Below are 122,721 nucleotides of genomic sequence, written 5' to 3'. Positions count from 1 at the left end.
TTTTATGAACACAACGTTTTCATTAATATTTTCATACCAATTCCCATAACCGGACATGAACATGTTCTAATGACCGGACACAGACACTATTTTGGTAATATTTCGTTCAAGATATCTCTGACAATTTTTGATAGATAAAGGTTGCCACCTATTAAAAAATTTCTGTTCAAAATTACCATCGACTAACTTCTAACATTACAACAATCATATCAAAACAGACTGGAATAAAAAGGAATTATTTTGAATAAGTGCTTTGACAGGGTTGCCACCAATTTAAAAAATTGTGTACACTAACACTGTCACGATAAACGTATCACTACGCCAGTGGTCTCAAAATAAACTGGTTTAGTAAGCTTGTAGCCACAAAATTTTTCTGAAAAGTGTTGCCACCTGTCTAAATTTTTATGACAACCATTCAATACAAATGTTAAATAAACGTACCACTACGCCAGTGGTCTCAAAATAAACTGGTTTAGTAAGCTTGCAGCCACAAAATTTTTCTGAAAAGTGTTACCACCTGTTTAAATTTTTGTGACAACCATTCAATACAAATGTTAAATAAACGGATTACTACGCCAATGGTCTCAAAATAAACTGATTTAAAAAGCTTCCACATTAAAATATTTCTGAAAAGTGTTACCACCTGTTTACATTTTTATGACAACCATTCAATACAATTATTGAGATAAACATATTACTACATTATGGATCTCAAAATAAACTGTCTTGAAAGCTTACATATTATAAGATTTCTAAAAAGTGTTGCCACCTGTTTGAATTTTTTATGACAACCATTCAATACAATTGCTGAGATAAAAATATTACAATAAGAATCTTGTACTAAACCTTAGAAAGCTTACAGTTAAAAAGTACAGTTGTTAAGCGTTGCCACCTATTTAGAAATAAATATGTGTATAAAATTTGTTTTGATTAAATTTTGAACATTAATTTTTATGGCAATAGATATTCATCGAAACAAACAGAATTAGGCAAGATTTATTTTGAAAATTTGTTTGTGGAGGGGTTGCCAACTAATGTAAGAATTAAAATTATTTTCAGCACTGTCAGTAACAGCAAAAACTTTTTCCAAAAACGTTAAGCTTATTAGAATAACGAATACGAGCGTTTGCTCTGCAATATTTATAGTTAGTTTTGAACTAACTGGAAGCTTATGGAACTAGTGCGCTTTTTCTTATAGGTTACCTCAGTTTTTAGTTCATACATACATACTTACATTTATATACCGTTTATCGCTCATATACTATAAATTCAATTATCGAATTTCAAATTTTATTCAAATATGTTTAAAAAAATAACAAATCGTAAATTTGTTTTTGCTTCCTAGGATTATGGTTTGGATATCTTTGATATGTATCGAAAAGAAAGGAAAACATGTCTTTGTACGTATTACACCGGAGTATTCTCGAAATTGCTGAGTAAATTTCATTTTCTCCTCTCTACCGTTTACCAAAATACTTCTTTAAACGCTAAGAACACTTACAACCCGTTTGAACTGCATGAGCCTAAAGTTATGCTACGTTTGTTAGCAGCATTTGCTAATATTTCCTTGATGTGAAAATAATGTTCTAATTAGTTTTATATTTTTTTGCATTTATGAGTTTGATGTATTATTAGCTCATAGTGTATATTTCTCTTGATAACAAATAATATAATTAAATGAATGTCAACCTTCAATATATATTGTTCAAATATCAGTTAACCATACTTTATTGCCCGCCTCTGTAAATATGAGTGTTCTGATAAGTTCTACGGGTGTTTGTACCAGCTAAATGTTGGGTTGCTACAAAAATAACAAAAGTTTGAGAGGTACTGTGCTCCTGCACTTGTGATGAAAGCAAATATTTATTTGAAAGCTGTTGATTCAGAATTCCTGTGCACATTCGTAATATATAAATAGATTTGTATATATAGACATACAATATATGCATTCATACAAAACAAAACCTTACAAAATTTAAACCGAATGTTTTCCTTGCAGTACTTCGGATATGTAATTTTGGTTATCGGCTACAAAAAAACTACCTAAGCAATGAACTAAAGAGAACTTTTTCATGTATACAAATGTGTATGAATTTATGTACAGTTGCACACAAGTACAGGCAAACATTCTTGCGATTCGTACCCTGTCGGAAATTTTTAAGTTTCTATCAACACTTAAATTTTTTCAAAACAATCAGTTTTTCATTCAAATATGAGAAAAAGTTAATAAAAAAATCTAAATAATAATAGAAACGAAAGCTTAAAAAAATAATTAACTTAAAATATTTTTAACAAAATCGCATAATAACTATTTCATATCAAAAAATATTTTTTAAATTAAACTAAAAAAAATTTAATTAAAAAAATTAAAACATGCAAAATTTTTTTTTTCGAAATTCAAAAATATTTTTTGTGAAAATATAATTATTATGTTTTTGAACTTAAGAAATCAAGTTGAATTTATTTTTAATATAATATATGTACATATGTATGTATGTGCATACATATGTATGTGTACATACCTTTTTCCTAAATATAATTTGCAATAATTTGAAAAAAATAATATTAAATATTTTTGGATAACATATCCAATTATAGCAAGTTTTAAAAAAAATATTAATTAAATTAAAATTAATTAATAAATTGAAAAATTATTAATTAAATTAAAAATTAATTAATTAAATTGAATTTATTAATAACTTTTTTTAAAAAAATTGCTACAATAGCTAATCAGTTTACAACTGATCTAAAAATATTTAATATTGATTTTTAAAAATTATTTTATTCACATACATACATATATATGTATGTGTGTATATTGCTTTAATTAAGTTAAAAAAAATACTAATTAAGTTTAATTAAATTAATTAAAAAAAATTATTACTTAAATAATAAAACAATTACTAGTTAAATTAATTTTAATTAATTTAACTAATAACTTTTAACTAATTAAAATTAAATTTAATTTTATTAATTTGAAATTTAATAAATTAATTTTAGTTAATTTATAAAAAAGTATTAATTAAATTAATAAAAATTAATTAATTTTTTTTTTTCAAAATTTGCTTCAATAAAGCTTAGAACTTATCTAAAAATATTTAATATTAATTTTTAAAAATTATTCTAAATTGTATTAATTTAATTAAAATTTTTTCTCAAAATTTGCGCCAATATATTAAAATAAATTAATAGAAATAACATTTTTAAATTAAGAAATAAAATATTTCTTTAATTTTTCACTATTTTTTTCTAACATTTATTGAAAAGAACGTATTTTGTATTAATATTTAACAAATTTTAACGTATTTATAATAATTTATATTAATAATTTATAGTAATTCTATAATCATACATAATTTGTAATAGTTTCCAAAAACTAATATTAAATACTTTTAGAAAAAAACGATATTTTTAAACTTTTGTGAGATATCAATTTATTTTATTTTTATATTACGTACAAAAATAACAATGCGAACAATTCTTTTTATCATCAAAAAAATTTCTACAGGGTACACAGCCAGCATTACTCATTTCACACAATGCCTTCGGTTCGTTTCGGTAACCACACACTATGTTATTGCTAAACAACAGCCTGTACTCATACGAAACATTTGCTTATATAAATACATATATAAATATGCACATAAATATATACATAGCATGTATTTATAGGGCAGATAAGTATTCACGAGTGTTTCGTTCTCTTGCGTTCGTATCAACACTATCCGTTGGCATTTGCGTTTATCGCGTCGTCTGCGAGTTCGCTGACATCGAAAATAACGCAGTGCCCGCAGTATTGTCGCGCACAGCAATGGAAAAGGAGGATTTTATAGAGGAAGTACGCAAGCGAGAATTTTTATGGGATAAGAAAAAGATACCATTGGGAAGTCAGCAGCAGAAAATAATCGATAAACTATGGCAAGAAGTAGCGGACGTTTGTAAAATAACAAGTGAGTACACAGTTCAATGCATAAAAATATATTTATTGAGGAAATGTAGTATATTCTTAAGCTTGTATACAAAAATAAATTTAGAAATATAGAAGAAATTTTCATTGAAATAACAATGTTCGGCGTTTGTATCGCACATGTGGAGACACACAAATGTGTAAAGGCTAGGCAAAAAAACACCACTGCGAGTAATTATGGGCGCTTGATGAGTGTACGGCGTGGTAGCTAAAAGAAAAACGCATAAATCTCGCGTTATGCGTATATACATACATACATACATACATATGCACATATCGACCACTTGTATCATCGATTATTTCGTAGTTTGCGGAGAACGACTTTCGAGTGTTTGCAGATAATTTGCATGTGCGTGCAAGCGTGATACCGTTATCGCTGGAATTTTTCGAATGGCGGAACCCGAGCTAATTTTCGTGCTTCAGCTATCATATACTATATATAGTACCGTTATTATACTATAGCTAAGTTCTATATTCCAAAAATACAACATTTTTAACCCCTGTTTTCTACTTTGCACCATTTTCAGAGTCCACAGCCAAAATAAAGTGGCGTAGCTTACGCGATCAATTCCTGAAGGAATTAAAAAAGGTGCCAGTCTACACCAGCGGCGGTAGTTATTACATTGACGAGCGTGAAAAACCGAAATGGACACATTTTAACAGTTTAATTTTCTTGCTCAATACCCACACGCCCCGCAAACAAGTTATTGATATTAGGTCCGAATCGATAATTGATATACGTTCGTCCGATTCGGTGAATAGCTGGGATGAGAACAAAAGCCAAATCGAAGATACGCCACCCACAGTAGAGACGTCTGAAACTACCGACACGTACAATCACTTTCCCAGCATACGGAAAGTTTACACGCTGGACGAGGAATTTGAGAATGCCAACTCGTGTGTAACCGAATGGAAACATGAGCCCGCGGAAGCGAATGTGTGCGATGAGGGTAGATTACAAATAGAATATGAACCACCACCTTTTGTTGCGGTCGCACCACAAATGGCAGATCCGAAATATGCGAAGAATAAACGTGGCTACACATGCAGCGCCGAGGAATACGGCGAGTCGGCGGCCGCACAACTGCGCGATGAACTGTCCGATTGCCCGAGCAAGAAGGCAGCAATTGAGGCTGTCGAGTCGAATGAGGATAATGAAAATTTACTGTTCTTTCGCTCACTTTTGCCCTATATGAATCGCTTGGATATAGTGCAGCAGTTGCGGGTGCGTACGCGGTTTCAGGAGATTTTAATGACGGAATTGGGTACTACCAGACAGTATTGAGGAAGATTAAAGATTTCTATCAATCACATACTCACGGAAATTATATTTAAATTGTAAATAAAGATTTTTTTAAATAATACCAGATATTATGACCACACCCCTTACTTGTCACATTCGTTTTTTTTTTTTCCAAACCGCTAAGATTGTCTTCTTAGACGTGCATATTTAAAAATCCATTATAAATATTTTTTTTTCCTCACATAAAGTTGTTGAGTTGATAGTCCTTGGCATTCGGGTCCGCTTTGGTAAGAAGACCGCCAAGAATCGGCTTCAGTCATGCAAACGAACTGCATATTGTTTGACGCACTTTAAGCACAGCCGGATCTGGGTCCGCTTTGGTTACGTATACCCAACTGCTTGGGAAGACGGACGGCCAGCTTCAGTCATGCTCGAGAGTGCCAAAAGTGGCTATCAAGGCGGATAATGTGACAAAAGTCCGCGAAGTCGTATCGACAGTCGCCATTTGAAGGTGCGCAAGTTAGCTGAATCAGTAGTCCTCTCAAAAGACGAGGTGTCCGCGCGTTTTCTTATTCCATACAACAAACCCAGCAGAATGACTACTTTACAGCATTGTTTGATTCACCTTAAGCACAATCGGACAGAGTTTTTGCGCCATTTTGTGGCCATCGTTGAGTCCCTTGGTGCACACCATATACCAAAAAGTCGTCGAAACAGTGTACTGGACTGGTCGAAACTGTTCCGAAGAAGTTGAAGCAAATGTTATCGGTCAGAACGGTGATTATCAACGTTATGGGAGTAATCTATAAAGCCTATGCAGAGACCACGAAAAACGGTCTATATTTTTGGATCGATTTAATACGGAGAAATTGGTCTTCCAGCTTGCCAATGTACCAGCTTAAACGTCCACCGTCATCATGGCTAAAATGTTCAAACGAAGCTCCATTCAATTTCCCCTAATTCGGTTTGTGGAATTTCTCTTTGTTTACAAACTTGAAGAAATCCCCTGTAGAAATTAGACCCGAGTGAGAGGATATCGCCGCCACCTACTTTTTAGGTCCGTTACCAGCCAACTGTCTGTTAAGTTCTAGGCAACTTAACCAGATCGCAACCGACAGGTTGCGACTAACCAGGCATTGCGAAAACGGTCCTAAGTTTCGAACTAAGCTGTGCCTTCAATTCCTCTACAAATTTTATTCCGAAGGTTTCAGATTTATCAGACAGTCCTCACTATTGCATGTTAGTATAGAAATCTGTGCCCAAAGCACGCTGCATTATCGACGTAAACTTCTTACGAGCGCTTACCCATATGACGACTGCTTTGTATGCCGTGCAATAATAATAAATGCAACGCTGTCTGCCAAATTTTACAATAATGCCGAGACGCATATAAAGTTGCACGCGAGCGCATATATGCTTAGCCCCGGCTGAGTATGCATCGGCTGACAGTTGTTTTTGCGACGATGTGCAGTTGTTGGTATTTTTCAAAGTCACAGCTGCCGCGTGGAATACAAATGCAATGCCGTCAAAAACCAACAACAACAACAATATCAACAACTTGTAAGTATACTAAAAATATGCCATTACTATGCAGACTGAGTACATGCCTGACAAGAGAGTGCAGCTGAGCGCGCAGTGGTTCACTTGCGTAGAAAAAATGAGACACCACTAAAGCCGTTAACATTTAATGAGTGCTTTGCAGACTGTTAAAACAGCTGTTTGTTTATTTTATTTTTTAACAGCGTCGTCATTTTGCAGCGAGCGACTGAGCACGTGAGCGACTCATGTTAAGGCGTGTTTTTATTTTTATTTGTATGAGCGAAAGAGTGTGAGTGCAGCGAGAGTGAATAGAGTGTGCTGTTATTAACATTTTCGTGCAGGTATTACTCACTGTTAGGCAGAGAGCACATAATAACGGCTGTTTGGGGTTGAGGGTTGAAAAGTGCATGTACACACCAACACAGCTGTCGCTGCTGCCGACAGGATATTCGGCCAGCCAGGATGTTTTGCCTTCAGCAGCAGGTCGTGCGGTCGTCGACAGTTCAACTTCAGTTTGCTGTGCCACTGCAACATTCAGTCAGTTTAACGCTTTGTGGCGCCGTGTGCGGCTGTAAAAATTTCGACTCCGTTAATTAGTTCACTTTTAACACGGCAACGTGCGGTTGTTTTCAAAACTCAGAAGCGAAATTTTGTACTTATTTTTGGCAAAGGTGAAATATATTAGCGTTGTTTAACATAGAAAAATATATTTTTTGTTAAAAAATTAAAACAGCAATGTTTTCAATTTCGTTGTTGTTGTCTAAATCGCAAAGAAATGCACAAAAGTGACGTCATACTTTGCATTCACAAGCAATTTGTGCCAATTTGTTTTTAGCATTGCTTTGTTAAACTAAGCGATTTTGCTGGCGAGTGTCTTTGAAAATCATATTTATAATAAGAATTTGTGAAAATTGCTGGCAATATGCGAATTGGCAACTGCAACCACAACAAAGGTGACAACAAAACAACTGCAGTGGCAAAAACAAAGTGTGTGGCAAATATTTAGCAGTTTTGAGTTTTGTTGTGTGCGGCAAGCAACGCGAAAGTGAAAAAAACACTGCGATGTTTGTATGTGTTTGTGGTAGTGTGTGTGTGTGTGTGTTCATAAGATCGTGTTGTAGCTGCACTGTGAAGTATTTTGCACCTTTTCTAGGTTAAAAACCAGCTAACGAGCTAAAAAAGGAGAACGGAAAAATTTACTATTGTAAATTAAAAGTAATTACAAAGAATTATAATGTTTCAAAAAGTGCAAACTTAAACCAAACTAAAAATAATTAAAAAAACAGAAATTGTAATAAAATACCGACTAATATAGTCATATCATTTTTTATTTGTGAAATTTAAATTATATATATATGTATATATATAAATAAATAAGCCAATATAATTATGATATTAATAATAATAAAAAGAGAAATAATTATAAATATTTTGTAAAATAAAATAAAATATTTTTTTTTTTAACAATTGGACAAAAAAGCAGCTTTATTTTTTATTTTATCTTACTATGTACAATTATTTGTTTGTAACAATTGGAAAATAAAGCAATTTTAGTTTGTGAAAAAATGTTATAAAACAAATCAATTATAATTTCAAAAATAACTTAAAATACATTTTTTTCACACACTAAAATTCTATTTTTTTGTTCAGTTGTTTAAAAACAAAAATAATTTTGCATAATAAGATGTAAAATAATTTCCATGATCATAAAATACCAATAAAATAATAATGTAAATTAATTAATTAATACAATAAATTATTTCATCTGTAAAAATGAAATGAAACATTTCTTTCTTTAAAATAACCAAAAAAAAAAAACAATTCAAAACACAATTAATATGCGAAAAAATAAAAAAATGTGCATTTAATAGAAAAAAAATTTTTTTATATTTATTTTTTTATTGGAAAGAAAACAAAAATATATGATGAGTTAACTTAAATAAAACATTATATTGTAAATGTTATAAATTAAATAAACTAAAATTAAATTAAATAAGTAAAACATAATTAAATTATAAAAACCTCAAAAAAATTAACTTTTGTAAAAATTTCACAAAATGCATAATGATTTTTACAGAAGAATTTATAAAGAAACAGTTTTAAATTAAAAAAAACTCCAACATTTTTAAATTTAAAATTAAAAAAAAATTGAAAAAAGTAAATAATAAAATAAAAATAAATGGAGATCATGTACATATGTATAAAAGTTGTGTAAAATTATAAAAAATATTTAATATTTTGTAAAACATATACATATGTATATAATAAGAAAAATATAAAACTTGTGTAAAAGAAATAATAAAGAACTGTCAACATTTAAAAAAAATCATTAAAAAATTTTAATTTAAGGCTGCCAAATAAAAGTATAGAAAGATTAAAAAAAAAATTATAGTCAGATAGAATTCGAAAAAATATAATTATAAAAATTAAATAATATATAATATATATAAATTATATAATCGAAACAAAAACAACATTGTGAACGTTTAAAAAAAAAAATATTTATACAAACTAGTAGAATATGTATAAAAACAGTTTGAAATTTCCCAAAAAACAATAAAAAAAAATTAAAATTATAATTCATATAAAATTATAACAAAAATATGCAAAAATTTATAATCACAAAATTAAAAAATGAAATGTTACGTTTAAACAAATCTTTATATTTTGAAAAGACCAAAAGAATATGTATAGGACCAGTGAAATTAAAAAAAAAATATGTAAATAATCAGCACAAATTAAAAAAAATGTATATAATCAGAAAAGTATTAAAAAAAAATATAATAAAAAATACTTTACATAATTAGAAAAAAATATTTACCGATTAAAAATATGTTTCTAAAAGTTGAAATTTAAAAAAAAAACTAAAAACTCTTAAGATTATAATTTGCTTAACTATAAAATTCTACGAAAAACAAAAAAATATATGTAAGAAATATGTATAAGAAAAAATTATATCATCAGAAAAAAATTAAAAACAAAATATTTACCAGAGGAATATGAATAGAAACAGTTTGTAATTTCTAAAAACAAAATTAAAAACTCTGAAATTACAATACAAAAATCCAATTTAAATAATCAGAAAAAAATAAAAAAAAATTTTGTAATCAAAAAAATAAACAAAACCTTGTGAATGTTTAAAACAGTATTCATATTTTGCAAAAACCTTAAAATAGAAAAATATTTCCAATCCAAATATTTATTTTAAAAATAAATATTAATTAAAAATAAAAATAATGAATTATACAATCGGAAAAAATTAAAATAAAATTGTAATAAAAGTGAATTTAAAACGACTGTGATCGTTAAAAAAATATGTAAAACAAAAGCCTTAAAAATATAAAAAAATAATAAAATTCCAAATATTTACCAAAAATTAAAAAAAAATATATATAAAAATAAAAAAAATCATTAAAATTAAAAAAAAAACTAATATTAACAGGCAAAATAAAAAAAACTGTCTGTGATATTAATATTTGTTACAAAAAAATATATACATATACATACATATATGTATATATACAAACAAAAAATATTAATTAAAAATTAAAAAAATATTGAATTGTAGAGCTAAAAACGAAAATTAAATATGCAAAACAAAATTAAAAATAACTACGCGAAAAACATAACGTTGTTGTTATTGTAGCGGAAGAAGAGACAGTCCTTGATCGGATACAATTTTAGGTCCGATCCGGTTACTTGGACCGGACTGTCGTGAAAACGGAAAAAAACTTCTTTGGCAATTGGAAACAGAACATGTTTAAGAGCTGTGCTTCGTAGACTCTTTCTTATAGCAAATGCTGGAAATATTCAAATCCCATTGCAGAACTGCAATTTTTTTTTAACAAAATCAGCGTATTGAAACCGTATTTTTATGGATACAAAGCGTAAAAGCTGCACATTATCACCAAGTAGCCCAGAAGGAGCTTTTGACCTTATAATTTTGATATTAGAAGTTTCAGACCATAACTTTTTCGTTGAACTGATAAATTCAGCATTTTGATATTCAATACTAAGAAAATCGTAAGATGCCAACTTAATCAAATAACACAAAGGAGAAAAAGGCTTATATACCATACATGTCTTTCATAGAAATGCAGCCAACTTCAGTTAATGACATAAAAATCAAAAAACCTTCTGATTTAAATTGGTCCGTTTGTATAAGTTTATGTCAACTAGTCTGTCAGTTTTGTAGATATCGAGATGAAAATTTACACACGGTCTCTTTTCTTTAAGAAGCTGCCCATTGGTCGGTATTAGCGATATCGGACCATTATAGCAGATAGTTGCCATAGAAACGGAACGATCGAAAACGGGAGCTTATATGGAAAACTTTTTCAATTGAGCAGATATTTTTACGAAATTACGCATGGAGTTATTGGCTAAAGCACTGATGCTATCTCCGTGAAAAAGGTTTAGATCGGATCACTATAGCATATAGCTGCCATACAAACTGACTGTTCAAAATTGAAAAAAAAAATCTTTTTACAGGCTTCCATGCTATAAGAAATGCATATCTCAAGAATATTATAGCTTTAGTGTAGCCGAAGTACGTTTTTTTCCTAGTTTCAATAACATCTTTCAACCTAACCTCAATTTCAAATATATTTTTTGTTCGTTGTAGTACACAAATTGGCAACAAAAATGAGCAAGAGGAAATTTGTTTGGCATTTTTTTGCAGCATTTTTACGTAAAATTTACATTTTTAATTTTTGAAGAAATATTCATCAATAGCCAAGCACTACAGCCGGCGCGACTCTTCTTTTACATACATACATACATTTGTAAACATGTTTATTGAATCGTTAGCATGGATTTTATTTTCCTGTTTATCGAAATATACCCATGCCAACTTTTTTGAAGGTATATATATACATATATGTATATACATGTAGATATGTAGCTACTTCTTCTTGCATAGTGTCTGCATTCATTAGACCACGGCACATCTGCTGCTGGCACTCTCCTCCTGCCCTTACGCCGCCACATAAAATCAACGATTGGCGAACAACAGCGTTTGATTCATTCACCGCTCTTTTTATGTGTAATACATCCATACATACATGTATGTAGTTCTGTGTAAACCAGTGCGCTCTCCGCTTTACTTTCCCTGCCGCGCAGTAGCGTCGCCGTCGTGCCTTACCAGCCAGTTCTTGCGCCAAGCGTGTGTCCATGCTCATGCATTCTGAGCATTTCAACAACTGTTAAGGCGCTTTGACACGCCAGCAAACAACAACAAGCGCTGAGAGGACATACACTGGCACATATACATATATGTGTATGTACGTGTGTGCGCTTGTGTGGTGTGCGGAAGAGGGCAAAAGGCGCACACAGGCATACAGTACGAGCGCAAAGTAAGCGCCACAGAGACTCGTCGTGTACTTTTTGTCGTCACCATTCACTTAATAAATCGAATTTCCATTTGGTAACTATAACAACAGTAACAACAAATGTGCAACAACAAAAGAAAGTTATATATGAAAAATGTATTTTGTGTCTGTGTGTGTGTGGCAACATGTGCCCAAGTGATTATGTCTACTGCCATTAGTATTTATTGTTGTTGTCAGTGATTGTGTGCAACTATTGTTGTTGTGCGGTGTCTATTAGTGTTGTTGTTGTGTTCTCCTGCACTATTCTTTATCACATCTGCCAATGTTTGCAAGTCGCTTTTGGTTTGTTTTGCTACTTCGCCGGTGATAGCGGTACTTTGACGTATAAAACTGTGAAGCAGTGAAAAAGAAAAAAGTGAAAATATAATGGAATTATTGTTTTTGTTTTTTAGCAATGCGGAAATTAATTTAGATTTTGAAATACAAAGAAAAAATACAGTATAAATATTAAAAAAAATTTATATAAAAAAAATTAATTAAAAATACAAAAAAAAAAATTAAAATATAAAAATAAAAAAATACAAAAAAAAATTAATTAAAAACATTTAAAATACAAAAAAATTATTAATTAAACAGGAAAATTAAATAAATCAACAAGCAACAACAGATACAAAAAATGTCTGCAGTCAGCAGTCGCAATCAGAAAATGGAACAACAGGTGAGTGTTGATAAGGTAAAATACAACTAAAATCGCTTTTTATGCAAAATGCAGCATTTTTTTTAGCTGAAAACCTTTAAAAAAAATTTTCATAATGTTTTATTGAAAGTTTGAGAGCACCTTGGTGGACATCGTTCAAAGAGGACTCACCCTGTCAAATATAATCTTAATATAAAGCCATAAAAGAAGGAGATCTCTTACAGCCCTCATGACCAAGTGCTTAAGTCTTGACCTCCCAAACGCAGGACAGTCAAGACGGAAGTGTTGAGTGTTTCCACCTCATCTTCTTCTATACAGCTTCTGCAGATAGCGTCTGGTAGGTTTCTTTCCCAGCTTTACTGCGTGGACCCCAATAGGGTAATGGGCTAGCCTTACTGAGGGCAAAGAGATCACTAGGCCACTTGCGTTCGATCTTGGGTCACAAGGCTTTTGCGACAGCGCATGTGCCAATGGTGGCCTAGCGCCTATTCAGTAATAGAAGAACACAAGCGGATAAGGGAGTACCGAGCTAACTCATCAGTTTTACAGTTTCCTGCGATTCTGCTGTGGCCTGATATCCATACAAGTGTTATTACACTCGATGCTATTGAGAGCTTGGTTAGGCACTCTTTGACTAGCCCTGAACGCACTGTTAATGAGTTCAAGGCTAGTATCGCCGATTTGCTATCTGAGTGGATGGTCACTTCTCTGAAGAATGCTGCACTCCGGAGCAGTAAATCTACTGCTACCTTAATGGCTGCAACCTCGGCCTGGAAGACATTGCAATAGTCAGGAAGTCTGAAACTGAAGTTGATAGAGAGCTCCCCTCCACCAACCTTCCCTCCAAGCTTTGACCCAATAGTGAAGAAGCTCACTGGCTCTCTCCTGTAACGGCTTCTTCCCACGATTCCATGATCCAAGTGATCCGGTATGAAGTCGAACTGAGTGAGGGTTTCCGAGTATGCAGACCCGTGTTCTTTTAAGAACCCTTATTCTCTGAGTCTGATGGCTTGGTACTAGATTGAAAACTGAGGTAGAAAAAGCACGTGGATGCCACCAATGCGCCGCTGCACCTGAGGTGATTCTTGATCTCACTCCGCAAACAGATCCATTTTAGCGCTGTTGGCATCAGGTCATGACAAGAACAGGATAATAAGCGCACAAAAACGGGCCGTTCGGAAACGGAGTCTACCGTCAGCACTTCTTCCTTCAAACCCTCGCTGGGCAGCAAACGTGAAAGGGAGAACTCTTCACTTGAGGAGTACCTTCGTAGTAGCACAATGCAATTGTATAAACAGTAGATGGAATTGAAAGTAGTATAGTGGGATCAAGTACCAAACTAGTACCAACGGGCAAGTTACCAACAAGGAACTGTCATGAGGAACGAATAGTCGTTCTCAGTGGCAGTCAACTGTCCTTCAGGCAATCTCGCTTGTTGAAATCAAATCAATTATGGTACTGGAGTGCATAAAAATAATATAATAGAATATCATACTAGCTTGGATCCCTGTGCAAAGAGGAATCAATGGAATTGAGTTAGCCGATCTCCTGGCGAAAGAAGGTGCGGCAATCAGTCTGAAAGAACCCAAAAAAACATACAAGGCAATCAATAGACCGGTCTTTAACTACGCTGCGCAAATCTGGTCGCTTGAATGCAGTGCAATGCAAACAAGAAAGCTACAGACATGTCAGAAGACTGCATACCGGACTATAACGTGATGTCTCTTGATGTCTTCCATCGAAATATATGCCCAGCGTGCAACGAGTCCCCCGCATGACACCATCTCTTTTCACGACCTCCCAACCATATACATACATCTGTCATCCCTCTCCCTACGATCCGATTCCGTCGAAGCAGCACGTTTCCTGGGTCTACCATTGGATGACCTCGATGGCAACTTATCTAATCCTTACCATCCTAACAGGGAATAGTTAACCTTTACAACAACAACCCGAACCGTTCTTCACCGTGGGTTCCCACACGTTATGAGAGTAGAAAATGCCACTTGCAACAAGTACCTGGGTTTCGACAGGCATGGATGTTTCTGTGAGAGTATGATAAAAAATGGGTCAAGAAACTAATGAAGGCAGCTTGTAGGATTTTATACAGGTCACTGCAGGCTGCGGTGTCATCTGCACTGTTTAAGGTACTGTCCACGGATCAATGTCGCTTTTGCAAAGGAGGTCAGGAAATCGGGTAATTAAATTCGGTGAGAGAACACCTTACCATTGTCGGAACCACTACTATCAAACCACCATAACATAAAAAACCAACGAATAAAAATCAAGTTCCTGTAAATACTAATATTTTGTATTTGGTGTTAACATATAGTTTCGATTTCTTGTTTTTTGTTGTTCCCTGCTTTTTGTTGTTCCTTGCTTTTCCTAATTGCTCGAAAACATTCGAAGAGAACATTTTCAGTCAATTTATACATTTAAATTTGTGTACCTCCAGTAAATACCTGCAACAACTAATTGTTACGATTGACCAAACACACTAAGCTTGTAGAATTAAGGAAGAAAATCGAACAAAACAATTTATTCGATTACTTGACAACCGAAGACAGGAGGCAATTACAATTTTCAGTGAAAACATGCAAAGAAAAACATATTTGCAGGTATAGGAATAACAGTAACTATGTAGGTATATACGTTAGTGCGTCTATATGAAACTAAACTCTCATGAATAAATTTGCGTATACTCGTATATGTACTTCTATTAAGAGTGTGAGTGACATGAGCCTGCAGGGATATCAAACCAATAGCCAATATGATGGCAGAGCTTCCTGTTGGGAGTTAACAATCACGTATGCCTATCTATGTACTCAAATGACTAACTGTATATGTTATGAAGACTATCTATAGTCTGTGTATAATGTGGGCAAAAAATAGTAAGACTTTTCTATTTAAATTTCGCGTGAAAAGCCATTCGTCGAAATATTTTTTTTTAAGTTGATATGATCGTCAGTGACATCTGTGTTAAATTACACAGCAAAATAACCTCTAGTGTTTGTGTACACTTGTCTTTCTGAAGGACATCAAGTGCTTTCGGCGATTTTTACGATGAGCGAAATCATTTAACAAAGAAGTTTCATTAAATTTTGTTTGCCGAATCAAATATCTGGTGTCGAAACGTTCAGAATGTTGGAAAAAACCTTCGCTGATAATTGTTAGACGCGAACAAGTTTTTTTGATTGGTAGAAATTAGTCAAAGAGGGTCGAGAACGCGTTGATGATGAACCACGTCCAGGACGGCCATCAACATCAACTAATGATCAACACGTCAATAAAACAAAGGAATTGGTGCTTGCGAATCGATGGTTGACAGTCAGAGATTTTACTGGCATTGTTCGAATATCGGAAGGATCAGTGAGAACTATTTTTAAAAGCCATTTGGGCCTAAGAAAAGTGAAAGCCGGATCGGTTCCAAAATCACCCAATTTTTCGAAAAAACAGCGTCGCATTAACGTCTGTGAAACAATGCTTTCCGAGTACCAAGATGTCATGAAACATATTGTTATTGGCGATGAGTCTTGGATCTATGCTTACGATCCGGAAACAGACGATCAATAAGCCAAATATCGCGGCAAAGTTGAGCCGAAGCCGAAAAAACCACGTCGAAGCAGGTCAAAATTCAAGATTATGTAGACAGTTTTCTTCAATTATCGAGATGTGTTGCACTACGAATTCCTTCCGATCGGCCAAACTGTCTATCAGGAATACTATTTGAGTGTTATGCGTCGTTTACGCGAAGCTTTGCGTATAAAGAGACCGGAACTATGGGCCGACAACTCTTGGTTTATGCACCACGATAATGCAGCGTCGCATACTGCATTGATTCTTCGTGAGTTTTCCGCCAAATTTTCAACCAATATCGTGCCGCAACCACCGTATTTGCCTGATTTAGCTCTATGCGACTTCTGGCTATTCAGCAGACTCAAACGACCGCTCTGGGAAATCGGTTTTGAGTCAATTGAAGACATTAAACGTGACTCAGTAAGCGCAGTGAAGGCTATTCCGGAAATTGGCTTTAACAACCGTTTCGATGTTTGGAAAAAAAGGAAGAGTATTGGAGTCAAGGCGGATTACTTTCAGGAGGACGATATAGAATTTGTAGAATAAATTAGTAATTTTAAAATTATGAACAAAGTCTTACTATTTTTTGCTCATAATTGTATGAAGAGCAAATGGTGTTGTTGACCAGACTATGAGAGAAGATTGAAAGGAAATAAATCTGTAGATCTAAGAATGCCTGAGGATGCTGAAATGTTAATTAGCTTTACTTTCTCATGTTAGGAACATACTCGACTACTTCGCAGTACCCATACAGTTGTCGAGTTTCGAACTAGCAACTAGGTATATAAGAGACATGCTCCTAGCTACATTTGTCGCTGCTCTCAATACGAATACAAAATAATATTTAAGAGTCACAACCAACTTGTGCTCCATATGTATACTCGAATAATCAGGTATTAAGTGAAAAATGTGGTGAACTCTTAGTTAACGGTACTTAAGTCTTATGAATATCCACAGCCAATTGGAAGTTGGAGAGAAACTGTGTGCTTAGTTTGCGCACAAATACCGAGCAAAGTTAATTTCCTGGGATTAAATGTGTGACTGGAACTAAGCACATGGTAAATAGTACGAGTGGCAATTGGTAAGCTGAGAAATCAGGATAATACAAGAATAACAATGAGTTACTGGTTGGAATGCTATATATGTACTTGTATAGGAGACACATGTGGCAAGAGTAAAGGCAAACAAAAGAGTCAATGGAAAACCACAAAAGTATAAATAAATAGAAACCACGAGAATGAAACAGTGCGGACAAATAAAGCATACCAACATTAAAGCAAAACAAAGAAAGAAATAATAATGTGATATAAAAGTGAGATGAGGAACAAAGAAGAAATTCTATTGTATATTATTTGCAATGAGAGTAGAATGAACTAATGAGCAAAAGAAGCTGAAATGGCGCCAGAAAGATTCAAAGTTATTAAAGAAATATCGACGCCAATTATACCTACAAATGTCTTAAAGCTCCCCAAGCTCTTTCCAACTGACCATTGGCTTTTATGAACTAAAAGCTTTCATTGTGGCTTTTGTTTACCAGATCAGATAAAGAGTTTCAAAAGTTAGTTGGAGAGGTGAAGTTAAAAGCTTGTAACAGCAATTAGTCATGCCTAAATACAAGTTCATACTAGAACAGATGGATTAGAACCACAGACCAACAATTGTGAGGGAAAAAATATCGGGCAGAGAAGAAGAGAGAGAAGAGAGATTTTAAAAGTCTTTCTCCCCTATCACTTAAGGAAATTCGAAACTGAGGATCAAGGAAAGAATTATTATTGAAAGAAAGATAGAGAAACACTCACCTGCATCCGGTGTGTAAACACTGATAACTGTTATTGCTTTATTAAAGCTGACAAACCGTGCGGGATGGGATAGATACCGAGAGTTGAAGAGGGAAGCGAGACGCATTTGTAGACAAAAAAAGAGAGACCGAAATTCATGAGAACGAAAAGCTTGACAAGCTGGCCGACTGGGGTCATGCTCGAAAATTCAACGAAAAGATGCTGCGACTAACAGCAGGTTTCAATATCGAAGCATACTCTTGTAGAACCGCTAGCGGTGATCTAGTGTCTGATCCCCGCAAAACTAATACGGGTGTGTAAACAGACGTTGAGCAATACCAAAAGCTCCACCGGGATCGGGAAGGACCCCTCCGACCAGTTCAATACCAAATGAGCTTTCAAACAAGGCGACTCCCTATCGAGCAACTTCCTCAAATTAGTCCTGGAGAAAATATTTCGAGCTGCAGAGCTGAATAGAAAAGGTACAATCTTCTATAAGAGTGTACAGTGATATCTTTAACCTCAACAACCGCGCCGTTAGTTCTGCTTTCTCCAGACTGGATAACGAAGCGAAGCAATTGGGTCTGGTAGTGAGCGAGAGCAAGATGAAATATCTTCTGTCATCAAACAAACAGTCGTCGCACTCGCGACTTTGCTCCCACATCACTATTGACAGTCATAACTTCGAAGTCGTAAGTAATTTCATCTATCTTGAAATCACCATTAACACCAACAATAACGTCAGTCTTAAAATTCAACGGAGATCCTACCTCGGATTTAGTAGGCAATTGAGAAGTAAAGAGCTTTCTCGATGAACAAAGGCCAAACTCTCCAAGTCACTCATCATCCCCGTCCTGCTATATGGTGCAGAGGCATGGATGATGACTACATATGATGAGTCGATGTTACGAGATTTTGAGGGAAAGGTTCTGCGGAAGATATATGGTCCTTTGAGCATTGGCAACGGTGAATACCGAATGTATGAGATATATGACGACATTGACATAGTTCAAAGTATCAAGAGACAGCAGCTACGCTGGCTAGGTCATATGGTCCGAATGGATGAAAACACTCCAGCTCTGAGGGTATTTGACGCAGTACCCGCCGGGAGAAGTAAAGGAAGTGGAAGACCTCCACTCCGTTGGAAAGATCAGGTGGAGAAGGACCTGATTAGACTTGGAATCTTCAATAGACGCCAAACAGAAAAAGAGAAGAACGACTGGCGGTGTCTACGCTAATAAAGCAGAAGAAGAAAAACCTAAACTAAAGCCAATCGTTGTCGAGGCTTTCAAATTGGAAATGTATTGCTTAAGCTTATTAAGATATTTCTAGGAGCTCCTGTACACATACATACATATGTACCTACTAAGTAAAATGCGTAAAATCTATTATTTACTCTCTCGACCATGTTTAATGGGCATCCAATCCTTAACGAGTAACTCTAGTTAAAAAGAATGCAGGTTAAAAGCGCAAGCACACTCCTTCCATGACACATAGAAAACAAACAAAGTGAACTATATTCGATAATGCTTCCAAATTTTCAAAAGGAGCATGTGGCAGCACATTTTTCACAATCAGCAGCTTTGTCTGCAGATGAACTCAGTGATTTCCATCAACTTTATATCAAATGTTCTCTTGCTTTATTGAGTATTTTTGCTGCATTGTTTTGTTTCTGTTGTTGCTATTTACCTTTGTCACCAAGGAGTCAACACAATCATGTTGGCTTCAACTAATCCATCGGTGTACATAATGTATTGACCTTAATACGCTTGTGCGTTGTCGCCGCCACCTTCTCCTCCTCCACTAACAGCCAAATGTCGGTTTACTATTTTGCTATTGTGCTCCATGGTTAAAGGAAATTGCGTTCATACGGAAATAAGTATGTGTGTGTGCATGTAGGAGAATTGTTGCCATGTGCGTAAATTGGTTAGTTATTTGTGTACTCACACTAATCAACCAGTTGGTGGTTGTTGAACAAAATGTCCAACTAATGTTGGGTATTTGTTAGTCACTTATAAATTTGGTAGGGTAGGAATATTTTATTTTTGAAACCAAAGCTAACTTTCAGTTAACTTAACGCTAACCACAATTTTTGCTTGGTTTAACCTTAATTTAGTTGCACTAGAAATAAAATTTTTTTCTGCGAAGATATTGGGTCGTTCACTAAGTAATTTCTTGGATGACAACAGTTGATTTTATTGAAGTTTTGCGCAGCGAACTTAACACATAACCGCTTTTACTGTTATATTGTAAAGCTTGTTTGTAAAAATTTTTCTTAAAAATTATTTTAAAATTTTTTTTGGAAAAATTATTCTAAAAATTTTTTTGGAAAACTATTTTAAAATTTTTTCTTAAAAACTATATAAAAATTTCTGAAAAATTATTTAAAAAATTTTTTTTGAGAACTATTTTTAAAATTTTTCTGAAAAATTATTTTAAAAATTTTTTTGGAAAACTATTTTAAAAATTTTTTGGAAAACTTAATTTAAAAACTTTTTTGGAAAAGTATTTTAAAAATTTTTCTGAAAAGTTATTTTAAAAAATTCTTCTGAAAAATTATTTAAAAAATTTTGTTGAAAAATTACTTTAAAAATTAATTTGGAAAACTCATTTCAAATTTTTTGAAATATTTTTAGTTTGGTGCCCTATCGAATATGGAAGTTAAAAATTAGCATTTTTGATATATATTTGAAGCAAAAAAGGACCCGGAAATTTTAAATAAATACTTAGAATATGAAACCCATTCGTGCTCGACTCGTGCCGATAAAGCTGATTTTTTTCCAAAAAGAGTACCGCAAACAGGTCCTCTTAAACATGCTTGAGCGTGTGAATTCCGATCCCACTTTTATATAGAGTTTTATAACGGCCGATGAGACATGGTTTATGAGTTTGACGTCAACAATCATGAGAACGGAGGAAAGAACGCCAAAAAACCACACCAAGGCCGCTCAAAAATCAAGGTGATGCTTATTGTTTTTTTCGATATTCGTGGTTTTGTGCATCATGAATTTGTTCCGGAGGGACAGACGGTTAATAAGGAGTTCCATTTTGTAGTATTGAGGAGTTTGTGTTAGAACTGCCTTCGAAAATCGCCGGAATCTTGGAAGAATTAGATTGTGGATTTTGGATAAAAAATTCCAGTAGTTTTTAAATGTCTATCATCATAATTTGAGCATGAAAACAGAAACCTAAAAATAAGAAAAAATTGTTGACCGTTGTAATTGGAGGTTAGTACCTCGAAGATTCACCACGTGCTCGGAGACCACTTGAAGCTGATTTGGATTTTGGATAAAAAACAAAAATTCCAGTGGTTTTTTAATGTCTAATATCATAATTTGAGCATGAAAACAGAAACCTAAAAAAAAATTTTTTGTTGACCGTTATAATTGGAGGTTTACATGAAGATATTTCATGCTATTCGCCTTCGATTCGCCATTTATCTGCTCGCTATTGCTTTCTTGTCATAAAAATTACATGTAAAAGCAACATTTTTCTGGTAAAGTTTGTTCGATTCGCTAGAGACTAATGCTTGGCGAATCGAAGACAGCTATTGTCACAGTGTGACAGAAAATAATCCGTCACCTTTTGGTCAAGTAAACAAGTTAGTTTTGTCTGTCGCTGCTGTTTAGAGAAACTATTCTAGGCAATATTGTAACAGAGATAGTGAAACCAGGAAGAGATCTATTTCTTATTTGTAATTATACTTTCGCACTTAGACCAAAACTTTTTCAAGCTTAAACTGACTACTGGCAAATTAGACGCCGTTAGATATGGTTTTCAAAACTAGTTACTCTCTTTTTTAGACTACTGTGCTTCTAAAATATATTGAAGAAATGTTATGAAGAGTGCTGAACTAATTTTAAGGCTACAAAAGCAGAGCAGAGAGAAAATCACTCAACCAAAACTGCACCGGAAGCACTAAGTCATAGAATATTCATGCTGCTCAGGTTTTGACAGAAGACGGCGAACTTAGCCTAGCTAGCCCCGAGCACACAAGTTCCCAAGGCTGTATCTCCGAAACTATTGCTCTGGTCAAGTTGAAAATTTAGGACAATATTTTAGAGGTGTTGTAGAATTTAATAAGACAATAAAAAAGTCGATTTTTGGAAATCCGTACACCCCTGTAATCCCTTAAGGGGCCTGTGCCTTTTGAATTAGAAAACGAATGTAGAAATGGGGTAGTAAGTAGGTATTGATACCTATGTGGAGCGAGTTACAGTGATTCCAGGTGATATGCTTCATTCTCAGCTCTTTCCCTCTTTAGCACTCTTTAGTTTTTACGATCACTGTCAGTCTCTGTCTCTCTCTCTCTCTCCATCTCTTTTAGAAATGTATTACTTTGCTTATAAGCTCAGTTCTGCTTCAGACTCAGGAAGAATTAACCAGTTCCTTGTCGCCGAATGACTGAAAAATTATTATTAAATATTTTACAAATCACTTCCAACAAACACTTTCCAAAAGTGATCATTGTTAGAAAAATACGGATTTTGGTACAGTAAATCGCGGGGTTTGTATACAGAACCGACCGACTAGTTATTGTCAGTCAGCACACTCGGCTACAAGGCTCGAGCACTATATTTCCACAGTTGAAATATGAGAACCCAACGCCATATTCTATTTCTTCGACTATAATAGGTTTGTACGTATGTCTCTGTATTCATTCAATGCATAATTCATAGCTCACACGCGTATACGTTCGCCGCCTTGGTGTTTCCACAAATTAGTCCTTTGAGGTTTCGAAGCGTTTTAATAGAAATTCAACTTTAATGAAGCTCAACTGTCAACGATAACAATACATACGAGTCTAACCATATGTCTGTACATAGCACAGCGCGCAACAATAACAAGTAATGATAGATTGTTAGCTCGTCTAGCGATTGGATTGTGCAGTTGCGGCACAGCAAAAGGTTTCGGATGAAGGATATTGATTGCCCACATGGCGCAGTCAGCGATTTAATGACCGCAAATGTAATGACATTTATATATGTATCATTTATATATATGTATATATGTATATTAATTTATGTGATTTTATTACAACAATACATACATACAGATGGCTAAATAACTCCTGGTAATTAACGTAGCCAGCCATTAAGCGCAAGCAATTACCGCAAGCGCGTACGCAGCTCATTAATGTTGTCTATCGAGCACTAGTCACGCCTACTAAAGGGTGATCCATTTCGAGGTTTCCTGCTTTTTTAAAGAAAAAGCAGAAAAACTTCAAATCTAATGGAAAGTGTATATTATCATTCGAAACATTCTTTAGCATTTATTTTTTGAAGATTATCTCTTTCAAATGTTGGCCGCGGCTATGTCTCAGATGCTGCATTCGTTGAGTCCAATTTTCGATAACTCGTTCGAGCATTTCAACAGGTAACTGTCGGTTGACATGCGTAATGTTTTGCGCCAAGGTCCGAATCGAAGCGGAATTGTCCGCATAGCCTTCAGACTTTACATATTCCCAGAGGTAAAAGTCTAACGGTGTGATATCGCACGATCTTGGTTGCCAATCGACCGACACAAAACGTGAAATTATCTGCTCAACGAAGTGTTCTCTCATTTAATTCATTAATTGAGGTGATGTCTGGGTAGGGACGTGGTCTTGTTGTAACCAAATGTCGCAGAGAGCACGAGCTTCAATTTAAGGGATCAAACAGTCGGTTATCAAGGCGCGATAATGGTCAGCATTGACGCTTACGTTCTCAACGGCTTCGTTTTAGAAGAAATATGGACCGATGATTCCACCGACCCACAAACCACACCAAACCGTTGTTTTTTCTAGATGAAAATTTGACCCATGAATTTCTTTTAGTTGCTCTTCGTCCATTGAGCCTGAATTGAGCCTCATCGCTGAACAAAGCTTGGCTCGAAAAAGTCGGATCTTCTTGGTACTTTTCCAGAGCCCATAGAGTGGAGCGATGTCGCTTAGCAAGATCGAATGGCTTCAGTTCTTGCAACAGCTGTATTTTGTACGCTATTAATTAAAGATATCGACGTAAAATGCGGCAAGTCGTTCCATACGTCAGCCCGAGTTGCGGCGTACGGCGCCGAAGCGACTCTCCAAGGGCTTCATGTACAATCCCAGCTACGGCTGCTACATTTTCTTCACTGCGTGCTGGACGTAGTCTATTCGGTCGAAAATTATCCATTATTATTGGGTCTCGAGAAGGACTATGGTGTTGCTAATAGTACGATCTATAAAAAGAAGCTATTGAAAAAGTAACTCCACTTGAAACACCCGTTACAACGGTTAACTGCCTGCAGCTGTGTCATTTTTAAACAGTTGCCGTATTTATTTAATAACTTTTCGTTTGTTTTACTTATTTTTGACACACGCAAACTAACCGAACTAACTTCGGCACTTATCATTGCTAAGGTGAAAGTTTGTTTTGAAGTGGCCATCAACTGCAGCGGCCCTACCGCTTTCATTAATTTTAGAAAATCGCTTTCCACGCAGCTGTGCTGTGTGTGCCAAGAACGGAGAACGTGCCACAACAGGCCAGCCACCTGCCAACTGCCGCCGCAGGCCTCAAAACAAGCTTATCCAGCTGGAAATGTATACATTTGTGAATAGATATGTAGTTTTGAAGTGCTGCAGAGCATACAACTTTGCTTTGACATTTTAATTTAGAAGAGACCATTAATTTTAATAACCACTAAAAGTTTTGCCGAGCTTCAAAAATGCTCTTTCGCCTACACTTTTCGTTAGCAAACTATTTCACTTAGCTCCTCTAGCACTTTCGCCAAACTACAATTTCATTCTATTGGTGTTATTTACTTCAACTTCTCCGCATACACACACATATGTACAATTGCAATTTATGTGGAAATTCTTTAGTTGCTCCAAGGTAACTGTTAAACTTTACTAGATACAAAATTATGTAATAAAACGTGCAATTTGTTAGGGATTAGTTGTTTACAAATAATTTTGTAGTCTTTGTGTATGATTCTGGGTAACTTCGGCAAACTCGTTGAGGCGGAAAGCTCTGTGACTGCCTGTGTTTGGCTTAATTATTCAAAGGAAATATGTTTGCACAAATACATTTCATAGAAGTTGTGAGTGTTAATACGCCCAAAATTTACTTGTGTGGTCCTAGTAGCTGAAACTTATTTACCGCTAACTAGTGAAGCATAAAGTTGTGGTTTAAGTCTGGTGAATAACGTATGACTACAGGAAGACTAGTTGGAGTAGTTTAACGGTTGTTAAGATGCGTAAATTTCTATCACTGATGTGTGAACTGCTTCCTTAAAAAGTCTAAAGGCCTAACAGCAAAGTTCAACTCAAGCCGTAGAATCCCAAACAAGTTTTACCACAGGTTGTTGTACTCCGAACAGGCAGGATTTGTGGGTTCTTATATCGATTAGGTTAGGTTAGTCTGGTAGTTTGATAAGGCAAGCGTTGACCAATTTTGGTACTTGTCGTTACCAGATGGAGTGCCATCACGTAGTTGAATTCTCATATTAGTCGTTCCAAAAGCAATATTTTATTTCCTAAAAATGCACTTTTAGTATTTTTGAGGTAAACTACACTTCCAAAAGTTCGATGTCTAATTTGTGATAGAGCTAGGGACTCATAGAGGAACTGAAGAATGGCATGGACCGTCAATGACTGAAGGGTTGAAGTCGGATTGCCAAAATTATCGATTTAACGGACTCCATCAATTCAATCAGATTTAATCAGCTTGTCATAATCCCATAAAAAAGTATTTTGCAATCAGATCATGTGATCTTAGAGGCCAACGGAAAGTGGAGTTTCTTGATAATAATTTGTTGTCAAATTTTCGTTGGAGCTCCGCAATAACCGGTCTGGCGCAGCTGCTCCATCTTATTGGATGTAAATGCTACTGAAAGGCATACTTCTTCGGCGCAGTTCTGGGTAAAAAAAACTCATTCGACATCTTTAAATAACGGTGCCCATTGACAATTACTGTTACACTGTTTTCTTCAAAGGAGTATGGCCCGACAATACACCGTTCGTTTGCCAACTCCAAGTTGCGAGTTGAAACTCTTGGATTTGCCTGAATTGACGATGCAACAGCCGCGATTGTTTCTTGAGTGCTAACATACGGATCTCGTTGGTACGGTCTTCTTGCGACCCTTCTAGATTTGACATGAAACATGTTGACCAACCTCATAATAATCATCTACTCTTGTGGGTGCCGCCAAAATTCCGTCTGAATACCCTTTGGACGGAAATGACGGGCTGTAAAGCATGGTACCGCTGCACTATCCATACCTTCTTTGCGGTATCTCAGGCATTCATTTTTAAAAGACTAAAATAATAACCTGCGAAATAAAAAAAGTAAATCGATTACTCACAGAGTAAAATAGTTACTACGCTTTGTTTTTGTAGCCACCCTGCACTTTTCCGGGAAATTTTTATTATTTGTTTATAAAGCTGGAGTTGATCTTTGGCTACGACAAGGCTAGTAGTGCCGCCTGACCACCCATGTAAATGACCGCTTTCTATATCCTCCCGTAGCTATTCAATAGAACTCCACACGTCATATCTATGCCTTATACTTCCGCTTGGAAAGTCTAGCTGAATTTGGCAGCCGGTAAAAAAGAGAAGTATCGATATCCTCGAAATATAACTCCGCCCCTACTTCGCAGTCTATTTTGGGTTCGTTGGTATAGATAGAGGCAGTCTTATCATTCCATACCCATCTGAAGGATATTCCTACCTGGAAGTCACTATTTAACTCCAACCTTGAGAGGATATAGTTTAATTTATTGAGATCAGTTTCGTGATGGTTTAGAATTACTTTATGTCATTAACTCTTCCTTTTCCAACCACCAATATCTTTAATTCTATTAGCAGACAGTGTTGCTACTTTCCGTATACAATTTTCTATGTGCAGTTGGTACAGCATCGTATTTAGCACATCATTTAGATATGACTTAAACGCCCCGGTAACCCCTGCCAGGGCTGACCATTGAACTCCATTTGATTTTCTGATATTATATTGTTCTGAATTTCTCAATATTCATTTTCCAGTTCAGTTTGGTATCTATTTCGAACCCCAAATATTTTGCTAAGGGGGACCGAGAAATTGTAGAACCACCGTGTAAGAGAAGTCGAAATTGAGATAGTTGTTTCGTTTTCTTCGTCAAGCTAAAATATTTTACTAATTTTGAAGGAAATAGGTTACATGCTGCATAGCAGCACTGGTAAGAGCCTTCTCGTTATGATAATTTTAAGCCATAAATTGCAATGCGGAACTCACTTCGAGGTAAATGACAGTTAACTAAGATCTTTAAGACATCATTGTAGATATTTTTGTGCTCAATGAAGCCTTGGATCATATCTGACAACACCTTTCAGCTTTACAAATATGCCGTCTTCAAATACTGAGTAAGATCGTATTCGAGAATATGCCGCTAAGCTCTTTCATTCAAGGGCCTCAGTGTAAAGTTTGTAGATGGTGGTAAGGAAGAGCTAATTTGTGATGTCATAATGGCCCAAAAATGAAAAAAAAAATGAAAAAAAGTAAACAAAGCAGTAATTAAGTACTAATTTCATGTGGAGGCACTCGATATGTTAGAAAAATATTTTCAATTAATTTTATAGCAAAAAATATTCGATAATTCGTAATATTCAGCTTTTAAGTCGTTACTTTGTAATAGAATTTCAATAAATTTTTTTAGTTGTGTAGATATAAAAGTCTTTGTAAGAATTTTTTACTTAGTGTAAAAAACTTTAAAGACGTTCTTCACTGTTTTCAAACTCGATGAAAAAAATGTGTTTGTGCTGTTTTTTTAATATTCAGTTTTATTTAAAATCTGTATTATTATTAAAATGACAATAACTAAATTGCTGATAAAAGCAATGATTTCAAAGTACTTGGAATGAAAAATATTTTACAAAAATGAAGGTGAAATCAATTGGGTGGAAATGCAAGATCTAAGCATGATCTTTTTAGTCAAGTTGTTGATGTAGTAGTAGTTGACTATTATGCAGCAGTTGGATTGCAAGTGCGTTATCACAATCCTCCTTACGAGAGAGCAAGTACTAAATTCTAATTACTTTATATATAAATAGCTTGTTCTTCAAACTGATACGGGAACTTGAGCTTAGCTTTTCAATATTAATGCCAATGTTCCATTTGGTGAGCCACAGTTCTCTAGCAGGCAAATGGATTTACTGCTTCCTGGAGGCAACTGTAGAATTTCTACTCGACGCCAGCAAAGCAGTGACATTCGCCTACATTGCCGTAATTCTGGAGTCAAAGTTAATCACTGGGAAGTTAGCCATAAAAAGAATTCAGAGCACAAGCACGCTGACTTCAGGTACACCAGCGCGTATGGATCTCAGAGCCGATTCAGCATCACGACCACCGAAATACCGTAGAACGTCCGATTATGTAAATATCACTTTAACAGGAGGAAGTTTTTTCTTTAAATTATATGATAAACACAGGTGCGTGACCTTAAAAAAATGGACATCAAGGAAAACTGCAGAATAGTATTTACAATTTTCCATGACATCAGTTATAAAGTGTTCTACTCTCTGGCATTGCTCAATTGTGGCATGTAACTTTCAGAAGCTATTGTTACCGAATGAGTTGTTTCTCCTCCAGTGAAGCGAAAGCAATATTTCTTCAAATATTTACGAAATTAGTAACAGTAGGCCAATCGGTCGATATGAATTGACCAGAAGCTCAGGGTTTTCAGCTTTCGGAACCTAAATTATCTCAACACGTTTACATTGAAAAGTAAAAGAGTCTGTGTATCCCATTAAAGGGCATGACGATTATGTTGATTACATTGCCTAGAAGTGCTTTAAAGGCTGGTGCTATAATTTTGTTGCATTTAAGCGATTGGTAGCGTCTAAAACTTGCTGTATTGCTAAAATCATCATTAAACTTTTTAGGAGTGAAGTTGTTTTCGAGATGTTTGGCAAAGAATAAGATGTTTGATAATAATTTATTTTTTTTTAAGCCACTCAACAGAGCTATTCTAGTGTTTTTCAAATTCGCTGAAGAAAATTTGTACCACCACTTCAAGTATCGAAATACATTGACCTATTCGCTTATCTTTTACGAACGGGAATAAATAGCATTAATTCGGTCCCAAGTCAATGGTTTCAGTCGATGTCTGAGAGCTCACATTGTTAGCGCATTAGCGTAATCCATCTTCGGTAGTTGATTCTACTGATTTATTAAAAGAAAATTGGCCCAAAAAACGATTGCGCATCACTCAAAATTTACTGTTCTGAGTTGTTTTAGTGGTGAGGTTGCGACAAATGCAGTTTTTCCACAAAAACAGGCAACCATTTGCTTGAAAGTGCTTCGTGCGTGAAAAGCTTTTGTTGAATTTGGCTCATTTTGAAACACCAATAGAGTCCACTGCTGTTTACTTTTGGGCTCATATATGTATAAATCCACGATTCATCATTTATCATGTCGTCATAGATGTATTTAGAAGCATCGTTGTCGCTTTTGAAAAAAAAAAATCTACAGTCAATTGTCCATGCAATATTGAATGTATACTAGTCCCACTAATACCCATAATTGTCTCAATATCACGATAGGCCACGTGAAGGTCTTGCAATATCAGTTTGTGCACAGCGTCAATAGTTTCCGGAACAGCAACTGGTTTTGGACGACCTACCTGAAATGCATCTTGGAGTGTTCTACGACCTCGTTTGATTTCACCTTACCAACGATAAAGATTGGGCCTTGATGGAGTTACATCAAAAAAAATTAAATTAAGATCTTCGACTCATTTTTCCTGAGTTAATCGACGTCGAAAGCTGTGAAAAATAATCACATGCAAATGTTAGCGATTGGATGTTTTTTTGTTCCAGATGATTATTTCAAGTTACTGTAAATAACAAAAATAGTGCTGGTATGTTAAAAAGTTCTCAGTGAGTATAATATTAAAAACGTCAAACCTTACGATAAAGTTCTGAGTTGAAAGATTGCAACACTGGAGTTGCCAAGTCCCGAAATGTAAAAGGCAACCTACGTAAGGTTAAAGCTGGTTTGGAAGCATATGGAAAAAAGTATACACATGTTTTATAAAAAGGCGATATTTTAGTGCTATTAACAAATATTTTTGGCCTTAAGTTAAAAACAATTTTTTTTTTTTTTGCATTACTTCGAGTAGTCTTATAGCTACGACCGAGATCCGATTCGGAAAATAAAAAATACGAAAAATAATTACTAAATTTGAACGCTTCTTATATAAATTATGAATCCGCAAAAAATATTTCAGAATTCATATTAAACCTTTCGACTTCTCCATGATTAATAGTTAAAAATCTCATATTTTATGAAAACGTGACGCCTGTGTATAAAAATCAAACCGAAACGGCGCTAGGAAATAAGTTTTCTCACATTTTCTCTCTCTTTCACCCTCTCTCTTTATCTCTCTCTATCTCCACCGTTTCCTTGTGCTTTGCTTTATTGCAGCAGTTCATTCAACATAACTCCGTTTGTAGCCGCCAGGGTTTTTAGGCGTTGCATTACTCATGCTGCTTGTTGTTGTTGTGCTACTGGTTGTTGCTTTGAATTTGATTAAGCAGGTCGAACATGGTCATAAATCTTTGAATATTGCACATAATTCGTTGCTAACGGCACCAAATTGAAATAGCACGGATGCCATAAGTCACAACAACAACATACACATTAATATAAATACAGAAACAAAGGAACGAAAGCGCTGAAAACACAAACAAACGAACGAAAGGCTAAAAGCAAGAAGAAACAACTAATAACACCCGTTAAGCATACCACGAAAACGAAAATTGAACCGAATTTCGTAAAATTTAGCTACAAACCCTTTTTTTTGCTTTAATTTCCCTTAATTTTGCCCATCCGCATGGCGCGTTCAAGTGCCCCAGCCATTATGGCTCATGCCTATACAGAGTGAATAAATGGAAATCGGGTTGCCAGACACAGGCCCACACGCACACACACACACACACAAGCTAACAATATTAAGTGCTCCGAACAGCGCTTCTGTTGTAAAACATAGCCCACGGCTTATAAAGCGATACAACATCGGCTTGTAAGGCTTGCTGCAACGCCATAAGCAAATAAGCGCACCACTCCGATCACTCCGCTCACTCCACGACATTCATCAGCCAACGGCTCTATTTTACTCCACTCACGCGCCACTTGAACGCTTCGAAACGCTGTGGGCGCTTCCGACTTTATGCTGACACATTGAAATTGGGCAGACCGTCCGCAAGGCGCAGAGGATAAGGCTCAGTGTACAAGGTGTAGAGGTGCAGAGGCGCAGGTGTTGAGTGGCAGTTGGTGATTTACTCCGTCCACCACGGCTGTTGGGCCTGATGTGCGTGCGTGAACAGGACGCGCCCTGCGCTCGTCAAAGTCTGCATAAAGTTGGCTGACCTCAACTACAAATTATTTTCATTATTTTATATGCGCTTCGTACCCGTATTTACCTCGTCTGGTCGCAGTTTTTATTGCTTTCGTTTTTTGGTTGAGCTTTTTTTCATGCCACTTATTTCTTGTTGCATGTCGCCAATGTTATTACCGTCGTTGTCATGACGGTTTTGGACATTTTTTATGTTTCGCTTTGCCACTTGCCATGTAAAATGTCAAAATAGTGATTTTGTTTTATGTACTCCTGCCTCTAGAGTGGAAAATATGTGTGAAAAAGTGGTAATAGTGGCTTAGCAGTGCGTTGGGTTACGTTGACACCTAAACAGCTGTAATCGAAGGGTATCTAAATTGGATTTCTAATGGAGTATGAGTGGTATGAAGCCGAAGCTGGAATTGTAAGCTTAAAGCTGCGCCCGAATACCGTTTGATTAAATGTCGATTTTAAAGCCGCCTTCTAGAAAGGGCGCCGCCTGTATGCCCCTTTGTCTGATATTATTGGCTGCAACAACCGCGCCGTTAGTTCAGCTTTCTCCAGACTGGATAAGGAAGCGAAAAAATTGGGTCTGGCTGTAAACAAGGACAAGACGAAATATCTCCTATCATCGAAAAAAAAGTCGTCGCACTCGCGGCTTGGCTTCCACGTCACTGTTGAAAGTCTTAACTTCGAAGTCGTACATATTGAACCGAATTTGAAATCTCGCTTAACCATTATTTATTCAGTACCTTCTTAAAAATAGCTGTAGGTATGACACTATTAAAAGTGGTAGTTAAATATGACTTATCACTCTCAGAGCTCTTAAAACTGCTCTACTTACCTTCGAATCAGTTCCACCCCCGGCTCGGTTCGGGTCGGCTTAGCTAGAGTTTGGGAGCGTTTACGATAGCTTTGTTAGATCCATAATCGTAACCAGTATAGTATGTTACCAAACGACCCAAGTGAAGAATCAAACAATAATCCTCGGAGCATATCAGGACAAGTACAGCGTCTATTAATAGTGATGACCTGATTTTGACAGGTCGTGATGGTCATGTAGGTTTGTTTACGGATTTGTGTCGAATTTCGTCAGTGTGTTCAGTATAGCTTACCATCTTATCATGTCTACTTCACTTTGGTACAGTTCAGGCCAGTATCGAGGTCAATCCGAACTAGTTTGTTCAACTTCGTTCTGTGTAGTTGGGTCGATCTCCAATGACAACATGGTGAATTTGGTTGGATTTGGCTCTGCATCCGACAGACAGACAGACTATTGAAGTGCTGTAGCTTTGGGCGTTAGAAATCATGGAAGCCAACGACGATTTTCATAGAAAAATCAACTTCTCAGATGAGATGATTTTTGGCCTCGTGGCTTCATTAACAAAATAAAATGTCACTCTTGGGGTGAGTCAAATCCTCGTGTGGTTCGGGAACCGCAATTGCATACCCAAAAAATTTACCGTTTGGTGTCGTTACCATTAATAGCGAGGGTTATAACACCAATCACCACGACAGCCGGTTCTACGCACCGGAATTGACTCGGATTTCATCCGACCAAGGGCTGTTTTTTCGGTGATCTAACCCCGTTTGGATCGGTAAGTGTTAATTAGGGTTATAACACGTTGTTGAACGATCTTTTTTCCCGGAATTTGATGAAATCGACGCGAATGATCTCTACTTTCAACAAGACGGTAACCCGAAAGACCTCTCCGAGGCGTTCAGTACCAAACGAGGTTTCAGACAATTTCTTCAATCCACTCCAGGAGAAAATATTTCGAGCTGCTGAGCTAATAGAGCAGAATAACTCTTGCTAACAGGTGCTACTTCGGACTGAGTAGGCAATTGAGAAGTAAAGTCCCTTCTCGACGATAAATGACCAAATATTACAAGGCCCTCATCATTCCCGTCCCGCTATAAGATGCAGAGGCATGGACGATGGATGAAAACACTCCAGCTCTGAGAGTATTCGACGCAGTACCCGCCGATGGAAGCAGAGGAAGAGGGAGACCTCCACTCCGTTGGAAAGACCAGCTGGAGAGGGACCTGGCTGGAAGTGTAGCTCCAATTGGCGTCAAACAGCGAAAAGGAAGAAGAATTCTCTAATAAAATATATTTAGCGGTAAACGGTTTGCTCAAAGCTCATACACAAGTTATAAAGCCAATTTGCTCAATATAGGCATATTTACACATAATATTCTTATAAAAATTTATTGGCAACTGCGTTCGAAAAACACCAACCCTCATTATTCCAATAACGCCACGCAGCATATTTTCACAATTTCAACATTTTTATCAGGATAAGGCAAGCAAATTTTCATAATTTCCCGTTTTAAATGGAAATTTATTGCCAGGCAATACAGAGCAACAAGCAAAACTGTATATATGTGCAGATGTGAACTGCGTACACATATAATATATATACATGTAAGGAATGTCTTTAAGGAATACCTAAATATATGTGTGTATGTAGCAGCACAAATATTTTTTTCGCCTTCCGTTTTTGCAAAATGCCTTGAGATCTTTTGCTGCCTTTTCGCTTTCTCCCTACACTTCTTTAATTTTTCTCACACTTTTGCTGAAGAAAGTTAATTTTTGCTTTTCCGTTGACAGGATGTTCAGTTCTCCTTTGCTTCCTTTCAATTTACACATTTGTCGAATGTGACTTCATTTAATAATGAATAGACAGCATTTCCAGTTATTGCCGAAATTTGCCGTCAGCGACCTTTTGGGAGCGAATATTTTTATTTTTAGACAGAGAAGCATTATTTTTAATATATTTAGTGCTCTTAAATATAAATAAACTAGATACAAACACGGCGAAATATGCTCTCAAATAGGGTATACTCTTTGGAATCTGCTTCTATGATTGCAGTGTCTCTACTATCAAAATGCTTCTGTAAGTTAGTGAACAGAAGAAAGTCGGCGCAAGCTAAAAGAAATTTTTAATGAAAAGAATATAGATACAACTTCAGCCTTATAATTTTGGTAATGCAATCCATGCAGCGCCTTTTTGATGACCCTGTGCCGCAACTGAGAGCTTAGAGTACAATTAATCTTGACACAAGGCTTCCTATTTATTTATTTTTTTATTATTATTAGTTATTCTAAGTTATAAGAGAATTTTCCTAATAAAAAACGTTCATTAGTCTGAACCAAATTACCTTATTCCTATATAAATATATATATAAAATATTTTAACTCAAGAGCATATTGAACCAATTCGGCAGCAATATATAGGAAGATCTAAATAATAAAAAAGTAAGGAAATCTGAACTAGTGTTTTTTTCAGACATTTTTTGCGCTGTTTTAGTGAAGTGTGCCTAGAAGTTGTCGGATGAACAGCGAATTATTAAAGTTCTAAACGTATACTAACCTTTAACTAAAGGTTAGATTTAAGTATTAAACTATATTGGTTCTATGATATATACGACTATGCTTTGTCTAATAATTTTAGATTACAAATATATTCAAATACATTTTTTCCTTTCTTTTCAGGTAGGTCGAATTATAACTATAACTTTCATACTATAACTATAATGTGAATATATGTGAGGAGATTGGTAAGTGAATATTCGAAAACTTTGCCGAATCTTGTAAAACCAAAATTTTCTTGCGCTAGTTTTCTATGAAGTAGAGTATTTCGGACAATATCTTTAAGCAGTCTTGTTCATCAGCTTTTAAATACCTATTGACTGATCGAAAAGCGAAATCACGTGATATGGGCAGGTGTGATCTTCGTTGAGGTGCTGATCTTGGTTTTTACCAATTCAGACTAACTTGATTGTTTAAAGTACGAAGAATATGTCTCTTCTCATCTGACTGAAGGCTAGGCATTTGCATAAATAATGTTGCAACGTCTCATTATCCTCCGCGCATGCGAGGTCTTTGAAGCTATCGCTATCTAGGAGACGTAAGACGAGCAATTCATTGATCAAGTCTACCCAAAACAAAGGGTACAGTATGCCTCCTTTTTATATCTGTGGAGCGATTTTTATATCTTCCCCATCGTATAAGGCTTGTCTATTGTTTGTCATATGACTTAACCAGGCCAACAGGTTGTGATTAATGTCAAAGAAGCAATAGCCGATAACATCGCAGCCGTACTAGCCTTATTTAATACACTTTCCACGTCAATGAATGTTGCTAGATTGAATTCTCGTATGTCTAAGGAGCTTTCGTTTATCCCAGCTACCTCATATGGGGCGATATCAACCGATTTGCCTTTAACGCATGCGTGCTGCCGGAACTCCAAACGAATTGGTGATTTGATGAAATCGTCGCAGATTCACTCCATACTTTTTAGCAGGAAGGAGGTTAGACTGATCGGTCTGAAATATTTTGCCAGGCAGTTGTTTTCCTTTCCCATTTTCGGTAGCCAGATAACTTTAGTCTCCTGCCATCCACTTAGCGTGCACCCCAAGCGGGCGCACGCATTATAAATGCTACCAATGAGGTGAGGCAGTAGATCTCTAGTAGGGCTGGAAATATGCAAACCGCACCCTCGGCCTTAAAGGGTTTGCAACTACTAAATGCTTTGGTATCAATTTATTGGGTGAACCCGTTTTCATTCTGCTTGGCTGTTATGACAGGTTGAAAACGATTCATGTCCGACCATTTTAAATGAGTATCTAATAGTACGAAATATGCGAGGACGATTGACATAGTCCAGCGAATTAAGAGACAGCGGCTCGTTGGCTAGGTCATATCGTCCGAATGGATGACAACACTCTAGCTCTGAGAGTATTCGTTGCAGTATCCGCCGGGGAAAGCAAAGGAAGAGGAAGACCCCCAATCCATTAGAAGGACGAAGTAAAGAAGGACTTGGCTTACAGAATACACAATTCAGCACTATTTTGAAATATTATTGCTGATTGAAATCGATTTCTCAAACAGTTATCGACTTATCAAACTGCCCTCGTGTGCGAATAATGATTTGATTTACACACCAGCGAAGAGTAAGTCAATTGCTGTAGATTAAAACTGCCTGGGGGTGGCTTAATTTTCGAAGCGTTATCAAAGCAATAAATTACAATACTTTTCGAACAGACAGTCAATTTATGGGCGGACAGTTATGTGGGAGTGTAATTGGCAAACATTAGAGCATATAGACTAAAAAAAGTTTGTATTGTGCGCACAGAAGTATGTAGTATATATAATAGAAGTTTAATACACAAGTATGTGTATAGAGAAAGCCTAATTTATATAACATATGGGAGCTTCGAGCGACTGTGCAATTTGCAACTCAGAATCCCTAACAATGTGGCATGCAACAGTACAGCAGCATACGAAGCTGGGTGGTTCGGTTGATTGTGCAGTAAGCTTAAATATGCACACCCTCTCACTTCTGCTTATGAACACATACATACACATATATTATATGCAAATAAGCGCCATCTAAGCATAAGGACTACAAATGTCTTATATATGTATATGTGTGTGTGCGCTTCCTTACCCTGTGTGTGCTGCTTGCAACAATGCAATATTCCAGCGAAGAAGGTGAAGAGGCATCGAACACAATCCGATTTGCACAACCTGCCAACAACAGATAGTCAAAGCGTCAGCCAGACAGCCAGGCATAAATGCAACACTGTGTGCTAAGCCGCAACAATGTACGACGACGAAAAGTAGTGTAACGTATCAGTTCTCTAAGGAGACACAACTTAAGCTTGTGTCTACTATTTACATGTGCACACGTGCATCAATTTTGTTCTTTAGCATACACTAAGGCGTTGAAACCCCGCGCGACTGGCGAATGCTAAGAAATTTGGATTTCAAATAGTAATCCCGAAATTTGCTGACGCTGAAAATCACTTTTCAATTTCACTTTTTTAACTTTCTTTATTCTGACCTCAAAAAGCTTCGACAAAGCTCAGTTTTAAGACAGGGATTTATTTCGACAAAAGTCAGTCAGTTCTACTAGATTTGGTACTATTTTCATACCTTTTTTTTTATTTTTTTTCTTACTTCGAACTCAAAAAGCTTCAACAAAGCTTCTTCGTTTTTAATTTTTCTTTACTCCGACCTCAAAAAGCTTCGACAATGCTTAGAGTAAAATTTGGGTTTGTTAACGAATGGTCAGTCAGTTCTAAACAAGATTAGTACTAAATGGTAAAAAAAGGTAAGAAGCTTTGCTGAAGTTTTTTGTGTTCATATTCTTTTGAATTCATACCTTCTTCTTTTTTCTACTTCGAACACAAAAAGCTTTAGCAAAGCTTCTTGCCTTTTTTACACCGAAGTCAAAAAGCTTCGACAAAGCTTAGAGTAAATTTTGTTTTTGTTAATCACTGAGGTACCATAAATGGCTTTGCAGAACGTTTTCTCTAACTAGTCTTTATTTAGCCCCTTTTCCGAGTAAAGACCTCAAGTTTTGAGTTTATGTACCAACTCGGCAACTAGGAAACCTGGATAGAAGTATGAGATTCGAAAGCTCCTGTTACGATACTGGTCGAATGGCGAGTTGGATCTTCTTTGGCGTCTTACGTTCTAGCGCTGGACCAATGCATCTTTTATGGCGTCTTGCGTTCTAGCACTAGGCCAATAGATCACGCCTGCGCCTAGCAAGCGCTGGTTACCGACCAACTTCCATGCGACTGCGGGATCCTTTTGTTCTAGAGTAGAACGCAAGAGATCTTCTGAACTCTTGTCGGACGCTAGTTGTCAAAGTTGTATGGTGGAGGGTGAGATGGAACGATTCAGTCACTTTCCCCTCCATTGTCCTACCTTTGCAACAAATTTGTGATAGGCACAAAACGCTTTGTCGATACGAGGTACTACAACGGACTGTCGTTCTAAGCAGTCCAAGTGAGAAACTGCTTAGTATCGACCCCTTAACCTAACTTAACTCAACCTTGTGTCGAATTTTTTTAAGTCAGTCCTCCTTGACAGATGTACTATCTGCTAACGGGATTCCGGACAACTTCACTAAGATTGACCACTTAACCTAACCTAATCCAGCCTGGGATCGAATGTTTTCAGACAGTCCTACCCGACAGATATGAAATCCGCTAACGTAATTCTGGACAACTTCACTAGCATCGACCTCTTAGCCTAATCTTACCCAACCTGTGGTCGAACATTTTAAATCAGTCCTCCTTGACAGATATGCAATCCGCTCACGGGATTCCAGCTAACATCACTAGGATCGAGCGCTTAACCTAACCTAACCCAACCCAGGAGCTATGCAATCCGCTCACGGGATTCCAGACAACTTCACTAGCTCCTTTAATAAACAAAGTAAGCTCTGAAGACATACTCGCACACACATATATCCACCGCAATCTAGTGGCGCTGTGGCATGCCAACCAAGGCTGCTAGGTAGCAATTCTTAAATTGCCTGTGTGCGCACAAAGCCGAAGCGTCGCCGCCGCACACGGCTGTCAAACCAATAAAAGCTGCCGAATAAACAAGCGTAAAAAAGAGCGCACCAAAACTACCACAAAGCATCAACGAGCTCGTGCGGACTAAGAGCCAGTAGGAGGCAGCATGGCGCGAGCCGACAAAGTGTGCTGGCGAAGAGTTGAGCTTTGCGAAATAAATATAATTTACATTTTTATACGGCAGCAGCAGGCAACAGTCGCGCAATATATAAAAAAACAAGAAAAAAAAAACACAAACTAACAATAAAAAGTATTCAGCATTTCTGCTGTGTGTTTGGATAAATAAAAAAAATTTGCAATAAAATAAAATGCAAACACACACGAACGGCGCAAATGCTCGCCTCCACACTTTATTTCCTTCAAATCCGGCAATGCTACAACCTGCAGAATTCCGGATTACTTAGTATGGCTATGGCCTAAATTTGTTGCCTGCAAGCACAATCTGATTCGGTTGGATATTCCGCATGAGGATTTTTGCCCTTTTAAGAATTTCACATTTTATTGCGAATTTGTGGGGATTTATTTGTATGAAACCAGGCTAAAGCGCTGATCATTTTCATGAATTGCGTTTTGCTTGGCAAATTTGATAATACCACAGGTATTTATAGCACCGTTTAGAGAGCTTTATGTGGCATTAAAGTTAAATGATGCCATAGGCCGAGTACAGATGCAAAATTGCTAATAATATTCGCATATGATTGCATTGTGGTGTCCGCCATCCTTTCTAACAACCAGGAAGACAAGTGTAGAGCATGTTGTATCGAAATGAACGCCAAAATTTAGGTGAATAATTTGCCCAGATAGTGCCGAGTATATGCCTAGACGCATATAGAGCATTGCTAGCTTTCCTCACTCTTTCTTCAACCTTGTGCTTCCACAGCAGTTTTCTGTCCAAGACTACCTCAAGGTATGTGCTGCGGTCCTTGAGAGAGAATTGTGTCCCATTTATTGAGGCGAGCCGCCATATAAGAATTTTTTGCCTTCTTGTGAACACAAACAGATCCGATGCGATGCCCAATTCTTGACTGTATTGAGAGTGGTGGTCATAATATTGCTAATGGTCTGTAGACACTTATCCGATATTAAGATGGCAATGTCGTCCGCATGTGCTACTATCTTCGGGGCCAGGCCTTCCAAGTTGCTTAGCAGCTTAATCACAACTAATTTTCATAGAAGCAAACCTTGCGGCGTACCTCTACAGACTTCCTTAGTCATTTTAGCATCGTTCCATTCTACTCTTATCCGTCTAGAGGTCAAAAGGCTTCGGGTCCAGCGCTGAATAGCAGGATCACCACCTATTGACTGGATACTGTTCAGAATAGATTCCGTAAAGACGTTGTTGAACGCTCCAGAAATGTCCAGCAATGCTCAAAGAGCGTATTCCTTTTATTCGAGAGCCCTTTCGAAATTAAATACCAGTGTATGGAGTGCAGTCTCTACTGTTGTAAAAAAATTTCGATTTATAATATTTAAACTTCTCGTCAAAATGTCAGTCGGAGACCTTTTGTTAAAGTTGTCTAGTGGAAGTAAGTTGGAAACATTCTGACCTTTGTTCAACTGACGCATGAATAGATTTTATATTAGGCTCAAAGAAAGAAGACAGTAAAGTGAGGGGGTCGGAGCCAACCCCTCAACACTATATGAGGGTCATTCGATCTACACCTAGAAGTGTTTACAACAACGGTACTTTTACCGGTATTTCACCGGTTATGAACAAAAGGGATCCCTTTATCGCAACAACGAAACCTAACCTATCCTAACACCACACTGTGTTGGATACTTTCTATTTTCTTATTTTGTGTTGGAATATATTACAAAAACAATCCAATCCCTCTTTCTTAGTATAGATATTAAGGTTCCGAGGCTTGCAATAATATCGTTTCTCTAAGATCGGACTTTTTTATAAATCTAAAATTATTTAATACAACATAAGACCCCCTTGCATGTGAATGGAGACTGAAAAATATTATTTGACTTAAAGTCACACTGTTGGTAATTGAGAAAGCATATTTCTATCTTGGTTTCAGTAATATCGCATATCCTAGAATGCTCCATTGCCCTACGAACCTACCATTAATATATACACGTTTATAACGCGAGCAGCTTAGTCCAAGACAGACGCCCGCTGTAACCGTCACTAGAATGTGAACAGACACAGAAGGATTATGTTATGTGGATTGTTTTGACTGACTGGTCGGAGAATTGTTCCAGGGTTTGCCATAAATAAGATCATATATTAAATTTTTTATTCGGAACCTCATTCGGGTTACCAATTTTTCTTGTTTGACACCAATTATAGCAGCGTTCCTAGATCAACAATAACAAGTTTGAGATCTTGTTTTTTGATATTAAGCCTTTGGCTCTGCATGAGTACGAACACCAACTAATATTTCCGCTTTTGCAGATTCCTTAGCAGCGTTTTAAATTTTTGCTTAATGGCACGTAGAAGAATTGACTGTATTAACCCGAAAAATTAAATTAAAAGCTTATCAAATTTTCAGAATTTAAAAAAATGTTTTTGTGGCAGCGTTGTTACTCTTTTTCACCTCCTTTCCTAACAACGACTTTCCAAAATAAACCTGTCACACCTATTTAAGCTGGCAGCCCGTAAGCACACACTTTTATAACCCCCCGAAAAGGCATCAATAACATGCATCGTAAAGTTGGGTATACCGTTAGCAATGTTGCTATATGTTTTTTTTTTCTTCTCTATGCCAGCTAATAAACGGTTCAGTAGGGATTTACGAAAACAGCACAGGTTCTATGTGCTCGCCTGTTTCACTCACATGTAGCAACAGGATGCTGACACTCTGCAAGCACAACACGCAGTGCCCCAAAAGGATATGCCGTACACAGCAGGACAAAAGCAAAAGAAAATATATGCGGGTGTGTGTGTCTAATGAACGATACTTTTCCGGGGTTAACAATGGTAATAGAAGTGGTAATTTGATATTTATACAAGCAAACTGAACATGGTGGCTAATAGAACAAGCAAATGTAAATGTACAAAACGAAGCTAACAATTCCGAGTACCAAATCCACTCACATAAGTGTGTATGTTATAACCTCAACAGAATATATTACTTTTATGAAGTTTTTAATACTGGAGGTATACGTCGGAGACCTTATACAGTATACTTGTATAAGGTATTGCCATAACTGCCTCTCTCTCTGTCTAAAATATATACGCGATGTAGTCGCTCAGTTTTTGAGATATTGTTCTGAAATTTTGCACACGTCCTTTTTTCACCTAAAAGCTGCTCATTTGTCGAAATCGTCGTTATCGGACTACTGTAGCATATATTTGCCATACAAACTGAACGATCCGAATCAAGTGCTTGTATGGAAAGCTTTTGTATTTGACAAGATATCTTCTTGAAACTTGGCACCGTTTTTTTTCTAGAGCAATTCAATAATCTCCGAAGAAAATGTTTAATTCCGATAACTATAACATATAGCTGCCATACAAACTGAACGATTAGAATCTAGTTCTTGTATGAAAATCGATTTTATTTGACAAGATATCTTTACTAATTTTTGCATACATTATTTTCTGACAAAAAAAAATGCGATTTCCCGAAAAATTGTTCCGATCGGATCACTATAGCGTATAGCTGCCATACAAACCAAGCGAATAAAACAAAGTGCTTGTATGGAAAGCTTTCGCATTTGACAACATATCTTCATGAAATTTTACACAAAATATTTCTCAAGGCAATACTGCTATCTCTGAAGAAATTTTTCCGATCGGTTGACTATAGCATATAGCTGCCATACAAACTGAGTGAACAAAACCGAAACCTTGTATTGAAAACTTTTTTATTTGACAAGATATCTTCACGAAATTCGGTATGAATTATTTTCCAAGTCAATGCTAAAATCTCTGAAAATATTATTCAGATCGGCTCACTATAGCATATAGCTGTCATACAAATTGGCCGATGAAAATCGAAATAAAAATAACTTCATACCATTTTTGCCAAAAAAATGCACCTGTGTAGGGTATTAGAACTCCGTTGCAGCCGAAGTCAACTTTTTTTTGTTTTTAGTACTCTTTGCCGTTAGAATTCCTGAATAAAATTGTTATGGATAGCATTTCTATGGAGTCTTGGCACTTTTTCCCAAACTGCACTTCTGCTGTTGTGTTATTGTATTGTGTAGGTGCGAACTTTTCATGTGTGCTATGGTCACATGTGTATTATAGTTGCATGTGTGTGCGTGTGTGTGCACTTAGCTTATTGCCAATGCGAGTTGGTCGAGTGAAGTTTGCGCAAACGGAAGTTCGCTGTAAGTAATGTGGCAGCCGAAGTTTTAGCTTGTATTAGTTGTTCGAAATTACTTTTATGCAGCGCTAAAACAGCAATACTGCTCAAAGCAGCGGGTAGTTTGCGGGAGAGATGGCAAACTTTTTATCTGCGCGACAATTCAATTACATTCACGAAAGTAAGTGCGAAGTATTTGCGAAAGTATTAACAGTACAGTAGAGGGGAAATGTCCTCGCATTAGAGTTGTATATATATTTTTGGAAAAATCTCGAGTAGTGGGGATCTTATCGATTTTTAAGCATTTTTTCAACTCAGCTGCACAGGAAATTAGCAAACTCCAACTCCTTTACATCAGCAAACTTGTTGAATTGCATTGAGGTTTCATTATCTCTTACCCATAAGCACTTATGTATAGCTATGTAAGCAGGCAAATCTGGGCTTTCGAAACCTACTAACATTCACATCCTTAACTCATATTCACCTAATTTGAGTATGTACGTAAATTGGTATAAGTTAGTTGCAGAAGAAACACGTATACATAAATCTTCCCACAATCCTCATGCACAAAAAGGCCAACAATAGCTTACCCACACTCACTCTCCACACCACTCTTCACTCATTGCTTATTTTCTTAATACTTAAATAAGCTTTTCGAAAACATACCGCACCGAAGGCGAAACAAACTTTCACTCAAATCACTCGCTTCACTTAATTTCAATATACATATGTTCACATATAGTGTACATATGTACATAAGCATATCACTAATGCCAGAAACACTCAGTACTTGGCACAAAAAAGTGATTTAAATTAACCAAATTCACTTTGAAATGTTCATTTGTCTCCTCCCACCGCAATGCTAACCACATTTCTCAGTGAATAAATGGAAAATTCGACTACATGTTCGGTAAACCATATGGCAACACTTTCCTTTCAAAGTATTTAATGCGATTTCAAGCTTGGTTTTCTATTTTAGGTGGTAGATCAAAGCGAACTTCTTATGTTCAAATGTAAAAAAAAGTTCTCGAAGGAAAGAAAAGTGAAAAAAATATATTATAATTATGAGAATAAAAAATGAGAATAAAGAAGCAGAGGAAGAAGCATTTGAAGAATAATTTTTTGACTCTGAAACACTTGCATTTAAAGGATATTTTTAGGACTACAAGACACTTGCTGACGCCACTGCTGGGCTTGATAAACTTCAAATACATTTAGAGTCTAGGTATATTTTACTCATACTTGAGACATTCTTGAGACATAAAAATACGCTTCAAATGTTTCTTGATAGATGTCGCTTGATAGACATCAATTTCATTTTGAGCCTAGGTGTATTTGATTCTAAAACTATTTGAAGTCTATCAAGCCAAGCAGTGGAACTAAGCAGCAAAGACTGTTACTTGCAGTCCATGACAAAATTTATGATATTTAAAGGCTGCAGTAGCTACCACACTTCGTTTAATCATTCAAAAGATTAAACTAAATAACAAATACATAATGACTCCATATCTCTTAATAGATTCGTAAAACGTATATTAAACATTTATTGGTACCAAATTGGTACGATTTTTTTTATGAAGCCCGAGAATGTAGATTTCAAAGTCTGTAATAATGGGAACTTGCCTTCTCTATCGTTCCAATAAAGAGTCCTCTGGTGTGTGTTTCATATAAGCAGGAGAATGTATGTATTAAAAAAAACATAGCCCAAAGAGACGACAACGTGTTAGGTAAGTAATACGTTGATCTTTTAGCTTCCTGAAACACGCTCAGCAGTCTGGCGTACTCTTATCCACTAATGGGTGGAGTTATTAATGGATATTCTTCTTTTACAACAACTTTTTGCAGCTAACTTGCTACTCTAACCGCGATCTTTTATATTTCTCGCTATCTCCACCTCTCTCTGAATCACTATCTCTCTTTCCTTCTCTCTTTCCTTCTCTATGTAAATCTCTCTGTTTTTATTGGAGCCCCGATATCCACATTTATATGCATACCTCTGTCTCTTTCAAGTTTTATACTGACCTTTTTTATATTAATTCAGCGTGTTTTAGTCTCTATCTCTCTCTCTCTCTCTTTGTATATATTTCCATTTCTCCATGATCTACATTTATATGTCTCTACATCTCTTATGTCTTATTCTGATCTCTTTTAAATTATTTAAGCATGTCCAAATCACTATATCTCTTCTCTCTTCGCTCTCTCTCTCTATCTCTCTCCCTCTCTTTGTATATATTACCCTTTCTCTGCGAGCCTCGATATCTACATTTATATACACACCCCTGTTACTCTGAAGTCTTATTCTCAGGCCTATTTCCAACCTCCTTAAATTAATAGGGACTCACAACTATCGTGCATTTCTCTCGCCTTTTGGTTATCTCGCTCTCCTCTTCGCTAACTTTTTATATATATTTTTATATACCTCTCTCTTTTTCTATATTACTGCTCTCTATGTCTTACCATTTCGTTAAGAGCCTCGATATTTACCATTCTGTTTGACTCTCTCTCCCACAGGTGTTCTTCTCACCTTTTTTAAGATAATTAAGCGTAAAATAAGTACTTGCATACATTTTTTTACTCGCTCTAAGACTGATCTACTCTCCACAATGCCTATGCAGCGATAATGTATTTCTCTCATTGTCTACCTCTCTTGCTCTCACTAACTGTCTATATGGTATTTCGCATTTCTCTCTCTTTATATAAATCAAACTTCCTCTCCATTTTTATCGTTATAAAATATCTCTTCTTCTCTTTATATCACTCTCTCTCAGACGTCATTTTCACCTTCTTAAAGGTAATTAAGTGTTAATTAAGTACTCGTTTAAACGGAATGTTTATGTGAAAAGAGATTAAATCTTTAAAGCATTTTTCACTTTACGTGCATTCACAGTTAGTGTAACGGCAAAACCGTTATTTAAACGACACTCAAGCAGCTACTGCAACTGCCATTAGCACATTTCGGCGACGTTAGTATTTGCACGCCAACATTTCGACTGAGTGGCGGCAATTCATCAATCTCAGTTAATTGTGAGTTTCAATTTAAAAGTCGAGATGAATTCCCCAGTTTAATTAAAACTTCATTGCAACACTGCATGGGTGTAAGTCATGTGCTCAAGCAGCACACCTAGAGATGTATGTGGTTTGGTGTGTGTTTCAGTGGCTGTGGACAAGCAATGTACGAGTACGTGAGGTTAGTTTACGGCAAATACCGAAAAGGGCAAATTGGGTTTTGACCAAAATTGACGAGTCAAGCTGAGCTGCACACGTAAACCGAAGATTGTGAGTGTTTAGCATGCCTCAGTGCTGTGTTGGCGGTTAATAACAACAACTTAAAGGCAATAAAGATTGCAGGAATTGAATTGAAATTGCACTTGTATGTATGTATATTTATATAGATATTAGGGTGGTACTTAAATTTTTTTTTAAATTGTATTTATATTGTATTTTATATAAGATTTTTAAATCACATCAAAAGTAATGTAATATTAGGGTGATACTTAAAAGTTCCAAATACTTTTTTTATCGAAAATAATATTATATTAAGTTTTTATAAACGATTTTTTAACCGCATCAAAAGTTATGAAATATTAGGCTGGTACTTAAAAGTACGGAAAATTTGCTTATCGAAAATAATATTATTAGGTTTTTGTTAATTTTTTTATCACACTAAAAATTATGTAATATTAGGGTGGTACTTAACAATACGGAATATTTTTATCGAAAATAATATTATTAGCCCACTAATGGCTATTAAATGTGAATTATTTTTATGTCGTATATAATATAAGGCTGGTACATTACAAGTTCGTCACATTTTTCATAAACATCAAAAATAATATAATATTAGGTTTGTACTTAAAACTCTGGAATATTTTTATATCAGATGTTTTAAGCACGTTGAAAATAAAATAATATTATATTATGGTGGTACCTGAATATTTATGTACATACATATGTATATATAGGATTTTTTTTTAACCACCCTAATATAAGGGTGGTGCATAAACCACCGAAATATTTTTTTTACTACTTCAAAAATAATGTTATATTAGGTTGGTACTAAAAATATATTTTTATATGGCATTTTTTAACCACCCTAATATCATGGTGATACATAAAGCTTCTGTATATTGATATCTGCCCGTTATATTAGAAAATGAGTAGTAATGAGTAACCAATTTATATACTTTCCAACTTAAGTATCACCCTAATAATTTTAAACATTACGCTTTCTACCCTAAACGTTATCAAAACGGTTTTATAGTTGTTATATACATATTTGATACATGACCATTATATTAGGGAATCTGTGATAAAAAGTAACCAATTTAACTTTTCAACTTAAGGACCACCCTAATAAGCATTAAATGAGTGCATATGTATGTACAACTTTATCTACAGTTGCGTGGGCATAAAATCATTTGTGAGCACAAATGTGGATGCAATTAAAAGATGCAAAAAAGTCACTCCCTGCGGCGCTTGTCGGCTTTGGCGTACAATAAAGCTGAGCAACAGGCGCCAAATGCTGGTGTTAATTGCTTGTGTTTACACATACATACATACGTGCAGAAGCTGTATTTTTGCGAATTTTATGTTCGTTCATCGCCTTTGCGGTTACCGGCAGTGCCGTCAAATGGAAAATGTCTCTCAAGCGAATTCAATTTGAAGCTTAAATAATCACTGACAGCGGTGTTTACATACGTATGCATGTGTTTGTGTGTGTTTTTGCGCAGATATATGCACATACACACGCACCAACCCCAGCATAATTATGCACATTATTTACCCAATGGAAACACATTTGCGCATTTGTCGCGAACGCCGCCGAAATCAGCAGCCGCAGCTGATGTTCCGCGTGAAATGTCCAAAGTCTGACAATTTTAGCGGATTTGCAATTGCAATTAATTGCAAATTTCAATTTTTAATGCCACTATCTAGGTGTAAGTATAGTACTGACAGTGGCAGGCAGCCAAATGTTATTAGCGTCAAATGATGTTAAAATTATTTTAAATGCATATACGCGGTAAGTACCGAATTAATTAACCGGTTGAGTTTATAATCTGGCGCTGAATTTCATTAAATGCGATTTTAAATTGCCACGAAATTGATAACAAGTATATACTTAAATGATCAACGTGACTAGCTGAGCCTTTATGGCCGTATCCGTCTGTACGACTATACGCGAACTTTTACCGCAATTTTTGAGATATCGAGCTGAAATTTGGCACACGTCCTTTCCACTCTAAATGACTTCACATTTGTCGGAAACGCTGATATCGGACCAACATAGCGTATAGCTGCCATACAAACTGAACGATCGGAATCAAGTGCTTGTATGGAAAACTTTTTTATTTGAAAAGTTATGTACACGAAATTTAACATGGATCATTATTAAAAGAAATAATGCAATTTCTGAAAAAGTTATTCCGATCGAACTACAACAACATATAGCTGCCATACAAAGTGGTCGTTCAAAATCAAGTTCTTGTATGAAAAACTGAAGTTGAAGTTATTTTTATACCCTTTAACGCTATAAGAAATGCACCTGTGATGGGTATTATTGCTGCTCTGCAATCAAGTTTAACTTTACTTCTCTTTTTTCTGGCAATTTTGTTTATTTTTCAAGCTGTAGTAAGCTGCAACTCTGCATAGTTACCATCCACAACTTTAATTTATAAATAAATCCCTCGAAATTAATATTTATCAGATTTATAACTTTTTATTTATAAAAATAATGTCTTTTTACTACAACAATTTTGCAGAGATTTAAGTAAAACCACACACAATTTCCATTTTAATCAACAGTCACATATTAAAATCAAGTTGACACGGCGTATGAGTGACATTTGTGTGGTGCAAGCAATTTCTTGCTAGAAAAATAATTAAATCCCATTATTTATGCATTAAATTTGCACAATTTTTTATGCACATGTCTGCTATGATATATCAGTATTAATGCAAATGTCATTTCAGCAAACACGCACACCCGCACACACATGCTACACTTGCCTCCAGCATAGCTGGCAAATATTTACACAGTTTATTGACTGGCTAACAATGGAAATTGAGCATGAAATGGTCGTTAGGCAATATGTGCATAATAAAAATCAGTTAAATTTATTGTGGTCGCATATTACACATATTTTGTTTATTTGCTGCCGTTTTTTTGGTGACATTTCAAATTTGTTAATAATTGCTGGCGCACACGGCGTATGAGTGATTGAGTGTTGGCGCTTGATTGATTGAGCGATTGCAAATCGTAATTCAAGTTTGTACAGCAGCCAGACGTTTGTGGGGCTTGATAATAACATGTTTGCTCTGATGATAGCAAATAAATTAAGAGTGTACGAAAAACTAAGCGGCGAAAACAAAAAAAGCGATTATAAAATTTTATTTTATAAATTTCACAAAAAATATTATTGACATAGTTTAAGTACAACTGAAAATTATTTGTGTTTATGGTTATGAAAATAGATGGTTTATATGCGCAGCTGTAGAAAATTGACAATTTTTTTTTATTATTTTTTGTATGAATATCGAGTGCGGAAAATCGAAATTTCCTTAACAGAACAATCGCTTGTTTAGCAGCTATGCCTTGCTGTGCTTCGATTTTAATGAATTTTATAACACATTTTTTGTTTCTGATACGAAAAGGTTATGCAAAATTTCTTGGCTATAGCTAATAAATTCAGCGATTTCTACGACGAAACTTCAGTTTTGAACGATTGTATGTAGTGATTAAATCTGCATGAAATTTACTGTACTTTAATTGCTCTTAGTAAGAAAACATTCTACAAAATTTCGTGTTAATAGCTGCTAAATTCACTGATTTGTAATATAAAATATCATTTTTGAACGGTCGTTTGTATGGCAGCTATATGTTAGAGTTGTTCAATCTTGACAAAGTTTACTGTACGCTAATTACGCTTAATAAGAACAAATTCTACAAAATTTCGTGATTGTAGCTGCTAAATTCAGGGATTTTTACGAAAAAACCTCATTTTTGAACGATCAGTTATATGACAGCCATATGTTAAAGTAGTACAATCTTAATAAAATTTATTGTCCTTTCATTATATCTACTAAGAAAAAATACCCCGAAATTGTGTGGTGATAGCTGCTAAATTCACTGATTTGTAATGTAAAAACTAATTTTTGAACAGTCTTTTGTATGACAGCTATGTGTTATAGTTGTTCAATTTTGATGAAATTTACTATATGCTAATTACTTTTAGTAAGAAAAAATTCTGCAAAATTTCGTGTTGATAACTGCTAAATTCACTGAATTGTAATGTAAAATCTTATTTTTCAACGATCGTTTGTATGGCAGCTATGTGTTATAGTTGTTCAATCTTAACAAGCTTCACTGTACGTTATTTATGTTTAGTGAGAAAACATTATAGAAAATTTCGTTATTGTAGCTGCTAAATTCACTGATTTCTAATGTAAAAACTCCTTTTTGAACGGTCGTTTGTATGACAGCTACAGGTTACTGTAGTGCGATTTTGATGATTCTTGCAGACCGACTTTGTCTACAAATTTCGTGATATTCGGTGCTTTATTGAAGCAGTTATCACATATATTTCCATTACTGGATAATCGGTTTCATTACAGCTTTTTCAACAAACTTTAAAATGAAAATTGCAAAGGTAAGATGTAAAAAAAAAAAATCAAAAAATTTAATAAACTTAAAATAAAATTTTTTTTTGAAAAAAATTTCCAAAATTTTTTTTTTTAATTTAAAATTAATTTATAATAGCATAAGCTCTCTCAGTTGTGTGTAATCATAATTTCTACTAAATCTTGAGAGCCTGCCTGCAATCAAATTGAGTTAAATTTATACTGAAACTGCTCACTAAAAGTCGCGCCGTAAACGATTAAAAAAGTAACACATAGCTGCCGGCTTCCAACCGAATTTACTTCACATTTAAATTTGTATATACATATACGCACATATATACAAAAGTCGCCCCAGCAAATATACATACACTCAGATATTTTTCACCTTTCCAAATTCAATTAGCTCCTTTGGTTTATAAATTTTCATTTACTTTAATGAGATTTTACTTCAGCGCCACAGCTGCGCTGCTGCCCAAGCGTCTAACAAGTCAAACGTTTAGCCACAAGCAAAGCAAAAGCAATCAACAACAAGCTAATCGCTGTAACTGTAAGCATATGCCAACCGCATATCCTGTTGCTGTGCATTGGAAAACTGGCAAAGACAACATCTAAGCGCCAGTCGGCAAGGCTAAAAGCTCAATTAGCGTGATTTAAATGCAAACAATGGCATACCGTTAGGCGTGCACACAAACTGCGTATGGTTAACCGTAATTAGCTGTGTCTGCGTCGGCGGTCAGCGCGTTTTGTACTACACTTTATGCTTGCTTCGCTGCGCTACGAGCTGGGCAGTGCGCCCTCAGCAGCATATAGAAATAAATAAATGAAAGAGGGAATATAAATATGGATATAAAATATAACGAATAATGCACACAAAGCAACTGTGTAAATCTAAATGCAGCATAATACAGGAAAGGAAGCGGTAGGTCGGAAATTGTGGCAGCGTTTGGGATAAAAATAATAAAAAAGCTCGCCTTTTTATACCTTCGAAGTGTTTATGAGGCATTTTAGAGTTTTTGTGGGGTCAACTGTAAGCAAATTATTTTCGCTATAAATTTACAAATGAAACTTGGAGTGGCAGCAATTAGAAATACATAAATGTTTATTAGCATAAAATAAACTAATTGGAAAGCTTGTTTTCAAAAGCAATTAACGGGAATTTAATGTTGCGATAATTAATACATTAATTGGAATTCATTACATGCAGTTGGTTGGGAGCGTATTTTTATTATTTCTCTTAAATTTCACTTCTGGGTTCTACATTGTAAATTCAAACCACTTTTTTTTAACTATTGATACTGTCAATTTTTAAGACAATTCGGTATTACTTTAATAACTTTTTGAAAATTTATGGCAATAAAATTATTGTTAGGCATTTGAAACACTCCCTTTGGTCATTAGGCTTACTCTTAAATTCCCATTAATTCAGATTTTACATAAAAGCTTTTACTGCTTTGAAACTTTGAGCTTTCACATGCTATTGCATCCAATTCCAATGTTATAATATTATTAAAACTACCGTTAGCGTCTTTTGTCTTCCAATCAATCCAATCATTAAAATTATAGCTTGTTTATAAAAGCTTTCCCTCCTTTCAAGCTAGAAACTTTCAGCATCCAATTACAGCTATTGTAACCTCATTACCATAACATATATTTTGTAGTCATTTAATTTTGCAAGTTAGCCGCAGTATCAAAGTTTTTTACATAAAAGCTTTCCCTGATTTTAAGCTTTGAGCTTTCACAAACTGCAATATTAAATTACAAAATTACAAACTTTTCTGAAATACCTCTTGCGCCTTTCATCTTCGAATCTGAAAATTTTCATAAAAACTTTCACTGCTTTGAAGCTTTGAACTTTCAGCATCCAATTACAACTCTTATAACCTCATTACTCCGACATGAATTTTTCTTTTAGTATTTAATTATCTCAGTTATGCGCAATATCAAAGTTTTTTACATAAAAGCTTTCACTGTTTTAAAGCTTTGAACTTTCATATTCATAGTTTTCAATATTACAACCTTATAAGAACTATCTTCATCGCCTTTTACCTTCAAATCACACTACAGTCTCAGATTTTACATAAAAGCTTTCACTTCTTTGAGTTTCAGAACCAAATCACAGTTCTCAAAACCTCATTATGATAGCATACTTTTCTTCTGTTCTTTCAATTCCATTCATACTTCTTTCAGTAAAGTCAGCGAATTATTCGCGATATCTCAGTTATAATATATAAGCTTTCACTGCTTTGGAACTTTTAACTTTCGTTCTCCACGACATCGAATAACAAAACTAAAAACTTATAAGAACTACCTCTGTCCTCTTTTGCCTTCCAATCATATTAAAACCTCAGATTTTTGAGGAAAGTTTCACTGCTTTGAAGCTTTGCAGCTTTGTACTCATGACCTCACTACACACAACCAAAACTTTAAATGCTTTAAATTTCCTTCAAATTTCCTTCATCCAATTCGGTTAGTTATTCGCAACATTTACGTCATCATATAAAAGCTTTCACTACTTTAAAGCTTTGAACTTTCGAAATTAAGTTATAATTCTTATAGCCTCATTACCACAACGTGTATTTCCGTAACTTCCGTCATCAAATTCTGTCAGTTCTTCACAATATCTCAGATTTCATATAAAAGAAGCATCAAATTAAAGCTTTCATAACCGCATTGGACCAACTTTTTGTTTTATCTTCTCTCAAATAGTAATATAGTAATTAAAAATACTATTTTTCATTGTTTGAGTTCTATCAGTTATTAGCCATACGTCAGATTTTATATAAAAGCTTTCACTACTTCTGTGCTTTGAACTTTCATAAGCTCCAACATATTAAAACTACTTTTTTGCTTATTGTCTCCCAATCAGTAATTTAAAAACTACTTTCTGTCAATAATCCTCGAAATCTCAGTTTACATATAAAAGCTTTTACTACTTCGTCCCTTTTGAACTTTCATGAACCTCAGCATTCAATTACAAGAACTCTTACCTTACTACATCGACTTGTCAACCAGCATCTTCCAAATACAATCGTTTTCCTTGCCAAAATTCCCTGCCAACTGCCATCAATGCTAGAGCATCATTAATCTTTAAAAACTTCAAGCAAATAGGTATGGCGAATATTGTAAAAGCTTTTTGCATTTTATCGTTACGTTTTTGCTTCCTTTACGCCAATCACAATAAACGGTAAAAGACTTTGCAGTATTTCATATTATGATGTCCATTACTTTAAACACTTCAGGCGCTTATTTGAGATAAATGATGGAATATCACTCAAACTACAACGTTATAGACGCACACGGTTTGGTAGGGAAGAGGGGAACAAACCTAATAAATTCCAAGAGGCCACCATAAATAACTGCCGAACGCCGACAAAGAATGCCAAAGGCAATGCGATGCGACTGGTAGGCAAATATGAGCGACGTCGGCGTTGACGAGCACGACGATGATGACGGTGATGATGATGATGATGACATAAAGGCGCCAGGACAGCATTGCGAGTAGGAGTGTGAGTGGTTTGGGAGTGGATAGGAGATGGCGTATAAACATTCGTCCGTATTTAAAGCATATGTAAATAGATTGAGTATCAAATAAACTGCCAAGAGCGGCGGACAGAATGGGTGTGTGAGTCATATACCCTCAAACAGATATTTATCGTTTTATTTGAGTGATTTTAAGGACTTCATGTATAGTGAAATGAATTATATTTTGTTAACTTTTAATAAACAAAAATCGAAGTTTTTTTTTTTATAATTTTGTTTTCAACTTTTCCTCCACTTTTTTTGTAACCAAACATTTTTTTCCTAAATTTTTTTTTGTTTAGGAGAAACTAGTTTAAGTAGGAAAATGGGCTGATATTCTTAAGGCCACGAATAATTTCACTTGTACTGCTTGTCCGTTGTGATTCTCAGAACTCTTAAGTATGGATTAAAAAGACCGTCTTGTATCTACAGAGCGCCTAAAGCCAGTCAAAAATTTGGCTGGCTGACAAATATCTACTCCAATCAACTCGCTGGACTCATAGAAAGCATGGCAACCAAAACGCTTTCACTTTAGTCTGGCGAAAATTCAACAGTGTAGCAGAAAGTGTCTAAATATTTCCACCTCATCTTCCTCCGTGCAAAGTTGACAAGTTGCGTCTTCCAAACTCTTTAGCCTCAGCTCCTGAATGCCAATGGACACCTATTAATGTGCTCACGTGAACCTTGCTAAGAGCCGGTATTTCTATCAACCTTTTGTGTTCCTCTCTGCGACAGAAGACTTTCACAGCGCCACAATTGCTAGTTGCTGACCCTTATACCAATGCCGCATGAACAAAGACAAGGAAACGCCTACTCGTTGCCATCCTTATAGGATTTGAATATTTGTACATTTCCCTGCAAGTTCATCGGCTTTACTGTTTCCGACGATTCCGCTGTGACGAACTTGATGTCACAGCTAGTGAGGATTCACTGTTTGCTTTCTCACGACAGTCAGGTAAAGAACTGTCAAATCGACAGGCTGCTGCCGCTACAACAACAACCGCAAGACTCACTGCCAGCGGGCTCACTTCGTTGAATTGCATCTGCTGCTTCCCAATAGTTAGCTGAAACTTCTGCTAGAAAGACACTACGGTTGTCTGAAAGTTTGAAACAAGAGCTGATAGAGAGCTCACGACGAAGGACTCTCCCTCCAGCCTTTTTGAGCTTCGTTCCATTCTTAAAAAGCTCACCATGACTCTTCTCCATTAACTCCGCCCGGTCCACATATTGCTCGGAGGTATGTGCGTGGAGAAGATTCCGCTAGGAGTGGGTTCCGGGGCGCAGTGGTTCAAGTTATCAGTGCTGCAATCGAAGTGCGAAAGAATTTCGGTTACCATTCTTTTAGTTCGATTCCCTTGCTTTAAAATAGGCCGCAGTTTCGGTGATCACATCTTCATTCGAAAAAAATTAGATTTGAGAACAGAAAATTGTCACTGGGAGGCAGATCTGGAGAATTGAGTTGATGCTGAAGCAATTCGAAGCTAAATTCATGGAGTTTTGACATCGTTTCAACTGACTTATGACAATTAATATGGTAAAAAAGCACTTTCTTTTTCTTCAAATGCGATGATCGGAGTTTGGTAATTTCGTCCATTAAATGGTCCAATAATGCTATGTAATAGTCCTAGTTCATAGTCCTTCCTTTTTACGGTGGACAATACAACTTATTCCATCCCAAAATACAGACGTCATAAACTTTCCAATCGACTGTTGAGTTCTTTTACGCTTTGGAGCGGGTTCATCGTGTGCAGTCTATTCGGATAACCGTCCACTGGACTTCGGAGTAAAATTATGCAACCATGTTTCATCTATTGTCGCAGATCGACGAAAAGACTCTGATTTGTTACGCTTGAACATCTTCAAACACTGCTCGGACATCAACTCGTCGTTGTTTTTGATCAAAAGTGAGCTCGCATGGCACCTACTTTGCACAAAGCTTTTTCAAACACAAATATTCATAAGTGATACGATGTAGTCATTCAGTTGATATCTTCAGAGTGCCTGTTATCTCGCAATACTACACTTTATGGCCATCCAAAATTATTTTGTGGACTTTTTAGATGTATTCGTCGGTAACAGCCTCTTTTTGGCGTCATTCGGTGCTCATTTCAGCACATCTAAATTTAGCATACCAATCTTTGATGGTTGATTTTTCTGGGGCAGTGTTCGGCAACTCATTATCAAACGAAGTTTTGGCTTCAACTGTATTTTTTTCCTTCAAAAAGCAATATTTTATCAACACGCGAAGTTTCTTTTTATCCTTTTCCTCAGTACAACAAAAGGCGCTTCACTCAAAATTTTATAACTCACTAACTGATTTTCCGACTGCTGTCAAATATACACGCGCCTTTTGAAGGTTAGGTTGGAAACTAAAAATTATATGTATACATACATATAACCCTAGTAGTGTCAACTATCTGTCAGGCCGAGAACTTTTCAATTGACCTGTTATGTCTACACTGCCATCCACTGCGTAAATTTCATAATTTATCACGAAAAATGCCAATTTTTCTTCGGTAAATCAACTGCAACCTTCGCTTTTTAAGGCGCCAATGAATACTTTAGTTGTTGTTGTGAAAAATCTACTGCTTTTAGGTGCCACTAAGCACTGGTATTTGTTGTCTATTGCCAGCATTCCCCAGGCATGGCTGTCATTGCTGACAGGCGTTGCTCCAAAGACGTCAGCAATGCCGTCAACCAATGGCATTTCTCTTATTAAACCACGACCAACATTGCCTCCGGCGCATATTTTTATTATTATCATATCTTTTTTTTCGTGGTTTTTGTTGTTGCCGAAGTTGCAAATGGTGCGGAAAATTGAATTTTTATGACACATGGCAGCAATAACTTGCCACATTTCAAGCGAGATGCGCACAACAGCTGCGCTGAGGAGTGGCAATAAAAAATTAAAAAATTAAATTGCAATGCAAATATGAAATTTGCGTGTATTTGCGTGTGCGTGTGCGTGTGTGTGTGTGAAGCATAAATTATTATAAAATGATAACGAATTTATGCGGTCGCCTCTTAGGCGCTTTAACATGCTTTTTATAACACCACGTCGAATTTTTGAGTGTATGTGTGTGTAGTCAGCATTTTAAAGCCGGAAAAGCTTTTATTTGGTGTTTAAAAGCAACTCACTTTCAATATTCACCAATTCTTCACACCTTTCGCAGGTTCGCACGTTCGTAATCGCTCACGCAAGCGTGAAATCCCAGCGCTTACTTACGAGCCGTCAGCGGTGTGTTAAACTTTATTTGCGCCTCACGGTAGATTATGTATGTGTGTTCTCATAGGTGTATGCCGCATTGCCAGTTTAATGTCCTCCATGTATTCGTTAAACACTTTGCAGCTCCCGCATTCGTTCGACTTGATTTGCACGTTTGAATTTTAAGTTTATTATTTGCACGTGTGTGTTTCAGTTTGACACGATAGCTTACCAACTGCTTACAAAGAAACTCACCACAATGTTTTATGTGTTTCCACTCATGTGGTTTTACAATTGTAACTTATTTACAATTGTTATTTATTTGATGACTGCTATTAACACCTGAAAGTATGCTATAAAAACAGTTTGCACTAAGAATTCACTTGTAAATTAAATTTAAACTTAATCAACGGATTTTCGAGTTAATTCGTAGTCAGTCTGAAATCGAATCGCATAAAAAAATTTTCAGAAAAATATCTGAATGAACAGAAAATCTGGTACCGGAAGCCTTGTTCGTCCATCTGTCCATCCGTTGGTATATACGCGAACAGTCACTCAGTTTTCGAGATATTCTTCCAAAATTTTGCAAACGTCCTTTTCTCTCCAAAAAGCTACTCATTTCTTAAAATCGCCAATATCGGACCACTATAAGCTATAGCTGGCATACAAACTGAACGATCAAACTCAAGTTCGTGTATAGTAATCTTCATGATGCTTGTGACAGACTAATGTCCAAAGTAAATTTCAGATCGGACCACAAGATAAAGATATTTTATACCTCTTTATGCCATAAAAAAGCAGCTGTGAATGGTTGTTGTTGTTGTAACGGCAGAATTATGCCGAGTTGATATCCCTTGGCCCAAAATCCGGGTCCGTTCAGGTTACGTAGACCCGATTGGCGTGGAAACGGAGCTGTGAATGGTATATAGCTTCGGTGAAGCCGAAATTAAAGTTGTTTCGTAACTTAGCCCAATAAAATTACAAAAAAAAAAACAAATGGCAACACCACAAACGTTTACTTTTGAAATAATATTTGTTCAATACATCTTAATTCGTTAGCATATGTTATTTTTTAAATTTTTGTTATTACAAATTTTGTTATTACAAAACATACATGTGGCAGCACTGTTACGTTTTACACTATTTAAGCGTATATTTTTAAAATTACTTTAGCCATTTCAATTATATAAACAATCTACATTACAATTTTTATTCCACTTTTATTCTTAAATAATTTATATTTATTAACAGTTGGCAACTCCATTATAGTTTTTCCATAATGGCACTTGCTTACATTTAAAAAAGTTAAATATTTTGTAATTATTTTATACAGAACTTGCATTTAATTTTTTATTCAATAATAATTATAATTTATAGCCAGTTGGCAACTCTAAAAAAACTTTTTTTCGTAAGGAAACTAGTTTAAATATAGAAAATGTACAATGTTATGTAATAATATTTTTCTAAATAAATAAAAAGAAATATATATTTAGGGTCAGTTGGCAACTCCATCATTTTTTCGTAATAAAGTTTTTATGAATATAAAAAACTGTCAGTATCTGTAAACACAATAAACGGAAATTCCATTTAATTTTTTATGTAAAAGCTTACATTTATTGTCAGTCGGCAACTCTCAACTTTTCTGCGTGAAAAAGTTTAATTAATTATGTTTTAAAACACATGGAATGTGTTTTTGCATTTTTTATAAATTTAAATAATATAAATAATTTCCATATATGTACATTTCTATTTTATATAAAAGAATATTATATTTATAATCAGTTGGTAACTCTGCCTTAAATATAAATAATTTCAGTTTACATTAAGTTGGCAACGCCAAAAAAAACTTTCCAAAAAGGTTGGCTTAAATATTTAAGTACAAGACGAGCTATGCATTTATTCATTTCATTTTTTAAATATAAATAACATCTAGTTTTAGTCAGTTGGCAACTCTATTTTTTTAAATAAATTTACCTAATCATACTACACTATTTCTATAGAAAACGTAAAATGTTTTTACACTTTTTATAATTTTAAGTATAAGTAATTTCTATTGACATTAAGTTGGCAACGCCAAACCATTTTTCGAGACATCTTGTCGTGCTTAAATAGATATATACATATGTACATAAGTAACAGACATACAATCTATTTTTGCACTTTATTTTTTAAGTACAAAAAACTGCTACTTGTAATTGGCAACGCTAAATATTTTTCGTAAAAAAGTTTAAAAGTTTGCTTCAATATAAAAAATGTTTTGTAGCTATATTTTTTCTAAATAACTTTAATTTGTAGTGTGTAAAATTTAGAGTTGCCAACTACTCTGTGAATTTTTTTCCATAATAAAGCTTGTACTAATATAAAAAGTGCAATAATTTGTAATTACAATACACAAAAACTGCATTTAATATTTTATGTAAAGGTTTTTATTTATGGTCAGTTGACAACTCTAAATTTTTTTCGTATAAAATTCAAATTTGCTTCAGTATAGAAAAAGCACAATGTTTTGTAGCCATATTTCTTTATAAATATAAATATACTTTTATTTATAGTGCGTTGGCAACTCTATGAAATTTTTTTTCGTAACAAAACTTGTAGTAATATAAAAAATGCAAGTTTATTTTGTAACCACAATACACAAAAATTGCATTTAATTTTTTATATAAACGTTTCTATTTTTCTATTCTATTTATAGTCAGTTGGTAACTTTAATCCTCTTTTTGTAAAACAGTTTAAAAATTTTCTTGAATATAAGTAAAAGTATAAAAGTTTGCTTAAATATAGAAAAAACATATTTTTTCTACATAAAATACATACATACATATGTATTTGTTGAGTTGGCAACTCTATCAAATTTTCTATCGCTACAACTAATTATGACTTTTATTGTGCTCAAAGGCAAAAACAAAGTTTCTCAAGCTGCAGCAAAATGCTTAAGAGCGTTGTTTAATAAAGCAAGTGTTGCCAAGCAGGCGGAAAATTATATAATCAAATTACTTAAGCCATATGCGCGTCATGAGTTTATTTTACCTTTTCTTTCCTTTTTTTGGAATATTTTTATTGAGTTTTTTTAATTATTTTTTTGAGCTTTTTTATTTTTTTGATATTTTTTTATTTCTATATGGCATTTTCTTGCATTTTATTTATACAAAGTTGTGCTACTTATTAGCCAAGAGAAGTTGCCAACACAAGTTATATAAATATATATACGATTGTATAAGTATGTATATATGTATGTGCATAATTAAATGTAACACGTCTCAAGCTAAAGTAAGCTTGTAGAGGTAAACGGATTTCCATGTAAAAAAAGGACGTTTTTCTTAACTCAAAGCCTCAAGCCGTGTTTTTGGCTTTGTGCGCAACGGTATTTCCTCTGGCTTTCATGTTCCTTATTATTATTATTATTGTGTGCTCAAATGTATATATATTTATATGTACATTCCCTTACATGTAGTATACATAACTTCACATTTTTGTTAAGGCATTAGGCTCTTGCATGCTCCGAATTTATTTAATCACCACAAAATGTATGACATTAGCGCTCGAGTACGTGTTGCTCATATTACAAACCTTAATGTGGGCACTGAGGTGTCCATTATTTCACCGGTCGATTTTTATTTTGCTTTTTACACAGTACACCGTGTGGTATGAGTGACACAGAATTTAGTATAAGGCTCTTGCATGAGCACTCAGTGCATTTATTGCATAACTTTAAGCGCGTATAACTTTTAAAGGCATGATTTTATGGAAAAAATTATTATGAGCCTTTTTGTAGAATATGAAATTTTGTATTAGAGTACACTGTTTAAAAAGTCGTAGCTTTATTTGTTTTGGAGATAAAAAATTTATTGCAAAGGATCAAAAAACAGCACTTCAAATATATAGGAACTGTAAAATAAAAATTAAATTAAATTTAGTCAAGGTTTAAATTGAAAATTTTTCGAAAATAATGAACACCTTAATCAACATAAAAATGCATATAAATCTATAAGAATGCATGTGTCTGCATATAGAGTAAACGAGCATAATTTAGTAGCTCAGCAAACAATGCGCCAACTGAATACTAATTTCGTGAAAAAAATTTGTTTTTGTAGAAGGAAAAATAGATTAACTCATTAAGTTAGTTGCTTGTTTTTGTGAGTTGGAAAAATTACTTGAATTAGGTTATACATTGAGCACCTTTATTGCTTAGCATACTTTGACTGATTCTAAGCTAAAAATCTGAAAAGCATGACTTTTAAACAAGATATTTGTGCGAGGTAAGCACTTTTATAGCTGTTTCGGATTTTTTTAAATATCATAAATTGAAATTTTTGATATGGATAGTTCCATACAAAAACAAGTCCATAAAGCAGACTGCCTAAAAATTTCCAATAAATCGTTGCTTTTAGTACCTGATATATCGTGGGTATCATTTCGAAAAAGTCAGTTTTGAAAAAAACGCGTTAAAAGTTCCAGTTATGACCGAAGCAGTTTGGATGACGGGTTAGCATAATACCGATATCTCCGAAAATAACTTCATTTTGGAAAAATAAAGTGCGTAAATACATTGTATGTTTTCTGATTATACATTTAAGAAAGAAAAGGTGTCCCGAAAAATTTTTTGGCGTTGCCAAATTAATATCAATTAGAGTTGCCAACTGCCTAAAAATAGAGGTTATTTATATTCAAAAAATAAAATGCATAAATACACTGTACGTCTTGTATTTATATGTTTAAGAAAACAAAAAAATGTTGGCGTTGCCAACTTAATATCAATTAGAGTTGCCAACTGCCCGAAAATAGAAGTTATTTATATTTAAAAAATAAAATGCATAAATACACTGTACGTCTTGTACTTATATATTTAAGAAAAGAAAAAAAATTGGCGTTGCCAACTTAATATCAATTAGAGTTGCCAACTGCCCAAAAATAAAAGTTATTTATATTTAAAATTTAAAATGCATAAATACACTGTACACAGTACGTCTTATACTTACATAAAAACAATTTTAGCGTTGCCAACTTATTGGACAAATAAATTATTTATATATGTATAAAGCTATAAAAATACAGAAATACATTCTATAGCAATTATAGCGCAATTAAGCAAACTTTTTCACGCAAAAAAGTTTAGAGTTGCCAACTAAATAAAAACTTTTGCTTAAAGATGAAATGCAATTTCCGTTTATTGAACTTACAGATCCAGCCATTTTTGATATCAATAAAACCAAAAACAAGTTATATATACAAAAAATGAAATAAAAAATCAAAAAAAATATGTACATTTATAATAAATTATATACACCTAAAAATCACAATCCCGCCATTGTAATCCTGAAAAATTGCAAATAACGATGAATATTTAAAAATTTGATTTTCTCTTCATCCTCCATGCAAGCAATTATGCTTCAGCCATTTTTCTAAACCAAACTGCACATTGGTTGCATATGCACCCTTTCGTTATGGAATTAGAAAAACTTTATTTTTTCAGCCAATTTGGCGCCAATTTTCATTATATGAAGCCCGTGTTTTTTTCCTACATTCGCTCGAATATAGTACGTTGCCATGTTCTGCTGTTTTTTATTGTTTTTTCTTATTTGGTTTTGCCCTTTGCACAACTTCACGCTCATTTCACTCACTCGCAGCGCAGTCGTCGCCTTCTATGTGCAGTGTGCACTGCAGCAAAGTCAAGTGCACCAGGGCGTATGATGCACATTTAATTAGTTTTCCACACAGTTTTTTGTTGCGTTTTTTCCCCACCAATTTCTTTCTTTCGTTTGTGTTTTTGGTGCGCATACTCTATCAGCGTGAAAAAGCTACATTTGCAGTTTCAAAAATTAACAACAACAACACCAGCATGAAGGAAATGCACAAAAGCCACAGCAGTAGCGTAAGTTCGTTATAGTCCTGTGGATGCAGTCAATAAAAATTAAGTGGCTGGCACTAACCATGGCAGTATGTGTAAATAATAACAACAATAATGTAATAATATTTATTTAAGATTTTGCTTTTCGCATAAAATTTAATTTTTCTGCCGTTTTATGATAATTAATTTAATTAGCTTTGCAAAGTGTTGAATTTTAGCTAATTTTTTCAACATTTTTAGTGAAAGTAAAGGAAAATTTGGATTTATATTAAACCAATTATTTTGGAAACGAAAATTTTGCTTTACTAATCGGAATTTTTGTGAATTTTTGGTTTAGCTCATACTTTTTTCGCACTTTTTTAACTTTTGGTGTACTTTTTCTGAATTATATCAATAGCGTCCTTATTTTGAGTAACTAAGGATGGCAGCATGTCTAAAAATAGGCTATGCTTAAAGTTTTATCCATTACGCCACATATACTTACATAAATTTTTATTTTCTAAACTATAAAAAGTCTTTAGTTATATTAGGGGTAAAATTCCTTCAAGGAATGTCAAAAAATATGCCTGAAAATATACTACTGATTGTATGCCTACCGTATATTATTATTTATAAGTCATATAAAAACTTCTCCTACATTTAGGGGCATATTATCTAGGGAAATGTCAAAAAACACCCCTGATTATATGATACCTTTTTGCCATTTTTTTACATTTTGCCATCCATATGTAATATTGGTCTACATTTAGGGGAAGTGTGCTATGCTTAGATTTTTATAGAATTATTTATATTTTGAAAAGCATACGAACACTTTAGGGACAGAATTCTCTAAGGTGTTAATGCAGAATACGCCTAAAAGTATGTTATACTTATTTTTTGTGATTCTTTTATTATCTTAGAAGTCTTAGCCTACATTTAGGGGTAATATTCCTTTAAGCAATATCAAAAAAATATGCTTTGAAATATACTATCTTCAGATTTTATGTATGCATAAAATTTGTTCTACTTTCAAGGGCAATATTACCAAGGAATATATTGAAAATCTGCACCTGACAATATGATCTAGCCATTTTTTCGTTATTTTGCCATTCATATAAAACGTAGGCCTTAGGGAAAGTACGATATGACTTGTTTTTTATATAGTTAATTATATTTTGTAAGGTAAATTAACACATTCGAGACAGAATTCTCAAAGAGTACATAAAAATATACGCCTGAAGGTATGTTATACTTTTTTGTCATATTTTGCAAGACATATAAAGTCTTCGCCTACATTTAGGGATAATATTCTCAAAATTGCTTTCAGACAAAGAAATTCCTAAAACACACTAAATTTTTCAGATATACTTATTATAAGTTAACCAATATTGTTGCTATAATATTTTTAATATTTAAAAAAAACTTCTGAAATATTCACCAATATTCTCACCATAATATTTTTAGCATTTTTGTCAGTAAAATCAAAAGAAATCACATAAATTTTCTTCTCTTTTCAATTCATTTTATTTTGCGCATTTTCCGATACCACCACTGTCAAGTCAATAAATGTATGCGATAATTTAATAAATCTGCTTCAGCTTCAGTGCTACCTGCTCTGCATAAAGAATTTATTATCACAACAGATTTCGTTGCTTGTAAACAAATGTCACTCATACGTCGTGTAGTACAAAATGGAAAAAATATGTTGTGAGCTATGGTGTTACGCAGTGATTTATTCAACATGATTTATTTAAACAAGACTTACACATCAGAACTTTGAGTCTTACAAAGTGCTAACAGCACTTTTAATAAGAATTGTTTAACAGATTTAAGGAAAATTTTTTTAAAGCTTAAAAAAATTAAAAGGTGGAGCTAAATTATGCCGGAAACAGTTTAAATCAAGATTTAAAAAAGATTGCGGGAGATAATTACAATTTGTAATATGAAATCCCGATCCCGAAATTTTCGGGATTGCAAAAAATAGCTCGGGATTCGTACCGACACTTCAGTAGGAATATTTACTCGTGCTCTGCTTGCATTCTCGATCCCGAAATTTTCGGGATTTACAAAAATTTGAAGCTTCAGTGTTTTTATTTCTTTATGTAAATTGTTGAGAATGTATTTTAAATTTTTCGTAATAAAAGCAATTTCCAAATCCCGAAATTTTCCCTCTTAATGCGGCTCTATGTTATAAGAATTTGCTTCAAAACTAGCCTTTATGATTATATGTATAAGCTCACCCAGTATCTAAACATCATACATTCTACGAAAAAAATGCAAGACAAAGTAATACAAAGTCGCATTAGCAACACGCTTTTTGCACAACTCAGCTCTTTCGCCTTCAAGCTTAAAAATAGCATGCTGTCAACGACATTCTCTGCATTTCTACTCAATTCTAGAAGCTGGTTGTGTGGGGTTATGTCTTTCTTTGATGCTTTTTTTTCAACGCATTGCTTGCTTGCAAATTCTGTTTCCTTTTCATACAAATTTCCGCTTGATTGTGAAGGCAATTGAAATACTTGTTGTTGCATTATTTGATTATCCGTTTTATGCAGAGTTCTTGCAGTACACTTTACTTTCTCTTTTGTTTTTGTAGACTTCTTTCAGATGCGTTTTAAAGTTCTCAAACAATGGACTTTACATTTTTTCGCTTTCATGCCTTGCATTGCTGTGGTGTGCGTGCAGTGAGTGTGGTTTGATAAGTCCAGTGTGTGACTAGGGTTCGCTCTATTTGGCATGAGACTCAAGATTCTAGTTCAGTGTTTTTAGTTTTGCTTATGACTGTCTATATTATAGATTTTCTAAGAACTCACAGAACTATTTTCGTTTTCAATGATTAGCGCTCTGTTCAAAGCAAGGCTATTTCTCATTGAAGTAAGGATTTGACTCTAAGCTAGCCATATTTCGTTTACTATTACAAAGCTACGCATAAACTTGTCCAGAAAATATTGCATAACTCCAAGAAACTGCTTGAAGCGCCCGCCTCCAACATTTTTGTATTTTTTTTTCGCATTCCCAACTTTTTCTCTTCAAAAAATTCCAGCCCCATCGCATCCATCGTCAAACCTCGTCCATACATGCCTGCTATCATTCATTTCCCATGGCCATTATTAACATGCCAAAGCAGTTGGAATTCAAATTTTTCGAATCGCACATGTACTTTGCTGTGTTCTACAAGCATGTTTTGTCTCTTTGCCCTTTCTCATGGATTTCGTAAAATTGTGGTCAGCAGTTGTGTGCAACTATGCATGGTATTTATGACACTTTCATGCACATTTTTGCGCAAATACACACACACACACATACACTTACACATTAATGCGATTTACAAGCCGATGAATATTTATGAGCACCAATATGGCTTTTTAAATTGCTTAGTTAGGCGCACATGCACACACGCTCTAACGTATCTGTAGTTAGAAGTTTAAAAGCTCATTTGTGTGTAGAGAATTTTGATTAGTAAAAAGTTACGCTTGAGTTTAGCTATTGTGAAGAGAAGCGTACCACTGTGATAAGGCTATTGTCGGAAGAAACATATGTATCTTCTAAACACTTGGATTGTGTGTAATACAAGGAAACCATGAAATTCCTTTATTATTGCACCAAACTGAAAGAAAAGCAGATATTTCGTTGTGAGAATATTCGAATGTATAAATTTTCAGTATTAAGTCAAAATAATAAGATATCAAGGTTTTTAGTAAAAATTACAAAATTAACTATAGCAGCAAACAAATATATATGTATAAATTAGGGTGTTTTTTTTAACTATTCATTTTTTTGACTATCGTCACGAAATTCCCTTGGAAATACCCTAAAAAAAAATTCCCTGAAAATTTTAGCCCTTAATATTAGATTAACATTAATAACTGGATCCAAGGGATGTACAAATTTTTCATACAAAATACACTGCAATCGTGATTTTTTATCTTTATATTCTTACAGATCAGTGGTACTTATTTTATGGCATCGCTTTGACTTTAGACGCATATTACTTAGAATTGTTTACTCTACAAAATTGCCCAGTGCAACAAAGTCGTAACTCACACCAGCGAGTTAGTACGGGGCTCTAAACCTGATTTTTCCATGAAATTCGCATTTTTTTGTATAAATCTCGTAAATCACAAACTTGTAGGAAATTTTATTTGCTACAAAAAAGGTTCCAAGTCAAAATCGCTATCATTAATACTTCTCGAGATATTCAGCTTTTTAAGTAAGGCTGTATGGCATTTTCATTTCTTATTACATACCCCCTTCACAACATCTTACCGAACTCAGGTCGGACATAAATTATTTGTCCTGCCATTCTTGTTAACTTATCTTCCTTCTTCTATGGGTTTCAGCCTATCTTGATTTTTTTTCGCTCTCAATCATTCTCAAAGGCTTCAGTGCTAGTCTAATAGACCAGTTGTGAAATCTAAAACCTGCCATAGTTCATTGAATCCTTCTTAACTTCTAAACGGATAAGGTAAATTCATACACACGTATACTTCATATATATATCAATATCAATACTTCATATATATATATTTATCAAGCTTCATTATTTTACCGTCTCTTACGTTCTTCTTTCATCATATGCGTTTCATTTTCCTTTTTAAATATCATCAACATTATGATGTTGAGGCATGATGCCCTTTAATCTCTATATCTCTATATACTCTATGTACATATATAGTAAACAATATATGTATATACCGATTATTGCCATCTATGATTTATCCTGATTTGGTACATCTGATCTGATTTCTATCTGATTTGGTACATCATTCCAACCTAGAACTTTGCACTGAAAATTATTTTTCGTTCGTTGTCTAAACTCTCACTATTGAAGGAAACTTCCGGATTAATGTGAGTTTCACGATTACTGTCCCTGATCTTTCGATTTCTCCGGCTCAAACTCTTATTTCTTATGCTAGTTTCATTTTTAAATAATACTTATACATACCTATATCGACTGCTTCTAATTTATGGGTCTAATGTTCTGTCTGGGCAATCCCCTTTTTCTAGAGCTTCAATCTTAAAATGTAATTTTGGTGAGGTGTGGTTGAAAATTTTTCTTTCATCGGCTAACTGATGTATTGCAGTTTTTTTTTAGTTGTTGAGCTTGGTATTTCCAGTAACTAACGGATATTCTACTTGTTTGCACTCTATTAAATGGTGAAATTTCAGTATTTTTCACTTCTTACGCAATTTCTGCCAACCAGCAACTGGAAATACTTTTTAAGTACTTGAGCACAATAATTATATTTCACATTAGAAAAGTGCATTACTGCGTGACAAAGACGCTCCGACTATAGTTCGACACCAAATGAGTGTTAGAAGAAGAGAACTGGAAGGCAAATTATTCACAGAGTTCTATTAAAGGAGCAAAGCGGATCCAAAGATCGAAGATCATCCATTGAAATCTCTCTCCTCCTTGACCATAACATCACCAACCTATTGGATGTTGCTATTTGAACCGTTCCCACGGCAATCGTGTCTACGTAACCGAAACGGACCTGGAGTTTTTTATGTGCTCAAGGACTGATATCTCGGCAGAATTCTATCATTACAAACAACAACAATGACAACAGGTTGCTATTTCAACTTTAAAATCACAAGCTGGTGGTGTAGATACGCCTTCATAACTAAAAGGTCAATGATTCCAGTCACGTTTAGCGTAATATTTCAGTGTTTTCATTATTTTACCAATTTCGTTAGAGAAATTCTGAATTCTTGTAATATTTATAATTTTATGAGACGACTTCGAGTTTCAGAGCCTCGGCGAGCTTTTAGCTTCTAAAATTGGGATTTAAATGATTTTATAGGTACATTTTCTATCCAAATGATCTTGTCAGCTTTTGGCACCCTAAAATGTAGAAGTGGAGTATTTTTTGTTTGTGGACTTTTATAGACTTAATCGCACGCTCTTTAAGCTTTTTTTCAAATCTCATGTTCTTTTGGTTTCTGTGATCTTTTTCTGTATATACAAAGTTCGAGCTTAAACATCATCAAACATGCATTTTCAAGCAGATTTTTCCAAGACCTATAAATACTAGATATTTTTCAGCGGCACTTAAAAGCTTTAATGGGAATGGTCTTGCGGAAATTTATTTTCAAACACCCTCCAATTGCGCACAACGTGTCTTCCTATGACTAACACTACACCTTTTTAGTTTACGCACCTGCTTTATTTTCATAAAACAGTTATTCAACACACTGTTAACCGTTTAAACGGGAAAACAGTGAATCAGCAAAACAACAATCAAACGTTTTTAATATTTTTTCAGTAAATCTGCATACACCCTAGTGCTTAAATTTGGCATATCGTTTTGCTGATTCATTATTTTCCCGTTTACATGGTTAACAGTGTGCTCAATAACTGTTTTATGAAAATAAAGCAGGTGCGTACCGTTGTCTTTAATTTTCTACATATATCGTCAGCTAAAATGCAAAACAGCGCATCATTAAAAAAATTGAAATTGAGTTTTTTTATTGCTTACGATTCACTACATCGTATTACATCTATGTACCAATAAAATTTTCAGCTCCCGCTGGCAGATATAACCAATATATAACCACTATGTAACCAATATGTAACCATTCAGTAACCATTTTATAACCAAAATTCAGTTTTTGTTTCACTATGAATGGCTTCCATTATATCGTTTTTCCTTCAACTGTAAACTTATGAAAAGTGATGTTACGTTATTTTGCATTTTAGGTGACGAATTGTATCTATGTTTATCTATAGCTGACTCAGCGATTTGTGCGCCAAAACTCGCTTTATATGTTTTGATTTTCACTTTGATTCAAATGTAGATTTGGGAAGTTGCGTGAATCATCATTTCATCATCGTGAATCATCAGAAAGTCATGGTGCAAGTTATTGCCCTATTGGCAAAGCATTTGTTTACACAAAGAATGCGGAGGTGTAACCTTGTTAGCTTATCAATGATTGTTTAAAAATTTAATGAATAAGCCTGAATAATGTGAAAATAAAAGCCGTTAGTGGTAGCAGAAAGGTTCAGAGTACTAGTAAAAAAATTCAGTGAATTCACCAACCAATTTAGTGCTTACTTCCAATCGAACCTTCTAGAGAAAAATATTGATGATTAATTGATGTTCACTATGAAACGATGAAAAAGGAAATTCAACAAAAATTTTAAAGCTATGTAGTAGTAAAAAGGAGGACAGGTATTGCGTTGCGAATTTTTTAATTAAATAGTTTTGGTTTAAAAATTAGATTTTCAGAATTAAAAATTGTTCACATATGTATAAATCGTTTGAATGTGTAAATTTGCCGAGCACTGTTCTACGTCATGCTCTGTTGTATTGAATACGATGCTTTATAAAATATATATGCATACAAATGATCAGCATGACGAGTCAATTTTGGTAAAGCAATAGTGTAATATTCTGAGAAATTGATCAGATGGAAGCACTATTGCTCTAGCAGCCATACAAAGCGAACGATCGGAAGAAAGTACTTGCATGGAAAACTCTTTCATTTGAAGAGATATCTTCTCGAAATTTGGTATGGTTTATTCTCTAATGCAATAATACAACCTCCAAATAAATTGCTCCGATCGAAACACTATAGCAAATAGCTGCCTTACAAACTGAACGATCGGAATCAAGGGCTTGTATGGAAAGATCTTTCATTTGACGAGGTATCTTCATGAAATTCGATGTGGCGTATATTACACTATTATATCCTAAGAAATTGTTCCGATCGAAACACTATAGCAAATAGCTGCCTTACAAACTGAACGATCGGAATAAAGTGATTGTATGGAAAACTTTTTCATAAGACGGAATATCTTCTCGAAATTCGGCACGATTTATTTTCTAACACAATAGTATAATTTTCAAAAAAAAATTTTCAAATCGGACCACTTTAGCATATAGTTGCCATACAAACTGAACGACCCGATTCAAGTGCCTGTATGGAAAACTCTTTAATTTGGTGAGCTATCTTCAGAGTTATTGTCTAAGGCAATGATGTAAACTCCGAAGAAATTTTTTAGATCGGCTAGCTCTATAACATATAGCTGCCATACAAAGTGAACGATCGAAATAAAGTGCTTGTAAGGAATTTTTGGTATTTGTTAGGGGTATTGTAGCTTCGCTACAGCCGATGTTAACGTTGTTTCTTCTCTTTGTAATACATTATTTGCCCTGCCCAAAACCTTTGCCACTTCAGAACTCTAAATTTATATCAGCTTTTACTGTATTGATTTCTGCAAGCAACTTTAGTTTGAGCTTATTACTTGCACAATTTGCCATTAAAACACTTACTATCACTCAATTGCAGTGCTCATATTTCCTTATTAACGAAATTGCTACATTATTTTTTTCTAATTTTCAACCACACTATTAACTACCAAACCAAAAGGCATGGCAATTCACAAATTATTTTAACAAAGCCTGCCAATCACTTGTCACATTGCTGCGCATAGAGTTGAGCACAAACCGCAAGCAGAGTGTCAAAACCGTGGTAATGATTGACTGTTTTATAATGGACTTCCAGTGGGTAAATGCCAAAGCGCAACGCGTCTTCTGCGCCATGCTTTCAAAGCCATATGCGTGGGTATGCATGTATACAAACGCAGCGGACGCCAAACACAGAGGCAATGCGGGAATCAAAGCGCACTGCCAGGCAGCGCCACAGTCATCGTCGCGTTAATGCAACAACAATATTGGTATTGTTTTTGTTTTCGCAGTTTTTGGCAGCAGTTATTAACGAGTTATCGAGGCATTGATGGCCCGCTGCCAGCCAACCGCAAGCCAAACGACAGTCGCCGGCCAGGAAATTCTACTTAAAACAGTGAATCAGCAACAGGAATAATGACTAACGGCGACAAAATGATATTTGTATAATAAGAACCAAGCCAGGGGGTGTGAAGAGTGCAGTGCTGAGAGCGAAAGGGAGAGAGGAAGAGCGCGAGTGCGGAAGGTTTCGACGCCAATTGGCATTTATATTTATTTCTTCACGAATAATAAAACTTTTGTTGAAAGCGCAGATTAAATGTCACTTTATGAATGAGTGCTTTTATGTGTGTGTATATGTGTATGTCAGTATGTATGCATGTATTTTTATACCGCTGCGTCGGTTGCGTTTGCTTGTTGCTATATGATAATGGCAATGGCAGAAATGAAAAGCTTGAATTATTACTTTTGTTAGCTGCCATTTTCAAAGCACTGAGCCGTGAATGGGTCGCAATGTTGAATTATTAAAAAATCAGCATCCATGCAGCAGCAGCGAGTACGCAGCGAATTGAGTGATGTTCAAATATACCCGCTATTTACTCGTCTGTGAAGCACATTTCAGTTATATTGTATTTTAGGAAACGTATACGCAGTGTAGCACCGTTGCACGAATAATATGGCAAATAATGTGCTCTCTATGGAAATTTTGTGGACAAATTTTTGATTTTTTGGGGTAAAATGGTAAGTTGAATATTTTATGTAGATAATTTTGAATTCTTAGTGTTTTGAAATGAGTTTTTCAATGCTAAGCTTTAATGAAGTATTGTTGACCTTCAAAATCCAGTCATTGTAAGGAAAATTTTTTTATTAAACAAAATATCTACGCGAAATTAAGCGTGGTTTATTATTCGAGTTAAGACTACAATATACGAACGTTTTGTTTAGATCGTACAACTATAACATATAGCTGTCATACAAAGTAACTACTCAAAGGCAAGTATTTGCTTGGAAAACTTTTTTAATTGACGAGGCATCTTCGCGGAATATGGCGTGGGTTATTGCTTAAGTCAAAAAATTATTCTCTGAAGAAATTGTTCCAATCGGACCACTATAGCATATAGCTGCCCTACAAAGTGATCGTTCAAACCAAGTCCTTATACGGAAAACTTTTTTATTTGACGAGATATCTTCACAAAATTTCTTACAGAATATAATCTCAGACAGCACTACAATCTCCGAACGATTCGTTTAGATCGAAGCACTACAGGGTAAAGCTGTCATATAAACTGATCGTTCAAAACCAAGACCTTATATGGAAAAGTTTTTTATTTGAGGACATATCTTCACGAAATTTTACACAGATTACAACTAGTAACTGTGCTATAATATTCGAAAGTATTGTACAGATCGGACGACTATAGCATTTAGCCACCATACAAACTGATTGATCAAAATCACTGTAATGAACTTTGTAAGCCCTTCTATGCTATAATAAATGCAAGTGTGGAAGGTATTATAGCTTCGTTGCTGCCTGTTAAGGGTATTGTAGCTGCGTTGCAGCCGAAGTCAAAGTTTTTCTTATTTTCTTTTAATATCTTTTATCATTGGACGTTGTCTAAACTTTTCCATATAAAGCTTAAAGTTGCAAAAAACGTGCCGGATCAGCCTAAGCTGCGGCATTTAAAGTGATAACTCAAAGTTAAACTTGAAACTCTGGCAACTTCACGATTTTTCTACTTTTTCCAGCAATATTCTCGCAATTAGTTCTCCACTGCATATTGCTCAAGCCTTCTTTGTGTCAATTTCATAAACGCAATACTTTCCAACGAACCCATTAGAGTGGCATTAATGAGTTTCAGACCGCCAAAGCGACTTTTTCCAGCCGTAGAATGCCAGCAATAGCGAAGTGAAAGCTTCCAAGTGAACTGAAGCACGTTTTCTTAACACAGCGCTGCGCGTTCATCAAATTTATAGCGAACTTTTTTTTCGCGCTGTGAAACTTTCGCTGAAGTTTCGCAAGCGCTTTAGCTTGCTTGTGCAACAAAGTTTGCCGCAGCAGCTTCACTTTGCTGTTATTGTTGCTATAGCATATACATACATACATATATTTGTCAGTTTGTCACATTGTGGCACTTGTCATTTGCATATGAAACAGAAGCGCATGCAAATGAAATGCAATGGCTGCGTAATGAAATGATGGTGGTTGTGCGCGTGCATGAGTGTGCGTGAGGCGTAAGCGCGTAAATTTCATTTCCGCAAGAAAGTTTCGCAACAACGTGCTGCCACTGACAGCGCCACGCTGGCCCCAGCGAAGCATAAAACTGGACGAAACCGTGATGGAATGCAGATGAAATGCAGATGACTGCATGCTGTTATAATGAAATCGTATGCGTATGTATGTGTGTGTGTGCGTGTACGTGCGTTATGAAGAATGGCAAGCAATAAAATTACACGTGGTATATCACTTCCACTGTGCTCGGAGTTGTTGTTTTTGCTTTTGTTGCTGTTGATGTACTGTGTTTGTTATTGTTGTTTTTGTAATGGTACTATTGCTATTATTGTTGCTTTTGTCGTTTACTACTGTTGTTGTTCTTGTGTTGCGCATTTCTTGCGACAACAATTACGCATCAACAAATTATTTTTTTGGTAGTTGTTATTGTTATTTAAAGCTTTTTGCTATTGTTGTTGTTCTTGTGTTGCCCATTTCGTGCGACAACAATTTTGCATCAACAAATTATTTTTTGTTGTCGTTTGTTTTTTTGTAAAATTTTTTGTTGTTGTTGTTTTTGCAAAAATTTTTGTTGTTGTTTTTGTGTTGCGCATTTCTTGCTACAACAATTTCGTAGAAACAAAATACTTTTTTGTAGTTGTTTTTGTTGCTACAGTTTTTTTGTTATTGTTGTTGTTCTTGTATTGCGCATTTCTTGCGACAACAATGTGGTAGCAACAAAACATAACCTTTGTTATTGTTATTGTTGTTATTTTTTATGTTGTTTGTGGATTTTTTTTGTTTTTGTTGTTATTGCTTTTTATGTTGTTTTTGTATGTTATTGTTGTTTTTTTTGTTACTTAATATTTTCCTTATTGTTGTTGTGTCAATGTGTTGCCACAGCGATTTCGTCACAACAAAACAGGTTTTTTTGCAGCGCTTTTTGCCCACCTCCGTCTACCTCTTCATCTCATCACATTATTTGCGAATCTGCTTTTGGCATTGCCATGGCAATTATTTTCAACACCACCCGAAGAGCATTCGCAAGCCAAGCACGTACATTTGACGCAACGACAACATGCCGACAACCACACACACATACACCCATGCAACAGCGAGTGCAAATAAAGTGAGTTGTGAGGGGTGAGTAACGGCTTATTACCTCTTCTGCTACTCCCCTCCCTCTCCTGCCGCTCCACTCCCTCTCCTGCCATTCCACTCCACCTCCTGCCACAGCCTGCCAACCACTTGTGTGACAGTTTGCTCGCTTGGTTGGTTATTTGTTTGAGCGGCACTATCGCCTCAACGCCGCAATGCAATTTCCGTGTAATGAGCGCCCGCAGCCGCGCATACAAACACAAGCGCACATGCACACACACACACAGAGACATGAGTGTCATGAAAACACTTGCTTTTTTATTATTATTATTGCGGCATGACGTCTTTGCATTACGTCTTCATCGGCAGCTGATGTTGAGCTGCTGTTAAGCCATATTGCCTTTAACTTTATTTTGTTGCCACTTAGATACCTGTCTGGCACAGCGGCCGCAAGCGACATGCACAGCCGCAGCATCGTAACCGCAGCCAACTACTTTGTTGCACTTAAAAGCACTCGAGTGCGGAAGATGAAAATGTGCAACAAAAATTAGTGGTTGACGCACAACAGCCACACACACACACACGCCAGGCATTTATGCAGACATACTCATACAGATATATGCATATGTGTGTGTCTCATATAGTTACACTTTAGTTTATTTGAATGTGTTTATTTGTATGTGTGTTTAATTATAATGCAATAGTGTGAAGCTGCAAATAACTTAGCTGCCACGCCGTTGACAATTGCAGCTGCTGCGTGTCTGTTGCGCATTCCACTTGAGCGGGAATTAAAACTCGCTCGTCTTCACTTCTTCTCATTATTATTGCTGCAACGTCTGCAATTTCGGTTTTCTTTACGATAGGCGTCACGTTGAGTGGTTTATATGGCAAGAACACACACATTATGACACACTTGTATGGAGGCAAGTTTGTGGTCGCGCTGAGAGTTCGAGAAATGCTATGCCAACTGCATACAAATAATGTTTATGAAGCGATTGATGACAAATTTCGAATAAAAATTAAAATATGCATACATACATATAGGGTATACAATAGGGTGCGTAAAATTTTTTTTTATAATTATTAATTCATTTCGCTTGCTACTCTGAAAAATAGGCTTTTAGACTCTACAAAAATAGTCTGTTAAATATTCTATTTTTTTTTTACCCACCCTAATATGCAAATATGGTATATTTATAAACCGTAAAGAAATATGTTAAAACCGGTTCGATGAAAAATAGGTTTTCAGATTCTACAAACATTCGTTTTTTTTTACCCACCCTAATATGCAGATATGATATATTTATAAATCGTAAGCAAATATGTCAAAACTCTGAAGTACTCTGAAAAATGGGGTTTTAGACTCTACAAAAATAGTATGTTAAATTTTCGTTTTTTTACCCACCCTAATATACAAATAAGTTATATTTATAAATCGTAAACAAAAATGTTAAAACCAGTACTTTGAAAAATAGGTTTTTAGACTATATACATATACATACATATGTAGTATTTTTTACCCACCCTAATAAAAAAATACTATATTTATAAATCGTAAACAAATATGTTAAAACCGGTTCTGTGAAAAATAGGTTTTTAGACTCTACAAAAATAGTCTGTTAAATATTTAATTTTTTTTTTACCCACCCTAATACAAAAATACTGTATTTATAAATCGTAAACAAATATGTTAAAACTGGTACTCTGAAAAATAAATTTTCAGGCTCTCCAAAATATTCCGTTAAACATTCGATTTTTTTTTGCCCACCCTAATATACAAATATGGTATATTTGTAAATTGTAAACAAAAAAGTGAAAATCGAAATGAAACATAAAATCAAGAAGTAAATTTCAAGATACTTTTCTGAGTAAAAGTGATAAAAAAATTTGGTTAAATTATTACTAAATGTAAAATATGAAAAATAAAATATTTTCATATGATAACAACATTTCAGCACAGCAAATGTTTTTTCCAAGATATAATAAAAAAGAAATATAAACATATGAACGCATTCATACACTTTATTTATACATACATACACCATTCCTTTCTACGTATTTTAGTCATAGATACCATTTCCCACGTATTGATTTCATTCATTGTAAAAACCAAATGTTACTCATACGCAGTGGTATATTGAAGCTTTAGGTATAACATTTCTTTGCTGGCACTAAGCTAGTTCAAAGCTTTTATGAGCTATGAGTTAGCTGGTGGCTGCAGATCTTTGGCAGAAATAAATAAAACCAGCAATCCAATTCAGAGCGACAAAAAATACGTATGTATGTATGTATATTGTATATACATATGTACATATATGGACTTACATATACATATACTCGTAAAATGTCAGAGTTGAAAAAATAACTCAAGAATAATATTCATTAAAACTATAGCAAAGCATTTAATTCGACTAAGCATACGCCCCCAATGTACAAAAAATATGTCTAAAATTTATGCTTCTTAACAGGTAGGCTAAAGAACTAATATTACTCATACACCATGTCATACTACATTACTTGGAGCAACAAATAATATATCAAAAATAAAATTTTTATACTCTGCATAGAAATTATTAAGTTCGCCACGAAGTTTGTAACTTGAAAGGAAATGTCGGACACCGTATAAAATATATATATATATATTTGTGATCAATGTATAGAGCTGAGTTCAAATATCCATATCCTTCTGTTGTTATATACTCGAATTAGTGCCTCAATTTTCCAGATATCGATCTAAAGTTTAGCACACGTGCTTTTCTTCGCAAGACGCTGTTCATTTGTTGGAACCACAAATATCGAATCACTATAACATATAGCTACCATACAAACTGAACGATCGGCATCAAGTGCTTGTATGTAAAGCTTTACCAATTGACGAGCTATCTACACAAAAATTGGCATGGTTTATCCCCTAAAGCAAGAGTACAATCTCTGAAGAAATTGTTTAGATCGGATCACTATAGAGTATAGCTGAAATACAAACTGAACGATCGCAATAAAGAGCTTGTATGGAAAACTTTTTCATTTGACGAGCTATCTTCACGAAATTCGACAGAGATTGTTGTCTAAGCCAACTCTACAACCGCCGAAAATATTATGCAGATCGAACGACTATAGTATGTAGCTGTCATACAAAGTGACTGAACAAATTCCTTCTTATATACTTTTATGCTATAAAAATTGTAACTGTGAGGGTATTATAGCTTCATTTCAGCTAAAGTTAACGTTTTTTACTTGTTTTCAAAATATTGCACCCAAATAATGAGCAGAAGCATGTTATCAAGTTATTGTGAAATATTACTCATACGCAATAGCGTATAACAAGTGTCTATACAGAAAGGTTTTTCATTTGACGAGCTATCTCCACGAAATTTGGCAGAGATCATTGTACAAGTCAACTCTACCACTGCCAAAAATATTATGCAGATCGGATCACTATAGCATATAGCTGTCATACAAACTGACTAAAAAAAATTCAAATAAATTTGTATATATTTTTATGCTATAAAAATTGCAACCGTATGGGTATTATAGCTTCGTTTCAGCCAAAGTTTAGGATTTTTTATTTTTTTCAAAATATTTCACCCAAATAATGAGCACAATGGATGTTACCAACTTCTTGTGAAATATTACTCATACGCAGTGGCGTATGACAAACATTTCATTTAAAATTTTCGAAATTAATAAATAGCATGCAAAACCAATCCAGTTGTCTTAATATATTGCCTACACAGCTCTCTAGTTAATAAATATTTTGCTTTCAAGCAAATTTCCAAGCATCTTGCAACAATTAAACTAAATTGCCCCAACATACAGCAATTTAGGTTCAATTTAGTACTAAAATGCCTCGAAAACAAAACTATTAAGCAAATTAGCTGTCTCTAATGGTTATATGTGGCATGCTATTTAAATAGCAATTGCTGAAAATCAATCAATATGCATTATCTTTGGCTACTAAAAGCATTCGTGTAAATAGCAATTAATAATACATTAAATATTGATTTGCATGTGGGCACATTTAACAATTACTAATACACAATATAAATGCAATTGAAATGTCTGCTACAATCATTAATAACACTTACAATGTCAATAATCCACATAAACTTTATATTAATGATTTTTGAGGTTTTGGAGCAGCATGGGTTAACTAACACTAGTAGTGTACACACACACATTTGCGCTCAATAATTTCTAATTCCACATATGTATGTATACATATGTTTGAAAATATACTTTTATGGCATTTTCACCATTCCATTACATGTAGAACCTTGCAATAAAAACAAAAATTTACAACAAAAGCTAATTGTAAATATGTAGGTTAATATTTTCTTACAAAACACTTGTTGTTGCAACGTGCGGCACAAGCTAAAAGCGCCAAAAGTTATCTGATGTGTAAACACGTACTTGTTGTAGACACATATCCTTGTGATTATCAGCACATGTAGTATATGCATATTGAGTGGCAAAACACAAAAGGCACAACTGTCAGCCTTCAACTGGAATAAAAGTTAACATTCATCAATACGCTTACAAACACATGCACGTACAGGCTGTGAAAAGGTAGAAAGAGTATATGTACACATGTATGTACATACATGCGCTTGCTGTTTTAAAGGTAGTGCGCAATAGCTAAATTTTTATTATGTGTAATTTACTAAATTTTATAATAATTTCGATTTAATATCATCATTTTGGCATTTCGGGATTTTATAATTTCAGTCCCGAAACATTTCGGGATTCATCGAAATGGACCATTAAAACTTGTTTATTATTATTTTTTGTTATAAATAGAATTTCGGGAATTCAAAAAACTAATCCCGAAATTTTCGGGATTTATCGAAATGTTGCAATTACAAATTATTTACACATTATTATTTTTTTTATTATAAATAAATTTCGGGATTTCAATTTCAAAACATTTCGGGATTTTTCGAAATGTTACAATTATAATTTGTATGTATATTATTTTTTATTATACAATAAATAAAATTTCGGGACTCCACACATCAGTCCCGAAACATTTCGGGATTTTTCGATTATTATGCATATATGTAGGTACATACATACATACTACATATGTACATATCTGTGTACAACTAACAAACAAATCGAGTACAATATAAACGGTCCCCACTAAAGTTTATGGGAATATAAGGTGTTTAATAACCAGAATTTTGGCATCTTTGTTTAATGAATTTCGGGATTGTACGATTTCAAAATCGTGGTCATGAGAAATTTCGGGATTTAACAGAATATATTAATTACAATGTTTTTAAAATCGTATTTTTTTGATATTAATAAGCCAATCCATAAATTGCCTATAAAATACACCATGTCCAGGAACCAAGGACTCACAGTCGTTTATACCAGTTTTTACTACTGACTAACTTAATTCAGATTATGGTGGATAGAAATATAATATTGCGTAATATTATAACTTTATTATTGCAATTCGAAATTTCGAGATTACATTATATCGGTCCCGAAAATTTCCGGGATTTACCAAAATGTTGCAATTAAGGTAATATGATTTGTGTAATAAAACGAATTAAAATATATTCATTAATGCAATTCGGGATTACAAATTATTAGTCCCGAAAAATTTCGGGATTTATCGAAATGTTACAATTGAGGTAATATAATATTGTGTAATAAAAAGAATTAGAATAACTTCATTAATGCAATTCGGGATTGCAAATTATTAGTCCCGAAAAATTTCGGGATTCATTGAAATGTTGCAATTGCGGTAATAATATACTATTGTGGAATAAAAAGATTTTACATATTAATTTCTGTATTCGGGATTACATAATGTTAGTCCCGAAAAATTTCGGGATTTATCAATATATTACAATTGAGGAAATATTAGAACACTCAAGTAATTTAATTTATCTTTTTATAAAAAAATATCTTTCTAGGCCACCCTAACATATACTAATTATTTATACATACGAACAAAATTATCCTTTCCTGAACACATATACCCCTATAATATAAATAACATAAATAACACTTGCTTTCCTTTCAAACTCCTCCGCATGCCTCACGTAATTTTCCTTACGGTGAAACAGCATGTCGGTGTCAATCTGCCAGCCAAACACTCAGTTCGTTAAGTGTTGTTATCGGTTTGACGTTATTGACAATAACTACGACAGGGACATGTACAAAAGCCGAACAACAACCAATAATGGCAAGCTTATACACATAATAATGAGTCACCTGATGCACGCTCACAAACATATAGTATGTGCTGGCATTTGCTGAACGCTTAACGCCCCAAAGCTTGTCACTCGGCGCCAGCTTATGAGCAAGGACCTGTGCTCACATATGCATGTGTGTGTTTGCTTAACTTTTGTAAGTATGTGTCTGTATGTTATGTGCAGTTAAGGCTTGGTGTGCGTCCAACGCAAATGACCTGTCATCTCACATGCTCGTATTGTGCTGGTGCTGCATATGCGCGGCTGTGACTATTAACGAGCTCTTTGCTCCATGTGTCGTGGCCTTGTTTCAATACCATTGACTGTCTGGCTGATTAAACAAACGAAAGGTTAGACGCCTATTTGGCCGGTGACTTGTTGGGGTTCAAATGCCTAGCTTTTATTGTTGTGTCGTAGGCTGGTGTCTTTCGTAGGTGTCCCTAAGGGTGGCATGCATTTATAAAGAAATTGACCAGCAAGAAGAGTTTATACCAGCCTTACCAAGTATGAGCGACCGCTTCCTTTTCAGCTGTCCGATTCCTTTTCGGCTTGCTGGAGTTCGTTTTGGACCTGTCTCTCCCTCCAGCCGCACTCTACTGGAAAACGAAAAAGCTTTAAGCACATTTTTCTTAACTTAAAGCGTGCTTTATTGAGCAGACAGAGTTAATGGTCAACAAAAACCCAAATACCGTTCTAAATTAATTTTGTTCTTAAAATAAAAAATAAAATAAAAAATTAGCGCCACCCTAATATAATATTAATGAAGAATAAATATGTGCTTGCTCTTTTTTTAAGTAGGCTACTTTTAAATATAGACTGAATCTTAAAATATGTGCGACAGACACAGACCTAGCTAAATATAACGGCATAACATTTACGTCTCGCTTTGAAAGTTAATCAATTTATTGATTTTCAGAGACAACTGCTCTAGTCACCACATCTCTTCATTGCTTGTTCATACCCGAACTCGTAACTATTTCTGCTATCTCTTTCTCTTTCCGTCTTTATATGCGTAAAGCCAATGTGTGTCCTTTTGCTATTAGTGTTAAGTTTATGGTCACACATAACTGTTAATGGAAATTTCAGCAATAAAATCGATTGATCGATTTATGACGTCGTAAAGTGACTAGTGATTGACCTAATTCGCTATTTAATGTACCATTTAACAATTGTTTATTTATTTATTTTGTTTTTTCTCTTTTTGGAAAAAGCATAAATGAGGATAATATATGAATAAAAGAGATTTGGATAATTCATATAAGAAAAGTTGTTTGGGACCAAGGATATGAGAAAATAGTTATAAAAGTACAAAATACCGAATTTGATTTTTTTTAATAAGCCGAACAGGGTATATTAAGCTTGCCTCCAAGCTTGTAGTACTCAGAAAGAAAGTTCGGAGTTCATATGAAGAGTATGAAAAACCTTTTCATTTGAGAAGATATATTCACGCAATCTAGCACAAGTTATTACCTAAGGCAATTATACTATCTCCGAAGAAATTGTTCAGATCGGTCCACTTTATAATATAGCCGCCATACAAACTGAACGATCGGAATCAAGTGCTTGTAGGGAAAGCTTTCTCGTTTGTTAAGCTATCTTCAAGAAATTCGGCACAGATTATTCTCCAAGCCAATGCTATAATCTTTGAAGAAATTACTCAGAACGTACCACCATAGCTTATAGCCGCCATACAAACTGAACGAACACAATAAAGTGTTTGTATGGAAAACTTTCTCATTTGGCAAGATAACCTCACGCTTTTTTGCATGAGTTGTTGCCTAACACAGTAATACAATCTCCCATGAAATTTTTCAAATCGGCTTACAATAGCATATAGCTGCCATACAAACTGAACGATCGGTTTCAAGTGCTTCTATGGAATTTTTCTCATTTATTGAGCTATCTTCGAGAAATTCGGTTTAGATTACTTTCCAAAGCAGTGCTACAATTTCTGAACAAATGGTTGAAATCCGATCACTATAGCATATAGCTGTCATACAAAGTGAACGCTCCAAATCAAACTCTTGTGTGAAAAACATTATCATTTGACAAGATATCATTACGAAATCTTTCAGATATTATAGTCCAAGGCAACGCTACAATCTCTGAACAAATTTCCCAGATCGGTCTACTATAGCATGTAGCTACCATACAAACTGACCTTTCAAACTTAAGATAAAGATGTTTTTTTAACTTTTGTACTATATAAAGTGCACCTGTGAAGGGTATTATATCGCCGATATAGCCGAATTTGTCTTGTTTTCATATTGAGATGCGAAATTTTAACTTAAAATTTGCCAACCGTTTGAAAATATATATTACAAATTGCACCAAACTCTGAACTGGTCCAACTCCGACTAGTTAATATCAATTGCATAGCGGACAAGTTTAAATGTAATGCAATGAGTTCAAAAAGGCACCAAATTATTTCATAATAAGATAAAAAAGTTATTTATATAATTATTTAAAGAAATATATGATCTTATTGAAACATAATTAAGAGTTTGGTTATATATTGTATTTTTATTGGTTAAATATTAGTTATATATTGGGTATATCTGATAGATAGATACATATGTATATCATCATATTGAAAAAAAATTTTGAGTTTTGATTATAATATGGTTATACATTAGTTATATATTAGTTATATATTGGTTATATAATGGTTATATATTAGTTATATAATAGGTATATGTGATAGCGCAAGCTTAAATTTTATGCATATAATAAGATGTAGTGAATCGTAAGCAATAAAAAGCTCAATATAGATATTTTTGATAATACGTTGTTTTGCATTTTAGGTAACCATATGCATATTTCAATAAAAGAAATAAGCTGTTAAAAAATATAACAAAAAAAATTTATTAATCCACAATCATAAAGTAGTTAATTAAATTGTAGTCACTTGTCGTTCTAGCGTTGTCCAAGCTTTTGTCAAATATTTATGTGCAAATATTTAGTGCTGCCGGCCATTTTTACAACACACACACAACCTACACACTTCAGCAACAACAACAGCGAACTCAACAACCGAGCAGTAGTTGAGTCAAGCATGTCATTAAGGCTTTAAGCACTTGCAGACTCCAGTTCTAACACGCTATATTACACGTTTACACAGAAACCCAAACAATAGTTGTGCGCACTTGTTGTTGCCGCTTCGTTATGCATAGCTTTGGTTGTAATAAAATGTTTGCTTTGTTGTAATAAAATGTTTGCTTTATTGTAATAATAATTTGCTAGGTGCTCGTGTTAGACACACATAAATGTTTAATAAAACCCGAACAAGAGCCAACAGCTGTTCACAGCTCAAGTTGAGCTCGAGTATAGTCATTTATTCTGTTGCTGGTGACAACGAAAATTGAGCGGCAAATACCAAAAGCAACTGTTGTCAATACAAATTAATTTAGTATGCATATGATGCTGCCGAAAATCTCTCTCATGCCAACTTTTACTTGCAGGCAAATTAATTTAGTGTCATTGTTATTAAGACATGCCTCGAGTTGTTGAGCACAAAGAAATTGCGGCACGCTGACAAATTAATTGTTTATTTTGAGAATAATAATATACAAGAAGAGCTTGCAGATAATTGAGTGGCACATATAAAAGCGTAAAATACACACACACATACATACACAAATGTTTTACACATTTCAGTTGATTTCATGTGCTAGTAAAATGCCTTGCAGGCAGCAGCTTCAAATTTTATTAATGCATCAATTAGTACAATAAATATGCCAAGGCAACTCCTGATATGCTTAAGCCTTACTAAATTTGTGTACAAGAATATAACATCAACATAAACAAACATATATGTATGTAAGCCTACGACATTTCCAATTTACAACAACCACAGCTCGTTCATTATAATATTTGCCAAGCGCAGCTAACCTAATCCCAGCTGTCAATAAGCCCTTATTATTAGCCATGAAGTGCAATTTGATTGTCGTCCAGATAAACAGTTAATGAACGAATGTGCTGAACGTAAGCTTACATAACGAAAATTTCAAGCTAAAGGCTTTTATGCCTTTATTGGCTTTCATTGGCAGCTTGCCACATTAACTGCGACAACTTTTTCGGAAAAGCATTTTGGCAAACACTGCAATTATTCTCAGTTCAGAATGGCAGTTTATATAAATATTGAAAGCTTAGATATGAGCTTGCGAATGTCATATTATCAGCGATCGATTTGTGTAATAAAATAAATTTTAATGCACTTAAATAAAGAAGAAAGCATTTAAGCAAATGAATTTGTTAGCATATATTCAGGCGTTCAATGGTTCACTTTCGAGGTGCATACTTTTTTAAAGAAAAAAACACGTAAATTTCGAATTGAATGCGAAATGTTTATTATCATTCGAAAGAACATTCTTTGGCATTAATTTTTTGAAGACTATCTCTTTCCAATGTTGGCCGCGGCTACGTCTCAGATGTTCCATCCCTTAAATACAATTCTCGATAACTCATTCGAGCATTTCCCATGGTAACTGACGAAACATACATGTGATGTTTTGCTCTAAGGCCGGAATCGAAGCGGGATTGTTCGCATAGGAAAAAAGTCACACGGTGTGATACCAGACAATCTTGGTGGCCAATTCACCGACCCATAACATTAAGTTATCTGCTCATCGAAGTGTTCTCTCATCAAACTAAATGTCGCCGAGATCACAAGCTTCAATTTCAGGCCATTGTCGGTCGCCATTGAACGTTACGTTCTCACTGGCATCATTTTTGAAGAAATATGGACCGATGATTTCACCAGCCCACAAACAACATCAATTCGTTGTTTTTTCTGGATGAAATGGCCCCTCTTGAATCTCTTTATGTTGCTCTATATCTCAAAAGCTGCAATTTTGCTTGTTTACATACCCATTGGACCAGAAATAGGCCTCTTTGCTGAACAAAATTTGGCTCTAAAACGTCGGATCTTCTTGGAACTTTTCAAGAGCCCTTGAGCTTCTCGCTTGGGAAGGTCGAGCGCCTTCAGTTTTTTAACTAGCTTCATTTTGTAAGCTTTCAATTTAAGATCGCGACGCAAAAAGTCATTGCATACGTTAGTCCGTGTTGCAGCGAATGACTCTCCACGGTCTTCTCAATCTCTGCAACAGCTGCTATATTTTCTTCACTGCTCTTCTTTCGAAGTTGAAAGAGTGAAGTTATTTCAGTTTTAGCCCAAAGAAAGCAAAACAGTTAAGCAGTAAGTGCGATTCTTGGTTTTGAAAGGTGTTCCATAAGTTCAACTATAGACTGTGCAACCGTCCACCGTGCAATCATTTATTTTTCCAGCCGCACAGAATACAGCAAAACTATAATTTTTTAATACCAGTTGAATTTTGGACATTTTTGCTTAGTAATACAATTTTTCTTTCTCTTTCTCTCTACTTAAAATTTTTTTTTTATTAATAGCCTCAAATGTCATGAAATTTGTATGCCATGAATAGGATATATTAAGTTTGTAACACCCAATATGTCGGAGAAACTATAAAATATATATACAAATGATCAGCATGACCAGCTGAGTCAATTTAGCCATGTTAGTCCGTCTCTCTGTATAAATGCGAACGAATTTCTTAGTTTCTGAGATATCGAACTGAAATTTTTCACACATTCTTTTCACTCTAATGAGCTGCTTATTTATCGGAGCCAACGATATCGGGTCACTATTACATATAGCTGCCATACAAACTAAACGATCGGTATCAAGTGCCTGTATGGAAAACTTTTTAATTTGTCGAGATATATTCACGAAATTTGGCATGTGTTATTTTCTAAGACAACAGTGCAATCTCTGAAGAAATTATTCAGATCGAGCAACTATAGCATATAGCTGCCATACAAAGTGACCTATCAAATTAAAAGTCCTTGTAAGGAAAACGTTTACATTTGAAGAGATATCTTCACGAAATTTGGCATGTGTCATTTTCTAAGACAACACTGCAATCTCTGAAGAAATTATTCAGATCGAGCAACTATAACATATAGCTGCCATACAAACTGAACGATCAAAATCAACAGCTTGAAAGGAATTTATTGCTAAACATTTTTCGTCGACTGTAAACGGCTGTGTGCACATAAAAGTCAGCACCCGCTAAAGTCCTTGAAAACGTCTGCGCTCGACAATGTTAAAAACTCACTCACGACAAGAATGCAATAAAATACAAATGCCACTTTACGTTTACAAATGTGAACAAGTGTGCGTGCAAGCGAGCCAATGCCGGAAATATCATAAGTTTTATCAATAAAATATTACAACTGAAAGCAGCAAAAAGAAAATAGACACACACTAAAAATATTTCGTATTCAATGCAATACAGTGCATGTCATCAACGCGCATCCGCATTTAAAAGCGTATGTGTGTGACGATGAAATTATGTGTATGTGTGTAGGAAAATCTATGTGTGTAGCAGTGTGCGTTTATTGTGCTAGCAATTGCATGCAACGCGCGCGCTCCGCTTTCGCTGCAGCACACATGCAAGCTGGCACTCATACACCTGCAAACACATGCACCCACTCACACATACAACCGGCAAATCAACAATAACATTGAAATAAAGCTATCGCTATCAGTTCAGTTAGTGTTTTTTTTTTCGTTTTGCAATACAAAACAAACGACGGAGCGCTTTGTGCCATGCCATGCGATGCCATGCCTGTCTAGATGTCCTTGATATTCTTTGGCGCTACAACAGTCCGCTCAGCGCACACTTCAGTTCTTCACTTTTCCCACGCCGGCGGTTCAAGTGTGTATGCTCCATGGCGTTTCGTTTATTATAACATCTGTGTGCGTGGCATATCTAGAATGCACCTGACAGTTTGGCGCACTCACCTACACACATACACATACACACATATGTGAGTGTGTGTTTCCTATGCATTGAATGGCACTGGCACCAGGCGAACTTTAGCTCCATGGCCAAAGTCAACAAATGTCATAAGTAAATTAATACAATTGAATGTACGTATATGCATATGTGTGCGTGTATGTATGTTTGTATATAAATACATACCTACATATATGTGATAATGCGCTTGACCTTCATTTACATTAATATCGTTATAACAACTTTGTTGGAAGCAAATGCAGTTCATATTTATTTAGTTGGGCAAAAGTTAAGTCATTTAAGCAAAAGATAAACAGAGCTTTGTCATGCTTGCGGTTAAGGAAAATATTACTCAGATTCTTACGTATAAAGTTCACATTAAGACGACTGCAGCTAATAATAAGTAAAACGTTAACTTCGGTGCCACGGTAGTTATAACACCACATAAAATGCAATAAAGAGATTTTTCTCTTGATTTTGATGGATCAGTTTATTTGCTAGCTATATGCTATAGTGGTCCGATCTGAAAAAATTTGTCCAGATATTATAGCAATGCATTGTATAATAAATGTGTGCTTATTTCCTGAAGATACCTTGTAAAATAAAAAACTTTTCATATAAGTGCTTGATATGGATAGGTCAATTTGTATGACAGCTATACGCTATAGTCATCCGATCTAAATAATTTCTTCAGAGAGTTCATCACTTCTTTAGACAAGAATCCATGTCAAATGTCGTGAGGATATCTCATCAAACAAAAAAGTTTTCCATATAAGAGCTTGCTGTAGATAAGCCAGTTTGTATGACAGCTAGATGCTATAGTCAGCCGAACTAAATAATTTCTTCGAAGAGTACACCACTGCCTTAGAAAATAAACCAAGTCAAATTTCGTGAGGATATCTCGCAAAACAAAAAAGTTTTTCATACAAGCACTCCATTCGGATCGTTCAGTTTGTATGACAGCTTTACGTCATAGTGATCGGATCTGAACAATTTCTTCGGAGATTGCAGCATTGTCTTAAAGGATAATTTAAGCCAAATTTCATGAAAATATCTTCACAAATGAAAAAGTTTTTCATACAAGTACTTTATTTCTATCGACCAGTTCGTATGGCAGCTATATGTTGTAGCAGTCCGATCGAAACAATTTTTTTCGGAGATTGCATAATTACTTCAGATAATGATCCGTGCCAAATTTCGTGAAAATATCTCCACATTTGAAAAATTCAGTAGCACTTATACCACGCGAGATAAAGATAACTAAAGCCAGCAGACAAGCAGCACTTACAAAGTCCGATTTATAACTAAAGTAATAGCTATAAGAAAGATCAGCATCCTAAAAACACTGAAATATAACACACAGCAGCCATGATATGCTTCAAGCATACACTTTCTTCAGTATAATTCTCTCTCTTACTTGTTGCACCCCACAAACGCAAACAATATGTTACTCATACGCAGTGTCAGCTCGGCTCAGCCAAACTTTTCTTCACACATTCACTACGTTTTTGACTCAGCCATGCACACATATAAATACTGCTAGATACACATGCTTGAGTTTGAGTAACAATTTGCATAAATCGTTCATTGTTTGCGCCGAAATGTGCGAAAATGCGCAAATATTTAGCAGCACAACTCGCACTTCAATTGCCTTATTGTCACTTAGAAATGCCGCATTTTAATTTTATTTCATTTGTGTGAATCACAAAGCGCATGAATTGCCGGAAAACATATGCATATATACACACGTACATATGTCACATTTCATATTTGGTGGCGCAATGAATGTCAGTTGTTGGAAAGTTTTAGAAAACTAGCAATATCCTGAGATATACGAGCTGGCAGGCTCGCTAAGCACACACACACACAGCTTTGGAAAGCTATTTATTTGAAAAATCATAAGTAAACAAGAAAAAACGTTAACCATGGATATAATACCCTACACAGGTGCATTTTTATAGCATAAAATGGTTTGAAGAGATGTTATTTGTGATTTTTAACGGTTAGTTTATTTGGCAGCTATATGCTATAGTAGTCCGATCGGAGCAATTTTTGCAGAGATTGTAACTAAATGAATGTGCAAAATTTCAGGTTGATAACTAAAAAACTTAGGCACTTGTTCGCCTATGTAGACATGAAACAAGACTAAATCGACTCAACTCATTCACGTTGATCATTTAAATATATACTTTATAGCGCTTTCAACTCTTTTCGCATGTTACAAACATCGTGACAAACCGAACTAATCCTGTTCAGGATATAAAAATTCAAGCGTTCTCATACTTACACATATACAGTTATGTGTGTCCACGTTTTGCCTGCAAAAGCACGAACTGTCGCAAACAACAACATTTTTTTCGTCACTTTCTTCTTTTTTCATATAAAAACACCATAAAGTTTCATGAAAAAATATTCCACATTTTTTCACCATTTTTAAACGTATATTCATATTGCCTGCGAAACTTTGCTGTCGGCGGCAATGTGTCAATATTAGTCCGACAGCTATGGCAACGCTGATATTTGCTTTGCATATGAAGGCGTAGTGAAGTCAAACAATGCTTGTGACCGCCAAATAAATGGGTTTATGGCCATTGAGTTTCTTTTTTTCGCTTCGGCCTTCTCGCGTTTGTAGTTAAGGGTATTCATAGGGGTTAACAAGTTTTGAGGCCATTGAATGGTGAAGGGGTTTCAGATTATTCTAACGGTATATTTTGTTGATTGTATGATATAAGGACGGTACTGAGACTTTCTTCATAAACTCGAGTTTAAGGTTTTCCATTTCTGAAACACCATCGACGACCATCTCAGGGCTCGATAGGTTTAACGTAGTGTGAGTTTTATTTAAAATTTTCTTTATAAATAATGATAAAAACCACATTGTCATAAACTCGAGTTTTCAATACAATAATTAGATAATGATCTGTCATATTACAATCATAAACTCCACATACGAGAGTGGGGTTTAATTATAAACACCAAATTTTTATAAACTCGAGTTTATGACACAATAATTAGACAATGATCTGTCACATTACAATCATAAACTCCATAATTGAGAGTGGTGTTTAATGATAAACACCACATTGTCATAAACTCGAGTTTATAACACAATAATTAGATAATGTTTTGTCACATTACAATCATAAACTCCATATTCGAGAGTGGTGTTTAATGATAAACACCACATTGTCATAAACTCGAGTTTATAACACAATAATTAGACAATTATCTGTCTCATTACAAAAAGTCTAGAGGGATTCTTTTGGTTAAACTGAACCTTAAATCGAGAATATATCTTCAAAATCAAAATCTAAATCTATGCTCTTAGAAAAAAAAGTATGGGAAAGAGCAAGATATACAATCAACCACTACTGCACTTTTCACTGCTCTAGAATTATAAGAATCTTACAGAATTTTTCTCATTGAAGTTTTGTTCTTGTTCCAACTCTCCTCTCCAATTAATAGCACACCGCATTCTTTTAGAACTAATTACACTCGAACATGTCATTGCGCGCAGAAATTTATTAAACGGCAAAAACCTGCAGAATGCAAGGACTCACCTTCACCCACATCGTCGACAATTCTGTGGCGTAGGGTATAAGGATTTTATGAAAGTATTGAAGCTTGTGTGTGTGGGCAGTGTGTGTATGTCTGTTGCATTTAGTTTGTAGCACAGGAAGCCATTCGCGCCATTTTCAATACAATTTTCTTGTGTATTTCATTTATTAATAATTCTTGACCTTCTTTTGAGCTACTAATCTTATTATTCTTTTACTCGTCGCGGTAGTATTTTATTTTGTTTGCAAACTTTTAGCGAAATTTTATATTGAAATAGTGAACAATATTGAACAGATTAAACAAATTTCGGTTTAGTCTGCTATTTTTTAACTTAAAGTAAAGTTTTTTACTTCAAACGAGTCATTTTTATAACTTGAACTGGGTATTTTATGTTTGTACCACGCAGAAGGTAACCACGAAGACCCTATAAAGTATATGGTATACATAAATTATCAGCATGCCGAGCTAAGTTGATTAAACTATATACAAATATACGCGAAATTTCGCACACGTCAAGTAACTGCTTATTGATCCAAGCCGCCGATGTTGGGCCGCTATTGTATATGGTTGCCATACAAACTGAACAAGGATCAAGTACTTATACGAAGAGCTTCTTCATTTGACAAGATATACTCACGAAATTTGGCATACATTATTATCTGAAGCTCCACTATGATCTCTGAACAAATTTTTCAAGTTGATCAACTATAGCATATAGCTGCCTTACAAACTGACCGATCCAAATCAAGCTCTTGTATGGAAAACTTTTTTATTTGACGAGATATGCTCACGAAATTTGACTAGAATTATTGTCTAAGGCAGTGGTGTACTCACCGCAGAAATTGTTTACATCAGATAACTATAGCATATAGCTGTCATACAAACTGACCGATCCAAATCAAGCTCTTATATGGAAAACTTTTTTATTTTGCAAAATATCTTCACGAACTCTGGTATAGATTATTGCCGAAGACAATGCTACAAACTCCGAACATATTGTTCAGATCGGATAACTATAGCATATAGCTGCCATATAAACAGGCGGATCAAAATCAAGACAAAAAAATTGTTGCAGCCTTTCCTGCTATAAGAAATGCACGGTTAAATGTTTTTTTGGTTTTTTTGTTTTATTTATTATATGGCAACACTTATTTTTCGCTTCAAAAAAATTGTGGTAGAATAAGCTTAAGACAGAAAGTTACACAGAAACACATACGTTTCACAAAAAAATGTAACAATTTGAAAATGGTGGTTAATACTGAAAAAAATATTTATTCAAAAAACTGTTATGCATTCTTGATGCATAATCTCATTCATAAGGTATACATAATTAAACAAAAAACCATATTTTCAACATTTTATTCATAAACTCCAGTACAACCTACAGCAATATGCCGAACTTTTATTTCTGCAATTGTAAATAGCATATTTGACCTTAAGCACTCAAGTAAGCAGCTGCTTAACTTTCAAATGCAGCCATATGTGGATTAGCCACCTCATAAATGTGCTTATGTGCAAGCCTACATATGCTTCTCCTTACAATTGCTGCCTTCTGCACTTAATCTCCAGACGATTTCTATACAGCATATTTGCTAAGCCATGCACACTTCACCTCCTTGACTGCTCTGCTAAAACTTTCAAAAATTTAGAGCAAATTCTCTGAAATTCCAAAGCAAGTGGGTGGAAAGTGCCATAAAAATGTGGTAGTGTGGCGTGTCATATGACCAATAGCGGCTTCTTCTAATATGTGTATGTAGTTGAAAAGAGAAAGCACAAAAGTTTCCAAGTAAATACCGAACTCATTGGTGGGAAGCTAGTACTGTTAAGCACTCAAAGTTAAAGTTTCTGATTTGTGACAAATGAGTCAGAGGGCACTCAAGTAATTGTTGTACATTTTGTTCATAAAGTTCAAAATTTTATATTACAGTAGCTACACATCATGCTATATACATATATATTGTGACAAAAAGCACCTGGAAATTGTAATAAAATTTCGCGGGTAAATGATATTTCATTTTTCGAAACTGGTAGGACCGTCCATATTATTACTATGCCAAATATGAGGGTGATCTGTGAACCAGTTTGTTTAGAGCAGCAATTTCCGGGTACTTTTTTGTCACAATATATTTATACATATATTAACAAATATAATCGACATAAACCCACATAATTTAATAATATGATTATGATATGACAGTTCGAAAACGGTGTTGTTTTGGTTTCGAGCAAGTCCTTAAAATTAACGAACAACTTTTACATGAAGTCGGACCTTAACAGTAATAATTTAAGCTTGTTATTTATTATTATACTACACCAATATACCCGGATGTGTACATCTACAAATAAATAGTTTTCTAATATATTTTTTTATTTCTTTTGCAGGTATGGATGACATTAACCAGATTATATGTATATCTGATATGAAAGCTAAGTACGTCAATATAAAAATGAATAGATAAAGGCTCACATATTAATAGCCAACTAAAGACTCGAATGTCTACTAAGGTCTTAGTTCCTTCTGTCAAGTATTGACACTCTACGCAACAAACTCCTGTAAATTGATAAATTTACTTACTCTCCTATGTTGGATTAGGTTAAGAGCTCGGTCCTGACAGGGATCGCACTCATGTAAGAGATCATAAGACTTTTACACATCGGCAAAGCGCTTTGAGCCTATCACAAGTTTGTTGTGACGGCTAATGTCAGAATGTCAGTTTCTGCTAACTCTGCTGGTTCGCCGAACGTAAGGCTGCCGAGATTTTTAAACCACAGTCTTGATGCCAATGGAGATCGAACTCGGTCCCATCGCAATGTGAGCGTGGCCCCTCTTACTAGCTTGTCGGTTTTGCGGTTGCCAGCGACTCCGCAATAGTCGGGATCCCAAACAAATCTAATGATAAAATAGTTGAATGCTATTTCTTGTGAGGATAAACACTTTTTGAGACGTGTCACTACTGCACTTAGTACCAGTACGCCTACCAGGAAAGCACTACAGTAGTCCGGTAGCCTAAAGCTTAGACTAACGCAGAGCTCTCTATAGAAAACTCCACCTCCAAATTTGCCTTCTAGCTTCGACGCTTTCGAGAAAAAGTTGACTGCACCTCTTCTCCAGCGACTTCTTCCCATTCACATATCACTCGTCGGCATGTGAGTGGAGAAACAGCCGCCACGAGTGGACATTGATCCAAGTTTTCAAGAATGCAGTTGAAGGAGGAAAGAATTTCGGTGTGTTCTTGTTCATAAACCTTCATATACTAAACTTCCATAGCCTTAGACACTTTGCAGCAATACACCTGCCTGTAAGGCGACGAGTTCTATGTGTAAAATGTTATTAAGTGCTACTGTTGATGGCGTTCGTTTTGCACCGAAGATGCGATAAGCCCGCTCTTTGGACACATTCAAACTTCTTAGGAAATGTAGACTTTTCGAGCGCTCTCCACCAAACGAATACACCGATACCACACGGTTTCTTAGAGCCAAATCATTTCCTTTATTGAGCTTATAAACCTTTTCACTATAGCTCCTTATGTTGCTATAGAATACCTACCTTATTCCCACCTCATTAATTACTTGGCATCCACGTAAGCTTTTTATCAAGGTTAATTATCTGTTATTTCACCTTGTCAACGGGTTGAAGACGAGAGCCTCCAAATGAGTAGTGAGTAAGATCTGGGATCTTATATCTCCTGGTAAATTAAAACATTTCAGTTTACTTGCGTTGACGACCTAATCCTCTTTACTCACCCACTTTGAAATACCATTCGGTTACCGCTAAGACGGTATTTAGAAATTTTCCTTTAACTATAGGAACAACAACAATAGAGTAGACTATCGTTAACCACCAAAATCCATAGCAGCGGGGAAAGTACCACAATCAGTACCCTCCATTAACCTTTATGGATGTCTTTGCACTACCCCACTGCGCTACGACCGTTACGTTGCGGGATAGACTCTCATATAGTATATAGTCTATCTCTGCTCTCTTAACCCAATCCCAATGGATCACCATTACAATTTGAATCGGAAACTAAGCCAAGTATTCGGCTTATTAGACAAGGGTAAAAAATGTTTGAAAGTAAAAAAATCAGATGAAGACTGAAACTGAACAAAATGAAGTGAACAAAAGGAAAAGTAGTTTGAGCGCGATCTGAGGTCGTTGATTTTTAAGGGTTTCCAACAAAACTAAGAGTCCAATCACATCACTATTAATAGGCAGATGAAATGCGAGTAAAAAAAACAGCGTTCAATCGCTATTCAGCAGCTTTGCAACAAAAAATTATTTTAAAAATTTTTCAAAAATTATTTTTAAAATTTATTTATTTATTTTTAAAATTTATTTATTTATTTTTATTTTTTTGCATTTTATTTGAAATACTCGTAACCATTTTAAAGTCTAATGGAAGAATTTAAATTAAAATTATATTTTAAGCAATAAAATATCAATTAATGAGAGAGCTATTCTTTCTGTTCTTTTCATTATTGATTTCTCTTCTTTTAGTTGTTTAAAAGCGTGCAAGAGTTGCACATTTTTCTTTGTAAAAAAATTTCACAATTTTTCAACGCTTTCGGCAGCCTCCACATATTTGAGCACGCATATAAATATCTACATACAGATGTGCGCGTTTGTTTGTGTTTGTGCGGAAAAAACGTTATGCATAAAAGACAAAAAACAGCGCATTCCAAATTCTTCTACTTTTTAGCAAATACTATATGTACATATCAGTACATATAATTTTTCTGCTTTTTGCTAGCAATATCTGACAACATTCCTACATTCCAGCAGCATTGTCTGAGACAAAAGAAATTTTTATACAAAATACATATGTGTGTGTATTTATACATATGTACATATATGTAAATTTGAGAGACATATTTTTATATAATATACATGCATACATATATATACATATGTATATATGCATACTGTTCGAATTATTTTCAGCTGCCCGAAAAAATTAGCACCCAGCTCCATTAATCCTTAAATTACAAGTTCTTTAAATTCAAATGTCTTGCTTCAAACCAAACTTCTATGCTGCTACAACAACAAAAACAACGATAATTTAACAGTTTTATTACTTTTTTTAACACAAACATTTCTCAGCTCTTCTTTGGTCTTGTATTACTATAATATCATGGACTTTCTCAAGGTCAAAAGCAAGTCTTCCACATATTGCCTAGCAATTTCCTGTGGAGAGCAAAATGTTGGAGCGTTAAATAAACCCAAAACTCAATCGAAATGGGCGTAAAAGCCCACGAAAAGCTTGAAGTGGTATCGAACCTTGAACACCTCAAACTTATATAGTCTTTTTTGCAACAGAAAGGTCGTGGCGGAGTGGCTTTGCATCTAGGTAGTCAAGAATCTACTTGAAAAATTCCTGGTACGAGGCTACAGTTTGACAGACTAAGCCGACGACGATTTCCTTATGGTTAAAAAAATATTTCTAAATACCATCAACGAGCTAACCGAAGGGTACCTCAACATGGTATTGGGCGAAAAGAAGCGGTTTAGCCATCAACCCAAGTAAAAGAGAAATTGTGTTATTTACCAGGAAGTTTCAGATGCCAGACGTTCCTCTCACCTCATTCGGAGTGTCAGGTCTTGAAACTGTTTGATAAAGTAAAGTACCTAGGGCTTATCCTTCATTCACGGAGGCCAAGTACTGAGGAGGGAGTAAGGAAGACATCGGTCCCCTTATATTTCTGTAGAACAGCTAAAGTGAAAAGGTGGGGAATTTCACCAAAGTTGGTCGTTGACTCTAAAAAACCGTAGTCAAGCCAGTAATAATCCATCAAACATTCGTCTGGCAGGCAGCGCTCGAAAACACTAGACTTGCTTAGAAGCTTGAGGGTGTCCAAAAGACTGCTGTTAAATGCATCTCCGTCGCACTGCGGACTTGACCAATAAAAGCACTTAATGACATTCCACACATAGCACCCGTGATTTAATGTGCGCTCTAAAGCTCAGTAAAGCTAGGCATATGAAGGTGTCCGAACAAAGACACGCGTGGCGGCTTTTTTTTGCTCTCATACCGACGAGGGATGTGTGGATGGGAAGGACTCGGTGAAAAAGAGGCATGGTGAACTTTATCACGGATGGGTCGAAACTCGGACGTGAGGTTAGAGGAGAAGTTTACTATAAAAAGCTCTCCATCAATCGTAGCTTTATGCTACCGGATCACTGTTGAGTTTTTTAGGCAGAAGTGGCTACTATTAAGATGACGGTAAATGTACAGTAAATGTACTGACGGTACGAAGTATAGTGGTGACACTCATCATGGGGTGTCTGTCCTCACTAGAAATAGCATCAAACTAGTTCTTCATCAGACTCGTTTGGTAATAACAGTATTGCTGACAACTGTAAAGCCTACGAGTTAACCTAAGGGAGTACCCTTGCCCTACTCACATTGAGTTGGAGTCGAATTGGATCTCCATTGCCATCTTCCGTTCTAGCGCTGGACCAATAAACCACGCGTGTGCTTAAAAGGAGCTGATCGACAGCAAGCGGCAAGGAGCTAATCGGTCTGCAAGATCCTTTTGCCCTAGTGTAGAACGTAGGAAATCTACTGAACTACTTGTCGTGGGCAAAGTACGCAATCGTAGGAGTTCTAACTGGACATTGTCCACTTAAAATGCCCTTGTTTAAAAGACTGCTTTAAAAGTCTTGTCTTTAATATTTATTTAATAAATTTGAAGCCTATTACTAAATACACTAATAAATTTTCATAGCACACAATTCTACAAATAAAATATTAATAAAGAATACACAAATTTTCAACGACAACCGCAGCTCAGCTGTAATTTGAAGAGTTTCTGCAAACGTTCATCCTTTTCGAACACATTTTGCTTATCGACGGGCATGAGCGACTCTATATGATCGTAGATCAAACCATGCACACCCTGCTTCTTGTACCATTCGATGGCGGGGCGATCGCACAGCTTGTCACCCCACAGCATAACCCACTTCTTCTGTCGATTGGCCAGCGTCACAGCGTCCGGATGGTTTTCAAGGATGCTCGCAGCCGGCGCAATGCCATTCAAGTCGAACGCCTGCGCGGTATTAACCGCCGGATGTAGACAGTGCGTGCGCGGATCCAAAAATTCCGGCACATTATGCGAAACCGTAAAGAAGACGGGATAAATATTCTGTTTGAAACGCAACATGATGCAAATATCCGCATCGAAGGAACTAAAGCAGCACAAGCGACCCCAACTGACGTCCTTTACCACGCTCAATATGGCGTCCACATACTGATTTTTATCGATAGTCTGTATGCTCTCAATGCCGCCGGCATAATAAGCTTGCGGCCACTTCACTTCCATATTGCAGCCGAGAAAACGATTTGTGGTGGTGAAAAACTCGGACAAAGTTGGAAACAAACGCTCTGCGGGATTGCTAACACTGCACGGCGAAGGATATTCTACAATGCGCTCGTTAATAATGCGATAAGTGACCAAATGCTGCAGCTCTTCGTAGGTGAAATCTTTGACAGATTTCGTGCAAAGATCCGTCTTGGTAAGCGGTTTGCTATCAGCGGTCAAACAAACAATCAACTCGAAGTCGTGATAGATGATGGGCACCAAATCTCTAGTCAGCATCACATCGAACTCGACCATATCAGCGCCAGCCTTGTAAGCCTCCTGCATTGAGTGCAGCGTGTTCTCCAATATGGGCGCTGGATTGTCGGCAATGAAACTGCGTCCGATACCACGGTGTCCGATGTCAAGACCCTTCCAGCGACGCGGCCAATACTGCAGGAAGGTTGTATTCAACTTCACCTGCCAATCCGACATGGCGTTGATAACTAAATATTTCAATTTCAAACGTGCCACTTCCATGCCATTAGTGATACTAGCAAAACTGACAGTCAACAGACCCTCGCTGGTGTCTAAAGCCTCGGGTGGTATATACATTTGACCCAAGAGCTGTACGCAACCCGTCGATTCGTTGGACAAATTCAACTTCAGCAAATAACCGACCATCGCTTTGTCCACCATCATCACTTGAAACATCAATGTATTATTATTATAAACCACACCCAAATCGGGCTGCTCTTTCATTTGACTGCCACCATAAATCATACTCGAATATTGCGCATATGCGCGCGCCGATGGCAATATGGGTAGCATTAACTCCGGATTAACAGGCTCAAGCTTGAGTCTGATCTCTTCTTCCGGCACTATGGGTAAGTTCTCTTTAAACTCCAATGCATTGAAGAACAACTTGAACAGCACTACATGTCCGGTGTTAAGCCAAGCTTTGCGCACTTTCAGTTTATTTAGACAAATGCAACCGAAGCGATCGACGCATTCCACTTCCTTACACTCGAGTTTGATTTCGCGCGCACGCTCTTGTATCTCCCAACGACGTGCTTGCACAATCTGTGTGGCTTTGTCTACCGCGGCGATAAAATAACGATAGCGTAAGAGTTTCTCCAGCGAAAGCTCAACTACCGCCGTCCACTCGCTATAGTCGTCTGCGGAGCGTTTTAAACGTGGCGCCAATTGCACATTCCATTCGCCGAGCGCCTCCTGATTGCCCATCACGCCGACTACTTCGTAGGGCGCAATGCGTGTACCGGTCAAATTCACTTTAAAGGTCACAATCGCTGTATCTTCCGACATAGTTTTGGTACTTTGGAGTCGTTTTAAATTAACCAAAACGTTACGTTTACTTCTATTGACACATACACAGAAATTTAGAAACACATTCGCACAATTTATGTAAGTTTTATTACATTTTATTTTGGAACCAACAAATTTTGACAGCATTGTGGTCTTTTTTCAAAAAACGATCATATGGAATTTTATACTCGATTTGAATTGCTTTGAGTGTGATAATAGCTGAGCGATAGATAATAGAAGAATATAATATAAATAGAGTGAGTGATAGAATAATACGTGAGTACGAAGAGCTTGACAAGCTGGCCGACAGGGGTAATGGTCGAAAATTCTACGAAGAGATGTGGCGACTAACAGAAGGTTTCAAGACCAGAGCATACTCTTGTAGAACCTCCAGAAGTGATCTAGTGACTGATGCCAAAAACATACTGAAATTATGGCGCGAAAACTTCTCCAGCTTGCTAAATGGCAGTAAAAGCCTAATCACCAGGAGATGGTAGCCCCGATTCCCCAAACGATGACGATGGAGTGGACATTCCTTTGCCCGGCCATGAAGAAATTCGTATACCAATTACCCGTTGGAAGTACAACAAAGCAGCGGGTGCCGATGGACTGCCAGCCAAAGCAGTCGTCGCTCTTCTGACTTGGCTCTTATGATACTGTCGACAGTCCTCTCTCTAGGAACAGAACCTAACTCTACAAGTCACTCATCATCCCCGTGATGCTATATGGTGCAGAGGCATAGACGTTGACAACAGCTGATGAGTCGGTGTTACGAGTTTCCATGCGAAAGATTCTGCGGAAGATTTATTGTCCTTTACGCATTGGCGCCGGCGAATATTTCAATCGATGGAACGATGAACTGTACGATATACACGACGACATTTACAGCGGCTTAGATGGCTAGGTCATGTCGTCCGAATGGACAAAAACACTGCAGCTCTGAAAGTATTCGACGCAAGACCCGATGGGGGAAGAATAGGATAGAAAAAAAAGCAGGTGGAGAAGGACTTGGCTATACTTGGAGTCTCCAATTGGCGCCAAACAGAGAAAAGGAAGAGCGACTGGCGCGCTGTTGTAAACTCGGGTATAATCGCGTAACCGGTGTCTACACCAATAAAGAAGAAGAAGAATACTAGCAAAATTATTATTCTATATTTTTAGATGACCTTTAGTCATTAAATAATTTCGACAAACTCAGCTCGCCAGCGCAACTTACAACATCTGTACGGACTGATCAAAAAAGGCACATGGAATGTGAGCCGGAATCCATTACTTGAAGCTGGATCTCAAGCGACCCTTCAAGCTTCCCGAATTCTGCAGTATCTTCAATGCGGAAGTCTTTTCGGTGGGGAAAACGGCTGAGTTACCTAATAACGCAACAACAAGGAATATCAGTGTATACGTCGATAGGTGGCCAGGCCAGAGGATACGTGCAGAAAGTACAATGAAGTAGGCTTGAGGGAGACGTTGGAACACCTTCTATGCTTCAGCAGTATCTAGACCTCGTCTTAGATATCCAGGAGCTTGGACGTTCGGAGACTAGACAAGTATTAAAATTAGATATCAGACGTTCTGTGTGACGATTGTTGCACCTTAAAGCAAGCTGAACCTCCATTTGACATTACTGAGGACCAGTAAGTCTATGTGTGGAGTGACAGACGGCCACTATAACCTCTTATAACTCTTGTAAAACCCTTGTACTGGAACTAAACCCTGCGGACCTTGGATTTAGGTTTAAAGTCAGTTGTCGCCAACACGAAGTATTGACCAAATGGCTTTCTTGGAAATCCTACGGACAAGTTTCCTTAGTTAGGAAAAACTCCCACAACCAATTGATATAGTTTCCTGCTCTCATAATGCAGAACTCAGCTGACTAAATTCACTAACCGATTTTGCAAAAAAAAAACTCAGTGAACTGTTTTCTATTGCCATTTCTAGCTTATTTTCTATTTTTGCTTTGTTCGTCACATGTTTTAGTTGTAAGTACTCCGACTGTATGTTGAAATGTTTGAAAATTTTCCACAAAAAAATAACGGAAAATATTAAAATCCACTCAACGGCAACCACAACTGCGCTGTAACTCAAAGAGTTTCTTCAGCTGTTCATCTGTACCGAAAATACTACGCTTATTGCAGGCCAACAACAAATCAAGACGATCACAAATCAAAGCGTAAACACCTTCAGCACGATACAAATCTATTGTAGCGCAATCGTCCAGTTGATTACCCCACAAAAACACCCACTTATTTTGACGTTCCGCCATCGCCATTGCATTCGGATGTTTGCGCAGCAGGCAAGCATTGGTCGCGATACCATTGAGATCGAATGCTTTTGTCGTATTTATACCCGGCTGGACGCAATGCGTACGTGGATCTGTAAATAGCAACGGTTCCGACTCGAGCAACAGCAAAACCGGATAGATATTTTGCTTATAACGCAGCATAATGCAAGTGTCGGCATCGAAGGATGAGAAAATGCAGACGCGTCCCCAACTCAACTGCTTTACCACATCGAGTATGACGTCCATATACTTATTCTTGTCCATGTGCTGTGGACACTGCGAACCGCCGGCGTGCAGTTCTTGCGGCCACTTAACTTCCATATTGAAACCGAGCATTTTGTTGGTTCTCTCGAAGAACTCTTGCAATGTCGGAAAGAGACGCTCATCGGCATCGCTTACCGTTTCCGGCGCAGGGCAGACTATCAAACTATCACCGACCACTTTGTATGTCTGCATGGCCTGTAATTCGGCATAAGTCAAGCAGACAATCGGTACGGGAACAATATCACTGGCGCTGCTGGGTATTGTCGACGAGTTCGGACACATCATTACATAGAAATCATGATATATTATGGGTACTAAATCTTTGGTGAGCATCACATCGAACTCCACCATATCGGCGCCCGCCTCAAATGCGCGCTTCACCGAGCTGACTGTGTTCTCGAGTGGCGTTAGCGCTGCATTATGCTCCACAAAACTACGTCCCAGACCGCGATGTCCAATCAGCATGCCCTTCCAGTGGTCGGGCCAAAACTGTGTGAATGTGGTGTTCAACTTCACTTGCCAACTCAGTGTGGGATTTATGATCAAATATTGTATTTCCAATTTAGCCAGCTCCACGGCGGCCGCGTCTGGCGAGAGCAATGTCACATCTAATACACCTTCGCTCTCCTCGAGCGCTTCGGGTGGCAAATAGCTTTGCGCTAAGAGACGCACACATTTGGTGGCGCCATTGAATGCAAACAATTTCAATAGAAAACCAACATTTTTCCGATTCAACATATATATCTGATAGATTAGTGCTCTTGCATTGTATTCGATGCCAAAGTCTGGCTGAGCCTTCAGCTTACTGTAGCCATATTGCAAAGTGGTGTAGAAAATTTCTGCGCGCGCAGATGTTGCTATCGCAAGAAGGTTTACCGCGTCTAGCGGTTCTATTTTCAACTGCATTACTTCGCCCGCCTCAACAAGCTGATCCTTCGCGTTACACTGCAACGCCTCGCCGAACAATTTGAACAACACGATGCTGCCGACGTTGAGCCATGCGCGCCGCATTTTCGGTCTTCCCGGTGTTATGAAACCGAAACGATCAGCTGTTTGCGCGTGCGCTTGTGTCAAGCGTAATTCGCGTGCACGCTCGCCAACTTCCCAACGGCGCAGTTGTACGGTTTGTGTCTTCTCATCCAACACACCGATAAAGTAGCGATAGCGTATCCATTTATTTAACGGTACCGTTATGTTCGCAGTCCACACATTGTAGTCGTCAGCGCTGCGTTCAAGTAGCGGCGCTCCTTGTATTGACCAGCTGCCCAGCGTTTTCTTATTGCCTATCACGCCGACCAGTTCGTGTTCGGCGATTCGTGCGCCAGCCATTTCGACGGTAAGTTGCAATTGTCCAACTGAACTTTCCGACATTCTCTACTCCAAACTGCTTTGGATAAGGAGAATCCGCTGTTGAGGTGGGAAAAGTAAGAATTTTTATTTGTTTTTTGCTTTTTTTACGAAAGTTTTATGTAAATATTTTTATTTTTTTAAGTACTCACTTGCAACGATTGACATCTGTTTAAAAAAGAAAATATTGACAAACAGTGTCGCCTTGTAGTAAATATATTTGAAGGGTTACCTAAGCTTGTTAAGACTTTTAAAAGCTTTTAACTCGGTTGTTCTTCTAAGACATCAACAATATTTTGGTTATCAAGGAGTAAAAGTCTGAAAATGATTAAATTTTCAGAATAGAGTGTACACGAAGACAGTGGAGAATCGATTCGGCGCCGTACGCAGCAACTTGGACTGACGTATGGACCGCTCGACCTTCAAAAGATACATCGCTTCGCTTTTAAATAGTTCCAAGAAGATCCGAAGTTTTCGCGCCAAATTTTGTTCAACGATGACGACCATTTCTGACTCAATGGGTATGTAAACAAGAAAAATGTCGCATGTGGAACGAAGTCGCAACCTGAAGAGATTCAAGAGCTGCCATTTCATCCAGAAAAAACAATCTTTGGGTGTGGTTTGTGATGCCGGTGAAATCGTAACCGTCAATGGCGACCATTATCGCGCCATGGTAACCGACTATTTGATGCCTGAAATTGCAGCTTGTGATCTCGGCGACATTTGGTTTCAAAAAGACGGCTCCACATCGCATCAATCAATGAATTTATTGAGGGAACACTTCTGAGCAGTTAATTTCACGTTTTGGCAACCAAGATCGTGTGATATCACACCGTTAGCCTTTTCCTGTGGAGGACTTGAGTCTCAAGTCTATGCGGACAATCCCGCTTCGATTCAGGCCTTAGAGCAAAACATCATGGGTGTCATTCGCCGGTTACTAGTCGAAATCCTCGAACAAGTACTTTAAATTTGCGCTCAACGGATGGACCATCTGAGGAGTAGCCGCGGCCAACATTTGAAAGAGATAATCTTCAAAAAATTAATACCAAACAATGTTCTATCGAATAATAAAAAACATTCCTCATTAAATTTGAAATTTCTGTATTTTTTCTTCAAAAAAGTGGGGAACCTCAAAATGGATCAACCTTTAGATCGCAGAGTTATACTTTCTACTTTATCCTCGTCATTATATTGTTCGATTATCCAATCAGTGGGTTTTAGCGTCAATTTCAAGCCTTAATGTGTCTTTGGATGACCTCAGCCACCAAACTTAAATCGGCCTAGAATATTTTCATACCATTCTGATAGATTTCAGCTCCCTTGAAAATATTTGGCTGACCACATTTCCACCTTACACTGTTTTTATCGGAATAAATGAATGAAAAAGTATGCATGAGAGAACCTGTGACTAGTTGGTTAAGACATCGAAGCACCCAGATATAAAAAGCTGCATCGTATGCCGTAGGTAATCTTGAAGTTCTCCGGAAATAAATTTCAAGGATTGCCATGCAATTCTTTGAATTCATGTTCGTGTTTGAAATGACAAGGCAAAGTATTGAAACCTCCTTAACGATTCTTTAGAGTACTTTATAGAAGATTCATGGGGTAAAAACGCAGAATTATGTTTAAGTTGAGCTTTTGCTGAGCTTTTTTGTTCAGCTTATAATACTAAAACTATTTATTGAAAGCTTTATAAACTAAGAATTCTCTTTAGAGGTTACATAATTTTTGCAGCCATTATAACTCACTGTTAGTTTACCAAAGTTTACCACCACAACTTATCCTTTTCGCCAGAAAGTTGTACCAGAAAGTTGCAACGAAGCATCTAAATTTGTTATAATTTTCCCCAAAAGCGCAAAATAAAATACAAAAGATTTTCACACCAGAAAATAAGGAACATTCAAACCAAGTTTTACTTGTTGTACAACAATAGACCTACAAACAAATTAACACTAGACAAAAGAACTACAACAAATTCACATTACTAAGTATACTCTCGATAGTTGAGTTCACAGGTTTCTGCTGATTCGGCGAACATTGCAATCTGAAGAAATCGGGCAAATCAGCTTCGAGCTCGAAAGCGCTACGCTTATTCGCTGGCAACCATAAGTCCACACGATCATAAATCACACCAGTTGGAGCTTGCGCCTTAAACCATTCAATCGTTTCGGTATTCTTGAGCTCATCACCCCAAAGGAAGACCTTTTTACCCTGCTTTGCCGCTATTTCAATCCATTTTGGATCGTTCTTTATGTGTACAGCATTCGGCACAATGCCGGCCAAGTCGAAAGCTTGCGCATTATTAATGGTGTCGTACAACGTGTCCGCGCGTGGATCTGCATAAACGCCGAGTATGGTAGATGAGAGAAACATGATCGGATATATATTCTGTTTGTAACGCAACAACGTGCAAATGTCGGCATCGAAACTGGAGAAGAAGCTCAGACGACCACAACCGTGACGCAACATCACATCCAATATGCGGTCCACATAGGTATTCTTATCGATAGTTTGGACGCTCTCGAGCTCACCATTCAATATCAGCTGCGGCCATTTAATTTCAATGTTGAAACCCACCGACTTATTCACTTTGGTGAGGAAATCTTCGAACAGCGGGAAGAGTCGTTGATCCTCTTGTTCCACATTATTGTGCGCCGGATATTCGATGATTTTATTGCCCACTACCTGATAGGTTTTCAAATTCTTTAACTGCTCATAGGTGATATCCTTGATTAGTACTTCGGTGAGATCAGCTTTGCTGGTGGGCGTCTTGGGATCCATACAGACATAGATGTAGTAGTCGTGGTAAATCACTGGCACCAAATCGCTAGTTAACATCACATCGAATTCGACCAAGTCAGCGCCCAGCTCCGTGGAGGCCTTCATAGACGCCACCGTATTCTCAATTATTGCTGGCGCATTAGTTGCCTGCTTCAAACTCTTACCCAAACCACGATGTCCCACATCCAATGCCGTCCAATTGCTGCGCCAGTACTCCACAAAAGAAGTGTGAAAATCAACAGTCGAGTTCGGCAAGGGTTTAATTACCAAATACTGTATATCCAAACTGCCGATAGCATTCAGCCACACGGGCGATAAGAGATTGATGGTGAAACGGCCTTCGGTGCCTTTCAAAAACTCCGGATATATATACTGATAGCCTATCAAACGCACAAGCTCATTATCATTCTGTGTCGTATACAGCTTCAACAGGTAGGCGACATTATCCAGCTGCGACACTGTCGTCTGAAATATCAATATATCGTTGGGCTTGTAGGGCACACCAAATTCCGGTTGCGTACGCAAGTAACTGTCACCGTACACCATACGCACATACTCTGTGTGCGCCTTCGCCGAGGGCAATATAGCGGACAAGCGACACGGCTCGACCGGCTGCAACTTGAAACGCAACTCCTCATTACCCGCACTCGTTTCATTCACATGCAAGGGATTGCGAAATAGCTTGAATTGTACAATATTGCCCGCATTCAGCCAACCGCGTTGCAGCTCACGCCGCTGCGGATCGATCCAACCGCAAGCATCGCTGCGATTGCCCGCAACAGTGCCCACTTGAAAGCTGCGCGCATTGATATGTGATTCCCAGCGGCGCACCTGCACCACACCAGTTGCATTGTCTATGGCCGCAATGAAGTAGCGATAATTGATGGTGGTGTTCACCGGCAGCGCTACGCTGGCCGTCCACACGCGATGATCCTGCGTGCGATTCAATAGGATCGCCTTGTCGGCGCGCCAAGCGCCCAATTGTTTGACATCGCCGACCATAGCGACGAGCTCATAGCTGGCCAGCGGTTGTTCGTTAAGCGAAATGCTGAAGTTATACGGTATCAGCGAGTTGCGCTTGAGCGGTATAAAGCGGCGCGCTGTGTAATACTTTTCGTAGTACGAGGAATCGCACTGCGCGGCGCGCGGTAGCCCAGCGAAAATGCTTAACACTGCGCAGAGCGCGCAAAGTTTGGCGAGCGAAAACATAGTAGCGCGCTACAAAAACTGTTCACTTTAATTTAAGCGTCTATAATTTTCAAAGAAAGTTTCAAAAACTGTAAGCGCGGCGCTTAGGCGTTATCCTTGACGCGGCGTTTTTCACTAGCGGTAGGTGTCGCGCGCACACTGAGCCTGCTGTCCACTTAATCGCGCACTGTCGGCGCGTTCACCGCGAATTTATTCATTTCTTTGAGTTTTGAATTTTCAAGTTTTCACCTCAGCGCTTATGCTTATCTTAGCCGCAGATTAGCTGTAGGTTGTGTTATCAACTACGCTGGACTTTGCGAAAAGTATATGAGCGCTCAATACCACTATCGTTTAAGATTTATGGGCTATTTTGCTTTGCTACTAACAAACGGTATTTTTATAAAATTGTTAATAAAAGTTTATGACAACTCTTGTTGTTTACTTCACTATTACTTTTTTAATTTTTATTATTATTTTTTTTTAATTTCTTATATTTTTGTTTTTATTATTTTAAATATTTCTTGCAATATTTTTATTATTCTCACTCGCTGCGGTTTCGCGACTTGTTCGTTGTGCTCGTTTGGCGTCGAAAAATGCACTGATCGCTATAAAGTTTCCCACAAACTATGTTGTCACCTAGTAATAACAACAAAAGCAACAATCGACACACAAATTGAACCGCGCTTATCAGCGCTGCATTTACTAAAACTAAAGCGCTTGTAAATGAAACAAGTGAATAATTTCGGTGAGCGCTGTACTGCGCCAACAACCGTCGAAGGTTCGACCACCAAGACCACACATTTCCAAATGAATTAGTAGCAATGAGCATGCGCACTGTACCCGCGCGCCCCACTCCGGACTTAATGACCTTTGTTGCGCTTAGCGGCAATGCTAAAATTCAAAATTCAATGTCAATTGTACAACATACTGGGGGCGGAAGCGTGTGCATTAACCTGCTAACCCCAAATTCTGATATGACTTTTGTACAGTAGGGCAGGTGCGACCAAAAACTTTAGTTCCGAGTCCTTAATTTCAAGTTGCTTGGCCGTTTATCGTTGCTTGTTTGTGTAGAATGCTACGACTAAGAGGCTTTCATTGGTAGTTCAAATTCCCAGCTCAGCATTTCATCTAACTCTTAGACTGGTTACTATTTTTCGCAGCAAGTTAAGGAGTATACGAAAAGCACAACTTTCACTGTAGAAATTGTGTCCTAAATATCGAACTATTATTCCTCTTGCTTTTATAGAAGTCACTCATAGCTCACCAGCTTCTTATCCTACTTTTCTGTCGAAAACTTTGCAGCAACTTGTCGGAAAATTCAATTCCATCAGCGCTCTCAACCAAAAGCTTTAACTCCGAGTCCTTAATTTCAAGTTGCTTGTCTGATTTTCCCCGTTGTGTGGAGAATTTCATAACCAAAAGGCTATCACTGAATACGATATCAAATTCGCAGCTCAGCATTTCATCTAACCTTTATACTGGTTACTATTTTAGCGCAGTAATGTTAAGCAAATTATGGAGTATTCGAAAATTTCAAATTCCAGAGCTTTTATAGAAGTGACCCACAGCTCTCGAACTGTAGAATGCACTTTTTAATCGACAACTTTGCACCAACTTGTTGGGTAATCGAATTTCTTTATTGGCATAGACACCGCTTACGCGGTTATAGCCGAGTTTACAATTGTAGATTTCAAGTGTAGCCTGTCCACCTGTTCTTTCCAACAGAGTGGAGCTCTTCCTGTTCCTCTGCTACCCCGGCGGGTACTGCATCGAATACTTGCAGACCTAGAGTGTTTTCGTCCATTCGGACGGCATGACCCAGCCAGCACAGACGCTATCTCTTAATTCGCTGAACTATGTCAATGTCGTCATATATCCCGTACAGCTCATCGTTCCATCGACTACGGTATTCGTTATTGAAAATGTGCAAAGGACCATAAATCTTCCGCAGAACCTTTCTCATAAAAACTCCTTACGTCGACTCATCTAATGTTCACGTCCATGCCTCTGCACCATAAAGCAGGACGGGGATGATGACTGTCTCATAGAGTTTGGTTTTTTTTCGTCGAGAGAGGACTTTACTCATCAATTGTCTACTCAGTCCGAAATAGTACCTGTTTGCAAGAGTTATTCTGTGTTGGATTTCGAGGCTGACGGTGTTGTTAATTCCAAAATAGACGAAATTATTATATCTACTACTTCGAAGTTGTGACTGTCAACAGTTACATGTGAGCCAAGTCGCGAGTGCGACGACTGCTTGTTTTATAACAGATATTTCATCTCGTCCTCGTTCACTGCCAGACCCATTTGCTTAGCTTCCTTGTCCAGTACGGTAAAGCACGGTTGTTGAGGCCAATAAAATCACTGAAATCTTACAGAAGATTGTACCTTCTCTATTCAGCTCTGCAGCTTTTTCGACTTTCTCCAGCAGTAGATTGAAGAAATCGCACGATAGGTAGTCGCCTTGTCTGAAACCTTGTTTGTTATCGAATGGCTCACAGAGGTCTTTCCCGACCCTGAGAGACCTGCTAGTTTTTCGGAAATCTCAAATTCAGACATAAAGGCAGCTCCTTTTCGTGCTTTCAAAAGCAGCTTTGAAATCGCCGAAGAGGTGGTGTGTGTCGAGCCTTTTGCAATGCAACCCTGCGTTGACAATTTTTCCAGCTGACGGAGCGCATACCATAACGAAACGTTAGATCGAGGTGCTTACCCTTAAATTACCGAAATTTTTGGAATTAGTATGATACAATTTCTATACAAATCGGTGTACCGTAAACTCATAACGAAGTAGTTGTAAGCTTCAACTACACACATTAGATACACTTGAGGCATTTTATGCAAATTAATTATGAAATACAGCAAATTACGCTATCTCTGATTACACGAAACTATTATGCACAACAACAAGCCCTCGGCAATCACTCCCCACCACGCTACCGCGCGCACCACCTAATTAGAGATTTATGAGTTCATAAACCCCAATAAACAGCGAGCAGCTATCCAACGAAATAATTCAAATAATCATTCAATTATGTGTGGCAATTATGATGATCACGTGTGTTCTTGTACAACAACGAAGCGATAACGCTGCTGGCGAGTCAGCATTCTTTGCACGTTTCCAAACGCTGCTCGTGTTGAACGACTGATACATAGCTCGTGTTTATAGAGGCTTACGAGTAGGGATACGTGATTGTGGCTGATTTTGGCATTTAGCAACAAATAGCTGTGCTCACTGATTTTTCCAAAACTACCCACAATTTCCGCTTTTGTGCAAATAAATTGCGGCATACACACCTGTACGAGCGTGAAGAACGTGAGCAGACAGAGATATGGCTGGTTGATTGGTATGGAACAAAGTTTTGAGGGTGCAATCTACAGTTATTTTTAATATTTTTAACAGCAGTACACATACACACATACATATGTTCATAAATCATATTTGATAACCGTGAATTAATTGCTTTATTTGCACTAAAAGGTATTTGTTGAAATTTGTATTGTTTTCTGTTTTTGGCTTATGGATGATTGCCTAGGCGTACACGATATCATTAGCAATGCTCGACATTACTACTCGTATTTATTTACATTTGAATCATTTCAACTGTGTGCTCAATACTGACCATCACGTATCGTATTTGGTCTGCCATGAAGTTGTTCCGCAACAAGAGGGACTTAGGTTCATCTTTTGTCTTACCCATAAACTCTTAAAAGTGGATCATTCAGTGGATCCTCATATGTAGGTCGACGAAGCGTTTTGAGCTTGCCAAAAATTTATTAAAGCGTTTAATATCAATCCCAGTCACTTCGCTAGGTTCGCCAAAGTTAAGTCTACAGAGATACTTTAATCTCTGTCTGGCAAAAGCTAGGCAATAGAGGAGAAATTGCTAAGGCTTTGCGAAGAGCCAATAGTTCGGAGAACCTCTTAATAGTTCCCTCTGGGCCAGAAGGATTTATTGAACTCACTAAAGTACCAAAGATCCAACTAATGACGGTTTTTTTTCTTTTGAGCGGACAGTAAGCGAAGGTCAGCCATATAGCCACTCGGCTATCGGAATGAATGCACACTTCTGTGAAGAAAGCTGCTCTTTGAAGCAGTACCGCCACCTCCGCCACCTCCGCTTGAAGGATGCTACAGTGGTCTGGCAGTCTGAAACCAAAGTTGATGGAGATCTTCCGGCAGAAGACTTAACCATCTATTCTCTCTCTTAACTTCGAGTCATTTGCGAAAAAACTCACTACACACCTTCTCCAACGGCTTCGCCCCGCCCTCAAGTCTCTCGCAGGTGTTTGAGCTGAGAAGGAACCGCCGGGAGAATGTAAAGAATGCAATCAGAGCAGTGGATAATTTTAGTATGTGCTGCCCAGGGCCCCTCTTACACCCAGCTTCCCTAAGTCAAATAGCAGCTTTTGCCGCCAAGCGTCTACCAGCTATGTCTACAGATGCGACGTGTAGAATGTTAATGAGTGCTATTGTTGGGACATAGCAGTACTAAATTCTCTCAGAACAGCTGATGAGCAACTTTTTGGATCAGCAATTAGCTCGTCCTATATTTTTTCAATTTCAAGTTCGCTTGGCATTCGAACCCACGTCTCAACACATGACAGTCAATACACTCGGTACTGTGCTCAGCGCACTATACCGGCATTTCAAATGTTTATTTTTAATGATTGACTAATCATTTTCTAGTTTACAACTCAATATTAGCTCTAATCTTAATGGATTGAGATTGCAAAGTCATTGGTAACTAACGTGTTGATTTGCTTACCTATTTATACATTTGATTTTTCATATGTCGTTTTTGGTTTCTGAAATACTTTTTTTAAGGATCGTTAGATTAGCTTAAGTTAGGTTAAGATTACGATCTTCGGTTCGGGATCATATTTGGAAAGCTTAGAACGCCAGTACGCCTTACAAATAGACAGAGCGCTTTGAGCCTTTCACAAATTTGTTGAGCCGGCTAATATCAGTTACAATGTCTCCTAGTTCACCCAAAGTAATACTGCCGAGATGTTTCAATCGCAGTCTGGAACCCTGGAAAATGGAGGAGAAAGTGTCCACATATTTCTATCGCACCTTCTTCCATACAACTCTGCCAACTAGTGACCGACAATATATTAGTCTTACCGCACGAATTCTTTTTGGACAGTGTTCTAAGAACCCCTAAGCGGCAAGATGAACTGTTATATGCTAAGAGCAAGTAGTTCAGTAGATCTTCTGTATTCTACTCTAGACAAAGAGGATACTGCAGTCGTATATGTGCTGGTCGTCGGCCGTTGAACGCTGTCATCGGCGAACGCCAGCAGTTGCATACTCTTGTAGAAGATTGCCCCTTCTCTATTCAGATCTGCAGCTCGACTAATTTTCTCCAGCAGTAGATTGAAGAAGTAGCATGATAGGCAGTCGCCTTATCTGAAACCTCGTTTGGTATCGAACGACTGGGAGAGGTCTTTTCCGATCCTGGATCTTTTAGTATTGCTCAAAGTCATTTTACACAGCCGTATTAGTTTTGGAATATCAAATTCAGACAAAGCGGCATAAAGGCAGCTCTTTTTCGAGCTGTCAAAAGCAGCTTTGATGTCTTATAAGGTTCAAAAATATGTGAGATTAAGTTAGACTGAAATGTTTCTGCGATATATTAGCGCAACAATAATGGTTTGACGTTTGTCTCCTCGGAAGGCAATGACAAGAAAACGAGCCTATTTTCTTTAAGCATAAACTTGACAGTAAACCGCACAGCTTAACAAGGTTCTTGTAGAAACTGATGAGGAAGCAACAAATCGACCAAATATTAGTGGTTGGAGCGCATGATATATGTAGATATTTATATAAGCTTTTTGAAGGTAGTTCACGAATATAACAAGTGATCCAAATAGAGGTGCTCAATAGCAGTTCGAACTGACGTATGGAACGACTTGAAGCATTTAACGCTGGGATCTTAGATTGAAAGCGTACAAAATACAGCTTGTGCAAGATCTGAAGCCGCTCGACCTTCCCAAGCGACATTGCTTCGATTTGTGGGTTCTTGAAAAGTTCCAAGAAGATCCGACATTTTCGAGCGAAATTTTGTTCAGCGATGAGGTCCATTTCTGGCTCCATGGGTATGTAAACAAGCAAAATTGCCGCATTTGGACCTGAAGAGATTCAAAAGCTGCCATTTCAACCAGAAAAAATAAGGGTTTGGTGTGGTTTGCGGTTTTCTTCAAAAATTATGACATTTGGTTTGAACAAAACGTGGCAATTACAATCTGCGACAGCAAATGAGGGACTAACAGAAATGCTTTTTTTTATAGTTACAGGGGAAGTAGGTATATTTTAAAATACTACATATATATGTACGTGGATTGGTTTACGGGGCACGAAAGTGTAATATACACGAGTAACTATGTATGTATGTATGGTATGTGTGAACTCCTGATCTCACAGCGAAATGCGCAAATGAAGAAATCATGTCCGAAACCATTAAAATTAATTATACTGACATCGATTGCAATTTATCACTTACAGCAACAACAACAATTCCATCGAAAAAACTGAAAAAATAGCTGTAGACATATCGATGGCAATCCACTTACACACACCAACATATTTACATATACATATGTAGATTTGGTTATTGCCAGCCCAAATAGAATAGCTGAGCTGTCATGTTGAGGCGTTAAACTGCACACTCTTAATGCAAGCAAACATACTCACACATAATATATACAAGTATATGAGCGTGTGTGTGACAAGCCAACCTCGCTAGCTTCCCTCATTGAACTTGAAATTCGCCCCCGTTCAATGAAAGCCTTCAACAAATACCCGCTTGTGCGCTGAAAAATGCTTGTGCAACAACAAAATCGCAATTCTTTTTAAAATTAAATAAGAAAAATCTGGCCTTAACCACTTTTCATTTAATTTTCCATGCATTTTGATGTGATTCAATTCGCATTACATGGCAAATTCCCTCATACATTCACTAATTGTTTTGTTGTGTTGCACCTGCAGCGCATTTGACCTAACTGTGCATGTACATACATACTTACATATGTATGTATGTGTGCATATGAATAGCCACTTGTTTTTCCCCCAAAAGTGGAATACGCGCGTTGTATTTCATGTGTAATCAGCGAAACAGTTCAATTGCTATAGGCACTCGCTGCATAGGCATACACTGAAAAAAATATCACACACTAAAAACGAGAAAAAATGTAACTTCGGTTTCACCGAAGCGAACAGTCTTCAAAAATACAAAAGGTTTCTTACAAGAACTTGCTTTTGATCGTTCAATTTATACAGACGTTGTGTTTTATGTGAGTACCTGCCGTTGACGGTCCAATCTCACGGTACCTAAAAGCACAATGCCTTGATCAGCGCCCCAAACAATACATGCTTTTTGCAAGTATTATTTGGTTCCAATTGGTCGGATGGAAGCGACAACTTTTTCACGGATCGGGTTATAACCTCTGACAGGTCCGGCAACCAGCCGCCGCGAGACTCCACTGAATGGAATTTGAATTCTACCCGCCTTTAGGCTTAAACCACAGCCACTACGAGTATCCTCAAAGGGCCAAGCCAAATGAGGAGTTTGGAGCGAACTCTATGGGCTAACTGCTCCGCGTAGTACCAGATTCTAGTCTCCGGCCAGACTTTTCAGTGCGACTTCACTGAATTGAAAATTCAATTCTACTTGCATTTGAGTTTAACGGCATCCACCACGAATCATACCAAAAGCCCAAGCCCAATGAGGAGATTGGAGCAGACTCCGAGGGCTAACTGCTCTCCGGGGTACCAGATTTAAGTCTCCGGTCAGATCTTGGAGCTTTTGCTACAACCAGTTGAACACCCATCAAACTCAATGACTTGTGACATTTGTCGCTTGAACTTCAAGTGTCTTTTAATTAGAAGGAATTTCATTCAAAGTCTACAATATCAGTGCAAGCTGAATATTATAGCACTATTTCTGACAAGACGTACCTTACCCGAAAATTATCTTAACTGTAAAAGTACGCACACTTTCTGCTCTATTGGCGACCTTCTGGTACTTTACCCAGAACTATCGTTTCCGTAGGTTTAAACCGAAATCAGACGACATGAAGGATCTAAGAATTATACGATTTTGATCTCAAAGTAATTAAAACAATAATTATTCACTTAAAATGTCAGTTAAATCTCAACTATAAAAGAGTTTAGTTAATTGAAGCAGACTTTTAGGTTAGAAGATCCTAAAACGACTAACTAACACCCACTATTCGATACATAAATAAGGCTCAGAGCGTGGAAGAACCTTTAAAATCTCAATATGTTTTCAATGTTCCAGTTTTTGATGGATCTACTAGAGATTTCAGAAGTCATAGAGACTATAAAGATCTAAAAACACTCGGGTTTCTTTCAAAATATATGTAGGTTAGGTTAGGTTAAGAGGTCGATTCTAAGAGACACCTCCCTTCACAGTTTGGACAGCCGGTTCATTGTAGTACCTAAAACTCCTAAAAAACTGTGTCATAAAACCCTCATATATCGACAAAGCGTTTTGGATCTATAACAAAATGATTGAAACGGCTAATATCAGTTTCGACTATGTCTTCTAGTTCGCCGAAGGTAAGAGTACGGAGATGTTTCAGCCACAGTCTTGTAAAGGCGGGACAATGGAGAAAAAAGTGCCTGGATGTTTCTGCCTTACCCTCCTCCATACAACTTAGGCAACTAGTGAGAACATTGACCGCATGAATGCCTATTGGACACTTGTTACGTTCTACTCTAGGTGATAAGAGAGAGGATTGCGGTATGATGAACTTTGCTCAGAGAAAGTAGTCTAGAGTCACAGAGGAGCTGATGAAGGAGAGCTCCTTACCGAAAACGCCCTCTCCAATCTTCCCTCCTAGCTTCAACACATCCGTGAAAAAGCTTACAACGCCCCTTCTCCAGCGGCATCACCCCATCCATATAAGTTTTCAGGAAAGAAGTAGAAATCAAGCTTAAGCTTTAGTTTTTTCACCTCATCAACAGGTTGAAGACGCGAACCTGCGAAGGAGAGAGAGGCACGTTGGGAATCTTATGCCTTCTAGTAAATAAAACCATTTCAGTTTACTTGGGTTAACGCGTTTCTCGAGTTATTTAAGCTGGTCGTTTACCATGAAGATTCAAAGCAGTGCGGAATTTACCGCACCCTGTGGGGTGCCTCTATAAGCCTTTCGGATGTCTTTACACTACCCCTCTCTGCTACGCTTGTTCTGTCACAAAGGCTATGTATGAGATCCTTGAGATTCAATTCCACCTGAAATTTTCCAGGGCTTTAGTCACTACCTCCGGTCATACATTGTGGAAGACCTCCTCGATGTCGAAAAAAGTACCTACAGCGAATTTCTTTTTTACTTATGCATTTGTAATCTTTTATTTTTAATCTCTTAACCACTTTCCTAAGAGAATAGGACACCACTGAGGAATATGTTTACATAATCTATGTAGAAAGAAGAGGATAATTGAAAGAAAAAAACAGAGTAATATGGATACATACATATGTATATGCAATTTCTGAGCTCACAGAGCTCACAGTAGTTTATGATTGCATACGAGTCCCAGTGGCTGCCATTTCGATGATATTTCTTTAACTTTTATTTCTCTCATACATATTTTAATGAGCTTTCTTATATTCTGTGTTGCAGCGTCTGCTAATGGAAGCGTATATACGACAAAAGCGCGCCTCGCCGGGCATGGTGCAGGCAAGTGACTTACAAATAACCCGTCCCATGTCGGGGCTGCGCACATCAACGGCCACTGGCCGCGAGCTGCATGCCTACGATGGTCCAATGCAATTCATCAGTTCGCCACACAATCCCGATCAATTATTAAGTAACACCACCGGCGTCACAGCTACGAATACGAACGCGACCACCGTCAACGCCAGCCACAATGCGACCAGCACGAATGGTCGTCAGCATGGTGTCAGCTTTACGAACAATATGCGCCCGCGGACAGCCCAGATGACAGGACATATCATCAATCAGGATGGTAAATAAATGAAATACAAAGACGTTGTTGTTTTCGTTTTCTGCTTTTGAAAGTTCCAATTTAACTTTATCACTTTTCTTTACACATCTTTCGTTGTGCCTACAGATTTAATCGAAGAGATTTCCTCACACGAACTCGAAGATGACGAAAGCAGTCCCGTCAATCATGTGAGCAGCAATGGGCAACGGCAAAAGCAACGCCAACAACAACAATTACAACAACATCAACAACGTTCATATAGCCACGATCAGGATAGCAGCACATTGGACGAAGATGATTATGTGAATCGGAATATCGAGGAAGCGGCACCCGTCATGCCATTGAATCACAGCATCGCCAATAGCATCGCATCACAAACCAACACCACCACCAATTCGGCCGTCGGTGTACGCAGCACTTCGGCGCACTCGACCGGCGCCGGTTCGGCTAATAACACTGCCAACTATTCGAACAGTGCGCAGCAAACGAATTCGTCAGCGGACGCCAGTGGCGAACCGGAGGGTGATCTGGTCGGCAACATCGAACAGTTCGTCATGCAGCCAGCGTCACAGGGTGTGCTTTTCAAGTGTCGCATAACGCGTGATCGCAAAGGCATGGATCGTGGCCTATTTCCGATCTATTATTTGCACTTGGAGCGCGATTATGGCAAGAAAATATTTCTCTTGGGCGGTAAGCGTGGTGGAAAGCTTTTTCAGCAAAATGCCTTTTATATATATTTTTTTCAGGACGCAAGCGAAAGAAGAGCAAAACATCCAATTATATTATCAGCTGTGATCCTACGGACTTGTCACGTAACGCCGAGGGTTTTTGTGGAAAATTGCGTTCGAATGTGTTCGGCACCTCCTTTACCGTGTTCGATAATGGCAACAAAGATAGCACGGAAAATCCCCGACTCGATTTGGCGGTGATCATCTATGTAAGTGACATTGTAGGAGTTAACGTGATAAGGTTGAGGGTACGCTGCTTCCGTTCTGACCTACGATACGATAGGCTGATGAAAAAGCAATTAATGGTATTGGGTTTCAAACGATTATAGAAGACATTTTTTCGATAATTTCATCGAGTAGCTCTTCGGTAGCACTTCATACCAGCCAGAGAAATTAAAAGAAATTTTAGGAAGGTTCAGAGGAGACCTAGAGCGGGTCTCAAATCAAATCTGAATAGTGAACACAGAACCATAGCTCATATGACCACCACGGTCGAAGTAATAAAAAATGGGGTCATTAAAGTCTTAGTTACCCCAAACTCCCAAAAGTGGATCACCAGATCCTTACATACATAGATCGACGAAGCGTTTTGAGCTTAAGGCTAGGTTCTCCAAAGGTGTGTCTTCCATGATATTTCAATCGCAGTCTGGCAAAAGCGCTGTAAAGGAGGAAAAAGTGACAAGATGGTTCAAGCAAGCCTTTCTTTCTACAGCTTTACGGTTCACGCCAGAAGAAACTTGCAGTCGCACAAGTTTTAGTTTTTGACTAGTGCTTGCTGAGCTCACTGAAGGTCCAAAGGTCAAACGCCAGAGCTCATCAGAAAAACTACTCATTTCCACTGGACTAAAATTGAGGAAAGGGTGCTCGCTCTAGCCAGCTCACGGACTTTGCAGTTTCCGGCGATTTCACTATGACCGGACAACCATATAAGTCTCATATGAAAGAAGCTTGAGGCTATTGCTAATGAAGCCCTGCGTTCTTAACTAGTTTTTAGCGCACAATTAGCAAGCACAAAGCCAGTATAGCCCTTCGGTTCTTCGAAGCTCTACATCCACCGCTAACTTGATGGCATCCACCTCCACTTGAAAAACGTGTAGATCGGGTAGTCTGAAATAAGAGCTGATGAGAGCTCTCGACATAAGTTTCCAACTCCTATTCTTCCTCTTAACTTCAATCTATACGTCAAAAAGCTCACTGCGTCTCTTCTCCAACGGTTTCGTCCTGCACAGAAATCTTTCGCAGATATGTGAGATGAGAAGGTGTTTTACTTGGTTTTCTGAAATCATTTATGTCCAACTTATGGTGTGTGTCTTTATATACTATTAACTCAGAAAAGCTCTAAAGGCCGTCTCATGGAGCTTTATTACCGAAGGTTTGACTTTATGTGCTGAAGTTTGTGTACTGCGTTTCTCTAATCACTAACTATTTAAGCAGTTAAGACAATGAGTGATAGATTCACACTTAACTCCGCACAATTCACAATTTATACCGCTAAAGTGAGGTTTAACTGGTATACCAATAAAGGAGTGGCGCTAAGCAGATCTGTTTTTTATTTAACCAACTTGAAACACATGTGTTAATATCTTGTTCTCTATTTGCAGGACACCAATATTCTCGGTTTCAAAGGTCCACGCAATATGACCGTGATACTGCCCGGCATGACGGAGGAGGATCAACGCGTGAAAATCAGCTCGGCCGATCCCAAACAACAGGGTATACTAGACTTATGGAAAGTTAAGGTTAGCTTCGTAACTCGTCGTGTTCCATTTTAAAATATACTTACGTAATGCTTTACTTTTTCACACCAGAACATGGACACCATCGTTGAGCTGCACAACAAGACACCCGTATGGAATGATGAGACACAATCGTATGTTTTAAATTTTCACGGGCGCGTCACACAAGCATCGGTTAAGAATTTCCAACTCGTACACGATTCGGATCCCGATTATATAGTCATGCAGTTCGGGCGCACCTCCGAAGACGTCTTCACCATGGACTATCGCTATCCGCTGTGCGCGCTGCAAGCGTTCGCCATAGCGTTGAGCAGTTTTGATGGCAAAATCGCGTGCGAGTAGAAAAGCGTGAGAGGCTGAGCATACGACAGTGGAGTGACAATTTTGCGCAGGCGTGTGCAAAGACAAAATTATGCTCAAATTTATAAGCGTTCAGCAATAACTATAGTATTTTATGTAAATGTAAATGTAAAATCAAAAACTAAGCACAAAAGAGTACGGTCAAAATCAAAAAAGTGCATGAACTCAAAAACAAACGGTTGCCTTAGTTGAGAGCGTTCGCAAGGCGCGCTAGAATAACACCCACAATTGTATGTATTTATGTGGTGGGTCTGTACATCATGCACCGACTTGATTAACACTAATATTTTTTTTTTATAAAGCAATTAAGAGTACAAGTGAGAGAAAAACATATACACACCAACAAACATTTATATATATGTAGGTGGCATATAAAAAATTCGAAAAGCATCAAAAATACATTAAAAACTCTCTGGCAGACTAACGGACACAATTTTTTTTAGTTCCGAAATTGAGTTTGAAGAAGTAAAATTTTCAAAAATCATTTTTCGTATCACTATTATTAAAGCATATTTAAGTTTGCCTTAGTATTTCTACACTAAATACTCAGCGAACACGCCATACAACAATTTTCAAGGCTACTAACTTATATATTGGTTAGTCGAAAAAGTCTTTTCGTATTTTGTGAATAGATGTCGTTGCAGTCGTATAACTTATACTTAGCGATGGAAAGGTGAGATCTTAAGCTTCATTTAACAGAAACAAAAAAATGTAATTCGGAAAATTCGGTTGAAAACAAATTGTTCAAAAATTAGTAAAAATAATGCAGAAATTCGCTATATTTTGAAATTTTTGTATAAAAAATAGAAGAATACCACGCAAGCCAACAGCATTGCGAAGTTTACGTAGGCGATGCTGTATCAGTTCGTGTAGCACAATAATGTTTCACTCGATTCCGTTGTGGAAATTACGATGTGATAAAGCCTCGCTCTGGTCGACCTATCGTTGAAAAAGTCGATGAAATTATGGAAAATATTTTCCAGAACTATCACATAAGCAGCTATGACATCGCTAAGGAACTTAACATTTATCATCAAAAGAGTTTTAACCATTTAAAAAGTGCTGGCTACAAAAAGAAGCTCGATGTTTGAGTACCAAATGAATTATCTGTGAAAAATTTAATGAATCGAATTAAGATCTGCGATTCTTTGCTGAAACGATATGAAATCGAACCATTTCTGATGCGAATGGTGACAAGAGACGAAAAGTGGATCAAATACAACAATAATATGCGAAAAAGACCATAGTCCAAGCGTGATGAAGCTCAACAAATGGTCGCAAAGCCAGAATTAGGACTAGAAAAGCATCATCCACTATGAGCTGCGCCAGCCTGGTCGCACGCTTAATTCTACATTTTACTATCAACAACTGCAGTGATTGAAGCAAGCAATCGAAAAAAAATCGACCAGAACTGATCAACAGAAAGGGTTTCGTCTTTCATCAGGACAACGCTAGACCATACACGTCTTTGATGACTCGGCAAAAACTGGGCTTGGCTGGGAAGTTTTGATGCATCCACTACATAGTCCTGACTTTGCACTATCGCACTACCAATTGTTTCGGTCAATGCAGAACTTTCTAAATGGAGTAAAGTTGACTT

General features: G+C 36.4%; 5 protein-coding genes across 5 annotated transcripts; 2 read left to right on the top strand and 3 right to left on the bottom strand.

Moving 5' to 3' along the window:
• Positions 1 to 3,781: 3,781 nt before the first annotated feature.
• On the top strand, positions 3,782 to 5,356 carry LOC120771301. Its single transcript, XM_040099235.1, has 2 exons — positions 3,782 to 3,950; positions 4,495 to 5,356. The coding sequence occupies exons 1-2, from the start codon at positions 3,812 to 3,814 to the stop codon at positions 5,250 to 5,252; spliced, it is 897 nt and encodes a 298-aa protein (XP_039955169.1). The 5' UTR covers positions 3,782 to 3,811; the 3' UTR covers positions 5,253 to 5,356.
• A 7,334-nt stretch (positions 5,357 to 12,690) lies between these two features.
• LOC120770931 (protein king tubby) lies at positions 12,691 to 122,257 on the top strand. The gene is made up of 6 exons (XM_040098636.1): positions 12,691 to 12,797; positions 117,973 to 118,318; positions 118,424 to 118,987; positions 119,044 to 119,234; positions 120,627 to 120,764; positions 120,834 to 122,257. Exons 1-6 carry the CDS (start codon positions 12,756 to 12,758, stop codon positions 121,101 to 121,103), a joined length of 1,551 nt encoding a protein of 516 aa, XP_039954570.1. The 5' UTR covers positions 12,691 to 12,755; the 3' UTR covers positions 121,104 to 122,257.
• Positions 98,600 to 100,588, bottom strand: LOC120770933 (putative glycerophosphocholine phosphodiesterase GPCPD1 homolog 2). Its single transcript, XM_040098637.1, has one exon. It carries the CDS (start codon positions 100,464 to 100,466, stop codon positions 98,616 to 98,618), a length of 1,851 nt encoding a protein of 616 aa, XP_039954571.1. The 5' UTR covers positions 100,467 to 100,588; the 3' UTR covers positions 98,600 to 98,615.
• On the bottom strand, positions 102,428 to 104,449 carry LOC120770930 (putative glycerophosphocholine phosphodiesterase GPCPD1 homolog 2). The gene has a single exon (XM_040098635.1). The coding sequence runs from the start codon at positions 104,380 to 104,382 to the stop codon at positions 102,520 to 102,522; it is 1,863 nt and encodes a 620-aa protein (XP_039954569.1). The 5' UTR covers positions 104,383 to 104,449; the 3' UTR covers positions 102,428 to 102,519.
• On the bottom strand, positions 106,233 to 109,036 carry LOC120770929 (glycerophosphocholine phosphodiesterase GPCPD1-like). Its single transcript, XM_040098634.1, has one exon. The coding sequence runs from the start codon at positions 108,346 to 108,348 to the stop codon at positions 106,324 to 106,326; it is 2,025 nt and encodes a 674-aa protein (XP_039954568.1). The 5' UTR covers positions 108,349 to 109,036; the 3' UTR covers positions 106,233 to 106,323.
• Positions 122,258 to 122,721: the final 464 nt, after the last annotated feature.

This window comes from Bactrocera tryoni, chromosome 3 (genome assembly GCF_016617805.1).
Source record: "Bactrocera tryoni isolate S06 chromosome 3, CSIRO_BtryS06_freeze2, whole genome shotgun sequence".
Classification (NCBI taxonomy): domain Eukaryota; kingdom Metazoa; phylum Arthropoda; class Insecta; order Diptera; family Tephritidae; genus Bactrocera; species Bactrocera tryoni.
Note: the sequence above shows the minus strand (reverse complement) of the source record. Positions and strands in the feature narration are given on the sequence as shown.

Excerpts from the sequence above, each read along its gene's own strand:
- LOC120770929 (XM_040098634.1), bottom strand. The coding sequence starts at position 108,348 with ATGTTTTCGCTCGCCAAACTTTGCGCGCTCTGCGCAGTGTTAAGCATT.
- LOC120770930 (XM_040098635.1), bottom strand. The coding sequence starts at position 104,382 with ATGTCGGAAAGTTCAGTTGGACAATTGCAACTTACCGTCGAAATGGCT.
- LOC120771301 (XM_040099235.1), top strand. The coding sequence starts at position 3,812 with ATGGAAAAGGAGGATTTTATAGAGGAAGTACGCAAGCGAGAATTTTTA. Across the intron at positions 3,951-4,494 it reads GGACGTTTGTAAAATAACAA|AGTCCACAGCCAAAATAAAG; the intron begins GTGAGTACACAG and ends CACCATTTTCAG.
- LOC120770931 (XM_040098636.1), top strand. The coding sequence starts at position 12,756 with ATGTCTGCAGTCAGCAGTCGCAATCAGAAAATGGAACAACAG. Across the intron at positions 118,988-119,043 it reads GAAAATATTTCTCTTGGGCG|GACGCAAGCGAAAGAAGAGC; the intron begins GTAAGCGTGGTG and ends TATTTTTTTCAG. Across the intron at positions 119,235-120,626 it reads ATTTGGCGGTGATCATCTAT|GACACCAATATTCTCGGTTT; the intron begins GTAAGTGACATT and ends CTCTATTTGCAG.
- LOC120770933 (XM_040098637.1), bottom strand. The coding sequence starts at position 100,466 with ATGTCGGAAGATACAGCGATTGTGACCTTTAAAGTGAATTTGACCGGT.